This window comes from Ochotona curzoniae, unplaced genomic scaffold (genome assembly GCF_017591425.1).
Source record: "Ochotona curzoniae isolate NIBS_2020 unplaced genomic scaffold, NIBS_Ocur_1.0 contig_4843, whole genome shotgun sequence".
NCBI lineage: Eukaryota > Metazoa > Chordata > Mammalia > Lagomorpha > Ochotonidae > Ochotona > Ochotona curzoniae.
Genome location: NW_024466400.1, coordinates 150839 through 295017, shown reverse-complemented (window position 1 = coordinate 295017; position 144179 = coordinate 150839). Strand labels below are relative to the sequence as shown.

Below are 144179 nucleotides of genomic sequence, written 5' to 3'. Positions count from 1 at the left end.
TTCATTGGAAAGGCGGCTATACAGAGAGGAGAGACAGAGAGGAAGATCTTCCGTCTGATGATTCACTACCCAAGTGAGCGCAAAGGGCCAATACTATGCTGATCCAAAGCCAGGAGCCTCTTCTGGGTCTCCCACGCGGGTGCAGGTTCCCAAAGCTTTGGGCCGTCCTCGCCTGCTTTCCCAGGCCACAGGCAGGGAGCTGGAAGGGAAGCGGGGCTGCCGCCATTAGAACTGGTGCCCATATGGGATCCCGGGCTTGCAAGGCAAGGACCTTTAACCACTTGCGCCTCCGCGCCAGGTGCCCTCAGGGATTGTTATATGGAGCAGGCTACCTCAGGGACCTGCTGCTTGGAGGAGGCAGGTTACCTCAGGGATCTTTATATGGAGCAGGTTTCCTCAGGGATCTTTATATGGAGCAGGTTACCTCAGGGCCCGCCTGCTAGGGTGAAGCAGGTTACCTCAGGGAACTTATACGGAGCAGGTTTCCTCAGGGACCTGCTGCCAGGGGGCGGCGGTTACCTCAGGGATCCCAATAAGGAGCAGGTTACCTCAGGGAATGTTATATGGAGCAGTTTACCTCAGGGAGCGGCTCCTAGGGTGAAGCAGGTTACCTCAGGAATGCTGGGGCGGCAGGGTTACCTCTTGTAGGGAGCAGGTTACCTCAGAGACCACCTGCTAGGGGGTGGCAGGTTGCGTCCGGGAGCGATATCCGGAGCAGGTTACCTCATGGGAGCGTTATATGGAGCAGGTTACCTCAGGGACCGCCTGCTAGAGGGAGGCAGGTTACCTCAGGGAACGTTATAAGGAGCAGGTTACCTCAGGGATTTTTTTTTTTCTTTAAGATTTATTTTTATTATTTGTTCATTGGGAAGGCGGATATACAGAGAGGAGAGACAGAGAGGAAGATCTTCCGTCCGATGATTCACTCCCCAAGTGAGCGCAAAGGGCCAATACTATGCCGATCTGAAGCCAGGAGCCTCTTCCGGGTCTCCCACGTGGGTGCAGGTTCCCAAAGCTTTGGGCTGTCCTCGCCTGCTTTCCCAGGCCACAGGCAGGGAGCTGGAAGGGAAGCGGGACTGCCGCCATTAGAACCGGTGCCCATATGGGATCCTGGCCTTGCGAGGCAAGGACCTTTAACCACTTGCGCCACCTTGCTGGGCCCCCACAGCGATTGTTATATGGAGCAGGTTACCTCAGGGATTGTTATATGGAGCAGGTTACATCAGGGACCTGCTGCTAGGGTGAAGCATGTTACCTCAGGAATTCTGGATCGGCAAGGTTACCTCTTGTATCCAGCAGGTTACCTCAGGGACCGCCTGCTAGTGGGTGGCAGGTTGCCTCAGGGATCCTTATAAAGAGCAGGTTACCTCAGGGACCTGCTGCTATGGGGTTGCAGGTCGCCTGAGGGAGCGTTATATGGAGCAGGTTACCTCAGGGATTTTTTTTTTTTTTTTAAGATTTATTTTTATTATTTTTTTCATTGGAAAGGCGGATATACAGAGAGGAGAGACAGAGAGGAAGATCTTCCGTCTGATGATTCACTACCCAAGTGAGCGCAAAGGACCAATACTATGCCGATCCGAAGCCAGGAGCCTCTTCTAGGTCTCCCACGCGGGTGCAGGTTCCCAAAGCTTTGGGCCGTCCTCGCCTGCTTTCCCAGGCCACAGGCAGGGAGCTGGAAGGGAAGCGGGGCTGCCGCCATTAGAACTGGTGCCCATATGGGATCCCGGGCTTGCAAGGCAAGGGCCTTTAACCATTTGCGCCACCTTGCTGGGCGCCCTCAGGGATTGTTATATGGAGCAGGCTACCTCAGGGACCTGCTGCTTGGAGGAGGCAGGTTACCTCAGGGATCTTTATATGGAGCAGGTTACCTCAGGGCCCGCCTGCTAGGGTGAAGCAGGTTACCTCAGGGAACTTATATGGAGCAGGTTACCTCAGGGACAGGCTGTCAGGGGGCGGCGGTTACCTCAGGGATCCTTATAAGGAGCACATTACCTCAGGGAATGTTATATGGAGCAGGTTACCTCAGGGAGCGTTATACAGAGCAGGTTACCTCAGGGATTGTTTTTTTTTTTTTTAAAGATTTATTTTTATTATTTTTTTTCATTGGAAAGGCGGCTATACAGAGAGGAGAGACAGAGAGGAAGATCTTCCGTCTGATGATTCACTCCCCAAGTGAGCGCAAAGGGCCAATACTATGCCGATCCGAAGCCAGGAGCCTCTTCTAGGTCTCCCACGCGGGTGCAGGTTCCCAAAGCTTTGGGCCGTCCTAGACTGCTTTCCCAGGCCACAGGCAGGGAGCTGGAAGGGAAGCGGGACTGCCGCCATTAGAACCGGTGCCCATATGGGATCCTGGCCTTGCGAGGCAAGGACCTTTAACCACTTGCGCCACCTTGCTGGGCCCCCACAGGGATTGTTATATGGAGCAGGTTACCTCAGGGATTGTTATATGGAGCAGGTTACATCAGGGACCTGCTGCTAGGGTGAAGCAGGTTACCTCAGGAATTCTGGATCAGCAAGGTTACCTCTTGTATCCAGCAGGTTACCTCAGGGACCACCTGCTATGGGGTTGCAGGTCGCCTGAGGGAGCGTTATATGGAGCAGGTTACCTCAGGGAGCATTATACAGAGCAGGTTACCTCAGGGATTGTTTTTTTTTTTTTTAAAGATTTATTTTCATTATTTTTTTCATTGGAAAGGCGGATATACAGAGAGGAGAGACGGAGAGGAAGATCTTCCGTCTGATGATTCACTACCCAAGTGAGCGCAAAGGGCCAATACTATGCCGATCCGAAGCCAGGAGCCTCTTCTGGGTCTCCCACGCGGGTGCAGGTTCGCAAAGCTTTGGGCTGTCCTCGCCTGCTTTCCCAGGCCACAGGCAGGGAGCTGGAAGGGAAGCGGGGCTGCCGCCATTAGAACTGGTGCCCATATGGGATCCTGGGCTTGCGAGGCAAGGACCTTTAACCACTTGCGCCTCAGCGCCGGGCCCCCTCAGGGATTGTTATATGGAGCAGGCTACCTCAGGGACCTGCTGCTTGGAGGAGGCAGGTTACCTCAGGGATCTTTATATGGAGCAGGTTTCCTCAGGGATCTTTATATGGAGCAGGTTACCTCAGGGCCCTCCTGCTAGGGTGAAGCAGGTTACCTCAGGGAACTTATATGGAGCAGGTTACCTCAGGGACAGGCTGCCAGGGGCCGGCGGTTACCTCAGGGATCCTTATAAGGAGCAGGTTACCTCAGGGAATGTTATATGGAGCAGGTTACCTCAGGGAACTTATATGGAGCAGGTTACCTCAGGGACCGCCTGCTAGAGGGAGGCAGGTTACCTCAGGGAACGTTATAAGGAGCAGGTTACCTCAGGGATTGTTTTTTTTTTTTTTTTTAAGATTTATTTTTATTATTTGTTCATTGGGAAGGCGGATATACAGAGAGGAGAGACAGAGAGGAAGATCTTCCGTCCGATGATTCACTCCCCAAGTGAGCGCAAAGGGCCAATACTATGCCGATCTGAAGCCAGGAGCCTCTTCCGGGTCTCCCACGCGGGTGCAGGTTCCCAAAGCTTTGGGCCGTCCTCGCCTGCTTTCCCAGGCCACAGGCAGGGAGCTGGAAGGGAAGCGGGACTGCCGCCATTAGAACCGGTGCCCATATGGGATCCTGGTCTTGCGAGGCAAGGACCTTTAACCACTTGTGCCTCCGCGCTGGGTGCCCTTAGGGATTGTTATATGGAGCAGGTTACCTCAGGGATTGTTATATGGAGCAGGTTACATCAGGGACCTGCTGCTAGGGTGAAGCAGGTTACCTCAGGAATTCTGGATCGGCAAGGTTACCTCTTGTATCCAGCAGGTTACCTCAGGGCCCGCCTGCTAGTGGGTGGCAGGTTGCCTCAGGGATCATTATAAAGAGCAGGTTACCTCAGGGACCTGCTGCTATGGGGTTGCAGGTCGCCTGAGGGAGCGTTATATGGAGCAGGTTACCTCAGGGATTGTTTTTTTTTTTTTTAAAGATTTATTTTTATTATTTTTTTCATTGGAAAGGCGGATATACAGAGAGGAGAGACAGAGAGGAAGATCTTCCGTCCGATGATTCACTCCCCAAGTGAGCGCAAAGGGCCAATACTATGCCGATCCGAAGCCAGGAGCCTCTTCTGTGTCTCCCACGCGGGTGCAGGTTCGCAAAGCTTTGGGCCGTCCTCGCCTGCTTTCCCAGGCCACAGGCAGGGAGCTGGAAGGGAAGCGGGACTGCCGCCATTAGAACCGGTGCCCATATGGGATCCTGGCCTTGCGAGGCAAGGACCTTTAACCACTTGCGCCACCTTGCTGGGCCCCCACAGGGATTGTTATATGGAGCAGGTTACCTCAGGGATTGTTATATGGAGCAGGTTACATCAGGGACCTGCTGCTAGGGTGAAGCAGGTTACCTCAGGAATTCTGGATCAGCAAGGTTACCTCTTGTATCCAGCAGGTTACCTCAGGGACCACCTGCTATGGGGTTGCAGGTCGCCTGAGGGAGCGTTATATGGAGCAGGTTACCTCAGGGAGCATTATACAGAGCAGGTTACCTCAGGGATTGTTTTTTTTTTTTTTTTAAAGATTTATTTTCATTATTTTTTTCATTGGAAAGGCGGATATACAGAGAGGAGAGACGGAGAGGAAGATCTTCCGTCTGATGATTCACTACCCAAGTGAGCGCAAAGGGCCAATACTATGCCGATCCGAAGCCAGGAGCCTCTTCTGGGTCTCCCACGCGGGTGCAGGTTCGCAAAGCTTTGGGCTGTCCTCGCCTGCTTTCCCAGGCCACAGGCAGGGAGCTGGAAGGGAAGCGGGGCTGCCGCCATTAGAACCAGTGCCCATATGGGATCCTGGGCTTGCGAGGCAAGGACCTTTAACCACTTGCGCCTCCGCGCCGGGCGCCCTCAGGGATTGTTATATGGAGCAGGCTACCTCAGGGACCTGCTGCTTGGAGGAGGCAGGTTACCTCAGGGATCTTTATATGGAGCAGGTTTCCTCAGGGATCTTTATATGGAGCAGGTTACCTCAGGGCCCGCCTGCTAGGGTGAAGCAGGTTACCTCAGGGAACTTATATGGAGCAGGTTACCTCAGGGACAGGCTGCCAGGGGCCGGCGGTTACCTCAGGGATCCTTATAAGGAGCAGGTTACCTCAGGGAATGTTATATGGAGCAGGTTACCTCAGGGACCGCCTGCTAGAGGGAGGCAGGTTACCTCAGGGAACGTTATAAGGAGCAGGTTACCTCAGGGATTTTTTTTTTTTTTTAAGATTTATTTTTATTATTTGTTCATTGGGAAGGCGGATATACAGAGAGGAGAGACAGAGAGGAAGATCTTCCGTCCGATGATTCACTCCCCAAGTGAGCGCAAAGGGCCAATACTATGCCGATCTGAAGCCAGCAGCCTCTTCCGGGTCTCCCACGCGGGTGCAGGTTCCCAAAGCTTTGGGCTGTCCTCGCCTGCTTTCCCAGGCCACAGGCAGGGAGCTGGAAGGGAAGCGGGACTGCCGCCATTAGAACCGGTGCCCATATGGGATCCTGGTCTTGCGATGCAAGGACCTTTAACCACTTGCGCCACCTTGCTGGGCCCCCACAGGGATTGTTATATGGAGCAGGTTACCTCAGGGATTGTTATATGGAGCAGGTTACATCAGGGACCTGCTGCTAGGGTGAAGCATGTTACCTCAGGAATTCTGGATCGGCAAGGTTACCTCTTGTATCCAGCAGGTTACCTCAGGGACCCCCTGCTAGGGTGAAGCAGGTTACCTCAGGGAACTTATATGGAGCAGGTTACCTCAGGGACAGGCTGCCAGGGGGCGGCGGTTACCTCAGGGTTCCTTATAAGGAGCAGGTTACCTCAGGGAATGTTATATGGAGCAGTTTACCTCAGGGACCGGCTCCTAGGGTGAAGCAGGTTACCTCAGGAATGATGGGGCGGCAGGGTTACCTCTTGTAGGGAGCAGGTTACCTCAGAGACCACCTGCTAGGGGGTGGCAGGTTGCGTCCGGGAGCGATATCCGGAGCAGGTTACCTCATGGGAGCGTTATATGGAGCAGGTTACCTCAGGGACCGCCTGCTAGAGGGAGGCAGGTTACCTCAGGGAACTTATATGGAGCAGGTTACCTCAGGGACAGGCTGCCAGGGGGCGGCGGTTACCTCAGTGATCCTTATAAGGAGCACATTACCTCAGGGAATGTTATATGGAGCAGGTTACATCAGGGACCTGCTGCTAGGGTGAAGCAGGTTACCTCAGGAATTCTGGATCGGCAAGGTTACCTCTTGTATCCAGCAGGTTACCTCAGGGACCGCCTGCTAGTGGGTGGCAGGTTGCCTCAGGGATCATTATAAAGAGCAGGTTACCTCAGGGACCTGCTGCTATGGGGTTGCAGGTCGCCTGAGGGAGCGTTATATGGAGCAGGTTACCTCAGGGATTGTTTTTTTTTTTTTAAAGATTTATTTTTATTATTTGTTCATTGGGAAGGCGGATATACAGAGAGGAGAGACAGAGAGGAAGATTTTCCGTCCGATGATTCACTCCCCAAGTGAGCGCAAAGGGCCAATACTATGCTGATCCGAAGCCAGGAGCCTCTTCTGGGTCTCCCACGCGGGTGCAGGTTCCCAAAGCTTTGGGCCGTCCTCGCCTGCTTTCCCAGGCCACAGGCAGGGAGCTGGAAGGGAAGCGGGACTGCCGCCATTAGAACTGGTGCCCATATGGGATCCCGGGCTTGCAAGGCAAGGGCCTTTAACCATTTGCGCCACCTTGCTGGGCGCCCTCAGGGATTGTTATATGGAGCAGGCTACCTCAGGGACCTGCTGCTTGGAGGAGGCAGGTTACCTCAGGGATCTTTATATGGAGCAGGTTACCTCAGGGCCCGCCTGCTAGGGTGAAGCAGGTTACCTCAGGGAACTTATATGGAGCAGGTTACCTCAGGGACAGGCTGTCAGGGGGCGGCGGTTACCTCAGGGATTCTTATAAGGAGCACATTACCTCAGGGAATGTTATATGGAGCAGGTTACATCAGGGACCTGCTGCTAGGGTGAAGTAGGTTACCTCAGGAATTCTGGATCAGCAAGGTTACCTCTTGTATCCAGCAGGTTACCTCAGGGACCGCCTGCTAGTGGGTGGCAGGTTGCCTCAGGGATCATTATAAAGAGCAGGTTACCTCAGGGACCTGCTGCTATGGGGTTGCAGGTCGCCTGAGGGAGCGTTATATGGAGCAGGTTACCTCAGGGAGCGTTATACAGAGCAGGTTACCTCAGGGATTGTTTTTTTTTTTTTTAAAGATTTATTTTTATTATTTTTTTTCATTGGAAAGGCGGCTATACAGAGAGGAGAGACAGAGAGGAAGATCTTCCGTCTGATGATTCACTCCCCAAGTGAGCGCAAAGGGCCAATACTATGCCGATCCGAAGCCAGGAGCCTCTTCTAGGTCTCCCACGCGGGTGCAGGTTCCCAAAGCTTTGGGCCGTCCTAGACTGCTTTCCCAGGCCACAGGCAGGGAGCTGGAAGGGAAGCGGGACTGCCGCCATTAGAACCGGTGCCCATATGGGATCCTGGCCTTGCGAGGCAAGGACCTTTAACCACTTGCGCCACCTTGCTGGGCCCCCACAGGGATTGTTATATGGAGCAGGTTACCTCAGGGATTGTTATATGGAGCAGGTTACATCAGGGACCTGCTGCTAGGGTGAAGCAGGTTACCTCAGGAATTCTGGATCAGCAAGGTTACCTCTTGTATCCAGCAGGTTACCTCAGGGACCACCTGCTATGGGGTTGCAGGTCGCCTGAGGGAGCGTTATATGGAGCAGGTTACCTCAGGGAGCATTATACAGAGCAGGTTACCTCAGGGATTGTTTTTTTTTTTTTTAAAGATTTATTTTCATTATTTTTTTCATTGGAAAGGCGGATATACAGAGAGGAGAGACGGAGAGGAAGATCTTCCGTCTGATGATTCACTACCCAAGTGAGCGCAAAGGGCCAATACTATGCCGATCCGAAGCCAGGAGCCTCTTCTGGGTCTCCCACGCGGGTGCAGGTTCGCAAAGCTTTGGGCCGTCCTCGCCTGCTTTCCCAGGCCACAGGCAGGGAGCTGGAAGGGAAGCGGGGCTGCCGCCATTAGAACTGGTGCCCATATGGGATCCTGGGCTTGCGAGGCAAGGACCTTTAACCACTTGCGCCTCAGCGCCGGGCCCCCTCAGGGATTGTTATATGGAGCAGGCTACCTCAGGGACCTGCTGCTTGGAGGAGGCAGGTTACCTCAGGGATCTTTATATGGAGCAGGTTTCCTCAGGGATCTTTATATGGAGCAGGTTACCTCAGGGCCCGCCTGCTAGGGTGAAGCAGGTTACCTCAGGGAACTTATATGGAGCAGGTTACCTCAGGGACAGGCTGCCAGGGGCCGGCGGTTACCTCAGGGATCCTTATAAGGAGCAGGTTACCTCAGGGAATGTTATATGGAGCAGGTTACCTCAGGGAACTTATATGGAGCAGGTTACCTCAGGGACCGCCTGCTAGAGGGAGGCAGGTTACCTCAGGGAACGTTATAAGGAGCAGGTTACCTCAGGGATTGTTTTTTTTTTTTTTTTAAGATTTATTTTTATTATTTGTTCATTGGGAAGGCGGATATACAGAGAGGAGAGACAGAGAGGAAGATCTTCCGTCCGATGATTCACTCCCCAAGTGAGCGCAAAGGGCCAATACTATGCCGATCTGAAGCCAGGAGCCTCTTCCGGGTCTCCCACGCGGGTGCAGGTTCCCAAAGCTTTGGGCCGTCCTCGCCTGCTTTCCCAGGCCACAGGCAGGGAGCTGGAAGGGAAGCGGGACTGCCGCCATTAGAACCGGTGCCCATATGGGATCCTGGTCTTGCGAGGCAAGGACCTTTAACCACTTGTGCCTCCGCGCTGGGTGCCCTTAGGGATTGTTATATGGAGCAGGTTACCTCAGGGATTGTTATATGGAGCAGGTTACATCAGGGACCTGCTGCTAGGGTGAAGCAGGTTACCTCAGGAATTCTGGATCGGCAAGGTTACCTCTTGTATCCAGCAGGTTACCTCAGGGCCCGCCTGCTAGTGGGTGGCAGGTTGCCTCAGGGATCATTATAAAGAGCAGGTTACCTCAGGGACCTGCTGCTATGGGGTTGCAGGTCGCCTGAGGGAGCGTTATATGGAGCAGGTTACCTCAGGGATTGTTTTTTTTTTTTTTTAAAGATTTATTTTCATTATTTTTTTCATTGGAAAGGCGGATATACAGAGAGGAGAGACAGAGAGGAAGATCTTCCGTCCGATGATTCACTCCCCAAGTGAGCGCAAAGGGCCAATACTATGCCGATCCGAAGCCAGGAGCCTCTTCTGTGTCTCCCACGCGGGTGCAGGTTCGCAAAGCTTTGGGCCGTCCTCGCCTGCTTTCCCAGGCCACAGGCAGGGAGCTGGAAGGGAAGCGGGACTGCCGCCATTAGAACCGGTGCGCATATGGGATCCTGGCCTTGCGAGGCAAGGACCTTTAACCACTTGCGCCACCTTGCTGGGCCCCCACAGGGATTGTTATATGGAGCAGGTTACCTCAGGGATTGTTATATGGAGCAGGTTACATCAGGGACCTGCTGCTAGGGTGAAGCAGGTTACCTCAGGAATTCTGGATCAGCAAGGTTACCTCTTGTATCCAGCAGGTTACCTCAGGGACCACCTGCTATGGGGTTGCAGGTCGCCTGAGGGAGCGTTATATGGAGCAGGTTACCTCAGGGAGCATTATACAGAGCAGGTTACCTCAGGGATTGTTTTTTTTTTTTTTAAAGATTTATTTTCATTATTTTTTTCATTGGAAAGGCGGATATACAGAGAGGAGAGACGGAGAGGAAGATCTTCCGTCTGATGATTCACTACCCAAGTGAGCGCAAAGGGCCAATACTATGCCGATCCGAAGCCAGGAGCCTCTTCTGGGTCTCCCACGCGGGTGCAGGTTCGCAAAGCTTTGGGCTGTCCTCGCCTGCTTTCCCAGGCCACAGGCAGGGAGCTGGAAGGGAAGCGGGGCTGCCGCCATTAGAACCAGTGCCCATATGGGATCCTGGGCTTGCGAGGCAAGGACCTTTAACCACTTGCGCCTCCACGCCGGGCGCCCTCAGGGATTGTTATATGGAGCAGGCTACCTCAGGGACCTGCTGCTTGGAGGAGGCAGGTTACCTCAGGGATCTTTATATGGAGCAGGTTTCCTCAGGGATCTTTATATGGAGCAGGTTACCTCAGGGCCCGCCTGCTAGGGTGAAGCAGGTTACCTCAGGGAACTTATATGGAGCAGGTTACCTCAGGGACAGGCTGCCAGGGGCCGGCGGTTACCTCAGGGATCCTTATAAGGAGCAGGTTACCTCAGGGAATGTTATATGGAGCAGGTTACCTCAGGGACCGCCTGCTAGAGGGAGGCAGGTTACCTCAGGGAACGTTATAAGGAGCAGGTTACCTCAGGGATTTTTTTTTTTTTTTTAAGATTTATTTTTATTATTTGTTCATTGGGAAGGCGGATATACAGAGAGGAGAGACAGAGAGGAAGATCTTCCGTCCGATGATTCACTCCCCAAGTGAGCGCAAAGGGCCAATACTATGCCGATCTGAAGCCAGCAGCCTCTTCCGGGTCTCCCACGCGGGTGCAGGTTCCCAAAGCTTTGGGCTGTCCTCGCCTGCTTTCCCAGGCCACAGGCAGGGAGCTGGAAGGGAAGCGGGACTGCCGCCATTAGAACCGGTGCCCATATGGGATCCTGGTCTTGCGATGCAAGGACCTTTAACCACTTGCGCCACCTTGCTGGGCCCCCACAGGGATTGTTATATGGAGCAGGTTACCTCAGGGATTGTTATATGGAGCAGGTTACATCAGGGACCTGCTGCTAGGGTGAAGCATGTTACCTCAGGAATTCTGGATCGGCAAGGTTACCTCTTGTATCCAGCAGGTTACCTCAGGGACCCCCTGCTAGGGTGAAGCAGGTTACCTCAGGGAACTTATATGGAGCAGGTTACCTCAGGGACAGGCTGCCAGGGGGCGGCGGTTACCTCAGGGTTCCTTATAAGGAGCAGGTTACCTCAGGGAATGTTATATGGAGCAGTTTACCTCAGGGACCGGCTCCTAGGGTGAAGCAGGTTACCTCAGGAATGATGGGGCGGCAGGGTTACCTCTTGTAGGGAGCAGGTTACCTCAGAGACCACCTGCTAGGGGGTGGCAGGTTGCGTCCGGGAGCGATATCCGGAGCAGGTTACCTCATGGGAGCGTTATATGGAGCAGGTTACCTCAGGGACCGCCTGCTAGAGGGAGGCAGGTTACCTCAGGGAACTTATATGGAGCAGGTTACCTCAGGGACAGGCTGCCAGGGGGCGGCGGTTACCTCAGTGATCCTTATAAGGAGCACATTACCTCAGGGAATGTTATATGGAGCAGGTTACATCAGGGACCTGCTGCTAGGGTGAAGCAGGTTACCTCAGGAATTCTGGATCGGCAAGGTTACCTCTTGTATCCAGCAGGTTACCTCAGGGACCGCCTGCTAGTGGGTGGCAGGTTGCCTCAGGGATCATTATAAAGAGCAGGTTACCTCAGGGACCTGCTGCTATGGGGTTGCAGGTCGCCTGAGGGAGCGTTATATGGAGCAGGTTACCTCAGGGATTGTTTTTTTTTTTTTAAAGATTTATTTTTATTATTTGTTCATTGGGAAGGCGGATATACAGAGAGGAGAGACAGAGAGGAAGATTTTCCGTCCGATGATTCACTCCCCAAGTGAGCGCAAAGGGCCAATACTATGCTGATCCGAAGCCAGGAGCCTCTTCTGGGTCTCCCACGCGGGTGCAGGTTCCCAAAGCTTTGGGCCGTCCTCGCCTGCTTTCCCAGGCCACAGGCAGGGAGCTGGAAGGGAAGCGGGACTGCCGCCATTAGAACTGGTGCCCATATGGGATCCCGGGCTTGCAAGGCAAGGGCCTTTAACCATTTGCGCCACCTTGCTGGGCGCCCTCAGGGATTGTTATATGGAGCAGGCTACCTCAGGGACCTGCTGCTTGGAGGAGGCAGGTTACCTCAGGGATCTTTATATGGAGCAGGTTACCTCAGGGCCCGCCTGCTAGGGTGAAGCAGGTTACCTCAGGGAACTTATATGGAGCAGGTTACCTCAGGGACAGGCTGTCAGGGGGCGGCGGTTACCTCAGGGATTCTTATAAGGAGCACATTACCTCAGGGAATGTTATATGGAGCAGGTTACATCAGGGACCTGCTGCTAGGGTGAAGTAGGTTACCTCAGGAATTCTGGATCAGCAAGGTTACCTCTTGTATCCAGCAGGTTACCTCAGGGACCGCCTGCTAGTGGGTGGCAGGTTGCCTCAGGGATCATTATAAAGAGCAGGTTACCTCAGGGACCTGCTGCTATGGGGTTGCAGGTCGCCTGAGGGAGCGTTATATGGAGCAGGTTGCCTCAGGGAGCGTTATACAGAGCAGGTTACCTCAGGGATTGTTTTTTTTTTTTTTTTAAAGATTTATTTTTATTATTTTTTTTCATTGGAAAGGCGGCTATACAGAGAGGAGAGACAGAGAGGAAGATCTTCCGTCTGATGATTCACTCCCCAAGTGAGCGCAAAGGGCCAATACTATGCCGATCCGAAGCCAGGAGCCTCTTCTAGGTCTCCCACGCGGGTGCAGGTTCCCAAAGCTTTGGGCCGTCCTAGACTGCTTTCCCAGGCCACAGGCAGGGAGCTGGAAGGGAAGCGGGACTGCCGCCATTAGAACCGGTGCCCATATGGGATCCTGGCCTTGCGAGGCAAGGACCTTTAACCACTTGCGCCACCGTGCTGGGCCCCCACAGGGATTGTTATATGGAGCAGGTTACCTCAGGGATTGTTATATGGAGCAGGTTACATCAGGGACCTGCTGCTAGGGTGAAGCAGGTTACCTCAGGAATTCTGGATCAGCAAGGTTACCTCTTGTATCCAGCAGGTTACCTCAGGGACCACCTGCTATGGGGTTGCAGGTCGCCTGAGGGAGCGTTATATGGAGCAGGTTACCTCAGGGAGCATTATACAGAGCAGGTTACCTCAGGGATTGTTTTTTTTTTTTTTTTAAAGATTTATTTTCATTATTTTTTCATTGGAAAGGCGGATATACAGAGAGGAGAGACAGAGAGGAAGATCTTCCGTCTGATGATTCACTACCCAAGTGAGCGCAAAGGGCCAATACTATGCCGATCCGAAGCCAGGAGCCTCTTCTGGGTCTCCCACGCGGGTGCAGGTTCGCAAAGCTTTGGGCCGTCCTCGCCTGCTTTCCCAGGCCACAGGCAGGGAGCTGGAAGGGAAGCGGGGCTGCCGCCATTAGAACTGGTGCCCATATGGGATCCTGGGCTTGCGAGGCAAGGACCTTTAACCACTTGCGCCTCAGCGCCGGGCCCCCTCAGGGATTGTTATATGGAGCAGGCTACCTCAGGGACCTGCTGCTTGGAGGAGGCAGGTTACCTCAGGGATCTTTATATGGAGCAGGTTTCCTCAGGGATCTTTATATGGAGCAGGTTACCTCAGGGCCCGCCTGCTAGGGTGAAGCAGGTTACCTCAGGGAACTTATATGGAGCAGGTTACCTCAGGGACAGGCTGCCAGGGGCCGGCGGTTACCTCAGGGATCCTTATAAGGAGCAGGTTACCTCAGGGAATGTTATATGGAGCAGGTTACCTCAGGGAACTTATATGGAGCAGGTTACCTCAGGGACCTGCTGCTTGGAGGAGGCAGGTTACCTCAGGGAACTTATATGGAGCAGGTTACCTCAGGGACAGGCTGCCAGGGGGCGGCGGTTTCCTCAGGGATCCTTATAAGGTGCAGGTTACCTCAGGGAATGTTATATGGAGCAGGTTACCTCAGGGACCGCCTGCTAGAGGGAGGCAGGTTACCTCAGGGAACGTTATAAGGAGCAGGTTACCTCAGGGATTTTTTTTTTTCTTTAAGATTTATTTTTATTATTTGTTCATTGGGAAGGCGGATATACAGAGAGGAGAGACAGAGAGGAAGATCTTCCGTCCGATGATTCACTCCCCAAGTGAGTGCAAAGGGCCAATACTATGCCGATCTGAAGCCAGGAGCCTCTTCCGGGTCTCCCACGCGGGTGCAGGTTCGCAAAGCTTTGGGCCATCCTCGCCTGCTTTCCCAGGCCACAGGCAGGGAGCTGGAAGGGAAGCGGGACTGCGACCATTAGAACCGGTTCCTGTATGGGATCCCGGGCGTGCAAGGCATGGACCTTTAACCACTTGTGCCACCACGCGGGGCCCCCTCAGGGAGTGTTATATGGAGCAGGCTACCTCAGGGACCTGCTGCTAGGGGGAGGCATGTTTCCTCAGGGATCATTATAAAGAGCAGGTTTCCTCAGGGAGCGTTATACAAAGCAGGTTACCTCAGGGATGCTTAGAAGAAGCAGGTTACCTCAGGAACGCTGGGGCGTCAGGGTTACCACTTGTAGGGAGCAGGTTACCTCAGAGACCTGCTGCTAAGGTGAGGCAGGTTACCTCAGGGATTGTTATATAGAGCAGGTTACCTCTGGACCGCCTGCTAGGGGGAGGCCGGTTACCTCAGGAAGCGTTATAAGGAACAGGTTACCTCAGGGATTAGCTGCCGAGGGCGGCAGGTTACCTCAGGATCCGGTGTTGGTGTTGTAGGGAGCAGGTCTCCTCAGGAATGCCCGGCGGCATGGTTACCTCAGAGATACTGCATTGCCCTAAAGCCTTTCTTGCAGAGGAGACACAGCAAAACTGGCCTGTGGCAGCCACACCATCCTGAGGTGCTCTCTCAGTTGCAGTTTCTGGCTCCCTTATATTCGACAACCGGCCAATCAAAGTAAAGGTTACTTCCGCCCGAGGCAGACAGGCCAATCCTCACGCAGATCACACTCTGTCCACGAGCCATCCACGCACCCCTGGACCAATCACAGCAGACTTCCTGAAACTTGTCTTTCTACCAGAGGAGGAAGCAGCAGTTCAGTGCTGGTGGTGGGGTAGGGTGTGGGCTGCAGGCTCCATACAGGGGGCCGCAGGTTAGCTCAGGGATCTGGACAACTACAACGTGTATCATAGTACATTAAAAAAAATCATTTAAAAGCATTTATTAGCGGCCCGGTGAGGTAACCTAGCAGCCAAAATCCTGCCTTGTGCTTTAGGGACCCCATACAGGCTCTGGTTCTAATCCCAGAGGCCCGCTCCCCCTCCCGCTCCCTGCCTGTGGCCTGGGAAAGCAGTGGAGGACGGCCTGAGGCCTTGGGACCCTGCACCCGCATGGGAAACTGAGAGGAGGCTCCTGGATCCTGGCGTTGGATTGGTTCAGCTCCGGCCGTTGCGCAGCTTGGTGAGTGAGTCAGCAGAAGAAAAATCTTCTCTATATCTTCCTCTTTGCATATCTTACTTTCTAATAAAAATAATAAAAAATTAATATTTAAAAAATTATTAATTAGCTACATTTCTACAGAGAAGAAGTTCTCTCTAGATTTTGAGGATGAAAACATTTTACCTATTTTTGTTTGAGAAGTGAAAGTAGAAAAAAAAAAGAGAGAGAAAGAGTCAGAATGTGAATATCCACTGGTTCACTTCCCAGAATGTGTCAATGGTGGCATCTGAGCCTTCTGAAGCCAGGAGCCAAGAGCTTATTCTGAGTCTCACACATAGTTGCGGGGTCCTGAGAACCTAGGCCATTGTGCACTGACTTCATGGGCCATAAGCAGGGAACTTGATTGAAAGGAAAGAAACCTGGACATGAAGTGGCACCAGTATGGGCTGGTGACATTGCAAGGCAGAGGATTATGCTGTGGAGCTATTTTGCTGATTAACAGGTCTCTCTCTTTCTCTCTCAAGAAATGCATAGATACCTCTGTAAAACATACTTCAAAAAATATTTATCTATGTTTTTCCCTGGGAAGGCATAGTTAGAGAAGGAGAGACAATGTGAAAGATCTTCCACGTGCTGGCTCACTCCCCAAGTGGCCGATCCAAAGCCTGGAGCTTTTTTGGTCGCTCACATGGGTACCGGGTCCCAAGGCTTTGGGTCATCCTTTACTGCCTTCCTAGCCAACAAGCAGGGAGTTGGAAAACAAGTGGAGCGATATGGACACGATCCAGTGCCTGTGTGGGATGCTGGAAGGCTCAAGGCAAGGATTTGGTCTCTGAGCCATCACGCTGGGCCCAAATTTATACTTTTAAAGATATTGATCCACAACGATGTTTTCAAATTTCTGAGTAGGTTTAGCCATTGTAATAACTGACATCACTCAGTTAATTGCTTTGTATAATTTTTTAGTGTCTCAGTGGTAATTATAGATAACTACAGCAATAAAAATGTTGGCTGAGGTAGAGAAGGTGAATAAAAAGCAGCCGATTCGTATTAGTAGTTACAACTTGATTATTGGAAGTCATTAGATACAGGAGTTAATTTGAACATAGAGAAAAGAGGTAAGTCTCCTAACATTTTGGTGTCACACAAATAAATCAATGTCATAATTACACATTTTACTTAATCTCAAATAAAATTAGGCCCTACTTGCCAATGAATTGCATGTAACTTTCAAAGATACCTCAATAAGCATGCAATTGTAATTGTTTTTCTAATCATACTAAAAATAAAAATTCAGGGAAATACATGTAAAGCAAGCAATAATAACAGTAGAAGAAAGAAGAAAGTTGAAATGAAATAAACAAGACTGGAACTTAGGAAGTCAACGAGAGCTCTAGTGTAGAAATTTAGACAGGAGGTGAAAAGACTAAGCTAGGGCCCAGCAAGGTGGCGCAAGTGGTTAAAGGTCCTCGCCTTGCACGCCCGGGATCCCATATGGGCGCCGGTTCTAATCCCGGCAGCTCCGCTTCCCTTCCAGCTCCCTGCCTGTGGCCCAGGAAAGCAGTTGAGGATGGCCCAAAGCTTTGGGAACCTGCACCCATGTGGGAGACCCAGAAGAGCCTCCTGGCTTCAGATCAGCATAGTATCGGCCCGTGGCGCTCACTTGGGGAGTGAATCATCGGACGGAAGATCTTCCTCTCTGTCTCTCCTCTCTGTATATCCGCCTTTCCAATGAAAAAATAATAAAAATAAATCTTTAAAAAAAAAAAAAAGACTAAGCTAAAGCAATATTCCTGAACGTGGAAATGAGGAGCTATGTAAGAGGTGGACGCGATGAGAAGCAATGATCTATTTAGAAAAAAGCATATTAACAACAAATATTAGGAGAGCATTTTGATGTTTTGATGAATAAAAGATTTTACCGTTAATGAAAAAGGAAACATGATAATATAGGAATTTTGATTTCAGGAATTGTTGGGATAATTATTTTAAATTTGCATATCATTTTTGAGTTTTTTTTAGAAGAAATCTTAATCAAAGTTATTTTGTGTGTGTGTGTGTGTGTGTGTTTGTGTATATTTGGTCAAGATTTGAGGAAACAAACATTGACTGAAAAAGAAGTTAAGATATTCACACAGTGGGCCCAGCACAGTAGCCTAGCAGCAAAAGTCCTCGCCTTGCATTCACTGGGATTCCATATGGGCGTTGGTTCTAATCATGGTGGCTCCAATTCCCATCCAGCTCTCTGCCTGTGGCCTGGGAAAGCAGTAATAAAGTTTACTTATTCTTGATATGACAATTAAAATACAAACAACTGATTTCTAACATAATTTAAATATAAGTCAAATCACATAAAATTATTTGCCTGAGACTCATAATTGAACACAGAAAACTGATAAATGAAATAAGGAAGACATTTGTTTCACATTTTCTGATTCTAAGATTTTCACAGTTCCCTTTATTTTTTTCTCATATCACTGTTTTTCTGAATGCATTAAATATTACAGCAATAGTTTCATGCTTTATAAAAATTAGTGATACATGCAAATATTTACTATACTAATAATCTTGTATTAAGCTAAAATAACTTAATATTATATTGAATATATTAATCATGTTATGTATGTACAATGATACGATTTTTGAAGCATTTCATATTAAGGATTAAACTTGAATGTTTGATGTAAAAAGAAGTAAAGATTTAAAACAATAATCTTATCCCTGAAGAATGTCAAAGGCTGTTGATTAAGACAGAGAACACAGAAAAGAGTATTTAAAATTTTCACAGAAAGTCAAGAAAATGGAGACAAAATGCAATTGTCAGAATGAGATAAAATCTGGATTTGGGGAAAAACCCACATTCCACAATAGTGGAATAAGAAATAGAAGAGCACAGGAATAACCCAGATGCCCACTGAAAGAATAGGAAAAGAAACTGACACATCTACTCCATGGAATACTGCTCAGACTTTGAAAAGACTAAACATCTACATTTTGTAACAAAATGTTACCAACTGGAAATCATCATAGCCAATGAAATAAAGCCATCTTAGAAGGCAACTACAACCTGCTCTCTCTGATATAAGGCAGCATTCTGGACAATTACAAGATAAATAGATGTATAGGTGAGCATGTATATCCATATGTTCTCATAGATAAACTACATAAAGGAGACTGGTATATACCAGAAAGTTAATGTGTGCTGTAGTATGCATCTCCACTCCTGAACAGGAGGACTCCAAATGAAACTGCTGAATATAGCTTGACGGTAAGAGACTGGTCTTTCGATCATTGTCTAATGCCATGATTTACTTAAATAACAGAATGTTGGACTTAACGACCATCACCACATGGCTATACTATTATAATAACATAGGGGGAAATATTGTGGGGTGGAGAAGAGGAGATAGAAGAGCAAGTGAAGGGAGCGATTTCCACACCTACATAACTGTGTCATGAAACATAATAAAAAAACATAAGAATACCAAAGGAAAAAGAGAAATATAATTTTAGGCTTAACATGTATCGAAATTCATGTGGCCATCTCTACCTGAGATTCTGCAGAAGTTTATATTTGCAACATCAATTTCTAAAGTCAAAATGAGTTACCTGGTTTGAAACATATATACATATACATAACAAATATACATAAACATATATATGTGTGTATGTTTATATATGTATATTTGCATAGATATTATATATTACGTATATATTATATATGTATATATGTGTGTATATGCATAATATATGTATAATATGTATGGTATATATGTATAGTATGCATATATGTATATATAATATATACATAACATATATGTGTGTATATGTGTTATGTATGGATACATTATGCATATATACATAACATGTGTGTATATATATTCCAATAGCTCTCAGACACATCTCATGTTGTCTATATTTCAGACCCAGTGGTGCAAAGAGAGGATCCTTCTACTGAAGAATCAAGTGGAACTTATGCAAACACGCCATCCTGTGAGTGATTCTAAATGGATTGATGTGTGTGTGGGTCCTGCTGATTCTAAGCTAGGTCTTTAGGATGCTCTCTAATTTTTTGTACTGTTAAATGCGTCACTTGAGCCTGACACACAAGTTATGTTTTCGTCAACCTTGGCTAGAACATTTTTGGTCTCCCAGCTCACTGGTACCTTGCTTAGAGTTTGGCAGCACTTATATTTGTGTTGCGGTGCATCTTCATTATATATTGTTGTAGTGTTCTTAGCACTCCCTTAAAACACCCTCAGGAATGGTCACAGCTACCAGAATGTCACTTTCCAGGAGATGTTGCCCAAACACAGAAAGTATGTTCTGAAATGGGCTTTGAACAATCTGAGTGTCTAAACACTGGAATAAAAGTAGTTAAAATGTAAAATGCCATAGCTTCTCATACAATGAGGTAACATACTTGCTATAATTACACTAGTACTTAATTTACATTAACACAAGAAAGAAATTAAACCAAGGAAGTGTTCTGCTGAGATACTTACTGAAATAATAGTAGTCCATATGCTAATACATACCCCTTAAGCATGGCATAGCCTCATATACCAGGATCAGCTGGGTAAAAGAAACAGAATTGGACCCTGAGTGTTTAGAATAAAGCAGAACATAATGCAAAACTTGAGCAATATGAATTCATTAATATAAGTAATAGCACTCCCCCATAAAGTACACTTTAATACAAGCCTACTAGGAAAGGATGTTAATGTGGTTCACAGTTGGCACTTTGTAACTTTTAAGAACACACAATCCAAAGTAAAGAATAAATTTTACTTGTATAATAAATTGTTGATAAAATTATAAAATATGGACATACTAGCATTGATACATTTTATAAGGAATGTAATTGGTTTCACATGAGGCCATCAAAGCTATTTATTTAGTAGACTCATCAGAAGTAACTGTTGATGTCCACATCAAAACTGTTGCCAAATTCAGAGCTGAAAATTACTTGTAGACTAGCGTTGATGTCAGCCCAGGTTAGAAAGTGTTATTACAGATGTGGTCTTCCTGAGTGACGAAATGCAGGAGTAAAAACTGATAGAGATGAGGTGCTGGTGCTGTATGCTTCACTGCAGCACAGAGGGAGTTAGATGAGAGGCCGGGATCAGCCAGGGAGAGCTACGGCAAGGAAAACATAGTGTTCCAAGGAACATGATGAATGGGCAGCCAACAATGTTGCTCAATCTGTAGGCAAAACAAATAATGGATAAATGATTGGAAGGCTCTATTGTTAACATTCATTGGCCAATTTCTAATTGAGCCAGTTCTCACAGCTGAGCCCAGCAAATAACATGGAAACAGGGCCTTCCATGGGGTAAAGTGATCACCAGCATGCTCTGAGTATTATATATGTAAATGATCTCTTCAATTTTTCTTTTTATTGCAACCTGTGACCATTTATCTAACTGTCTTTAAAAGGTAACAGAACACTTGTGGCAGGCAATTTCTTAGGTTACTTTGCACCTAGGTAAGCGTTGTAGGAGAAAGCAAGCAATGCTGGCAGGCACTCTGGGTTTGATCAGTGTCAAATCTGTGTTAACTCTACCAGTGGGCCAGCATGGTTGCCTCTTGTATTTTTTCCTTTTCGTTTTTGTTAAGATACATGCGGAAGGTAAGGGGGAAGGTGTGTGGCACCATACCCCCAGGCATGCTGCACCACGGAGCAGTGGGAGATGCAGATTGTGGAAAGGGGTCTGGGAAAGTGTCAGAGTGGGGGCTACGGAGGATGTATTTGATAGAGCAGGAGTGACTTCTGTGTGCTTCCACAGACTGGGCCACCACACTTACAAGTAGGCAAGGGAAATGAGGCTGGGTGATGTAGAGAGTGGAAAATAGAGGGTATGTCTGGGTTGACCAAGGCACCTGACCACATTGGGGAGCTTGCCTTGGTTAAGCAGCACCACCTGCCACCTTCTGGTGCATGCAAGGGCTGGGGCTGAGAGGCATGCATAGTTAAGCTAGCATCCATGAGTGTCATGCCAGGTGGCGGGTCACGTCAGAACATAGAACAGTATATAGGGGCTGAATCTCTAGCAGATTTGTGGGCTTGCTTCTGTGAAACTGAAACACCTGCTGGCATGGGTGAGATTGGAAGGTGATGGACCAGGTCAGCATGAATTGTAGGTGTCACCAAAACATGCATGAGTCAGGGCTGGGAGGATGTAGATTGGGCCAGGATGCAGTAGGAAATCTTAAAGAACTCTGCTGCTAGGTTGCACCTCTCACTGTTAACCTGGAGAATCAGGGCTGGGGACAGGCCAGTTTGGAAAAGTCAGCTGTAGCCTTCAGCATAAAAGTGGGCCAAGTCTGGGACTGAGGTGGACTGAGCTAAACTACAACACCCATGAGTATGCAGAAGAACCAGATGGGATGTGAGCCAGACCAGGCTAGGCCATAGAACATGCCAGCACATGCAGAAACTGTCACTGGAGGAAGAGCTGGTGTGAGTTTTGGTGGTGTTACCCCAATTAGCATGGCACCCACTGGTGTGTTTGAAGACTTGGTCTGTGGTGAGCTGGGCTAGGTTAGGCTAGGTTAGGCTAGGTTGGGTTGACTGAGAAATGTGCCTGGTGGAGCAGAACTGGTTAGACAGCTGAATTCCCTGGTATATGCCTTGGCTTGTGCAGGTAACAGATCATAACCAACCTTGCACTTGCTGCCACACACGTTACTCAAGTCTGAGGTTACCCCACATGAGGTATCTTGGAGGACTCCCCAAATAGGTCACTGGACTCCAACCCCAGCCACAGGGAAAGTGACATGATATGTGGTCCAACCTTGGGCTGCCTGCATGAGGTCTGAGCCTCCTCAGATGCTTGTCTAGTGGCCTGTATGCAGAGATGCACATGGAGGAGATGATGGCCAGCTCACCAAGGCTAGCAGAGGGTTTGAGTTCCTCATTGGAAGATGAATGCAGACAAGTTGGACAACTGCCCTGGTCAAGCTTTTTAGCAAACATCTAGGTCTATGGACACACTGTCAGATTTGGTCAGCCAAGAGACTTTGGAATGAATTATTCCACTCTGGTGCGACAAAGCTTGCAATATCTGATATTTATCAAGTCCATTCAAGTAATACCCTTGGAACATTCTTCCCCACATCGGAGTCACCAAGTGACAGTGACACAACCCCGCCCCCATCCCAGGGTGCTGATATAGTTTGACAGCAGGAACTGGTTTCCTCACCTCACCTTTCCTTCCCTACTGAAGACACAGGATGGAAAGCAAACAGGACCTGAACCATTTGTCCCACCCACCTTCCTCCATACCTCTATCCCCTCCAGCCGAATCAAAGACCTACTTGGAGATGCGTTCCTCTCAATGACAGAAACAATATTCAAAATAAAATTAATCAATTATGTATTTATGTATCATTACCATGCATTTATACATGTGTATTATGGAAATATATGCATTGTCAGCTATAGTTGAATATGTGGTCCAAGAGGTGCCAAGGGTTACTAAATTTCCCTATGACACACTATCTGAATTGATGATGTGCAGGAGCCAGACACTGTATGTGTTCTGGATCACAAACGGTCGCTGAGATACATGCATAATATTCCTGGCCTCTTTACATGTAAAACAAGAAGGGGTAGCATTGGTTGGCAGAATCCTTACAAAATTTATTAGCCTGTAGTAGAAGAGCCATCAGCAAGGGGCACAGCAAGTAGAGTCTGATAAACTGTTTCTGTTTGATCCACGTCCTTCACAACAAACATGTTGAAACAGCAGAAGAGATTGGGACCCGCAGAGGGCTAATGTGGTGTTTCTTAGCCTTCTCCTGCTATTTCAATGCCTGTGTGGCATTTCCTCCTCTCAGTTAATATTAATGTCACTGCTGTATCTGAGGTAGAATATTCTTTACAGGAGATTATTGCAATCAAAGATGTATACTCTGCAGCTTTTGACTGAACAACATTTGTATCACTTCCAATGCAAAATTTCAGAACCACCTATCAGTCAAGTATCTATGTGATGCCCAAAGATGGAGTGCGTTCCCACTAGAGGGTTCAGCCTGATGTCTATACCAACCATGCTAGATGAACCATATACTTCCCAGCCTGTAAAAAATTAAGATACACATGAGAAAAAAAATTATTCTGTGAGATTATAAATCTGCTGAGAAGAACCCTGTGGATTAACATGGAGGCTTGGTTCCGGAACAAAAGCTGCTTTAAGTCAACAAGAAACGTTCGGTTGGTGTGCCATTTGAAACAGCTTCTAGTACTCCTCCGAGGCATGAGAACTCCACAGGATGTTATCACCATGTTGTGTCCTATATAATGAAGACTCCAGCTGTGTTGTTTAAGGTTTGCTGAGTGTTTCTAAGATTCAGTCCCCAGCCCCTATTCTCCACATGTCCACATCTGGCAAAACTTAGTATAGATCATCTATTTATTCCTTTAACACCAATAGGAAACCTCATTTGTTCTCCTTTTGTTTTTCTTTCTTTCTTTCTTTTTTAACCACAATAAAAATTCAAGCCAGAACTTTTTCCTCTTATAATCTACACTGAAACATGCTTGGGATATCATCAGCTCTCCATGGAAAGATTCATTGTTTTACCAGCAAGTTATTCATACTCACTTTCTGTATGTGTGTTTCTGTTTCTCTGTGTGTATCGACAGTGTGTTAATACTCTGCACAATATGAAAAACTTTTTGGAGAGGATCTGTTTGTTCCTAAAAATGTCCACAGTATCTTGAGTTCTGTTAATCTCATCCATTACTTCATATACTTTAAATGTGACCAATAAAAGAATATTCTAAAATTGAAGCATTATATACTCAATTCAAGTAGAATCTGAGCCAGCAGGCAGACTCCACTGTCATTCACTAATGCTACAAAAGCTCTTCTCCATCAAGGTTCAGGTGGATGACAATACTGCTCTTGGAAGAGAGGGGAAAACGGCTGTTTGAAGGACAAGTTGGTGTGTTCTATGGTTTATTAGCCACTGAACTAGCAGTGTACATTTGGAAGGCGGGACAAGAATAGGTCTTTAGAATAATTAAACTCATGAATTTAAAGCAGTAAGTGTAAAGTGTGAGTACTTTGTATGTTCATTGCTTCTAAGAGATATTCTATATACTGTGTCTAAGTTTAAAAAATGGCAAAGCCAAAAGCTTGCATCAAGCTATTGTTATCAACCACGACACAACTGACATTCTGGGTACACACATAGGGTAGCTATGATGGAAAAGACAATGATTAGAAATGGATACAACAATATAGACACACATGTGTCAAAGCCGAAGCAAGTAATGCTGTAGCATCAAGTTTAGCCTTCTCACATCAGATTCCTAATCGGAAGCACCTCCACTTCCATCTGCCAACAGCATCATCTTTTCTGGAAACCAACCAGATCTGTGTCGGTATCTATACTGTGTATGGCCCTATCGTTCCTGTTTATCAGAGACTACCATCTGAGAAAATCAAATGAATGAACCGTGAGCACATGAGTTCATGTAGAATTACAGCATCCCAGACGATTCAGTTGATTTATAAATTTACTCACACCCTTGTGGAAAAATGGATTTCATGTTAAATATTTACTCTAAATATGAAGATGAAGATTCTAAAGATGAAATAAGTGTGCCCGCATTTTGGTACTTATTAAAACTACTTAATGATTACATTTCAGCATGTTATTCTATCATATCTTCAACTTGTAATAATTCCTGCAACACAGAATTCAAACAGCACAAAAGGTCCCTTGAATTATGCTGAAGTTTCATTATTGAATATTATTATTATGCATATCTTAGTGTTATTTAAAGACAGACCATTTTCCGTCATTAGCTTACTGGATAAAATTAATGAGGTTTTCATGGGTGTCATTTTCTCATATTTAAATTTTAATTTTTTTCTGAAAATGTTTAAGGTTATATCCAAATTCCTTGGCTCTGTGTGTGTGTGTGCATGTGTATGCTTGTGTGTGTGTGTGATGAAATCTATTGAGTAGAATTTGGTACCAAATTCTTGAGATGCTTGGTTAATTGTTAACACAACATAGAAACACTGTTGTATTGCAAATAGAAGAAAGTCTCTCTTGAATTTTTTGGCAAGAATGAGTTTAATAATCCCAAAGGTTGCATTTTTTGAAGATTTATTTACTTTTATTGCAAAGTCATATGTATATATAGAGACAGGAGGAGAGACAGAGAGAAATATCTTCAGTTTGATGATTCACTCCCCAGTAAAAGCAATGGCCAGTGCTGGGCTGATCCAAAGCCAGGACCCAGGGCTGTTCCAGGTCCCCCACGTGGATGGAAGGTCCCAAGGCTTTGGGCTGTCCTCCACTGGGCCATGCTCCATTGCTTTCCCAGGCCACAAGCAGGGAGCTGCATGGGAAGTGTGGCTGCCGGCATTAGAACCAGTGCCCATATGGGATCCCAGTGTGTTCAAGGTGAGGACTTTAACTGCTAGGCACAGCGCTGAGCTCACATAGAGATTGGATTTTTAGTTTTAAAATACGTTGAACCTTCAATTCAGCACCCTTTAGGACTACAATAAATGATACTAAAAATGTGCATTTTTGTAATCCCAATGACACTGGAACTGTAGATCAGAAGCAGGGAGTTATACACATTTCTCTGTGCTGGAAAAATTGATTTTTGTAAATTGATGTTAAAGTTCATAAACCGGAAGTGACAAGGATGAGAAGTGTTAATGCCCTCTTTCTATCATGCTCCTCTTTAAGCTGACTTTCAAACTGAAACCAGGTTCATTTTTTGCCAACACATAATTTATCATTCAACCCGAATCAAGTTTTGGCTTATTAACTTGAAGAAAAAGAGTAGTGTACATTTTAGCAGAAAAATCTGTTATGATTTCAAATAACTCTTACCAAAAGGCTGTGGTTATCAGACAAACTAAAGGCTAGAGCACACACCCTGATTTCCAGAGTAACATTGAAAAATGATCACATCGCGGGGGCTTAAGATGGCCGATGTAGGAGGAAGGCTGTGAGGGAGCGTCCAGTGAGAGAGGGATAGAACGCTACAGAAGCAGCAAAGAGGAACAGCAGGGAACCGCAGGGAGAGGTCCGTGAAGCTCCCTGGGACAGTGTGGAGCCAAAAAGATCCACACAACTCGGAAGAACAACGAGAACGGAGCAGGGCAAAGGTAGAGAAACCGACATCCCACTCCAGACCTGCTGAGTCACTTTTGAAAACGGCCTGACGGGAGACGCGGCCAGCTCGGAGGCGGGGAGGTCGGGTGGATCGTCGCCGGTGGGAGGCCTTCCACAGCAGCGGAGGCAGACTGCAGCGGCCGGACGTTTGGTGAGCGGGGGGGGTGGGGTTGACGTGGCAGCCTCCGCATTCCTCGCCCCCTACTGAGGTTCCAGCCTCTGAGAACGCGGGGCAGGCAGCCTGAAACTGTTGGGTCTGTGCCTTGGGAACTACGCACAGTGGTGTTGGTGGCTGAGGGGGCCCCGGGAAGGCGCCTCGGATGTTCCTGCGCTGAGGGGGCCAGTGCGTCTCGGTGTGCAGAGGCTGCTGGCGAGGATCTGGAGTCCCCCACATCCTGCCTGGTGGATGCGCGAGAACACCAGGAGGACTCTGATCGCTGCGCCGAGCGGGCTGGGCGGCCCCGCCTGCAGCAGCCGCCTCCACAGCGCAGGTGTCAGGTGTCAGGAGAGCTCTGAGCTTTGGGAAGTGTAGTGCTGTGTGTCCCCGACATGCAGGTACCACTCCCATAGGGTGAACTGCTCACTCCTCGCCTCCTACCCCGCAGTTCTGGGCATGGGCGACCCACCAGGAGAGCTCTGAAAACTCCTGCACCACACTGACACGGTGCGAACCTGCCGTGAAGTCATTATAACAGGGCGCCTGGGCCACTCCTCCGCTAAGGGCCTGTGTGGGGGAGCCACACGGGAGCAGGGGCTCTGAACACCCACACACCACGAGTGGTGGATTCACTGCACAAGAGCCACGCCTGGAAAGTGCCTCACCCACAGTCCCGTGTGTGGGAGACGCACCAGGTGGGCTCTGAAAAACCCTGCAGTCCCTGACACGGAGAACGCAGGGAGAAAGCACATAAAACCTTCTAAGCCCTGTGGATTCCCGTGCAGGGGGCACACCCAGAGAGCGCCTCCATCCCTCCACGCCCTGGGGTGTCACACCTGTAGAAGAGGTGCCCAGAGTGTGCCTGGAATCCACTGGGCCCCCAAGGTGGTGCTCTACAGCCCCAGGCCCTGAGAACGCACCAACGGTGCCTTGAAAACTACCACGCCTGGCAACACCACGCCTGCAGGCTCCAATCTCTACAGGAAAGCACCTGACGGCCCCTCAACACATGGGTCCATTTGCCCCACCAGAATACACCAACGCAATGGGGAAAACCACCAGAAAGAGTTGTGCTCCAGATGAAAGAGCCAGCACCCCACCAAACAAGGGCCAAAAGCCATTATCAATATCGGCGATTCGAGATGAAGACATGGAAGTGTTACCAGCAAAGGAATTGATGAAAATAATGCTAAAATTTCTCAGAGACGTGGACACAAAGCTGGAAGACCTCCAGAACCGCATAATCACCGAAATACAACAAATCAAAACCAAACTGGATGCCCAAGATAATAAAATTGAAAGCCTCATCAACAGAATAAATGCGGCCGAGGAAAGGATCTCTGACACAGAAGACACACAAAATGAAGGTGCCCAGCGAATTAAACAGCTGGAGACAAACCTCAGCAAAACTAATAAAATGATGCAAGAGATGAAGGATTACCTTAGAAAATTGAATATTCGGATCATCGGCCTCCCCGAGGGAGTAGAAAGAGAATCTGGGATGCAAGCAGTGCTTGATGAAATTATACAGGAAAATTCCAAAACACTTGGAACACGAATCCACCCCGCATACAGGATGGACAGAGAACTCCCAACAGATATGATCCAAAGAGATCTTCACCCAGACAAATGGTGCTCAGGTTCTACTCCAACGAAGACAAAGAAAGAATCCTGAGACAAGTACGAACCAGAGAAAAGATCACATACAGGGGAAAACCCATCAGAATCACTGCTGACTTCTCCGAAGAGACCCTACAAGCAAGGAGAGAATGGACAAAGATCTTCCAAGTCCTGAAACAAAACAACTGTCAACCAAAAATAATCTACCCAGCAAAGATCTCATTTGTATATGAGAACGAAATCAGATACTTCAATAGCAAAGAAAAACTAGAAGAATATGTCTACACAAAACCAGCTCTGCAAAGTCTCCTTAGAAATGCGCTAGTCCCGGACAAAAAGGAGGCAAATCACAAACAAAGTTGGCAAATAAGAAGGTCTCCAAACTAAAGGCCACACAAACAAGACAATTACGTAGGCAACAACACACACACAACACAATCACATGGCAGGGCAAAATTGCAACCTCTCAATTTTAACTCTCAACACAAATGGTCTAAATTCACCAATCAAAAGACAGAGATTAATAGAATGGATCATCAAACAAGACCCAACCATCTGTTGCCTACAAGAAACACATCTAACCAGAAAGGATGCAAAGAAACTGAAAGTGAAGGGATGGAAAAAGATATTTCACGCCAATAGACGAGAAAAAAAAGCTGGGGTAGCTATCCTAATTTCAGACGAGATAGATTTCATTCTAACTAACATCAAAAGAGACAGGGAAGGCCATTTTATACTGGTGAAAGGAAAGATCCATCAAGAAGCAATCACCATCATTAATGTTTATGCACCGAATCTTAATGCACCTACTTACGTAAAGCAATTACTTACAGACTTAAGGGAAGACATAGACACCCGCACAATTCTTGTAGGCGATCTCAACACACCTCTAACAACAATGGACCGGTCTACGAAACAAAAACTCAACAAAGAAACAACAGAGCTCACACAAACAATAGAACAACTGGACTTAGTAGACATATATAGAACTTTTTATCCTAAGAACACCGACTATACGTTCTCAGTGGTGCATGGCACCTTCTCCAGAATCGACCACATGATAGGACATAAAGCGAATCTAAACAACTTCCAAAACATTAGTATCATACCATGTACCCTCTCAGACCACCATGGGATGAAACTGGAAATCAACAACTCAAAACTCCCCAGGAAGTATAGGCACTCTTGGAAATTGAACAATATGCTATTAAACGAACAATGGGTCAGAGAAGAAATTAAAGATGAGATCAAAAAATTTATGGAAACCAATGAAAACTCTGATACAACATTCCAAAACTTGTGGGACACCGCCAAAGCAGTGCTACGAGGTAGATTCATCGCAATCGGAGCGCATGTCAAGGCCCAAGAAAGACGCCAAATACAGGAACTAACCTCACACCTCCAGGATCTGGAAAAACAGCAGCAGAAGAGTCCCACGCACAATAGGAAACAAGAAATCATCAAAACAAGGGAGGAGATAAACCAAATAGAAATCAAAAAAACTATACATAAAATCAACAAATCAAAAAGTTGGTTTTTTGAGAAAATAAACAAAATAGACACTCCACTGGCCCGATTGACCAAAAAAAAAAAACAAGAGAAAGTGAGAATCAATAGCATTAAAGATGAAAAAGGCAACATAACAACAGACACTGCAATCATTAAGAAAATAATTAGAAATTACTACAAAGAGCTGTACTCCCACAAATTTGAGGACCACCAAGAAATAGAAAAGTTCTTGGACTCCCACCACTTACCAAAACTCAGTCCGGAGGCAACAGAAGAATTAAATAAACCCATAACCGAGGTAGAGATTGAAACAGTCATCAAGGATCTCCCAATGAAAAAAAGCCCAGGCCCAGACGGCTTCACTACAGAATTCTACAAAACATTCCGAACAGAACTAACCCCAATCCTCTACAAGCTCTTCAAAACAACAGAGGAGGAAGCAACCCTCCCAAACTCATTCTATGAAGCCAACATCACCTTAATCCCAAAACCGGACAGAGAACCATCAGAGAAGGAAAACTACAGACCTATTTCTCTGATGAACATTGATGCTAAAATTCTCAACAAAATCCTAGCCAATAGAATTCAAAAAATCATCAGACAGATCATTCATCCGGATCAAGTAGGATTCATCCCTGGAATGCAGGGATGGTTCAACATTCGGAAATCCATAAATGTTATAAACCATATCCAAAAACTGCAAAACAAGAACCACATAATAGTTTCAATAGATGCAGAAAAAGCTTTCGACAAAATCCAACACCTCTTCATGCTAAAAACTCTAGCCAAAGTAGGCATAGATGGGAAAATCCACAACATAATCAAAGCAATTTATGAAAAACCCAACGCCAGTATCATACTGAATGGAGAAAAGCTAGAACCCTTCCCACTGCGATCTGGAACAAGACAAGGGTGCCCGCTATCACCACTGCTATTCAACATAGTCCTAGAGGTACTTGCAGAGGCCATAAGACAAGAAAAAGAAATCAAAGGCATACGTATAGGAAACGAAGAAGTCAAGCTTTCACTATATGCAGATGACATAATCCTATACATAGAAAAACCAGGAGACTCAATACAGAAACTGCTAGAACTTATACGAGAGTTTGGCAGAGTGGCAGGGTACAAAATTAACGAACGAAAATCAACAGCCATAGTGTACGCAAATAACACCAAGATGGAAGAAGATCTAACCAGCAAGATACCATTCAAAATAGCAGAGAGAAGTATGAAGTATTTGGGAATAAATCTAACCAAAAGCGTAGGAGACCTTATTCGAAGAAAACTACAAACTATTTAAAAAGGAAATTGAACAAAACCTCAAAAGATGGAATAACATCCCGTGCTCCTGGATAGGCAAAATCAATATCATTAAAATGTCTATACTACCACAAGCAATATACATTTTCAATGCAATTCCAATCAAATTGCCCAAAACATTCTTCACGGAACTGGATACAATGATTCAAAAGTTCATCTGGAAACACAAAAAACCACGAATAGCTAGAACCATCCTGAAAAATAAGAAGTTAGCAGGGGGAATCACAATCCCGGACCTCTGGACATACTATAGAGCAGTGGTTATCAAAACAGTCTGGTACTGGCACAAAGACAGAAAGGAAGATCAATGGAATAGAATAGAATTGAAACTCCAAAAGGGAACCCACACAAATACAACCAATTAATCTTTGACAAAAAGACCAATGACAACTCAAGCAAGTGGGAAGGCCTCTTTAGTAAATGTTGTTGGGACAACTGGCTGATAGCCTGTAGAAACAAAAAGATAGACCCACATCTATCACCATACACCAAGATCCAATCTACATGGATAAAAGACCTAAACCTACATCCAGAAACCTTCAAACTCTTGCAAGAAAATGTAGGAAATACCCTGCAAGACCTAGGAGTAGGTTCCGACTTTCTAAGAAGGACACCAAAAGCAATAGCAGTTGAGAACAGAATAAACAAATGGGACCTCATCAAACTAAGAAGCTTCTGTACAGCAAGGGAAACAATCAACAAAGTAAAAAAGCAACCCACAGAGTGGGAGAAGATCTTTGCACACGATATAGGCGACAGGGGGCTAATTTCCAGGATATACAAAGAACTTCAAAACAACCAAAAAACCAAAACAAACAAGCCACTCAAGAAATGGGCACGGGAAATGGGCAAACATTTCACAAAGGAACAAGTCCAAATGGCAAACAAACATATGAAAAAATGTTCCAGCTCCCTAGCAATAAGGGAAATCCAAATTAAAACATCGATGAGGTACCACCTAACACCAGTAAGATTGGCCCACATAAACAAGAACACCAACGACGCTTGCTGGCGAGGATGTGGGGAAAAGGGAACCCTACTCCAGTGCTGGTGGAGCTGCAAATTGGTACAGCCTTTATGGAAATCAGTCTGGAGAACACTCAAACAACTCAAAATCTGCATACCATATGACCCAGCAATAGCACTCCTAGGAATATATCCAAAACACCTGTTTTACGACAAACCAACATGCACCCCTATGTTCATTGCAGCACAATCAGTAATTGCAAAAACATGGAAGCAACCAAAATGCCCATCAGCAGAAGATTGGATAAGAAAGCTTTGGTTCATCTACTCCATGGAATACTACTCAGCTATTAAAAAAAACAAAATGCAGTTCTTTGTGGCTAAATGGGCACAACTGGAAACTATAATGCTAAGGGAAATGAGCGAATCCCAAAAGATTAGATACCACATGTTTGCCTTGATTTAACCTGTAATTTTTTGTTTGGTTGTTTGTTATTTTTTGAACCTGTCATTGATACTGTCTCAACCCAGATGTTTCGAAGAATGGAACTTGCATTATTTTTAACATATTGTTTACCCAATACTATGTCAATTAATTCCATAATGTTGTATATTGATACTGAGGCCTTGTTGGGGCTTTTAACTGACTGGATCTTTACTCTGTTAGACCTATCTTCAGACCATAGAAGGTCTCCCCAAGAGGCCACTGAACTTATCTGGACAATAAGACGCTGAACTTTATGCTAGGCATGTGTTTGCAAGGAATGAATCTCAACTGAACTTGAACTATGGTTATGCAACAAGGTGGAGGAATCCACCATGGGGGGAGGGGTATGGGAGCAGTGGGGGGACTCCCCAGCGCCTATAAAACTGTACTACATAATATAATGTAAGCAACAATTAAAAAAAAAAAAAAGAATACACGGTCCAAGTTCCCCCTCCATGAACTAATGAGAATTTCTGCTACCAAAAAAAAAAAAAAAAAAAGACATGATATTTGAAGATATTTATTTCTTTATCCAGTTTCCCGGGGAAAGGCTAGATGTGTTCTTGTGAGAATTTGTTTTAGGATTGCTCAACATGCTTTTAGATTTCTCAAATTTGGGGACAGGTAAAATGTGAAAGATGTAACTGGTTGAACTACTTCCTGTTTATGGTCCTATCTCTATGTAGTAGTAATATGTTTATTGGTACAAATATTCACAACACAGTGTGTGTTTGCGTGAGTGAACAATAGCTTTAAAGACTCAATAAACTTTCAGCAGTTTTAGATTTTTACCTTAGTCACCACTGCAAACTAATTTTTCTTCTGTACAACATTTGGCTGTTCCTATCAGTTGAGTCTGTCAATCAAATATTCATGTTCAGGATTTCAGATGAACCCATATTGGCCTGTAGTAATAGCAGGTATCTTGAAGAAACATTAACTTCTAATGTTACACATGTCCTCATATTTTCCTAACGATTTACAAGTTTCATATACCTAACAATATTCCATATGCTATCCTAACTGATAGTGATAATAAGTGCTCATTGTATCTTTATATAATAGAGATGTACATATTATATATTAAGTCACCAGGTGTGAAAAATATCTCCTAGCTAGTATTACATATACAGCACAATTTACGTTGTATAATTCTAAATTTCATAAAATACAGTCTGAGTATTTTTCTCATGAAATTGAGGTTTTTTATTTTTGTAGCAAAAGCTAGTTATTGACCAAGTTACCTGGCTTTACAGGGAATTGCATTCCTTTTTATGTTTGTTGTAGAATGACAATAATATATCTTACATTTCAAGATAAAATCTGCATTTCACAGTTAAGACATTCTGTTGTGCTTGGATATAAGATCGAAGAGAAAACTAGCAAACTAAGACATTCTAACTCATCTATGCATCTCTGGAACATAAAGAAAAGGAAGCATTGGATAAGCTGCAAGTCAATTTTCTGTGGTGGAGATTCATTATCTGTTATCTGGCTTGGCTGAAGAGTTGTATGACAGGACAAGAATTGGAGTGCCTTCCCCATCTTCCTTTCTTGTAGCACTTTCAGGAGACAAAGTACCTAGATGAAGTGGGCACATTATCAGCCTGATGCATTTTTCTCTTGCACATCAGGATACTGTCAGCCTGAGCTTGCTTTGTTTCTCCTTTCATTCCACACACACCTCACCCACTCATCACCACTTAATTTTCTTCATCTGCATCTTGCGATTTGTTGGGCTTAAATTCATTATACAAGCAAACATATGTAATCTTTTTTTTTGCCAGCAGTTTGTTTAGTGTTTTATAAACCACAAGAATCTTTCTTCCCCCACTCCAAATGCTGCTGATTCAGCACGACATTTTTCCTTTTGAAAGGTAAAACTATTTCAAATGAAAGTTCTCCTAAAGATGATTTGTTTTTTCTTAGCCTTACAAGTTTTGTCATCCTCTGCATTTCTCTCAGCATAAAAGGCTCCCTTCTGGCTTTCTCTTTATTTATAGGGTACTATACCAAAGATATTTTTTCCTGGAAGCAGAGAAATTTCTTAGCTTCTGACATCTTACAGGTCGACACGACTCTGTTTTGACACATTACATTCCTGAATGAATTATTCATTTATGAGGCCAAGCAATATTTTAAGGAAGACAAAGCAAGGACATAACACTTATCTGATAATTGGTTCATAACATGGAAAAGAAAAAAATACACACAAATGTTGAAATGGAATAAGGAGTGATTTATGCAATTTAAAAAGAGCAGCATGGGCCATCCATGCAATAAGAATGAGGAAATTCACACCCTTTTCAACCCAGGGTGGTGCTCCACTGCATTCAAAAGAACCCTACATAGGTGATTGCAGAAAAATATCAAAGAAAAAATACCCACAATGCAAGGGAAAAATAGAGTTAGAATCAAGGAAGACAGGTGAGACGAGGTGGCTGCGGAGAGGGGCCAGATTTCTGTTGGTTGAGTTCCTTGCATTTATAAATGATGAAATGATTAGGAAGAAAAATGTGCTGGCCTCATCAGGCAAAAGCTCTGAAACTTCTTGGTCTTTTTTTATGTGCTTGGAAGAAATTTTGGTAATTTAATTTTGTAGTATTGTGACACTGTGGTAATATTTATGTATTGGGAAAAGCAAGGACAAACAGGAACTTTTCATTTTCTGCAGGAAGCATACACAAGTAGCCGCTGCTTCTCATAGAACTTAAATAAAATGTCCCTGAAGTAATTTTGCTGAAACTCAGTCTTCACTAGTCTTTGCTTTCTGAAAGAAAAGGGCCTGAAAAATTGCTAATGTGTTTTTTTCCAATTAAAATGCTATTTTAATATTTTATATAATATTATATTTACAAAATATTTACAAAAATACTGCATATGTATGCTTGTGTAATGGATTTAATTGGAAAAATGTAAAGGCTTTAGAGTGCATTATCCTTGCGTTCATTTGGAAAATACTTCTCAGTTGCATGCTTTCATTCATAGGTTATTCACATTTATAATGTACTAAAGCTATACGTATTTATAATTTGCCAACATACTCATGCTTAATTTAAAGCAAAGCAAAGTGAGGTACTATCTGTTAAAAATATGTTGTATCTTACTATGAAAATACAATAAGGAAATTCTAGATTTGTGAATCTCAATTTTACTTATTTTAAATTCCCTGAGTACATTTGGGTAGAATTGAATATATAAATATATTCCTAGATACTACAAGAAAGAGTGGAAAATGGAATTAAGAATTAATTTTAAAACTTTAAACTTATTTGCAGTTTTCATAATAAGAATTTCCCTTGAACTTTTTAAGAGTATTCTCAGATATACTTTCTGTTACATAAATGAGTGTTTAAAATGTGAATAAAAGCAAGTTTTTCATGGATGTTTTTTGTTTCAGTAATCTATTTGGAAGATTTATTTTTCCTATTTATAGAAAATGAATATATTTCACATCTTTATAGTATAAATCTTTTGAGATATGAGGCTTCTCCCTGCTTCCTCTTTCTCTGCTACCTTACCATCACCTTATTATTTTTCTTCCATATTATTACAAAGCCAGCTCATTCACTTCACAATATCCAACTTAGCTTTTTGATATCAAAACTTTTCATGACATATTCAAGTAGATGAAAAAGGAAAGTGATAACACAAAGCGAAAGTAATAAATTAAAATGGAAATTCTAATGCTACTCAGTGCAATAGACATGCTGTATACAGAGGTTAATTCACAATATGCTAACTTCACATACACGCATGGCATATTTTGGTGCTTTGTGTAGCAGCTGTCACAGCTAGAGACACCTGTGCTATTTGCTTTTCTGGGACTATTTTAGCTAAGTGTTGTGGTTTTCAGCTGGGACCATTTTGTTGCAAGTGATAAGATTTCATTCTTTTTGTGGCTTCATGGGGTTCTGTATTGTATATCGTGCCTATTTTATAGGCACCACATTTTCTTTATCCATTCATTAAATGGTTGGCATCTGGATTGCTTCTATATCTTAGTTATTGTCAATTATGTGGGGATAAACATGGGGTTACTGGTAACTCTCTTATGCAGAGTTTATTTCATTTGGAAATATTCGCAGAAGTGGGATGGCTGGATCATATGATAAATCTGTTTTCAGATATCTTAGATACTTCCATAGTGATTTCATAATCGCTGTAATAGTGTACCTTCCCACCAACACTGGATGACTTTTTCACCACATTTTCACCATGATTTTTTTTTCTTGCAATATAGCCCTTCTCATTGGGGCTAGCAGGCACTTCATTTGTTTGTTTGTTTTTTCATATATCTGTTATCCATTTCTATTTCATTTTTTGAAAATGCCTTTTCATGTATTTTGCCCGTTTCTTTACCTGATTCTTTGTTCTCCCGTTTGAGTTTCTTGAGCTCTTTGTAAACCCTGGAGATTAGCCCTCCTTCTGTTGTGCAGTATGTGAATACTTTCTCCCATTCTTTTGGCCACCTGTTCACTTTACTGACAATTTCCTTTGCAGTGCAGTGACTTCATAGCTTTAATTAAGTATCTTGCAGTATATATCCCGTGAAGTTTTTGCCTGTAGAATAAGGGTCTAAATCTATGATCTGACACCATCATACTGTTAGAGGAAGTCCTTTTTAAAAAGATTTGTTTGTTTATTTATTTATTTTTGTAAAGGCAGATTTACAGAGAGAAAGTTCTTCCATCCACTGGTTCACTCACCAAGTGGCTGCAACAGCCAGAGCTTATTGGATCTGAAGCTAGGAACCAGGAGCTTCTTCCTGGTCTCCCCTGTGGTGCAGAGTCCTCAGGCTTTGAGCCATTTTCTGCTACTTTCTGAGGGTACAAGCAGGGGGCTGGAAGGGAAGTAGAGTGGCTGGGATACAAAGTGGAGCTTATATAGGATCCCAGCAAGGCCAGGATTTAGCCACTGAACCATCACACTGGGTTCCAGAAATGCTTAATAAAGTATCAAGTTCATGGACCATGTACTTAAAAATGATCTAGTTTGGGACATTGGGGATTCTTAAAACTTGTGTGATGAAGTTTTCTCTCTCTCTCTCTCTTTTTTTTTTTTCTCTGTATTTGCAAGGGACAGGCACTTTTGTTGTATGCCTTGTTCAGTGAGACAACTCCATTGATAATGGGGCTTGGCTTGGATGTTTCAGAGACACCAGCTGCTCTGGAAATTTACAGGTCCTTATCCAAATATTTGTACCTATTTCTTTCAAGACTTATAGTAATGGTACAGAGATCACAAACTCTCACTGATGTTCAAAGAGTTGCACTGACAGTCTTGTGAAAGTCTTTAAGAATCTTAAAATTAGTCTTAGGAACGGGTTGTCTTTCTTCCTTCCATGGATTTATTTATTTTTATTGGAGAGGCAGATTTACAGAGAGAAGGAGAGATAACCATCCGTTGGTTCATTCCACAATTGCATAATGGCCAAATTTGAGCCTGTCTAAAGCCAGGAGCCAGGAATTTGGAGCTTTTAGGTGTCTCTTGAGGGTGCGGGGTACTAAGGTTTCTGACCAACTGACCAGAGCCTGTATGGGATCCTGGCAGGACTTAGCCACTGAGCTATCATGCCACGCACAGGAGCAGACCCTGAAGTGATCCTTATGCACCAAGAAGTTTAAGAACTCTTTGTCCTATCGATGTAGTGTCTGAGAAATCCCAGAGATGTGTGTGAATGGAAGCCACCAACCAACACGTAATCATTCCCATTTCTTCCTACCAATGCAGTGTCCATCATGTACGTGGCAGATGCTTTGCAGAATGCCAGGCACAGGTGCTGTTACAAGAAAACAAAAAGCAGAATATTTCTTGGAGTTTGCTATTGTGGAAAAGTAAAACACTGATATGTGTTGTGATGCACTTCTGATATTAACCTGGATTTGGACACTTTTTAAAAAGCTCTATGTACTTTTATTAGAAAGGCAGATTTACAGAGAAGGAGACAGCAAGCACTTCCATCTGCTGGTGCATTCCCCAAGTTGCCCCAAGGACCAGAGCTGAGCTGATCCAAAGCCAGGAGCCAGGAGCCTCCTCTGGCTCTCCCATACCCCCAAACAGAAGAAGCACATCTACAGTTCTCGCAGAAGATACACCTGTGCTTCTGTGAGGTCATGCAGACCTCTGGAGGCATTGTGAGGAAATACAACATCGAAAATGGAGCGTTCACAACGATGCAATTGATTAACAGTTAGCCTTGACAGACTGATGGTTCAGAGCCAAGTTAGGTCTCTTTTCAGGGAATGAGTAAATTAGAATGACGGGTCTTATTGAATCATAGGCTATTTAAAAAATATCTCTGTTTATTTTCATGTCTGGAAGCCAGTGGCAAGATGTTCACGTTGGTCCTGCCATCAGCAAGCACTTCCACACTGAATGGAATTTCTCCACTACTTGGTTTGGCAGGCTCTTGAGGTTTACCTCTGACTGATTAAGACAGAATTTTGCCTTTATGCTGATATATGCTCAAATCATACTGCTGGAAAGAAACAAATTTGATTATGGATGCTAGAATAAACCTTTTGTTTTACATAGGAACTATTTCACAAAGTGTATATTAAATTATTGTCCACTTCCTTACGTACTTATTAGAATGGATCAGCATTAATGAACTCATGATTCTTTGGGGGAGGTAACATTTCAATTTGTCTCAAGGAACTGGAATGCTGACCTCTGGACTTGATGCCGGAAAATAAATGTATCAGAGTATAAAGAGGGAGAGCTATGCTTCTTTTCTGTTAAGAATCTATTTTTCTTTTATTATTACTTTAAAAAATCCTTAGCCCACTTTTAAAAAGGATGTATTTGTGTTTAATAGGAAAGTCAGATATACAGAGAGGAGAGACAGAGAGGAAGATCATCTGTCTGCTAATTCACTCCCCTAGTGGCTACAATGGCTGGAGCTGTGCTGATTCAAAGCCAGGAGCCAGGATCCCCTTCCAGGTCTCTCATGCAGGTGCAGGGTCCCAAGGCTTTGGGCTGTCCTCAACTGCTTTCCCGGGTCACAGGCAGAGAGCTGGATGGGGAGCAGGGCCACTGAGAGTAGAACAGGTGCCTATATGGGATCCTGTCACTTTGTAGCTGCTAGGCTATCCCAGGCCCAATATATATAACATCTAGTTATTTTTTTTCACATTCTATGTAATTTCTTCCAATATGCATAATTTCAGAAAAATAATTAGTTATGTTTGTTGGTATAATACCATTAGATCCTGAACTATGCTTTCTTTCTTTGTTTTTAAGGTTAATGAATGTTTTTATTATGTTATTTTTAAATTATTTTTATTTTTAGTGATTTTTACATAGCTGATTAGAGTGACAAGGGTCAAGGGCTACAGGAAGGTGTGAAATCACGATTTCCACATTCTCTTTTTTTCTTTCCTGTATCTGGGGAAAGGAGGGAGAAAAGGGCAGAAGCCACACCCAGCCTCTCAACCATCCCAGGGTGCCTGATGTGGGGCATGCTCTGAGGTCCTGCTCAACAGATTTTGATAGTTCAACAGTTCTGATTTACTGCTGATCTCACCACTCCAAGCATGATGAAATGTCTGCAGAATCCATGGTCGACATAGTCCACTTTAGAGTCTTCATTTGTGCAGATATTCACTGCCAACAATTGGATAGGATAGTTTATAGATTTGTTCTGTCCTCTCTTGTGGTACCAAGTGTCCTCTGCAGACTCCAATATACTGCCGTATTCTCCATGTGTTCTGAGTCAGTGATTCAGCTGGGGGGATCCTCATGGAAACATCATCTCAAGTGATCCCAGACGTGATTCTTGTGAGTGCTTGCCAATACAGGGTCCAGCACAGTCCGTCGCCCCAATCAGTTTATGCACATGCTAGTGGTTGCAATTGCTGCATCAGTTCTGCCTCCAGCCCTGTCTTCCACACAAACCAATGGATGTTTCAGCCTAGCTCGATCCCGCCCACTACACACTTGGCCTTCACGTTCACTGGTGGGAGCTGCAGCCTAGTCAGAATGACATGCAATTATCCTCACCAGGACCTCCTGCTGCCCTGGTTTCCATGCTTGCCAGTATGTTCAGTCTGCTGGTGTAACAGTCTGGCCTGAGGTGACCTGTGCTCCAACCTGGTTTCTGCTCTTGCCCTTGAGCTAAGGTTTGCTTGGTCCTGCCTGATCTATCCCCTTCCAAAACCAACCCACACATTTGCAAATAGTTGGAGCTTCCTTGCCCAGTTTGCTTGAACCCCATGCCTGGACCACATGCTCAGCAGTGGGAGCTATAACCCACTAGGGTAGTTTCCCAAATTACCCCACTCAGCCCACTCCCAGACTCAGATCTCACTCATGCCAGCAGGATTCATTCCTCATATACACGTACAGTAGCCTTATCCACGGATGGCCCTGAGCAGTAATTCCACACTCCCAAGACCCCAGAGTTCACCACCAGGTATCCAGCAGGCAAGCCAAGATGGTTCCACTGGTGTTCTGGCCACCCGGCGCAAGTTCAGGATTTGCCCTCAGTCTGGTAGCAGTGGCTGGGCTAGGGCCCAAGTATTGCGTCTGATCTGGGCCAGGTACCCTCAGCAGCCACCACACTGCGGCAGCTCCACCTACCCAAGCCCAGAGGTTGAGCTCACCTTGGCCCCTCCCCTGACCTACGTTTCCATGTGCCTTGTACATGACAATGTCGGAAAGAAAATGACATTTGAGTCAGCAATTTTAAGCATGTTCCAGTAGGAATAAAACATTTTTAAAGTCATCAAATAGTAAATGTTGCTTAGCAATAGCTATGTAAAGGCTGGTGGGGTGAAACAAAAAAAAAAAAATGCTGAGACACACGTTAAAATGTTAAGTTATGGTACAACTCCACCCAATGGATTTCTGTTGAATTTCACTTCATAGAAATAAATTCCATCTGGATTCATATTTACCTGACCAAAATTCTGTGAAAAAGGAAGGACTAATGCTATGGATCAAGCAGGTGGTGAAAAATCATGTATCCAAAAATATAAACAATTTTGATTTTTGTGAAAAGTGCACAGCAAATTAATTTCATATTTAAAAATATTTACTTGTTTCATCTATTTTTTATCCATAAGGGTTAATAAATGTCACTTTGCATTTTGTAAATGTGCGAAGTGCTGAAAGGCAACATTTTGGACACTGATAAAAGGTCACACTACTTTAGCTCTCGTATCTTGTTTTTAATTGGCTGTGACTTGTACTACAGTAGCTCAATAATAGCAGAAGAGAGATAATTCATTTTATTTCCACCTTTTCCATTATTTGGTTTGCTACTATGAGCCAATAATTTAATATTTCTGCTTCAGTTTGTTCTTCAGTGAAATGCAGGCAATCACACTAGCTTTTTTTCTTTCAATTTTAGCATCAGGAATGAATTGAAGGGTTGACTGGAAAGAAGCTCAAGCACATGTAGAAAATACTCATTAATATTCTTCAAGATTACAGCACTATTTTGTTTTCTGGAGCAAAGTTAGAAATAATCATAATCTAATACTAATACTCTTAGAAATCAAAGTAGACCCTCCTAAGAAGTAGACAAGATTGTGATCAAGTTCATAAGAATAAAATAAATGCCAATGGATATTTATCTAGTTGGTTGTAAAAAAAAATTGGACTTTCTTCATAAATGAGTTCAGGTATAAAGTGGGGCAGACAACAATCATTTTTCCTTTATTTTAGAGATTATTTTATGTTTGTGACAGGCAGAGCTACAGTGACAGAGGGAGAGGCAAAGAAAGACATTTTCCATCTTTTAAATCTTCCCACGCAGCAGCTGTCAATTGGAACTGGGCCACAGTAAATCCTCCTGGATGCCCTCAGGGGCCTGGGATCCTGGGTGGTTATCATCTCTTCTCCAATAAACATTAACAGGGAGCTGGGTGAGACAGGGAGCAGTGACAGGGAGCTGGGTGAGACACGGGGCAGTGACAGGGAGCTGTGTGAGACACGGGGCAGTGACAGGCTCTGGGTGACACACGGGACAGTGACAGGCTCTGGGTGAGACACGGGACAGTGACAGGCAGCTGGATGAGACATGGGGCAGTGACAGGGAGCTGGGTGAGACACGGGGCAGTGACAGGGAACTATGTGAGACACGGGGCAGTGACAGGCTCTGGGTGAGACACGGGACAGTGACAGGCTCTGGGTGACACACGGGACAGTGACAGGCAGCTGGATGAGACACGGGGCAGTGACAGGGAGCTGGGTGAGACACAGGGCAGTAACAGGGAACTGGGTGAGACACGGGGCAGTGACAAGCAGCTGGATGAGACACGGGGCAGTGACAGGGAGCTGGGTGAGACACGGGGCAGTGACAGGGAGCTGGGTGAGACACGGGGCAGTGACTGGGAGCTGGGTGAGACAGGGGGCAGTGACAGGGAGCTGGGTGAGACAAGGGGCAGTAACTGGGAGCTGGGTGAGACATGGGACAGTAACTGGGAGCTGGATGAGATGCGAGGCAGTGGCAGGGAGCTGGATGAGACACAGGGCAGTAACAGAGAGCTGGGTGAGACATGGGGCAGTGACAGGCAGCTGGATGAGACACAGGGCAGTAACAGGGACCTGGGTGAGACATGGGGCAGTGACAGGCAGCTGGATGAGACACGGGGCAGTGACAGGGAGCTGGGTGAGACACAGGGCAGTAACAGGGAGCTGGGTGAGACACGGGGCAGTGACAGGGAGCTGGATGAGACACGGGGCAGTGACAGGGAGCTGGGTGACACACAGGGCAGTGACAGGGAGCTGGATGAGACATGGGGCAGTGACAGGCAGCTGGATGAGACACAGGGCAGTAACAGGGACCTGGGTGAGACATGGGGCAGTGACAGGGAGCTGGGTGAGACACGGGGCAGTGACAGGGAACTATGTGAGACACGGGGCAGTGACAGGCTCTGGGTGAGACACGGGACAGTGACAGGCTCTGGGTGACACACGGGACAGTGACAGGCAGCTGGATGAGACACGGGGCAGTGACAGGGAGCTGGGTGAGACACAGGGCAGTAACAGGGAACTGGGTGAGACACGGGGCAGTGACAAGCAGCTGGATGAGACACGGGGCAGTGACAGGGAGCTGGGTGAGACACGGGGCAGTGACAGGGAGCTGGGTGAGACACGGGGCAGTGACAGGGAGCTGGGTGAGACACGGGGCAGTGACAGGGAGCTGGGTGAGACACGGGGCAGTAACAGGGAACTGGGTGAGACACGGGGCAGTAACAGGGAACTGGATGAGACACGAGGCAGTGGCAGGGAGCTGGATGAGACACAGGGCAGTAACAGAGAGCTGGGTGAGACATGGGGCAGTGACAGGCAGCTGGATGAGACACAGGGCAGTAACAGGGAGCTGGGTGAGACATGGGACAGTGACAGGCAGCTGGATGAGACACGGGGCAGTGACAGGGAGCTGGGTGAGACACAGGGCAGTAACAGGGAGCTGGGTGAGACACGGGGCAGTGACAGGGAGCTGGATGAGACACGGGGCAGTGACAGGGAGCTGGGTGACACACAGGGCAGTGACAGGGAGCTGGATGAGACATGGGGCAGTGACAGGCAGCTGGATGAGACACAGGGCAGTAACAGGGACCTGGGTGAGACATGGGGCAGTGACAGGCAGCTGGATGAGACACGGGGCAGTGACAGGGAGCTGGGTGTGACACGGGGCAGTGGCACTTGACGGCATCTTCCGCAGTTACTTAACCTTGCATGCCATGATGCCAGTCCCAGCTTGTCCTGTTACAGCAGATTATGTCTTTGTAAGGACATCAGACCGACAGAGACTTTCACATTCTACTGGTAATAACTTAGTTATATGATTGTTTCTTGCTGTAAGGCAGGTTGGTCCTCTTTATGAATATTTTTCAAAATAGTAGAGGAAACTGGAATTTAAAATAACTTTGTTTTGATGCAAAAGCAGTTTGAATTCAATTTTGGAGCCTGGCTTGATGGCTTAGTGGCTAAATTCTTGCCTTTCATGCACCAGGATTCTGTATCTGCTCCAGTTGATGACCAGCTGCTCCACTTCCCATCCAGCTGCCTGCCTGTGGCCCAGGAAAGCAGTAGAGGATGACCCAAAGCCTTGGGACCCTGCACCCGCATGGGAGACCCAGAAAAAGCTCCTGGCTCCTGGCTTGGGATTGCCTCAGCCAATGGACAGAAGATCTTTCTCTCTTTCTCTCTGTAAATGGATCTTTCCAAAGAAAAATAAATCGTAAGTAAAAAAGAAATCTATTTGGGAGCAGCGGTCAGAGCCCTGATTGGGATGTCCCATCTGGTACTGGAGCCTGTTGAGTCACAGCCCCTCTGGTTCTGATCCAGACTCAAGTAGCAAAGTCTTGCTGCCCCGCAGCAGACCTGCAATGAGTTCCAGCTCCTACCTTTTATCTGGTCCAGCTCTGGATTTGCAGGCAAGTGTAGCATGGACCACCAAATAAGAGATGTCTCTACCCATCTCTGCGTCTTTGCATTTCAAATGATAACTAAAAAAATAAATTTTTAGAATAAATTCTTTAAAAAAACATTTTAATTTGAAATATCAAATTTTCAGAGAGGAGAGATGGAGAGGAAAATCTTCCATCTGTTGATTCACTCCCCAAGTGGCCACAACGGCCAGAGCTTTGCTGATCCAAAGCCAGGAGCCTGGAGTCTCTTCCTGGTCTCCCATTCAGGTGCAGGGTCTTTGGGCCTTTGGGTCTTTCTCAACTGCTTTCCCAGGCCACAAGCAGGGATTTGGATGGGAAGCGGGGTCTGCTGGGATACAAACTGGCACCAATACAGGATCCTGGCATGTGCTAGGCAAGAACTTAAGCTGCTAGACTGTCACGGTGCCCCTGCAGAATAAATTTTATTGAAAAGAGCCAACTTTCAGAACTAGAAATATGCATGGCAATTAAAATGTTTATGCTCAAAATTCCAGTTTTTACTTATCAGTTAGTAAAAACTGAGAAAAAGGCACCTTCACTTTTTCTTTACTTCTTTTTTAAAAAAAAATTATTTTGAATTTTTGAATTATGTGGTATAATTTTGTATAGACTGGGATTCCCCCCCAACTCCCACTCCCCAGCAGATTTCTCCCCATTTTGCAACAATGGTGTAGTTCTTCTTAAGGAATCATAATTCCCTCAGTCTCTTATGTAAGTGTACCCCAACATTGCTGGTACAGACAATGTCAGGCAGTCCAGCATCCCTTTGTCTACACATTTTCAACAGTTTCATTGGGAATCCGTTTTTCACCCGATGCAGGGATGCATGTTGCATTATACCCCCACATCTGGACATGGTAGACTGCAATACTCCATCATTATACATTTCCACAAATGAGAAGCCATGAGACAAGGTCAACAGCTGGTATGAATTAGAACAACAGCCACAACAACAACAACAAATTACAGTATCATGGAAAATATGTGACTGAGTAACCAACACATGGGTGACAAAAAAGAAACAAAAGTTTCTTGGGAACAATGATGCCATCATGGAATCCATGAATCAGCAATAAATTCAACTAGAGAAAAGAAAGTATTTGGAATAAATAAAGCTGAAATAAAAAACATCAAAACACATGGGATGCAGCCAAAACAAACAAAACAATATGGATCAGATTATTGAAATTACACTCTCCAAGCTGTTTTCCTTATATAAGAGAGAACATACAGTATTTATTCTTTTTTGATTGACTCATTTCTCTGAGCATAACGGTCTCTAGTTGGGACCACCTAGTTGTAAATAGTGTAATTTCATGCTTCTTAATAGCTGAATAATATTCCATGGAGTAGATGTACCACAGTTTCTTTAACCACTCTTCTTTGGATGCACATCTGCATTATTTCCATGCCTTTGCTATTGTAGAGCAGAGATGACAAAGGAGATATAACAACAGATACCTTGGAAATACAGAGAATCATCAGGAATTATTACAAGCAACTATATGTGATCAATGTGTAACCCCAATGTTACACAAGTTTTTCCAAACAATAAAAAGACAAGTAATCCTTCCAAACTCATTCTATGAAGCTAATATCACTTTAATACCAAAGCCAGATAAACAACAGAAAAAGAGAACTACAGACCGATATCCTTGATGAATATAGATGCAAAGATCCTCAATAAAATACTATCCAACAGCATCCAACAGTACATCAGGCACGTCATTCATCTAGACCAGGTGGGATTCATCGCAGGCATGCAGGGATGGTTCAACATCTGCAAAACAATAAATGTGATACATTGTATCAACAAATTGACAAAATCTATATGATCCTCTCAATAGATGTAGAAAAGGCATTTGATAAAATCCAACACCTCTTCATGCTGAAAACCCTAAGCAAGGTAGGCATAAAAGGAGCATTCTACAACACAGTCAAAGCAATTTATGAAAAATCCAATGCCAGCATTATACTAAATGGAGAAAGATTGGAAGCCTTCCCACTAAAATATGGAACTAGACAGGGATGTCCTTTGTCATCACTGCTCTTCAATATAGTATTGGAAGCCTTTAATTGTTTCAATATCCTTGGCTTAAATGCTAGATTGTTGACAGGAACTGTACTAACCATCTTTCGTCATTCCTGGTAATCAAATACAGTAGGATACAGAGAGCCCGGGAGACAGACTACTCTCTCTCTTTCCTCTAAGATTTATTTATTTATTTTGGTTAAAAGGCAGGATCACAGAGAGAAGGACACACACACACACACACACACACACACACACACACACACACACATCTCCCATTCATTGGTTCATCCCCCAAATGACCACAATGGCCAAAGTGAGACTGGAACTTTCACCCATATGGATGCCAGTGCTGAAGGCAAGGGCTTAGCTTATTATGCCATGATGACGGCTCCTCTCCGCTACTCTTATGTCACAATGCTGAATGAAAGAAAAGTGCACAGAAATTTATCTGTGTAACCCACTTTTATGTTTAATCTTTTTCTTTTCCTTCCTTCCTTCCCTCTTTTCTTCCCTCCCTCCCTTTGTCCAACCCTTTCATCTTTTCCTTTTGAGTTACAGAGAGAAGGCCATGGAGAGACACAGAATCTTCCAACTGCGGTTTCACTCCCAAGTGACCGCAACACCAGGAGATGGGCTAGGGTTAAACCAGAAGCCAGGAAATCATCTAGGCCAAGCTCCAACCATCGTGCCCTGTTTTCCTGGCAGGGAGCTGGCTCAGGAGCAGATAGAACCTGACTTGGCATCATCTGGGATGCCAAGATGCCAGGGAGCAGTTTGACGTGACACTCTACAATGCAGCTCTGTACACAACAGCCAGCCTTATCACAATACACCGGTTCATTAGAACTGTCTGTCAGTGGTGTCCTACCAGGACTGTAGCAGCCTTCCTGCTGGCCTCTGCTGTTTGCCTCTGGACTCTGCTTCCAATTTCTCTGGTCACCAATGTGATCTCATAAAGATGCAAATCATCACTCCCTTTTTAAAAATGTGTTCATGGTTTTCTATATTAATTTGAATAGGGTAAAAATCTGTTATTTTAGCCTTCATGTCCTATTTTCCTTTCTAGCATTGCATATAGCCTTTTCCTCCTAACTCTTTTTTTTTTTTCTTTTCTTTGGCTGTCTTCTTTTCTACTTGGTACAGGCTATTAGTACTTCAGACACTAGAGCCATAATGTCTTCCTTAGCCTTTTCTTTGCAGTTTGGGCAGTTAACATACTGATTTCTTTGTGTCCTTCACCTGGACTATATGGAGGCACTTCAGTAAGCTTGTTGAAAAAAGTAGAACTAAAGCTAAGTTTATGCAAAAACTTTATGAAGCTCCTGTATGTTTTTTTTTTATATTACGTGTTTTCCATGAGTAGATAGTGCAAACATGTCTAGGAAAATATTCACTCACATGTGCATAGAATGGCAAAGCTCAGTTGTGACAGCTGCTTTGGAATGTTTTGGGAGTAACTTTTGAAAAGCTACGGTTGCTTTTGTGAAATAATTCACAAAATCTAATGAAAAATTTGCCTTTAGGGATCGGAACTGTAGAGAAGAAAGTTGATGAAAGAAATTACTGTTAGACATTTTGCGTCAAATGACCCTCGGAACTCTTGCTTTGTGCCTTGCAGCTTGAGTGCGTAAGAGAAAAATGCAAATTTTCCAAATCAAGTGCAGCTAATAGTGCTTAAATCTCAAGCAGACTGTAGGATGCACTTATTAACATTTGGCAAGGATTAGAAATGAACGGTGTTTTTTCTGAGATGTCAGCCTTTTTTTTTGCCTTTTAAGATTGGATTTTCTCTAAAGCTACATCAATTATAACTAATTGCTACTGAGCTGGTACATCCAACATAAAGCCAATAAACTCAGACAGTAAGCTGAAAAATAAACAAGAAAATTTTTGGCTTTTTAATTTTTAGTAAATGACTTCAAAAGCAAGCTCAGATGGCTTTCTTATTGGTGTAAATTTCCAGAAAATCTATTTCTTATTTTTATTTCATTCCCTCCCTCTTTTATCTTTTTAATTTGTTCTTTATTCATTTTTCATTTTTTTCTTTTCCTTGTCCACATGACAGAATATTGCTGCCCTAAGTGTTTCTCCGTCAGTCTTAATTCTGCATTCTCAGAAGAGGGAAAAGGACTGGCCAGTTGAGATTCCTGACCGATACACTAGTGTGAGGGTGGTGGATGAAACATAGCCCCTTAGCAAAGAGTGATGGATTACTGCCAGGCAGGCAATCGAAGAGTGATAGGCTTATTGGTTCCGCTATGGTTTATCAATACTAACATGCAAGAAATACTAACATGTTAAATTAGAGGCTACTGAAAAATGAGAGAAAATAGTATTTTTTATGTTAAAATTAATTGTTCCTTTTTACAATTGACTTTCTAAAAGCTTCCATCATGCGGATTCTATCTTTGCTTCCTCTGGACGCACATGTTTGAGCAACTCTGTTGTGTGCAAGACCCTTGAACTAGCAGTGCCAACTGAAGGCAGCAGTGCCAGTTCTCATCACTCCGTCTGCCTCCGTATGCTCCTCTGCATGAGTGCAGGGATGACCCTGCGGAGAACTGAGCTCACAGGACTTAGTTAATTCAAATTTATGATCCTGTTTGTGAGGACTCTGTAGTAAAAATTGCTGGATAAGCCAGCCACATGACCTTCTGTGGTAGTTCTTTGAGGAATGCTGAATCTCTTTCATTACCATCTCTTGTATAATTTTTGAAGACTCCTGAGATAATTCCAACCCTTTCCTTAGCTTTGGTTACTAACCACTCTATGCTAATGATTCCTGACTCATGAGAGTCAGGAATTCCCCACCACGCTCCTGATGACTGGGGCTATCCTAGGTTTACTGGTTCTTATTGCTTCCACACGAATAAAGTGTCCAACTCTGGGCCTGAGCCTTGTTCACTTCCTTGGTCCCAGCCTCTGGGATCTTGTTTCTCCTCTTGCTGTCACAGTTTGTTTATCTGCACCATCACTCAACAATCTAATGAGCAAATCTAGACATCTGTGGCTCTAGATTCTATCTTCTGCTTCTGGCCAACCACATTTCTCTCGTCTCTAAGTCCTGCTGCTAGCTTACAAATCTCTTTGACTTGACCTGTGTCCTCTGCACTGAGTTATTCCAGACACATCATTTTCTTCTTGGATTAAATTATTATTATTATTATTTTTTTTGCTTTAAAGATCAGTTGAATGTTTCCATTTTGAATTTGGTAATGAATCAGTTCTTCTTTAATTTGATTCCTGCATATTTTTTTCATGTCTTTATCACACTTAATGTTAGTGAACCACTCAGAAATTCCCATGCTACACACATGTAATTGTGTCATAATTCAACATATCACAAATCTAGTATTTATAAATAGTCGCTTGAGTTTCTCAAGGCCTGGATGACATTGCTATACCTTTGCATGCATCTTGGGACGCTTTCTAGACCAGAGCGGCTGTGGACCACGTCGTGATTATGCAAGCTGCGCCCATACAACAGGCCGATGCGTTTATTTTTCCACTTGGAAGGCACTGTGCATTGCAATAATTGGAAATGTATCATATGCCCTGATGCTTCCCTTCCACTGTGAAACACCAGCGATAATTACCTAGTGTTATGGAAATTTATTTGCTGAAGAATTCTGTCATAGGTGACAGCCAGAAATTACAATGCTGAAAAAATTACAAAAAGGACAATGTCACCTGTCAGCTCTTTCTATTTTTCCCCTCCTTAAATTAATTCATACGTTTTTAAATATACTTACACTAATTTAGATTTTTGAGAAACTTGCTTTGTAATTTTGTCATCACTAAAATGCAATTATCCTTGATAAGGCAGAAAATGTACCTGCAGAATTCTCCTGTATTTGCATCCACTAAGGTAAAAGGAAAGTGAATGTTTCCTGTAAAATAAGAACATGTTGCTGGTCTTGGAATATAGGATAGAGTGGGAAACTGACCCTGGAACGTGGAATGGCCACCAGTTTCTGCCAAGAGAAAGTTTCCCAAAGCCAAGGAATGGTGGAAAAATGAATGGATGCTTCTGGAAAGTTCAGTGACCCATCTCTAACCAAGAGGGTAAGGATTAGTAACATATCATATGACTTTAATAATTATAAACTTGATGCTTTATAAATATAGAATATGAATTTATAATAGGCTATCAATTCCTTAAGGAAAGAACCATTATGACAGTAAAATGGTTTGAATAATGATATATGGACTGGAAAAAAGATAGGTAGAAAATTTTAAGTTAAACACAAAAGTTACTAATGCTGTACAGGGCAACTAAAATTACCTTTGGAATTATTTAAAGGGTAGATACTAATTACATATATAGGTATAAATGAAACCAAAGATGCATGAGAAAAAAAATCTGCAAAGGAATATGCATTATTATAAATCCAGAGCTTTTATCAATAGCAAATGATAATCAAAAACAAAGAAAATTACTTTCTTAGAAAATAGGATAACTGTTGAGTTGTTGAGCCATAGTCTCTCGCATGCCCTCGAAGACATATTTGTTTTGGATAATGTTTGTTGACAATCTTTGATCTCACTTCCAACCCTGTAGGGTGTGTATCAGTGGGGTCTTGCAGCATGGGATCCGTGGAGTTATTCTCCACTTGCATCTGAGTGGCCTGATGGAAAATGCTAGCTGACTGGGTGCTGCTGTGTGAGCCCAAGTGAGGGGACTGTGTTGGCTGCCTGCGTTTTCACACCATGGCAGGGCAAAGTGTGCAGCACATTCTTTAGGTCTGATGTGGAACATGAAAGTGGGGGAGAAGGTCATTCAAAATCTTCAGAAAATTCCTCAGACTTCAAGTCTGGTGGGTCAGCAGATGTAAGAATCTGTCCACGAGCCCGGTGCTGTGGCCTAGAGGCTGAAGTCCTCGCCTTGAACGCACCAGGATCCATCTGTACACTGGTTCTAATCCCTGCGGCCACACTTCCCATCCAGCTCCCTGTCTGTGGCCTGGGAAAGCAGAGAATGGCCCAAAGCTTTGGGACCCTGCACCTGTATAAAAGACTAGAAGAGGCCCTTGGCTCCTAGCTTCAGATCAGCACAGCTCTGGCCATTGCGCTCACTTAGGGAGTGAACTGATGGATGGAAGATCTTCCTCTCTGTTTCTCCTCCTCTCTGTATATCTGATTTTGCAATAAAAATAAAATAAATCTTAAAAAAAAAAAAAAAAAAGAACCCATCCACTTACATCTATGGAAAAGCAGGTACGCGCCCCCTAGTGGTGAGAGGTGATCTGTGGAGAGAGAGCTGCCTTAGCACTTGCTGGTTTCACTGCCAACTTTTCCACATTAGTCATGCCTTTATGTGATAAAATGAAATAACAATAAATTTGACATATGCTCAGATGACAATCAGGATCAATACAAGCCAGATTCAGTAGATCCTTGATTTTAGGACTTCCTGAAACAGAAAAAAAAAACCAAACCCTTACTGCTAAATCATGCCATATTATGACAGTTACATATGAAAAATTATTTTTTATTTCATTTACCTCAAACTTTTATTACTTGGGATTCACCAGGACACTCCTGGGACCTGCTGTAAGTGTCCATACCAGGCTCTGCCAAGAACAAAATCTAGCTGTCCAATGAGTAATGAATTTGCACAATAGGGGTGTGTGTGTGTGTGTGTGTGTGTGTGTGTGTGTGTGTGTGTGTATGAGAGAGAGAGAGACAGAGAGAGACAGAGAGAGAGAGAGATTGACCTTGCAGCTGTACTGCGACTTGCTTTGTTCATGCACTGTGTCATGGGCTGTATTTCTCTCTTCAGCTGGATGTCTTGACTATCTCTTGAAAGCAAACTTCCTTCAAGTGTTTTCTCCATACTGGCTCAATGAAGTGTGGTTGGCAAGGATCAAAGCCCCAGGATTTCTACGCTCCTGGTTGAGATGTGGCTCACAATGTGCAGAATTGCTGGTGTGTCACGCAGCACGCTCCGTCTCGCTGTGGACAGTATCATGTCTCGGAGGTGTCATTGTTTTCCATGTTGCAGTTCGTTCTGTCCCTGATCGGGATTCTGAATGACAAGCACTTTTTACTTTTCATTTCACTCAGCATTGACTTGTTTTTCCTCTGGCTCTGCTGTTGGTTTTTCAAAAATATGCATAGCTGTTTTTGCTAAATTTAATCAGAATAGTGTCTTTTAATGCTTCCAGAAAGTGCTGAAATAATTTAAACGTTGTTTCTCTGGTTAATTTTTTTTTTTTGTTTACCAGTAAAATGCATTTTGATACTTTAGTTAAAAGATTTAATTTTTTATTGCAAAATCAGATATACAGAGAGGAGGAGATATAGAGAGGAAAAGCTACCATCCATTAATTCACTCTCCAAGAGCTGTGCTGATCTGAAGCCAGGAGCCATACAGCAAGTGTGGGAATCAAAACTCAGGCTCATGCCTGCCTGACTTCAAGCCTGGAGCCAGCGTGACTTCTGTTTTCTGTGGTGGATGTGTTTTTACACAAGGAAATCTGCCAAAGGAAAAGTGAGAACTGTTTCTTAGATGGGCATTGCTGGGCACATTTACCAGGAAAGCAAAGTTAGTATATTAACTGCAATGCTTAAGATTATCAACTCACGGGCCTGGCGCGGTGGCGCAAGTAGTTAAAGGTCCTCGCCTTGCACGCCCGGGATCCCATATGGGCGCCGGTTCTAATCCCGGCAGCCCCGCTTCCCTTCCAGCTCCCTGCCTGTGGCCCGGGAAGGCAGTCCAGGACGGCCCAAAGCTTTGGGACCCTGCGCCCGCGTGGGAGACCCGGAAGAGGCTCCTGGCTTTGGATCGGCATAGTATCGGCCCGTTGCGCTCACTTGGGGAGTGAATCATCGGATGGAAGATCTTCCTCTCTGTCTCTCCTCTCTGTATATCCGCCTTTCCAATGAAAAAATAATAAAAATAAATCTTTAAAAAAAAAAAAAGATTATCAACTCACCACTAAGTTGGACTCAACGTGGCTAGACGCTGAAGTCTACTGAATGGCTGACTGCAGAATCCATCATATATCTTACACACGTTGTATAAAAACAAATAACACACCTAGGAATCAGAAATAAAATAAAATAAACATAGCAAGCATGCATATATAATAAATATGGGAGTTGGGAGATTGAACTGCTGGGGTTCATTCCTGGATGGACCATTCCCCACCCAACGTATAACCCTGCATTTCGGTGGGCTAATCACGCCTTCTGCGCTTCAGTGACTTTGGTTCAGGGTTTTGGAATTACAGCTAGAGGTCAGCAGGTGTCAGCACATCCTCCTGCAACCTTGGAGGCTCCGCTCGGCTCAGCTCCCTATCTCCCTCTGCTGGCGGACGGCGGCCGGGCGGGCACCGTGGTTGCTATGGACACCGAGGTGACGCGGTGACCAAGGAGACCAAGGCGGCGGCCAGCGGCGTTGAGGGGCAGCGGGGACTCCAGGTGGGCTGGGTGTGTGCGGACGGCGGTGGCGGGCGGAGGGCCCTGGGCAGGGGCTGGCTGGGGTGAGGAGGCACGGCCAAGCCGCCCAGCAGGCGATGGGTCAGCCCCTGCCTTGTCCCCGCGTGCAGGCTCAGGGACAGTCCTGTTGACTGTGGGGATCCCTGCACACAGCCGCGGGCCTTGGTCGCTGGTAATCCTGCTGCGGAACTGAGCTTCTCAGGGGCTAGCCGCTTTTATCCAGCTTCAGAGGCCGTCGTGTCTTATGAAAAATTGGATATGCTGAGAAACCGTATGACCTTCTCTTTTGTAGCTTTTTATTCCCCATCCGGGCGTCTGACTTGATTCAAGTCCATCTCTGTCAAGTAAAGGTGATGCTAGGAGTGTCTGCTCCAACTTCTGAAACTGCACAGTTTTTTTCTTCCCTGTTCTCCTAACCAACATTAAAGGGGCTCAGACACACACAGCTACTTGCCTGTTTCCTAATAATCTGATTCGTTAAATGTGAAGGTGACAAGGGTCATTTTAGAAATTGATAAGATCGAATCCTCATTGGGTTCAATCCAACAGCTGCCACTTTGTCTTTGTATTGCTTTTCCAGCTCACAGACATTACTGGCTGTATTAATGTTTCCTTTTTTGAGACACTGGAATTCCTGAGAGTGCACGGATACCATACAGCACCTTGCCCTGAGGGCTGAACCTGGCACCTGGAACAGGTGGCTTGTTCAACTTGCAATTGTGGCTACTCACCAAACTTCTGCTGCTGGGAAAAACAAAACGTGCAGTTTTTGCAAGTGTGGAAGAGCGAGTTTGTTTACAAATTCTATGGCCCTACTGTAGATTGTATTATAAATTGATTTGATAGACAAATGTTTCAAGCCTTGCACATGGTTGTCAGCACTGCGTGGCATGCAGGCTTTAAACTCATTGTTCATGATTAGTACTTTTGTGCGACCAGAGGAAAATTGAATATCTGCAAATGTAACAGAAGAAATTATGAAAAAAAGTCAAATACTCCTCAAAAACTAAAGGCAAATTATGTAAATTTATTTTTTATGACAGACAAAATGTGAAAGACAGGTTATTAAAAATTTAAATGTGTAGAAAAGCTAAATTTGTATAAATTTGTATGAAATAATGATTTCTGATTTTGTGACATGTGCTGGAGATGGCTTATTTATTTATTTATTTATTTATTTTTGATGCTGAGAACCCCCTGCAGTAACAGTGGGTGGGATAGAAAGAGCGTTAAAGGGCCTAGACTTCTGAAAGCTGTGATTGTCAAATGTAGTAAATGTTTCATTGTCTGTATCATAATAATGTGAGTGCTTAGTTGGCATAGCAATGCTGACTTTATTCGCTTTATGACTGTGGCATTCACACCCTGTTTAGTTAACAGAGAGAAGCCTCAGTCACTTCCTCTCTGTATGTGCACATGTATGTATATGTATGTATGTATGTGTGTATTCTTTAAGATTTGTATGTATTATTGAAAGGGAGAGAGAGAGGTCTTTGACCTGCTGATTCACTCTCCAGTGGTGCACAATAGCTTAAGGCTGGCTGTTTCAGGCCAAAGCCAGGAACAGCAATTCAGTCAGGGGCTTCCAGGGGCGTGGCAGGGACCCTGGATCTGGGTCTTCACTGGCTGCTTCCAGGAGGTGCAGTAACAGGCAGCTGAAACCAAAGTGGAGCTGGAACTTGCACTCGGCATCCCAGAACCCAATACCCGTGAGGACTGGAGCCGTCCCAAGTCATGGCTTGCCTATCTCGGCCCAGTTTTTATGTGACTGCAACCCTAAGGCTCATTAGGTGTAAGAGATGGAGGCAGAAGGGTTAGGGGTAAAGACCAAGGCTTCTCCAGTTGGTGTCTGAACTTGCCTCCCACCCCACAGCTAGAACTTGCTGGACGCCGTTAGAACTGTGGTGTGATAGCTTGAAGAGGAGGGGGAATCCCCGTCAGTGTGTATAAGGAGAAAATGAAGCTCTTACACAGTTTTGTTACCTCAAATCCAGCTAATATAGGACACCTGGGTCTCCCAGCTTAAGTATGTCAAACTATTAGTTACTACTTTGCATCTGAAAGTATTTTAGAAGGGTACGTTGCTGCTGGAAAACTAAAGGCAAACCTTGGTTATTCTGGAGAGAGCCTGCGTCACAGGGTGAGGACAACGGGTGGCTTTGTGCGTGTCGAGGCTCTGTGCAGAGTGGACAGTAAGTACCAGCTGGCTTAGTTTCAGTGCGGGTGCTAGGAGAACATGGTTGATCTTTAGTCAGCGGGCTCCTTAAGCACACATACACTAAGATCAAGTATTGCCTGTTCTTTCCTTACATGTTTTTCTTAGGTTGCAAAAAATATATCTTGATCAAGGATAGGATCAAATGAAGGGAATGTGAAAGTAAGACTTCTTTAATTAAGTCCACATGTTGCATTAGCTTAACTGAAGTTCAACATTCCTTGCTCTAGTCTGTAATGCTCGGCTACTATGGTACTAACTGGCCCAAGCATGTTAAAAGCCATCCACACGAGGTGGTTGATGAGATTCTTTCAGAATATATGCTAACGCAATGGAAAACTCTCCTTTATAAATGCTGAAGATAATTAGGGTCATTGGAAAAACCAACCTGACTTGGGCACATTTCAATTACGGAAAGTGGGTCACTGTGTACACGGTGAACTCCTGAGTCTCACTGGGCCTGGTGTAACGGAGCACTCTGCGGGAGCCTCGGGAGCCTCGGGCCCCTCTCATGGAGTAAGGTCCTTGCCTTCCACTCAGAGGCCACAGGGCTTGATGTCTGGCTGCATTCTCTAAATCGGGAATGTGTAGAAGGATCATCAAAGTGTTGTGAATAATTGGGTCATTTTGAGTTTATAAAGGTGGGGGAAGCAGGTTTGAGATAGAGAAATGACATAGTCTTCTAGAAAATTCCACAAATCATTGTTAAACTTTTGAAAGTTATCATTTTTAAAGTTTTTTTTTTTTAATTGGAAAGGCAGATCAGTTTTTACTGAAAGAGAGACAGAAAGAAATATCTCCCATACGCTGATTCACTCCCCAAGTGGTTTGCAAGAGCTGGGGCTGATCAGATCCGAAGCCAGGAGCCAGGAGCCTGGAGCCTCCTCTGGGTTTCCCACACGGGTGCAGGGTTCCAAGGCTTTGGGCCGTCCTTGACTGCTTTCCCAAGTCACAGTAAGGGAGCCGGATGGGAAGTGGAGCAGCTGGAACATGAACCAATGCCAATTTGGGATCCCAGTGGATACAAGGTGGGGATTTAGCCATTGAGCCATTGTGCTGGGCTCTGTTAATTATTTGTATAAAAACCCTCCAAAGGACCTGGCTGCGTGGCCTAGCGGCTAAAGTACTCATTTTGAATGCACTGGGATCCCATATGGACACCGGTTCTAACCCCAGCAGCTCCACTTCCCATCCAGCTCCTGCTTGTGGCCTGGGAAAGCAGTTGAGGATGGCCCAAAGCCTTGGGAACCTGCTCCTGCATGGGAGACTTGGAGGAAATTCCTGGCTCCTGGCTTCAGATTGGTATAGCACTGGTCGCTGCATTCATTTGGAGAGTGAATCATTGAACAGAAGATCTTTCTCTCTGTCTCTCCTCCTCTCTGTATATCTGACTTTCCAATAAAAATAAAATAAATCTTTAAAAAAAAGCTTAAAAATCAACGTAACTGGGCACACTAACACATGATTGATGGCGGTGAGGTTTCCATAAGGGGGCGTTTACTGTCCTCTTCTGAGGTTGATGGGTAACTGAAGCTTTGTGCTTGGCGAAGTTTGCTCCTGACCCTGTTACATCCTTGAATGTGACTGAGTCACTGCTAGCTTCACCAAAGGAAGCAGGCAGCACAGCATGACTCGCGACGACCACCTTCCCTCTTGCTTCATACAAGAAGATTGGCTTCTGTGTGTGGCTTGATAAAACATTTAATTGAGAAGAAGCCTTACTAATTGCATTCAGTGAAGTGAAATGCCGTCTCAATGAGAGCATTTTCTGCTTAAATCTGATTATCAGCAGAGCTATAAATCTGAATCATTTCATTCTAATATGATTTACCGTCTTTTCTTTCGTTCTGTGTATAGGTAAAATCAATCATTGTGTATCAGTTTAGCTGTATGCCAGTGGACACACACATAAAATTATAGTGCATTTGGAAGTGTAAATAAAATAAGGCAACCTGGGTTATTTTAATTAAGGAAATTAACCTTGAAAATTATTTTATGTCTTTAATAATGATAATCTTCTAGAATTTCTTATGAAGATGTTGTCAAGGGAAGCTACAGGCCAGCAGATCTCCTGAGCGTGATCACATGGTGAGACGGAATGTTTGCAACCGAGCAGGATTTTCCAGGAGAGTTTTAAGGACAGCTTTTGTGGCATTCCTTTGGTAAAAGTGAGGCAAAATACTGCCCGTCCAAGTGATTACCAGACGCGGGGCAGAGGAAAGAAATTCCCTTTGAAAATTGCACCAATTCCCTTCCCGCCGCCCCCAAAAGGCAAACCAAGACGCAGCTTCTCATAGTTAGTAGTCTTCTACATTGCTTTTAGTCTTAAGAGACGTGGTTTGGTGGCTAAGCAATGCATCTGGGCTCTTGCATGTAGAGTGCCTCCCTGTGACTTCCCTGAGGGAAGACCCCATGTCTTCTTGCTAACCGAGAATTAACTAACTGTAATAAGGTCACGGGGAGGAACCCGTATATTGCTTAAAGTGAAAAATTATTTTGTGTGATCTCATTTTTCGTTAGAGAATACATATCCTTAGAATTTTGTGCCACGTGGTGAGAGCTTACTTCTTCAAGTTTTATTTGAGTTTGAGAGGTAGTCCAAATCATGTACAGGTGTATTTGAGTAAACAAAATAGTTGTTCCTACTGCATAACCATTTTTAAGTTTAAATGATGCAAGTGACAATTTTGTCTCTTTGGGATATATGATGTACTGTGTAGATAGCTTTAATTTTTCAACATTTATTTTTTTATTTATCTGAAAAGTAGAGTTACAGATCAAGGAAGAGAAACTCATGGAGAGAAAGAATCTTACATTCACTGGTTTGCTCCCTAAATGTATAATAAATACTTCTAGAACGGGACAGCTGGGACTTGAACCTGGGCTGTTAGGGCATATGGCATCACAGGTTGGGGTTTAGCTGGCTGTGCCACAATGCTGGCCCCAATGTGCAGGTAGCTGTTGTTGTTGTTTTTAAGATATATTTATTTTTTATTGGAAAGGCAGATATACAGAGAGGAGCATAGACAGAGAGAAAGATCTTCTGTTCAATGATTCACTCCCCAAGTGACTGAAATGGCCGGTGCTGTGCTGATCTGAAACCAGGAGCCAGAAACTTCCTCCAGGTCTCCCACATGGGTGCAGGTTCCCAAGGCTTTGGGCCGTCCTCAACTGCTTTTCCAGGTCACAAGCAGGGAGCTGGATGGGAAGTGGAGCTGCTGGGATTAGAACCGGCACCCATATGGGATCCTGGGATGTGCAAGGCAGATAGCTTTTAACAAAGCCTTTTAGAATGACTTTATCAGTGATTGTCTCACTAAAATGAGCAAAATCATTCAGTGGTTCATTCGGTTGTGTAGGTTTGCCTTTGAATTAACCTTCCATTTGAGTAATTTTGATACCAGACTTCTTTAAATGTTCAAGTTTCCAGACTTATTTTCAGTGGTTTCTTCTGAAACTTTGGTTGGGGCTGCAGAAGCACGCCAAGCCTCCGTCTGCAATGTTGGCAAGCCATACAGGCGTTGGTTTCAGACCCTGCTGCTGCATCTCTGATCCAGCTCTCAGCGAAGCTGGAAATTAGCTCAGGTGCTTGGGCCTTGTTCCCACTGGGAAGGTCTGAATGAGGCTCTGGCTTCAGGCTTCAACCCAGCTCAAGCCCAGCTTTGTGGCCCTGCGGGCACTGAACCAGTGAGTGGGAAGGAAGAGCTGTGTCTTTGCCTTTCCTCTTGTCTTTGTAACTTAGCTTTTCTGGGAGGAGAAGAAGAAAAAAGAAAAGGGAAGTGAAGGGAAGTGAAGGGAAGTGAAGGGAAGGGAAGGGAAGGGAAGGGAAGGGAAGGGAAGGGAAGGGAAGGGAAGGGAAGGGAAGGGAAGGGAAGGGAAGGGAAGGGAAGGGAAGGGAAGGGAAGGGAAGGGAAGGGAAGGGAAGGGAAGGGAAGGGAAGGGAAGGGAAGGGAAGGGAAGGGAAGGGAAGGGAAGGGAAGGGAAGGGAAGGGAAGGGAAGGGAAGGGAAGGGAAGGGAAGGGAAGGGAAGGGAAGGGAAGGGAAGGGAAGGGCCTTCATTAGCTGCAGAATAAATAAAAAAATTAGTGGCGTGCAATACCACTCCAGGTCTTCAAACTTATGTCTGCTTTGATCTTCCATACATCCCACATATCAATCAACTGTTACCAGTCTTTGGGTCCCTATTCATCAATTGCTCTTACCAATAATGCAGGATTTTCCTTCCAGGCACACTGTGACCTGTAAAGACGTCAGTTCCTTCTAAGCTTCACTCAGGTGTAAGCCAGCTTGCATTCTCTCCTTGCTCTCACTTCCTGTATTTTTACATCCATATATTTTAAAGACTTTTCTAGTTTCTATGTTTTCTTATGAATTTATACATGGGTCCTACATACCTTAAAAGACTCTATTTAAGCTCAGAGAACAAGCATGCCTTGCTCTTGATTCATCCATGCCATTCAGCACAGTGACGCACAGTTAAAAATGCTTTACTAACTATTTGTTAGGGTTATGCACACCTAGGAATTTGTGGATAAACTTCTGGGATCCAGTGCTTTTGGCATTTAACATTATGGTGACTGTGACACTGTTTCAGATATGTTTTTTTTTAATTTTATTATTATTGCTATCATTTTATGATACAGTTCCATATTCCCTGATCCCCTCCCCAATTTCCTCCCCCCCCACCTAGTTCCTCTATATCATTAATAACATATAGTTCATCATACTCAGTCATATGTCCGTCATTGCAGGCATGGAGAATGGCAGAGAGTCCAGAATCCTATTGTCAAGATATAGTAAACAGTTTCATTGTAAGTCCATCTTTGTCTGGAAGCAGAAATGCATACCACACTACATCCTCACATCTGAATGTTAGTCTTCATTTCACAGCTATTGTACATCCCGTGTTATTTAACTTCTTGGTGTTGTTAATTTCTTTTTTCTCCCGGATACTGAGTTTGTTTTGTGGCTCTTCATTTAAGAGGATGTGTAGTAGCTGTGTAATGGAGACTGTCATATCTAGTAACATGTTATTAACTTCATGGCATTGTAAATTTCTATTTTTCTTTCTATTGTTGATTTTGTATCATGGCTTTTCATTTAAGGGGATGTACAGTAGGTGTGAAATGGAGATATAGTTTTAAATACAATTTTAGGAATTTGGAGATTTTTACTTATATAAAAATGGATTCAGTAATTCAGCTTTACCAAGTAAATGAGTTCAGAACCATGAGTAACTGGGATACTCAGGAAATAGACCGTTCTGAATAACGAACTTTTCTGGCTAACTCAGAGTTAGGCAAAATATTTTTTTTTGTTTCATTTCTTACTGAATAATTCTTCCTAAAATATGCTAATTTCTGCTCTATGCCAAAGAGTATCATTAAATTTTCTGTGATAACAAGAATATTAGATTCCCTTTAGGTAGTTATTACATCATTTAATTTTCATTTTAAACTCATACGTATGTGAAAAGGGGTTTTTGGACTTGAAATTATAACTCAGAGATACTTTTATCGCCCAGTGTACTTCCCTGTACCTTGTTTTTGGATCACACTTACATCACTTACAATGGATGCATTTGAGACATGTGTGTTTAGGCAATTAGATCGTCAAGTCAACATCATAGGATGTACTTACAGTCTTACACAAAGAAAAGTGGCAACAGTCTTTGCCATGTTACTGCAGAATGCTATCTTATGGGACCACGTAAGCATATATGGCCTATTGTGGATTGAAATGTTTTGCAGTACACGGCCATATTAGTCTTTTTTTTTTTCAGTTTGAAGTTTTTTCTTTAATCCAATCTAATATTTTTAATTTAAAAAGTTCTTTTTTTTATGATACAGTTTGTTAGGCTCAGGGATTCCATTTCCTGCTTTACCATTTCCCCTATATTGTAATGATGGGTTAGTCCTTCGACAACAGTCGCAAGTCCATTATTCTGCTGTTTAAATGTATCCTGACTTTGTAGTTAATAGACAACAGCAGAAAGCCCAGCATTCTAGAGTCAAGGTATATTTAACAGTTTCATTGAGAGTTCATATTTTATTTAGAAGTAGAGATGCACACTGCATTCTGTCTCCACTTCATGGTATACTTGTCTCCGTTATACAGATCCTCTGGATAAATGTATGTAAATTATAAGTCTATTGATCTTGCATTTTGCATGAAGATTGCCTTATATCAGAGAGAACATATATTTGTCCTTTTGGGATAGCTTATTTCACCAAGCATAATGATTTCTAGTTTGAACCGTTTTGTTGCAAATGGTGTCTACAACTATGAAGTCTTTTGTAATCTTAATCGTGAAAAAGAAAACATATACTTGTCTTAATAAATACATTTTCTTTTTGATTTCACTTTTTTTCATTCTTTTAATATGCAAGTGGGGTTCAAAATTTTATGAAAAGTGGAATTAAAGGATAAATATCTTTTGGTGCAATTTGTTGGTAATCCATGTGTAGATTTTTCACAGTATGCATTTTTATGAACTTTTTGAAATACACATATAAATGATGGTGAGATTTCAGTCCTGTAAATACTATATTACATTTAAATCTTGTTAGTATGAAATTATTCCCATCATATTTGTAGCATATATGACAATTTTGTGTTTAGCTTTTGATTAAAATTTTCCCTCATAAATATTTGTGTTTTTAAAATTTGCTGAATTACATGTAGTTATTGCATATTTTTTTCTTGTTACTTTGTTTCAGAGTTTCCACAAATCAGCATAATTTTTAGGCAATATTAAGACAAAAATCATGAATACCAAGGATTTTGTTGTTCTTCCATGGGGAAAATCTGGAAATTCTGTCAAGTTGAGATATAAGTAAGTACAAATATATTTCTTTCTTTCTTAAAAACAATTAAAAAGTTTATTTTTTTTGCAATTTAAATTGTGCATATAATAATGTTTATGTAACATTGGTTAGAGTTAAACTCAAGTGTGAATTCTTGTTGCCATTTTATTCACATTTGTGGGGTTTTTTTGGCAGTAAGAAAGTAATTTTGATTTATTACCAATCTATGGCAGTATAAACAAATTGATACGAAAACACTTGTTCCACAAGAGTTAAAGTAAAAGTCATAAATAAATTGTGGGGCTCGCTTTCCATAAGACACTTAAGCATATTTTTGTGACCCTGATTCCAAAGTAGAAGGAATCATCTCAAACTTTAAAGAAAAATTGAAACTGGAGAGACCATTAGGATGAGGGACCTTCAACAATGGCCGGAAAGGCCACCCACTCCAGGCTGTCACACAGTTACAGGACCACCTTGAGAAAAGGTGAACTGGAAATACACGGCATTTTCATTGTTAGATACACTACTTCTTGTGAATAAATGCGTTTGTCTTTGGTCTCAGTAGAGGCTCACTTTCTCTGGAAGCTGTCCTTTGCCCCAGTGCTGGAGCATGCACACAGCCATGGAGCTTGGTGCTCCAGGGAGAGGACCAGGACAGGGCTGGAAGTCACTTCCGTGTGGGAAGCTCTGCCACGTTTCATATCGTCCGTTACAGTGCTCATTTGGAGTGTGAGCTGAAGCTCTTGTAGGGTAAATGAGAAGGCAAAGGTTCCTTCTGCGTCTTGGCCGACTTCCTGGAGCCCTCTTGGAGCCTGCTTGGAGCCTGTCCGTTTCTGGATGTGTCCTTTCCTGGGTATCTAGGATCATGTCCCCTCATCCGTTTAGTTTTGGGGGTGTTCATCATACCTGTACATTAGTCCCCTTTTCTAGATCCATTATTCGTCAGTTTGGTTTCCTGTCACAGCATGCATGGGTGCCTCTGTGCTATTTGATGATTGAAGAACATTCATGTAATAATGATTAATGAATATTTAAGCTCATGATGGATAATGAAATCTGAAGACTAGGTTGTCTTCAATCTGTGGAAGAGTCAGTGCCTAATGCTTTTAAATAACCAGAATTGTAAACGGACAAGAGGAACTTGTGGCCAAAGGTTGGTGGACTTCTGATGTTAATACTAAATCCTCCTTCGCAAGAATGGCTTATGTAAAAGCTGGCTTTTATTGGAGTTCCCCAGGATGGTAGAGGTTCTACCACATTGCTCGTTTTGCCTGTATAAAAGTTATTCACACTGTTTGAAAAAATGAAATGTTACAGTAAGATTACAAATTAACTTTCCTTTTTCCACTTTGTGACATGAATGTGCATGTGTAAAGACAAGAATTATGTGTACAGAAAATTATGACTTAAACCTGCAACACTATAATAAAAGTGTAAGAATTGAGGTGGATGCTAGCAGCTAAAAACTACAAACTTTAGGAACCTTATTGCACAGAAGTATAAAGGAAGTAGTTGAAAAGTTTCATTTATTTATTATTAATATTTTAATTTGAAAATGGAAGACTACATAGAATTACCCTTCTTCTTTTGCTTACTCCAAGTGAACATTCCACATTAAACATGTTTTCTTTAGACATGCCCAGGAACTACGCATGGAAAAAGTGCAGCTAGAATTGGAGAATGAAGAGATGGAAAGGAAACTAAAGGAATTCAGATTTGCAAGGAGCAAAGAGAAGGAAGAAATTGGGTATGTAAAGTTTGTAATTAATTTTATAAGAATGAGCTGAGTGTTGACAAAACTACTTTATGTACACTTGTCCTTCCGATGAAAGCATTCATGTGAGTGCACGGTTTCTGACTATGACAGTCACATGAGCTATATTGTTTTTCTTTAAAAAAGTAGTTACAGTTTTTGTCTTCTGGGTTTCTTTGTTGTGATCCTTCTTATTTGCCTTCTTAGAGTATAATTCTCAATAATCTGCGATTTGGAATTTAGGACAAAAGTGCAAAATGTGTTCTTTGCCTTTGGGGGATTGCCATCCACAGGAAATGAAGATGTGTGTGTGTGTCAGTGGGCATCGAGGTTAAGACGCTGCTCAGTACACTCACACTGCGTGTTGGAGACCCTTGCCTGTGGTCCCACTATGCTCTCAGCCCCCCAGTGCACTCACACTGCTGGTTGGAGACCCTTGCCTGTGGTCCCACTATGCTCTCAGCCCCCCAGTACACTCACACTGCGTGTTGGAGACCCTGGACTGTGGTCCCACTATGCTCTCAGCCCCCCAGTGCACTCACACTGCGTGTTGGAGACCCTGGACTGTGGTCCCACTATGCTCTCAGCCCCCCAGTGCACTCACACTGCTGGTTGGAGACCCTGGACTGTGGTCCCACTATGCTCTCAGCCCCTCAGTACACTCACACTATATGTTGGAGACCCTGGATTGCGCCCCATCTGCCCTCAACCCCCGGGGGCATCACCTGGTTCTCTAAGCGATCCAGGCACTGTTACTTAAAGTGGTCTGCATGGAAGCCTTTGCTCTCAGCTTCCCCCATTGGGCAGTGAATCAGCAGGGCAGAAATTCATTTTCTTTCTCTTTCTTTCTCTCAAATAAATCTTTCTTTTTTTAAAAAAAGAAATCAGTTTATATTTAGAACTATTTTCGTTCATTTTGAAATGTTCATAGGCAAAAATACACATGTATGTATGTCACGGACACTGAATATTTACAAATGTTTGGAATGTTTTAATCAAATGCCAATTAGCTAAAATGTTATTATTGATAACTCAAATATGCCTGGATATCTGTATTAATATTACTGAGACTGTTGCTGTATTATAAAAAAAATAAGGATTGAAGAATCAGAATGAACAGGTATCATACAAATAATCTCTTCTCAGTTCTAGGGTGACTCCCATCTTTGTTCCTCGCTTCACTTGCAATGATTAACTTTTTATTTTTGGCACAAGTGGTTTCTCTTTATATGTGCCTATAAACATGTCTGCGTAAGAAGGTGTGTGTTTTAATGTGTAGGTGTGTTGTGTGTGTATGTATACCTTTTTTCTACAAATGAAGTTGACTATAAAGCATGGGTATTAAGTCATATCTTACTGTTTTACTTAATATATTTAGTGTTCTCACCATATGAACATATAGCAGTTTATCTCATTCTGTTAGTAATAGTTAGGTACTCTTTAAACAATTTAGTAATGAAGACAAAGAGTAGCAAGTTTAGTAATAGTTGACCAGTGTTTATGAATATATAATTCATTTACTGTGAAACGTTTATTAAGTTTTCAGTATTTTCTGATTATAAGTACTAGCATGAACACATACATTTTCTCTGTGCTTGGGCCATCATCCACTGCTTTTAGCAGGCAGAAGGATCAGAATTAGAAAGGGCGCGCTTTGGGCTCGATGCGATAGCGCAGTGGTTAAAGTCCTTGCCTTTAAAGCGCCAGGATCCCATATGGGCGCCGGTTCTAATCCCGGCGCCCCACTTCCCATCCAGCTCCCTGCTTGTGGCCCGGGAAAGAGTTGAGGACGGCCCAAGGCCTTAGGACCCTGCACCCGCGTGGGAGACCTGGAGGAGCTCTTGGCTCCTGGCTTTGGATTGACTCAGCTCCAGCCGTTGCAGCTGCTTGTGGAGTGAATCGTGACAGAAGATCTTCCTCTCTGTCTCTCCTCCTCTGTTTATCTGCCTTTCCAATAAAATTTTTTAAAAAAAATTCTTAAAAAAGAGGGGCGCTGCTTAACATGCTGGGGTGCAACACAAATCCTGGAAAATTTTTCTGTGTTGTTGCTTTTCACTTACTAATCAAGTGGCCAGCTTTTTCTCTTTTTTGAGTTGTACTTAATTTTTGCTTCTCAGTGGATCATGGCATTTCTGGTGATCCAATTCTCAACATAAACTTCCTGAGTTTTCCTTAGCTGTGGAAACTTTTGTAGCAACCTTTTAAACATTCAAGGTTTGAGTTTTCAGAATACTTACACTGTTTTTTGAGGTCAGGCAGACATTAAATGTCAAAGCCGGAATGAGTGCCTGCCAGTCACTGGTCAGCTAAGTGCGAGTCCAGGGTTTTCATCCTGGCTTTGTTTAGTATCCATGTAGCACAGGGCAAGTTGTTGTCTCATTATTTCTGAAATGAGATTTGAACTCTGGGTCCTGGTGATTGCAAGTAAAAATGCATTGAAAATAGTAAAGCTTAAGTTTGTTTTCTTTGCAAAGTACATGGCGGTTTATTTGAAGTCTTAAAAATTTACTGTGTAGGAGAGTGGCTGAGTATTTTTGGGTGTTGTTTTGCTTTGTTTTCCTCTTGATTTTTTTTGTGAATTCTTTGCTTTAAAAGTTTCGTGATGACCTGCAAAGGTACCTGTAAGTCAGCCAGGCTAACTTTAGTCATTGTAAATGTCATAAAAATAAACAATAAAGCTGAAATTCTTCATCCTTGTTGAGACATTTTACTCATTTCTCAACAATAGTCACAACTGTAGCGGAGCTATCTATATTTTTCAAATCACTGGGGAGATTGGAGCATTCTTGATGCTTAATTTTCATTTTGTGGTATTTTGTAACATGTTAGCAACTGAATTTCTATTCTTTGAAGCAGAGAGCATGTATTTGTTTTCATTAAAAGGAGAAATGTTTTTAGTAATTACATTTGGTCTTATTTATGTATCTTGAAGGTCAAGTGGCTACCACTGGAAATCGGGCAAAGTGGGCAAATTGGGTAATCGCTCACACACAATGCCGCAGAGCAAAGAGAATCCTGTGAAGGTGAGAAGATCGGATTTGTTCCTTGAGCAACTTGCTAGGCACGCAGATATAAATTACAGTGTTCAGACCTTGCATTCCCTCTAGATTCAGGAGTTAGCTATTCTTGCATTAACAATAGCATAATGGTCAACATTTGATTCATTATTATACTCAGATAAATACACAACTTTATTTGTGTTTCTGTTTGTTGTTTTTCAACTCAATTTGAGGTGAATTTTTCTGAGTTTCTGAAGTAGATTTTATCCATTCAGTTCAGTGCTAGTTTACAGTATGTGAAATAGATTACGCAGTTCTCTCTTGAAGTGGAGGTTAATTTAATTTGATGTATGTATTTATTACAGCATGCTTTCTTACTGTTTTTGAGTAATCCTCATGACCCTGCAGCTTGTTCCTTGTGTGAGGTTTTGCTTCCCTATGTGTCAGGGAACTAACGTCTTCTAGTCTCCCAGTATACATTGGCCTCATCTCTACCTGGTATTGTAAAATAGAACAAAACTTACATTTAAGGTCAAGACCAAATAAATGTCTTTGCATAAAGGAAATGTAGTATGTCTGGATTCTATAGTGTAAGATGCATGCTTTTGTAAGTTTTAACTTACACAGCCATAAACATATACAACTTAAATTTTATGATTAAATTTTATCATTAAATATTCATTGAGTCAGCTGGCATCCAGGATCATCTTACTTGGCACTTGTGAACATTTTGGCATTGGAAAAGCATTTTATTCTATGGTGTCATTCCCCTCTGTGAGTTAGGTTAATTTTTGGACTTAGATTTTATATTCCACTTCGCATTTGTATTATGCTGCCAACATAGTGTTCCATATTTCAGATATTATTATAAATATGATATATTAAAATGCTGACTCGTCACTATTATAAACTTCAAGCTTACAAACTTCTTTAACAGAATTTATTAACTGTTTTCTCACTGAAATGTGAGGTGACTCAAATAATTGTGGTAAAATTTAGTATGTATATTTTTGCTATTATCATTTAGCATATGGTTAATCTTCTCGAGAAATAGTAGTTTAATGCTAAAAATATTGGAGAATCTACAAGGGTTATTTAACAGAAAAGCATTGATAAGTCAGATTGTAAATCTCTACAAGCCACCTAAGTAAGTAAGTGGGTGGTTAATGTATAACGAACTGAGGAGTTACACAACATGGCTCTTGAAAGAAAGATTGGGCAGGCAAGTTGGGTGTCTTGATTTGTTTCATCATGTTAATGAAATTATCTGAAAATTTAATGAAGTTACCTGACAGTTTCTGAGCAGGAGGATAGCAAGATAAAGTTAATAGTTCATGATGAAAGATCTCGCTCAAATACCCAGTGAATTTGGACTCTGTAAAATAGAATGTGATAAGAAGATGAGGTGAATGTGGGTACGAGTGGGTGTTTCTGATTCTCCCTTTTCTGAGTTCCTTTTTGCAGACACCTTATAAGCAGGTCACCGGTTCAGGCCACGAGGCTACTAGGCAGCCTTAGAAGAATCTGATAGTCAGATGAAAGAATTCTGAGTTAGAACTATGGCAGAAAAGAATTATAAAGAGAACAAAGAAACAGGAGGAAGCCAAACACACTGTTTCATACTGGCCTGATTCAGAGATAGAATGAGGAAAGGAGTTAGAAAAGTCTGGAATGTGTACTTAGAGTTTGGTTTGAATCCTCTTGCGATAGCTGAAACAGGATAAATGTCCCAACTAACGATCTTCAGGAAGAGGACAGGTCTGCAGCATGTAAACTCAAGGATGTCCAGTTGTGGAATACGGCAGAAATGAACATTAATATTTTATACCAGTCAACAGTTTAGCATATTTTTATTTTTTTTAAAAATGCTTTTTCCATTAAGTGCTTGTATCGCTCTTAAGTAGCACTCGTCTTTATTTGGGAAACATAGATCAAATAACTTAACATCTGATAAAAGCTAAAGCATCAGGAGAAAGATTGGAATGCAGTGTACCAGGCCTATTGCAACTGGCTCACTCTCCAGTGAAGAAAGCCCAGGGAGGAAAAAGAAATGTACTAGAAGCAGAATTAATATAGTGCAAAAGTAAAGGCAGGCCTTTTTAGAGCATATGTTGTAGTCGGTATTATCCAATACATTGCATGTGAAAAGAGTTTTGACTGCTGGTTTAATGCTTCTCAAGGGAACCATTTTGCTTCCTAGGACACGTATGGCAGTGTCTAGGTGACATTTCCTGTTGTTCCCACTGAGATGATGTGAGCCAGTTTGTGGGCTACTGGTGAAGGAAGCATTGCAGAGACACATGATCAGGGCCAGTTACTGGGGATGTTGCTTTTAAAAGATTGTTCATTAAGGAGGCCTTCACCACAGAGAAACATAATTTTCATTTTCCTGAGGCAAGAAAAGGGCAAGCGTGTGACTCAAAGTAAGTTTTAGAGGATGGGTTTGCTGGTCAGACACGTTGGGTAAACGTAATGGAAATCCTGTACCGTGTTGGTAAGCTCAAAGTCACCATTCTCTGCTCAGGCACTGGGATGGGAATGGGATGAGTTCGAGTTCTTGGGAATTCAAAAGGTTGGGAATCAACCTCTGCAGCGAGTGCACGACTGGACGGCTAGAAAGCCATGGAGCCTCTGAAGATGCTCAGCACAGATTTTGGGAGCCCCCTTTAGGTAGTGGGTGGATATGGGAGATGCTGTGACTGGGACTTGGAAGGTGTGGCCAGTGACCATGCTGCTTAGATGCAAGCGCTGGTCACAATGGTGGGGTCACTTGAGAGTCATTCAGATGGTCACAGAGGCCAGCATGCTGCAGAGTCTTCAGTGCCAGATGCCTGGTAAATATGGACATGGAAATCTTCAAGGATATCAGAGAAGTGCTGAGTGACTTGTTGACGTTCAGTTTTCATGTTACGTTTATTTGTGTGCTGTGCAAGTGCCTCCTTGGTCTGTTCCTACTCCACGCCCAACCCTTCGCAGATGGAAATCAGACTTCACAGGCACTTGTTATTTAGCTAGGAGCAGCTTGTTCACTGAAATATTTTTGTGCATTTTGAATCATTCGAAGTGAATATGTCTATATTCATAGAACAGAGAAACTTTACTCACAATAGAAAAAAAATGACACAATTTCCCTAACAGTGGGTTTATTTTGTCTGGGTATATCAGTTATGCAGTGTGACCAGGTAACCTGGATAAACACAGCCTATGATGCAACCCAGATAGATCATCAAAGTAGTCATATTGGATAACTTGGTTGTGAAAAGAGAGATTAAATTATCTATACCGTGTATAACATTTCCAGTTTAAATAAAGTAGGATTCATAGAGAAATCAATTATTTCAGTTCTGTTTTCTCTTTCGCTGTGTTTGGCACAGAAAACATCTGAATGGCTACTTCAAAGAATGTGAACAGTAAGGTTCTTTTGAAGCAGGACCCCTAGATTCACTGAGAATAATCAGGCCTCAATGTTCAAAGATGACTGCACTTGGTACAGCCCTAGACACAGAGAGGCCCATTGTCCCTGCATTCTCATGTACAAATTGGGTAATTGAGCATGCACACTGAACACTGAGCATGAATTGACAGTGCTGGTATAAATGGACACCATTCTCCATGTTTGTGTCTTTTAAATGTTGGTTTAGTAAGACCAAGGCAATTGGCAAATGCTTATTATTTCTTAGAAGATTAAGATCCCAGAATTTTTAAGTTATTATTTATTTGAAATACCTCGTACTGAGTTTCAGTTTCTTGATTTTTCTGGCTTCAATGTAGGAAAGTCAGAGTTCATGAATACTGCGTTTGAAAGCTGAGTTTGTGATGTTTAAACATTCGCTTCTCTAAACTGCACAAATTGTCTGCTATGGTATATAAGCAGACAGACTCAATCAGAATTTAGATTCAGAATGCAAAAATATTAAAATTTATGTTTCAGAAAGAGCATGAATAGAAAATATTTATTGAATCTTTACAAGGTTTAAATATTAGCATTTTCTTAGAATAATTTTTTGACAATATGTGGTTTTTTGTTTAAAAATGTAGTATGTAAAAAAAACTGGTTTATAGATGTTTCTAAATTTGATTCTCTTTTTAATGAATTTTCTCTTTGTAAATACTTGGGCTTACGTTTGCTTTAATGATGATGTACTAATTTTATATTGTCTTTCCAAAAGTAATTTTTGTTCAAGATAGTGAATAATGGCATAACTTTCTAATATTTTTGTTAAAACTCAATTAATATTTCTTTCAACAAGATAATGTGTACTTGACAAAAAGTATCGTTTATTTTTACACAGTTTTCAGGCCAGAATTTGAGATTTAAATTCCTGAAGGAGCAGACCCAAGGTAATTTGCCATGGTTTTAATCAATGATAAAGATACAATTCATTTTATTTTTCTGTTTGAATTACATGTAAAATGAAAGTGCTCTCATTGCTCAAACAGTATAAAAGTTTTAAACCTTAGTGTTACTACAACTTGACTTTCAAAGTACATTTTATCTAAGTTAAATTTTTGAAGCTGTGGGCTTACTTTCTGTCAAAAAGTTCATCTTAGAACTTGATCACAGTCACTTTATTTTTCCAGAATTAGAATATAATAGCACCACTACTTAAAACTTTACTGATACAAACTTTTAACCAGAAGGAGAATTTAGCAGTATAAAGTTATGATATAGAATTCTACCTCTATAAAATTAAATAAATTGAAAAATTGCTTGGTACTTTAAACTGTTCAAGTGGACAGAAAAATTGATTATGTAATAATTTTAAAATAAGATTTTTTCCCTGGTGGACAAATACAGTTAATAATTTAGTAGATTTTTCAGATTTAAATATCATAATGCATAAATAAATAATATTATCAATATTTACAGTTTATTCAGCATGGATTTCACTTTGATTCAGAGTTAAAGGGGAATACCACAAAATTCTACCAAGAGCACAGCTTTAACATTGATAATGCCATGTGTTCACTTCCTGTGAATTTTAAGCAGAATAGCTATGGGTGATGTGCAGCGCTGATCTATGAGACCTCGTTGGGGGGACAGTACGGTGGGCTCCTGCCGTCGACTTACAGGTTAGAGTTGGCGAGCTCTCATTTTTACAGGGCAGGTAGTCTTTAGATACTCTCTGAGAATTTGGGTAAATGAATGGTTTTCATTGCTTTATCAATAGAAAGCTAAATGTCATATTCTAAAGGGTTTGTATGACACTTGTTTTTCTTCCAGAGTCAGTGAAACAGCCATTTAATTCTAAAATGGCAGATTCTTTGCGAAGTGAAAAACCCAAGACCAAAGGGAGGGTGTGTGGCCAGTGTGAGAACAAAGCTGCTCTTCTGGTAGGTGCCAGTGAGAAGTCGTGGGAGTAGAGTGCGTGTGCACTTGCTGCTCCCATCTTTATCTTCTTCACTCTGTTAACATGAGTGACACGTGCCAGGCAAGGCCCACAGCTAAGCTTCCTTAGCGAAATCACTGAATCTCATTCTGTCATTTCTGTTCAAGGACATCACCCCTACGTCTGTCTTGTCATTGCCCCTCTGCAGCCTGCTTTTGGCACATAAACATGTTGCAGTGTCTCCCTTTCAAAACCAAAATCAAACCAAGTGTTAAACAAAATGTCTTCAATCTCCACATCTCCCTCTGCATCCTATTGTGGTAACGTTCTGAGCATTCGCTGATGCTCCTGTCATACTCTCTTGCTCTTCTGGAAGAACATAATTTACTCAAGGTGACATGGGCCTATCAAGAATGTGCAATGAAATACCGTTTGATGAGTGCACACGGGCTGTTCTGTGTGTGTCTTCTGCTCCGTCCTCACTACAAAGGCCACAGCTCTGCCTTTTAAGCCCCCAGGTTTACCTGTGCCTGCTCTGGTACCTTTGCGGGATGCAATGGCATAGTATCTTTGGGTTTCTTTCACTCCACATGGAGATTGAGCTTTGAGTTGATGGAAAATGTTGTCAGATTTATCTGTAATATGTTAATTTCCATTATTAGGCACCATCCTGGTCTATGGATGTATTGTATTTGCTTGTTGATTCACATCTGGGATACTATTTGATTGTTTATGGTGTGTTTAATTATTTTTTCTATAATGTGCTAGGCTGATATGGGCATTTATGCAAAATGTCTTTAATTCTCAAATGACACATTCTTTTTTTTTTCTCTCCTTGACAAAAATAAGAATTTTTTAAAAAGGCTGAATTTCAGAGAATTGAATATCAGCTTTGCCTGTTTTCAGTTATTTTGTCTTTATTTAGAAGGCAGACCTTCCACCCCTGGCTGCACCCCAAACGGCTGTCTGGCCAGAGTTGGGCCAGCTGAAGCCAGGAGCTTGCTCGGGGTCTCCCACGTGAGTGCAGAGCCCCAAGGAAGCATGTTGGCAGGGAGCTGCAGTGAAAGTGGGGGCTGAGACTCACAGAGCTGGCTTTACCTGCTGTGCCACAGCATAGAGCCTGTGCTATTTCATGTTTAGCAAATGACTTAACCACTCTTTATCTAGTTTCTCATATGCAAAAATATAATAACAGGGACAAAAATAGTCTGTTCTTCAAAATTTACTGAGGCTCATGAGTTAATGCCCATGGAGATGTCAGACATGTAATAAGAGATAACAAGTTGGGTATTTTTGTTGGCAACATTTTCTTGTAACCTGAAGAATTGACAAACGGCTAAGATTTTGTTGATAGCAAAGATGAAACTTGTGACTTCCAAAAACTTTATTTTAAAAAGAAATTTTAGTCACTTTAAGCTGTTTCTTATTGGCAGAACTGAAGTGCTGAATATAAAAATCGCCTATCAACGTGGCAGATGTGGATACTTTAATTAAATTCAGATAGATTCTAAAGGTTTCATCCAACAGACTGGCCTTCATCAAATTCATAAGATTCGTGTTGAAGCTGTGCTCGGGCGTCACGGACGAAGCTGTCGTACGGTGGATTTCTTAGGCACATTTTTACAGGATTTCTTTATACAAGCCTCTTAAATATGCTTTCCATTTGCTGACATTTTCACTCATTGTTTCAACGCAAGGAGTGAGAAAATACACGAACTTACTCCAGAACTCTGGATTTCATGGTCTGGCCTACAGACGCTGTGTGAGTGCTTCGGTCAAAGTCTGTTGTAGGCAAGTGCTTGGCGTAGACTCAACCAGAAGCTGAGTTAACTATTACTTTGTGCCTCAAATACAACCAGTGCCCCAAATTTGTCATAAACTCATTAAAACAGTAGCCACTACACTAGGCATTTTGAAACCAATATTAATAGACCTGTCATATTTTATGTGAAATGATACGTCTTAATTCATTTTACATCTCACATTATAAATTTGAGGCAAAATTTTCATTATTTCTGTGACATGGAAGCTCTTGAAATCAGAGCTAAAACTGTAGAATTGATTTCTATATTAGGAATCATATTTTCTTGTGCTTAAATAAAGGCCCAGTTCTGGATAGCTAATCAGCCCTGAGAAGTACTGCCTAAGCAGGTCATTCAGTCATTTGAAACATTGTTTTATTTGATGACAGATTTCATTAGGGGTCTCTGCTAAGTGGTTATGGCTGCAACCAGTGCTCAGTGTGTATCATGGCTGGCTCTGAGAACTGAGCCTATGACACTGGGTCACTGTGGACACGTTCTTGATCCTTAGGTCCGTTTTTGAGGTCATCCACTTGATGGTGGACAATAATGACTGTCCCCTGACAGAAGGCTGTGCTGACTAAATGAAATTAGACAGCCATTCGGAGCTCACGGAACATTGTGCATATTTCTGATACTTGCTAGTGGTACTTGTATGAAATTGATTACTCTTTAAAATAATATTATCCTAATTATTTTTTAAAAATAAACTTGATTACATAATTTTAGGTAATAATGCCTTCATATGGGGACTTCAAATGCAATTTTACACCATTAAAAATTCTTTCGGGCCAGAACCTTGACTCAGTGGGTAAATCCGCGCTGTATGCACGCTGGGATCCCATATGCTTGCCTGTTTGTGTCCTGGTGGCCCTGCTTCCCATCCAGCTCCCTGCTTGTGACTTGGGAAAGCAGTCGATGATGGCCCAAAGCCTTGGGTTCCTGCAACTGTGTAGGAGACCTGGAAGAAGCTCCTGGTTTCAGATCAGCTCAGCTCTGGCCATTGCAGCCACTTGGGGAGTGAATCAGTGGTCTCTCCTCCTTTATGTAAATCTACTGTTTTAAAATGTAAATCTTTTTTTTCCAATAAGACAAATCTTTTTAAAAAAAACTCTCTTAAGACTTTAGTTTGCTTTTCTAGATCATATATGAGAAGTGTTCAAAACATTTATGGAAAATATGTCCCATGGAAAAAACATGTGCATGGATTGCAACTTTTTTGGCACCAAAATAAACTTAGTTTCATTGGACTGTGAGGTGTTTGAAATGCCCTCAAATAAGCTAGGGTCACTGCAGAGACGTCTGCCAAGCACCGCCTGGGGCTTGTTAGAGGGCAAGGTGGTAGGTCCCAGTGCAGACCCGCTGCCCATCGTCTGCCTTTGCCAAAGCCACAGGTGAATCATGTGTCACTGTATTACAGTCTGTCACGCAGGGACCAGCACAGTTCTCCACACACTGACCTCTGGCCGGGCACCTCCTGCTGTTTGATTTTACCATGCGCTGGTAAGGCTGTGGTGTGAGAGGAAATGAGAAGGACAGTCGGACTGGAGTTCCTCTCCAAGAAGGCAAGCTTTCCCCAGAGGATGTGTGCTCCTGGCCATGTGCACTGGAGCCTCTGGCTAAAGTTATTTCCAACACTGATTCTGTTCATCCTTTAGGTCATGTTTGGTTCTGTTACAGGGGAGATGTACATTATGAGTTTGTGCTCTCGTTTTTAAGGTTCTATTTCAGCATTGTAGAGATTTGGGAGGCTCGAGAAAATCTGTCATTTTCCCAGTTAGACACACTGGTGATTCTAGAATGTAGTTACATCCGTTGTGCTTCATTTTCCTGGTCGATTTTCTGAGAATATTCTAACAATAAGACTGTAGAAATAGCCAGTGCATAAGAGTAACTTGTGAGGAAGTGGATTTGTGTGTTTTGGGGCAAGTAGTTTAAGTTTCATTTGAAACAGATTATGCATATAAATGTGTGCAGAAATTCGAAAGCAGTCATAAACAGAATCCACGGGTAATGTATTTATTTATAAGTGCTCGCATCATTATTCAAAAATTGTTCCCCCATACCTAAGTGTAACAATTATATCTAAATCTGACTGATTTGTGGCTAATTCATGTGTATTGCAGAGTTAAATCCGGATGGGTGGGAGCAGTGGACCAAGCTTTTTGAGGACTGCTAAATTTTAATGATTTACATGTATGCAATTGGGGAGAGATACTGGAAAACAAAATATTTGTGTGAAAGCTTTCCCAAATCATACTATGATGAAGATTTTGCATACATATCTTTTTCAGGTTTGCCTTGAATGTGGGGAAGATTACTGCTCGGGATGCTTTGCTAAAATCCACCAGAAGGGGGCATTGAAGCTCCACAGAACAACACTCTTGCAGGTACCAGTTTGTAAAACGCTATATACTTGCGATGTGTTTATTAAATATTTCAACATGAAAGCATTTAAAACATGCTCAGTGATCTAGAACCCACAACGGCTTATAACAATTTATGAAATTCTGTTATGTACAACCATGACATATATCTGAAAATTACGGATCACTCCATTCTACTCGGCCATCTAAACTGTTTTAAGCTAGTCACTGAGGTGCTTTGCCTGGTTAGTGGCTCCATGTGCTGTTTCTGCATGCAAAATTGACATTTAAAAATGAGATGACATTTTCATCTGCTGTGCTTTTGAACACAAGGTTTGTTTATCTGGATTACAAACCAATTTATGTTTTCTTCTAGTGTTTATTTCAGGAATTAGTGTTTTGTTCATTCGGGCTCACTGTCATTTCCAATTTTCCTTCTGCACCTCAGGAACCCTCACTCATTCCTAGAAAGCCTTTTCCATTTCGTTACTTTATTTTTTTAGAGACTTATTAATTTATTTGAAAGGCAAAGCTGCATAGAGATAGAGGTAGTAACACATTGAAAGTCTCCCATCTTCTTCCACTCCTCAAATGGTTGCAATGACCAGAGCTGGGGCAGGCTGAAGCCAGAAGCCAGGAGTTTCTTCCAGGTCTCCCATATTGGTACAGTTGGCCCACAATCCTGCTTTTAGGCCCAGGACCACCGTGAGAAACAAAGGTGCTATGCAGTGGATTTGGCATTTTTGTACTTGATGCCAGCAGGCAGGGGTGGTTAAGCCTGTACTCTGAAAGAGTCCTGCTGGATTTTCATCTTCAGGTATAACAGCCAAACAGATATTGACAGGTGTCAAAGGTACTCACGACCCAAGTTAGATACAAAAACTTAGAAATGACGCAGCTCACGTTTGCTGGAGTTTCTAAGTGACCTTTCACAGATTAGAGCAGACGTAATTGAGGGAAAACAAAACGCAGCCTGCCACTTCCCTCCCTTGGTCCTAAGAATTGAAGAGCAGTCTTTACAGAAGTGAATGCTTGCACATGCATAAAGAATACAGAACATAACTGCACAGACTCCAATTTGAGGGTAAATAGTTGAATTATCCCACTCTGAACTTGTCAGAAAAATTTTATTCTGATGTGTTCATCACATTTATTGAATTTAAGCATAATGCTAGCTGATATCAAAGATACAGGGAAGGAGATATGGGCCTTTTCTTGAGTTTCAAGATGAAGCAGATTTTGTTTTCATTCACTCCCTGTGCTTCCCTGCTCTCCAGCCCTTCTCCCTCCCAGTCCCTTCCCTAACCCCTATATATACACAGTGTCTGACGACAGCTACTTTGTCAGGAGCTCCTTGTAGTGTCCCACTCGGGTGCCAGGCCTCTCCTCTCCTGCCTGTCTTGGGGCATTGGTGAGGAGCTGGGTTGGAAGTGCTGTGTTCAGGACCTGAACCCACATTCATGGGGGATGACACAATGGCAGCCCCTGGGGATGTTGTGTAAAGCTGGACCATTTTTCCTACTGCATACTATCATTAAAGAAGTTATTTCCCGTATCTCAGCATAGAAGAATACTACCTCTATAGATGGAATCTTGTAAAACTTTCAGTGAATGAATTGTGGAAGTGAGAGCGTGTTTACATTGCGTATGCATTTCATGGTAAAGCGTGTGCTTCTTTCTTGTGTGTAACTTTGTTCAATCTAGGCAGAAGCTTGCACGTGGAGTTTTTGGTAATCTGCACACTACGATCTTTTGTGAGATATGATTGACAAATGCAAATTATGTATGTGGAATGTTGTGTATCATTTAATGTTTTAGTACACATTTATCACATCTCGTCACATTACCACTTTCGTTTTTCCACTTTCTCTGTATGTGTGGGAGAAACTTTCTTCCCTCCCTCCCCACCCCTGTGTGTGAGAGAGAAATGAGAATATTTTTGATATTTTTAGCACCACATTTCTTGGTTTTGACTTCAAGGAAGGGAAGGTTGGTAAGGCATAGATAGTAAAATGATATTTAAGTTACTATTGAATGTCAAACCATAGAAGACATTATCTCTAGAAATTGGCATACATGAATTTCATAATACACATGCAATTCAAAGAGCATAACCACGATCGATTCCTTCAAGTTCAGGTGTTCTTTTCTGAGTATAAAGTTAAGACCAAACAAGGAGAAGGAACCACAGTGCCCTGCTTGCTTCTCTGTAATTGCCCTCCAGCTTACAAAGACCAGAGCTGCAGCTAGGTGCAATTGGGGCGAGTCCTGGGTATTGCGTTACACTGGGGAAGATAAATCCTCCGACTGATCAATGAAAACCCATACTGGAAGCTAAGCGTGCATTTCTGTTACTGTCTTTGTGAGAGCATTGCTTCATCTACTGAACCTGCCAAGGAATGAGAGACTTTGCAAAGAACATTCAGTGTAAGGAATTTAATGTCCTGCTTGGAATTTCATTTTTATATGCTAAATAATTCCCTGCCATCTAGTCTCGCCTTAATTGTCCCTTTAACAAGTTGTCATTTTCTTCCTATTCTTAACTTGTATCTGATCTTTTTTATTTCCCAGCCAGCTGATCTTTCTCCTCCCCTGTTTGCATCATTTTCTCCTATGTTTCTCAATGAATCTAGACACTTTTTGGTGAGCTGTGTTACTGATTATTGAAATTGGTGACTGTGGCATGGGTTTTAGGAAAAGTCAGCTTCGTGAAACTTCCTTGAATCCTAGTTCTCTCTGCCCCCACCCAATCACAGACATTTTCATTTGTCAGGGAAGATTCTACCACGTGTTCACTGGATGTCTGTGTTGCAAAACATTTCTTGAGTGGAGAGCCCAGAAGGGCAGATCTGGACATGCAATTCTTACTCCCAAAGTCACCAGTAAGGAGAAATCAGAGAACCCTCGTCAAGCCCTGATCACTCTGCCCATGAGCCAGCGTCCTGCTGCACCCTGCATGACATCAGATCTCCTCTGTGGAAAAATGAGTTGAGTGGCAGGCTCCTTGTGTGACTCTGAGCCCAGCCTTGCTGAGGCATGAACTCAAGGATGGAGAAGCTCCCCTCTGGGTCTCCCTGATTGTAAAATATGGTGAAAATAAATGAAGACTTAAAAAGAGAATTTTGTCAATGACAAATAATTTTTCCCCAAAAGGAAGTTGTCATTAACTGTTCTGATTTTAGAGTTCAGGTTCTTTAAGTAACAGAAAATTATGATTTGGATATTTGTAAGTATTAGTTAGTATTACCGTAACAAGTGTATATAAACACTTGAGTGCTGCCATTAAAAACCTATTTCTGTAATGTGCACAAAGATTGTTCCGTACCTACAGGTCTGAGATCATTGCCCTTCTTTCTTTCCTCTGTCAGACTGCTTAAGACATCATCATTACTGACTATCCACATCCCGTGGCAAGGACCACTTGGATTATATTTCTTCCATTGTTGTTCACCAAGTGCTTTTAGCTGTCCTGTGTGTATTAATTTTCGAATGAATGAAAGTGTGAATGAGTCTCTAGTGACACAAACTCCTAAAAGAAAACTTCACTTTAGGTTATCATATTTTTCTCAGAATTTAAAATCTGCAGTATTAATTGAAGAGCAGATAATTGAGTGTGTGGTGAAGGGTTAACAATTGCCTTTGTTTTAAAGTGACTTGTAGTTAACTATGTGCCCAGACAGCATACTCATGACAAACACGATCTGTGATCGACAATCTGCACCTTTAGGGAGAGCTCATTTGGAGTGTGCTCTAGCTCCCGGAGTGAGTTTTGTAATTGGCATTTCCACCGTGGGCTCTGGGACATGGGAACTGAAAATTGGCCCCAATGGACATGAAGGCCCCTAAGCGGGGTGTGACTGCAGCGTGAAGACTGCCCTTCCACAAGGCTCGGGAGCAAAAGTGTCGCCTGCTGCCATTCACTCCCGGCTTCCCTCAGTCTGAGAGGTGGCTGCCAGGAGTGGCTGGGTGAAAGCTTACTTCATGCAGGCAGAGTTCTGGGCGAGCAGGACATCTGAGTGTTTTCATTGTTCAGAATTTCGGAAGATAAAATGGTGGGATGCCCTAAAGCTAATATGAAAAGTTCTTGGCTGAGAGGGGAGTTGGACAGGATGTTGAGGCCGTTCGGGGAGTGACCCGGCAGGTGAAACATCTGGCTCTGTCATTTTCTCAGATATATGAATGATTGAATAAGTAATTATAAATAAATAATACAAAAAGCCAATCCTTTTGCCTCTAATCCCACGCTTGTACTATCCTCCAGCTCTTAGGAACCAAGATCTGCTCTCTATTCCTGTAGTAGATCCTGGATAACTCACATGATTGAAGCATGCATCATGTGACTAGCTTGTTTTGCCTTCCTGTCTTCCTAGATTGTGTGGGATCCTGAATGTCAGTGTTGCATTTACTCTGACTAAATACATTCCGCTCTGTAGAGTGTCTTCATGCGTTCAGCCTTTGGTTGTTCTCACCTCGGGCTGTGGTGCATAATGCTACTGTGAACATTGGGCTGAAGTGTTTGTTTTTTGTGGATCTCTGTAAGTGTTGGTTTCTCTGGATTGGATTCTTATTTGTGCCCTTCCTAGGTTATGTACAGGCACTGTGTGTAAGTATCTAAGGAATTTCTAGATTGTTTTTTTAGCATGGGTGTAACATTTTATATCCTATGTACAAGTATTCTATGAGGGTTTCCTGCATGCCAGTCAATGCTTGTCAATCTGAAGTTTGAGTCCATCTTCCTGGTAGGCGTGAAGTGATAGGTCATTGTGGTTTTGATTTACATTCCTGTTGAGTAACCCCGCTGAACGTCTTTTCTGGTGCATCTTCCTTGTAGAAACGCTGGCAAGAAGTTTTAAAGAGATCTAGATGTGGAAACATCTAATGGTTGGTTGTGGTGACGACTTTGAGATGATAGTACTAAGAAAAGCTAGGGAAAGGGAAATAGAGTTGGAAGTGTTTGGGATGAGGGGGTGTGGAGTTTTGATTGCCCTTAGTGACGAGCTGTTAAAACACAAAGTGGTTTAGGTGCTATGGAGTGCAGCCAGTGATTGCTCCCTCACCTCTCCTTACTTACTCTTCCCCTCACATCCTAATTCAGCCGGGATGTTGGACGCAGATGAGTCCAATTAGTCTTTTCAACTACAAGCCCAGTTCCTGTTCCTGCCCATCCCAATGAGCGCCAATTAACTCCTTAACTCACAACACTTCTGTATTCTCTCCTGCCCACGTGTGACTCAGCTATCCACTGAGAGAGGACAGAATTGCGTTGTTGTGTAGCCACACCCCTCACCAGCCCCTTTAAAAGGCCCATGAAGAAGGCACTCACTCTCTTTCTGGTCAGGTGTTTCCGTTACTCTGGCACCTCGACTCTTGGCTGATCCAGGACAGGTAATCCCCTGAGCATAGTCCCTGTGTATTGCTTTGATTGGACTTGTGATCTGCTATTTTAGTATGGTCTGTTATCACTAAGCTTGGTTAATAAAGACTCCTTAATAAAATCTTAGACCTGTCTGGTGTGATCTTGCTCACACCCCATAACGTAGGGAATAGAGAGCAGAAACTAGGGACAGAGTCATTGCTCCGGTGGAAGGCGTACAGCAGAATTAAAAACTTAATGTAGCAATGGCGTGAATCAGTCTGCGAGGGGAGGTGAAAATTACTGTACCATTTGTGCCGAAGAAATCTTTACAATGAACCTGATACGTGCAAGCTCAGAGCCTGATGGGGCTGCTCTGGAGATGAGGTTAGATGACAGCAGTGTGGAGCATTCTCTCAGCAGATGCTCAGTATGTTGGTTCTTATGAGTCGGGATATAGCATTAGAAGAAACTCAGTCCCATTTTAATTCACCTGTGTTTAAAGCCTTGAACACAGAGTAATATTAATGTAAATAGGTCCAAAGAATTCAGATGAATATCAGTACTACTTAGGAATGGCCTATTTTTTAAGCAGTTTTATGGAGATGGTAAATATTTTAGAAGGCTTATAACAGCCTCCCTCAAAAAAAAACCAACCAACAAAACAAACAACAACAAGAGTGATGCAGGGGGTGTGTTTGGCGTGATAAGAAGCTAGCTAAGGCTCCCTTTCCAACACTGGAGCAGACAGCTTCAGTTCCTGCCTGGCTTCTGACTGCACTTGCTTGTTACCGTGTGGCTTAGATGGTTACCACGTGGACTGCGGGATTGGCCACTCCAGTGGAGACCTCGCACTGAGTCCCTGGCTCCTGATTTCAGCTGACCTCGCCCTTCTTACTGCAAATCCTGAGGAATGAACCAGTAGATGGGAACTCTCTCTCTGCCTCTCAGATGGTTACTTTTTCTAAGAGTAAAATAGCAGAGCTTTATTTATCATAGCATATTTTTGAAAATGTGTACTTATTTCGAAAGCAGAGATATAGAGAGGGCTTCTGTCTGCCACAATAGTGCATGCTTGCCATAAGCCAGGGCTCGGTGAGGCTGAAGCCAGAAGCTCACAGCTCAGCGCTGGTCACTGCTCTTGGTGATCCTTCAGCATCACCTGCGCCTCCCAGCATACACGTGCGGGGGAGCTGATTGGAGAGCAAAGCCTTTGGCACTCCTCTATGGCATGCTTGTGATCAGCTTGCTGCTTGGTCACTGAGGGACGGTCGGCTACCCATCTTAGATAAAGATAGGACTTTTGTGAGGGGAAGAATGTAACTATTATCAGCATAACCAAATGTCTGAAAAAAATGAAATCACAGATGCTGGATATTTTAGGAGCTTTTAGAGTTTATAGGTACCGTCTGTGTTAATTTCATGATTTTATTACAGATTCTGTCAGTTTTTATGCTGGCTATGTTCACTACTTTTTTTTTTTTTTTGGTCTTCATGAGATAAAAATAGTCCAAGTGTAACATTTCAGCAAGACTACGTTTCAAAAAAACAAATATGATAAATTATTGATTACTGTTTGTTTTCTTGAGCTCTGCCTGTTATTTCAAGGATTGCATGTAAATTCACTCATTTCTCATGTAGCTCAACTATGAGTAATTTTTTTTACTATGAATAATTTTTGAAAGTAGCGAAATGATTTGGATGCATTATACATGTAATATCAGTTGAAAATAATACAAAGTACTTGCCAAGATAATTAATATCTGCATAATTATATGCATCGAAATTGAAAATAGAAAGTAATAGTGCAGGTGCAAGTCCCCATCTATTTTCTTGTTTCTATTCTGGTTCAATTTTAAGATTACTTGTTAGGTAGAATGTTGTTAGTGTTATAGTATTTGAAAGGCGTAATTTGGTTAGACTTAAGTTGCCTGTTATTTTTCTGGAGACCAGCTGATAGTAAAAGTTGTTGACAGTAAGTTGCTCCTGTGCAGTAAGAGCTACTGTGTTTATAGTCTCATTGTTCAACTTTAAAACATTTTAGCTGGAGCAGATTTATTTTTTATTTTAGCAATACTTTGTGAAAATTCTAATTGCATTCGTCATCAAGGGCATGCATCTAGATCTTTGCTAATTTTTATTGTCTTTTTAAATGTCAAAGAGGCAAAAAGGATACATAAATCTTTGCTTAGTAAAAGCGATGGAAACCGTATCCTTGGAGAAGTAAGTAGCAGATCTAAGGCTCTTGCAAGTTCTGCTTAAAGCCATATGAATGTTGACCCTTTTAAGCCTATTAACATAACAGGGACCTAAGCTATCTGTGAACTAGTTTCACCTGAAACTTCTAGTTTCATAAGGATGCATGTCTCAGTCAATATAATCATTAATTTGACAATGTTTGTTGTTGAATAGCCAGGGTTTTGGTGAATGATGGCTGTTGAGTTGCCAGGGGTTTGGTCAATAATGGCTGTTTGAGTTTGGAGGGGCAGAGGCTACTGCCCAGTTTGTGATTTTTCTTGCTGAGCTAAACTTTCACTCTTGCACCTTAACTTTTACAATGTGCTATCTGTTCCAAAATGCTATAAAATATAAACCCTCTTTGATTAATGATGCATTGTCAGTGTGATGAATTCTTCCCGAGTGTAATTTGAAAGATAATATCATTCTAGGGAGAAAAAGAAAAAAACGTTTAGGTGAGAATTTAGAAGTTACTGGATGAAATCCTATCATTACACAGTGTAGTGATGAATGTGAGAGGACCTGGAGGTGTTGGCGGTTCATCACGTTCCTTGGCTCCAGTTTAAAGTGGTACACTCCGAAGAGCTGTATGATGCACTATACGCCTTGAAAGCTGTTTGATTTGACGTAAAAACATTTTTAGCACGTTGAACAACTGCCCAGGTAATTTTGTACATTCTCAGTTCCCTTCTCTTGCTGTTGCTGTTCGTACTGCTGTATTTAAATCTTGTGTTCAGAAACTAGTTGCCTTTTTTTTTTAAGTTGTGTCAATGTTTGGAAATATTTTACAAAACTATTCAAGTTTGTACTTTTACTTACATAATATTAACCCATTTGTGTGGTATGTAATAGTATTTCAGTACATGTGTATAAGCAGCTAGCTGCTAATCAGGCAGCAAGCTTTTGCCCTTATTTTTTTAATGCTAACAGTTTAGTATCTACTATATTCCTGTGAACTTTACTAATGGCGCTGTTCTGTTGAACACAGGTGTATTTTGTATCTCCTGCCCCTCCCTTCCCAGTGCATTAAGATCAACTGCATTATTAATTTCCATATATGAGCAAGAACATGCAATATTTCTCATTTAGTCTGCCTCCTCTCCTTAACATACAGTTCTACCCATTTTGCTATAAATAACATAATCTCATGTTTTGATGGTTGGATAATATTCCTTTGTATACGTACGCACTGTGTTTTATTTCATTGCTATAGTTGGGCAGCTGGGATGATTCTGGGTACTGATATAAAAGCTGGTGGTGGTGCAGCTCTCTCTGATTTCGTCCTAATCACTATTGGCCGTACCAAAGCCTTCCCTTATTCTGCATGTGTCTTCTTGAGTAGATTCAGTAGTTTTAGACCTTGCGGTTGGAGTTTGATCCGTTTGGAGGCTGTTTTCATTAAGGATTAGAGGAAGAAGGAAGAAGTTTCAATATGCTATGTATGAATACTCAGTTTCCTCACTACCATTTACTAAATTGGCTTGTCGTTTCTCCCGTCTACGTTTGGGCCATTTGTTGAGAATCTCAATTTGTTCCTGAGATCTGTGTAATATTCCAGTAGTTTGTGTATCTGTGTTTATGTGACAACTATGCTGTGTTTTACTATTATCTGTAGAGTATGTCTTGAAATCACACATTTTGATATTTTTGGTTTCGTTGTTTTTGTTGAATATTGCTTTGGCTTTTATTTTTCTTATGTTTCAACATACATTTTAATTTTTTTAGGGTTCTAAAAAATGCCACTGGGTGTTTCATGGAATTCTGTTAAATCACTTTCTTCGTATAGGATAAACACTTTAAATAACGACAATTCACCCAAAATGTGAACATGAGACTTCCTCAATTTTTAAATTTTTTTCAGTTATTTTGCTAGTGCTTTGTGAGGTGTTCACATTCTTGTTAAGTTTATTCCCACGAATTTGCCTTTTGTATCTATTGTGAAGAGGTGCGTTGGCTTTATTGCTTTTGTTAGTTAATTCATTATTTATGAAACGCTACTAATGTTTATGCTGATTCTGCAGCCTGCATGCTAATTGAATTTATTAGTTATCATAGTGTCCTGGTATAGAATCTTCACATTTTTTTGCATACAGAATTAACTAATCTGTAAAAAATGGATATTTTGACTTTTTCTTTTACTGGTTGTATGCCTCCTAGTTTTTTCTCTTGTCTAATTACTTTGCCAACACTTGCACTGTATATCAAACAACGGCCATGAGAGCAGACAGGCATATTTAGTTCCAGATAATTCTCTTTGCTTTTTTGCATACAATATTGTATCAGCTGAGAGAGTTCGTCGTAAGTAGACTTTAGGATGTTGAAGCATACCACCCATTGGTAGCTCATTTGTTCAGGTTTCTTTTTAAATCATGAATACATGCTGAATTTTATTGCTGTTATTTTTCTACATCCATTGTGGTAATCCTGTCATTCTTATCTTCCTTTCTATTGATGAGATATATTGCATTTATTGATGTGTATAAATAGAACTACCCTGGCATCCTTGGCATAAATTACACAGTCATGTTAATCTTTTCGATGTGCTATTGGATTGTTTTTGCCAGTAATATGTTGACATATTTTGATGAATATGGATATTGATCTACAGTCTTTCTTTTCTTTCTTTTTCTGTTTGATTTAGTTAGAAGGATAATGATTGCCTACTTTAATGAGTTTGGAAGGATCCTTTACCTTTAAACTTTTCAGAATAGTTGAGAAGAATTGGTCTTAGAACATTAAAAAAGACATAGAAAATAAACTCTGTTACCGTCATTTTCCACGAAGAAGTTTTGTAGACAAAGCGACAGTTGGCTCCCCGTCTTCCTCTCCATTTTACTTTTCCATTATCTCCGCCAGGGGATTACAGTAGCATGGTCCTTTAGCAAGAGTTACAAGGTTAGCATTCTGCTACTGAAGTATGTTATGGCTTCACTGAATTCTGCAATAAATTTCAAGAAGAACTTACCCTAATGCTCCACAAACTATGCAAAAGGATATGATGCCTGATGTGCCATCGTGGTGATGATGCAGGCTGTGGTTTAAACAGCATCCCTGCACCCCCATTGGCTTACAAAGATTCTGTTGCTGTTTTGGCTCATGATTGCATTATGAAATCCCAGAATGCACACACATCTATGTTTTGATTCCCCTCCTGCTCCCCCAGGGGTCCCCTCTTCCCATCTGTTGATGAGTCAGGAATTGCTGTTGGTTATCTGTTTACTGCCACACCTCTGCACTGTCTCTGCTGTTTCTCTGTGTCCCCGAGACCTCAGGTGTAGCTGCTGCTGATTTCCTGCTCCTAACACTCGGGATTGCTCCATCTCTGATCCTTCTCTGCCCATTTTAATGTGTCCTTCCCCTGCCCAGCCATCTTGTGTCTTCTTGCTCTCAATGTCTTCACATCTCATGTGGAGGTAATCTGTGAATAGAAATGTATCTGTTTCTTGTAAGGTTTTCTGCATTTTGGGCATACACTAGTTCATAATTTTATTGTTATGAACTTTTGTGTCATTGTGGTATCAGTTGCATCATCTCTCCTCTCTGCTTTTAATTGTTTGAATTGTAAGTCCTTTTATTCTCATCTCATCTCATCTCAGAGCTGTTGGATGCATGGTTGTGTACATGTCTTTCAGATCAATTTGATATTGCATGGTTTCACGGTCAACATTTTGCACAAGATTACCTGTGTACTTATGACAGGTGGTGTTGAAGTCCCCATTTTTAAATTTTGAAATACTAGTTTCCTGTTATATGATAATTGTTTTATAAGATTGTGTGCTTTCATATTAGGTGCATATGTTAATCTTAGTGTCTTAAGGCTAAGTCCATCCCTTGGCAATTACAAAGCAACCCTCTTCCACTGCATTTATTCCTGCTTCTGTTAGTCTGCTGTGGCTGTTGCTGTCTAACCTCTGCTACTGTTGTTTTTCATTTGCTTGGCAAATAATTTTGCCTCCTTCCAAATTCAGTCTTCACTTTTGAAGCGAGGTTGTTGTAGATAGCATGTTACAGGGTCTGATTTTTAAAAATCGATCAATTGGTATCTTTTCATTTGAAAATTTAACCAGTTTACCTTCAAAATTGTTGTTTTTAAGTAAAGGCAGATTATTATTATTTACTATTTTTGATTCATTTTGGTTTTTGCTTTTAGTTTCCTCCTCTCTCATTAGTTTTGTAATTTTGCTTTACTCTGTTATAAAGTTTGAATCCTCCATAATTCTGTTTTGTGTATCTCCCCTTTCATGGGCTTCCCGAAGCAGTATGAGTTTTGGGTGGTGCAGGGGTCACCACAGAGCTGATTCTCAGTCCAGAGTGCTTGTCAGTCTCTACCAGCGGAACTGGGGCCCAGGACCCAAGCACCCATTCAGTTATGGCAGGTTAGCACAGCTCCAGCAGTGGAACTGGGGCCCAGGACCCAAGCACCCATTCAGTTATGGCAGGTTAGCACAGCTCCAGCAGCGGAACTGGGGCCCAGGACCCAAGCACCCATTCAGTTATGGCAGGTTAGCACAGTTCCAGCAGCGGAACTGGGGCCCAGGACCCAAGCACCCATTCAGTTATGGCAGGTTAGCACAGCTCCAGCAGCGGAACTGGGGCTCAGGACCCAAGCACCCATTCAGTTATGGCAGGTTAGCACAGTTCCAGCAGCGGAACTGGGGCCCAGGACCCAAGCACCCATTCAGTTATGGCAGGTTAGCACAGCTCCAGCAGTGGAACTGGGGCCCAGGACCCAAGCACCCATTCAGTTATGGCAGGTTAGCACAGCTCCAGCAGCGGAACTGGGGCCCAGGACCCAAGCACCCATTCAGTTATGGCAGGTTAGCACAGTTCCAGCAGCGGAACTGGGGCCCAGGACCCAAGCACCCATTCAGTTATGGCAGGTTAGCACAGCTCCAGCAGCGGAACTGGGGCTCAGGACCCAAGCACCCATTCAGTTAAGGCAGGTTGTCACTATTCCACGTGGAAGTACCCAGTAACAGATATAAGCCACTATTATTGTTCTCAATTTATATATATTTTAAATATAACAATATATACTTCAATATAACAAAGTATTTTTTAATTTGCTACTTAAAATGATCATTGTTATTATCGAGTAAAATATATGTGTTTACCAAATAGACAAATTTTTTGAATATTTTCCAAATTGCTAACAAAAGCTAACTTAGAAGCATACTTAAATATGATTTATTTTTGTACATTTGAGTTAAATATACAAATAAGTTAAAATAAACAAAAGCTAAATTACACATAAATGTAATCCTTGAGTAGCAATTTATTACTATGTCATATATATTATAATTTTACACATGTTTATGTTTCACTCTTATAGATTTGCACTTTTTTGTTAAACAAAAGAATAATCAAATCTGTTAATTAAATATAATTCAACAAAATCAAAGATAAAACACACTTCCATGTTATGAAGTATCATATGTACATGCAATAGGGAAGAAGAGGTTAAGGCAAGAAGGAAAAAAATGTTTTGGTTTTAAATCCTAACAATTTATAGCCATTTGATTTTGACATATGCTATCTAAATTTTTTATTTGCCTATTTTTTTTTAGGCTGCTTAGATATTACCTGCTTTGTCTGTGTAATTGTTTAACTTAATGAAAATCAGCAGGTCCATACAGTCTTACTACAGAGAAGGGTGATATTAAATGTTTGACACGTTCTGGAGAGAGCATTCCCACATGCCAGTATTTTATGTATTTCAGTTTCATACTGAGTTAGGAAGACTTTCATGTGTTCTTAAGGTAGAATGGCATTCCATCACTTATTTTTTGTTATTTATCTATCCTGTTTGGCTCTAAGTTGAAGATTTTTTGCCAGTCTTGATTATTTAAGATGCCACGTAAAAATAAATGGAATATGGATAACAGGTTTCATTTGAGGGTTGAAATAGTATTTGGCTTGTGTTATTGAAATGAATGCATACTTGTATAATATCTTAATATAAACAGTTAACACCATTGATTTCAATATTTGTAAACAGGAGATAAAAAGCAGACATTGTTACTATCTTTGTAGCTTATATTTTTTTAAAAAAGAAATCTACAAATCAGGCTTAGTTTAGATTACTCTGTTTTAAAAACATTAGTTGAAATACAGAAATTTCTACGAGTCTGAAGTATTAGCATTGGTTGGATTTGTTTTAATGGTCAGGCCCTGTGATAATCGTTAAGATTTGGAGCAGGCATCAAAGGCTTGTATGTGTTAGAGACGGCGGTATATGTGTGAAGGTCACATTTGGCATTTTATTTATAGGTCGTGTATCAACTCAGTATAAAACAGCACCTAGGTAAATTGATGTTCACTGATTCATTCCAGAACCAGATTGTGAGGAATCTTAATACATTTACAAAATGTCTCAAATGGGAAGGTTTCAGTGTAAAGTCTATTATTTAAAATAATAACTAGCTTAAAGATGAAAAATAGTCATATTCCCAAGGGAGAGGGCAGAGTAATTCTCGCCTATTCTTCCTGAATTTGTCTTTTTTGGTGAGGACATTCGCAAAGAAATAAAGCCCATGCTTGTCTTCCAATGCCAGGCCCTCATAAAACTCCAAGGTTCTTCCGTTGATGTGTGATGTACGCTCATACAATATACTCAATCATGATGAAGTCCTGGTCACACTGCCCCCACACTTTACACTAATTGCAATTTTCCCAGTACTGTGACAATCATAAAAATGATTTTAAAATGCTTTTCGCTTATGGCCTTCTATGTAACGATGGAACAGACTGACAAGCAAAGGTCATGTACCATCAGCACAATAAGGACTAGAGGAGATGCGTTCAGGATGTCAAGGAGGTGCAGAGTGAGGGTACTTCCACAAGTCGTTCTGTGCCTGTGGGGCTAAGGCAGCAGGAATCAGAGGGCGGAAGGTGCAGCTTCCAGACAGAGGAGGAAAGGTGAGTGAAGGCACCCCACTGTGTCACCTCAGGGGCACAGGTGTGAAGGCTCCCCACTGTGTCACCTCAGGGGCACAGGTGTGAAGGCCCCCACTGTGTCACCTCAGGGGCACAGGTGTGAAGGCTCCCCGCTGGGTCACCTCAGGGGCACAGGTGTGAAGGCCCCCTGCTGGGTCACCTCAGGGGCACGGGTGTGAAGGCTCCCCACTGTGTCACCTCAGGGGCACAGGTGTGAAGGCTCCCCACTGTGTCACCTCAGGGGCACAGGTGTGAAGGCTCCCCACTGTGTCACCTCAGGGGCACAGGTGTAAAGGCCCCCACTGTGTCACCTCAGGGGCACAGGTGTGAAGGCTCCCCGCTGGGTCACCTCAGGGGCACGGGTGTGAAGGCTCCCCGCTGGGTCACCTCAGGGGCACAGGTGTGAAAGGTGGAACAACCTGGCATTGACTAGGCCGCCATGGACAGACAGCTGTTGATGAACACTTCCAAATACTGTATACTTTCTAAAGTTGCTTTATCACCAAGAACTACTTATTACTGCTCAGTTGTCCTCTTTTAGATTAGCTATATTTTGTGCTTTAGTCGTGATGTTCACCAAATAACACCCCTGTGTATCTGAGTTATACTTCATGCAAAGGTTTTGAGGGCTGTCTGCGGTCATTCACCAGCTTGGGTATAACTCCCCATGGTGCTTAGGACAGGTTAATTAAACTCTTCAACCTTAAGTTGCTTTATGTCTACAACAGAGATACAAAGAGTTATGCCTTGAGATTACATGTTGCGATGTTTTGAAGATGCTTAGCATCGTATGGTGCCTGACTAGTCCCTTTGGTAGAAAGCAGTTGTGATTATTATATCGATACATGTCAATTTTTCCTTTTGAATATGACTAAAATTGAATCAAATATTAGGAATAAATTACTTAGACTTAAATATTTGATTCTTTAATTATATTTTCTTCCTTTTTATAAAGGCAAAATCTCAAATATTATCCAGTGTGTTGGAGGCAGCCCATCAGTTCATAAAGGAAGCTACTCCGGATGAGCCTAAAGTGGATAACACTGCTATGCAAGAGAGTCGGCAGGAGCCCTGCGCACCTGTGCATCGGGGCAGCTCTGCGGTAAGGAAGGAACAGAGAACACTGTGTCCTGTGGGGGCTGTGGCAGTCACTACTCCCACCCTTAGTAGGAGCTGTAGAGTTTTACAGAGTATATTCCAAAATCATTCAATAAGGGCTTGGGTTTTGTTATGCAAATGTATCTTGACTGTAGGAAATCCTAGGAAATCCTTCTGACTAGAGTATTTGAGTTCCATTTGATGCTTATCTTTTCTTTTTCTTTAAAGTTTTGTTATTTAAAAGCCAGACTTACACAGAGTGCAAGAGACACAGAGAAAGGGAAATCTTCCAGCACTTGTTCACTTCCCAAATGATGAAAGTTTCTGAATCTGTGTCAGTGTGACGCTGGGGGGCAAAGAGCTTCTTTCAAGCATCCGACCGTATGCAAGGCCCACTAGCAGGACCCATCCCAGGCCTATCAGCAGGGAGCTGGAGCAGAAGTCGAACAGTCAGGACTTGAAGTAGCACTCGTATAGGGAGCCAGCAGCACAAGTGGCAGCTTTACTTGCTTTACCACCACACAGGAACACACTGATGTTCTGATGAGTGATTGGCCTTTTGGATAATTCTGAGATGATTATCTGTTTAGTTTTGACAAAGAAAACATTTGAAAAAATCAATGATATAATTTAAAACTTTCATATTGGACTCAGAGGACAAAAAATACAAAATGTTACCAAGAGTCCAATATATATGTTACCAAGCACTTCAGGCGACAAGTAATTATGGCTATTTAAACTCAGACATATGAGCCCAGTGTGGTAACCCAGTAGCTAAAGTCCTTGCATTTCACATGCTAGGATCCCATATGGCACCGGTTTGTGTCCCAGTGACTTCATTTCCTACCCAGCTCCTTGCTTGTGGCCTGGGAAAGGAGTCAAGGATAGCCAAAACTTTGGGAGCCTGTACCCATGTGGGAGACCTGGAAGAGACTCTGGGCTCCTGGTTTCAGATTGGCTCAGCTATGGCTGTTGCAGCCACTTGGGGAATTAATCAATAGATGGAAGATCTGTCCCTCCTCCTCTCTATATATCCTACTTTGCAATAAAAAAATAAAATCTTTAAATAAAACCAGACTCATGCTGAATTCTGGCACATGTTGAGGTTGACTACCAATCTTAGAATGTGCTGGACAAGCTTTTGTCAGTTCACGTGTACACTTTTACAATCAATCTGTAACACATTTTTACTAGCAGGCAGACTTCAGATTTTGACCTGTGTTAAAATCTTCATTCTTGTCGATGTCACCCACTTTTTTCTCCTGTAGTTCAGAAATAGTGACTAACTTAACAAGAGCATCCTGCTAACTGGTAACCAAGTTTGGAATGATTTCAAGTGTTATTTCTGATGCAGGTTTACAAACATACATTAAATGAGCTCTGTGCTTGGAGGATGTCTTTCCAGAGAAAGGGCTATGCTTGAATCTTCCATGGAAGTTAGCACAATTTTTACATCTTTCACCTTTGATAGATTTGCGGAGTGCTTTGTGAAGAATCCTCAGATGGGGTACAGACTGCAAGCCAACTATCGTCATATTGACAGCCAGACGCTGTCCTAAATATTTTACACACATTACTTCCTTTTGTGTTTTCCTTGTTATTTTTTTTCCCAGAAGGAAGGATAGCAGTAATGAACTCTTTTAATAACTTTCCAAAGATATCATTGGTGGTAGGACATAAGCGATATTCAAACTTGACCATCAACAAAAGGCTATGATTTACGAAGTTTCTTCTTGATACTTTCCAATTTACTTAATTTATCCCTCTTATTTTTACACAGGATAAATTAGTGACTATTATTTACTTAACATCTTCTAGGTGTTGTTCTTTTTCTAAACACTTAAGTTGATCAGAAAGCTAGACAGGAGGCTGTGTTTTTCATCCTTATAATAAATTCTTACGATGTTTGTGGGAAATAGAATAAGAAGATCATTTTTTTTTTTTGGTGCAAAATCTTTTGAAATCCATGCATAAAAAAGCTCTTTAAAAGAGTAACCGAGATGTGTTACATAAAGTATGCATGGATTTGAGTGATTTTTGCATCAAAATAAGCTTGCCTTTTCCATTCTTTTTTTTTAAGCAAATATTTGAAGTACCTTGTTTGCATGTTATGTAGACTTTCTGCCTCTTGTGTTAATTTGAAATCATTAATTCATTGGTCACTGTTATGACCAATTGCAGACCTGTTAAGGAGCTCTCCCAGTTGAGCTCAGTTTCCATGTGAGGTGTGTGTAGATATATGTGGTTTGGAGCCATTACTAGAGCGTGAGTTTTGGGTATTTACATATGGGATGCAGGGAACTCGGACAGCATGTGTATTCTTAGCTGAAATGCCAGGGCCAGGAATCTAATTTTTAATGAACACATCCGAGGAACTCTAATGGCTTGAAGAGTTGCAATGGTGCCAACTGGGCTGATAGGGTTTTTGAATGGGTTCCAACCAGTCGGAGGTGTCTTCCCAAAGGATGCACTTTAGGAAGGGACCTGGTATGTTTGACGATGGAACATGGATTTGAAGTGTTACTGCTGGTTTTCTTAGAGTTTTGTAATACTAAATATTTACTTAGTTCTTTGAAACTTCTGCTTTTTCCCCCTGGAAGTGGGGTTTTGAAAGAGCTCCTACAGTGGTGTCATGTGCTGGTGGTAATGGATGCACTGACTGCCAATCCAGGGGCTCCTTTGAGTTGGTTGTTCCTTTTACAAATCAGAACGCTTATGTGCAACTCTAGGTGGAAGCAGTATTTTATATTCTCAAATTGAAACGTTTAAAAGGCAATCTACACCCTTGATTTTTATTTTCTTTCTCAGTCTGCCACAGCTATGTGGAAATCAGGTACTCCAATTTGGCATATATTCAAGAGGGTACCAAACTGTTTCTCTACTTCGTTGCTAACAAGAAAGCGCTGGAAAGCTACTGGAATTCATTTTGTATTACGATAGCACGCATAATAGACACAATGACAATTTCCTACTGGATCGCCCTAAGTAAAATGCATCTGCTCTTTTCCCCAACCTTTAGATGCCACTGTTTCAGTTACCTCATCTAGCTTTCTAAGAGAACAAAAGCAGTTCTTTTTTTTTTCTTTAGGATTTATCATTTCTTTTGGAAAGTCATTTACAGAGAGGAGAGACAGAGAAAGATCTGTCTGCTGGTTCATTCCCCATGTGGTCGCAACAGCCAGTGCTGAGCTGATCTGAAGCCAGCAGCTAGGAGCTTCCTCTCGGTGCAGGTTCCCAAAATTTTGGGCCGTCCTCCACTGTCCTCCCTGGCCACAATTGGGGAGCTGGATGTGAAGTAGAGCAGCTAGGACATGAACCAGTGTCCATATGTGAATGCCGGTACATGCAAGGTGAGGACTTCAGCTACTAGGCTTCTGTGCTGGGCCCCAAAGTGGTTATTTTTTCCAACCCTTTGTCCTCCTCCTCAGTATTGGTCTGCTTCATCTGTCCTAATAGAATATCACAGGCCAAGTATTTTAAAGAAAGTTGACTTTGTCACAGTGTTGTAGACAACAAGTCTCAGATCAAGGGCTTGGAAGATGCCGTTTCTGGTGAGGCGTTCGTTGTTGTCTTTATTTCCAAGTGGCTAACTGCTGCCGTGTCCTTCCATGGCCTCTTGTCTGCACAACCGTGGAGACGAGGAGTGTAAAGGGAGAGTAAACCAGGAGAATAGAGAACCAGAGCATGAACCGGGACTGTGGGATGAAAGCTCCGCCCCTGTGACCTCCTTTGCCCTTAGGCTCCTCGTAGAGCCGTCTCTAACTGTGGTGTCAGAGGTTAGGGCGTCAGTCCATGGGGGGGCCCTAACTCAGCAGACTGCGGTCACCATCTAAAAATATTCCTGAATGTCTGCTCACCTCAGTTAAACGTGGCTAGTTTTGCTTTTTTCCTTTTTAAGACTAACAAGGTTATAAAGTAGCTGCTTTTTTTCTTTCCTCTTGTAGGAGTTAGTCAACGCTTTTGGTTTTCTATGTTTGCATTTCTGTATCCAAATCTTATATACTTCACATTGATCTATATACATGCTTTATACACTCAACACTATTATTTCATATAAGTGTATTCTGAAGCCTTCCCATTAAATGTAGAATGAAATGCTCCATTTATTGAATGTAAAATGATCTTTTAAAGTATCTAATTACATCTGATGAATATTTATGTTGCTTTTGTGCCAGCATAAATTAAAATATAGACACTAACTTTGAAAAAAATAGCATGCATATTAATAAAATAGAATTCTGAAGTTGCTAGGTGAAAGGATTACACATTTCTAAAGTTGGTTGATAGGGCCAAATGGCTCCATTATTTTAATTTTTTTTTTAATAAAAATCCACTGTTCATCTTCTGTGTTTCATGCTGTTGCTAACTTGTTAATGTTTGGTTTTGTTGCTTCCTGCCTGGAGTTTCTGTGTGGCAGCTGGGTCCTTCATGATCTGCTTCTGTCTGCCTTCTTGCCCATATGCTGTCATTCTTCGTTTGCTGTTGTGGGTTTATGGTTCTGCCCCCAGCTCTGTGCATCCCACAGTGCCGGTGGACTCATGGAGTGTGTCTGAGTCTCTCTGCTCTAGTGCCTTTAACATATTTTGCTTATGGAATTCCTACATTTTAAATGTTATTTATTTCCTGTAAAAATCATGAAAAGAAAATAAATTTTTCTTGTTTCATAGATACAGTTTTAAGTACAGTTCTTATTTTCCCTTTCAGACCCTGGTTCGGCTGCACCTGTTTCTGTTGTGTGTGCGCTAGCCTGGGTGAGATGGCAGCTCACACATCATCTAGTATCAAACAGGCTCTCCAATACAACCTACTTAGATTTAACAATTCTTTAACAATGTAGTCTCAGTGGTCTCTAATGGTTTGAAAAATTCTTTTTTCAGTTAAGGGCTGAACTTAGACTTAATCTTTTTTGTGTCTTAAAGACGCACATTGGAAATTGAGGAGTTTGATCAGTCAAAATAATCCACACTTGATAATCTTAGCCATTGGTGTAAATTTCATTTTGTTTGCATTTCTTAATTTGGTGGATTTGTTTTTCTGTTTCACTGATAGTTGCTGAGTCCTTCCTTCATTTTTTTTTTTTCTGGTTTCAGACCACATCTATTTACCCAGTTGACTTTGAATGAGTACTTTTTGCAGGGAGGTAAAAGACAGAATCCCCTTTCTCATTATCTTGTATTAATTTAATGAATTAATTGTATGATACAGAACTGATTAATCTCATCATACAGTTCCATAGGCTCTGGGACTTCTGTTATCTACCAATGGACAATAATCAAGCATGAGTAAACAAGTTATGAGGAAAACCCAAAAGTTGATAAAAGATCTTATTGTAGGGGACCTGGGAGTGTTGTATTTAGATCATTTTGAAACAGAGTGAGTGAAATATGAGCAAGGGCTGGATGAAGACACGGGAAGGCTGACTGCAGGCTTTAAGCATCACTGGCGCAAGGCTCTGAGGAGTGGAGGAGCTCCAGACACTGCTGCCGGAAGGGTGCTGGAGAGGAACTCCAAGGCTGGACACCCCAAAGTTGTGTAGGTGCTACATATCCTAGTTGGAACTTGGGGTTTCATAGAGTCAGTGGAGGGTGTGTGCAATAGTGACATTCTCAAATTTACATAAAAGAGGAACAAAACAAACAAAACAACCCTGTTCTTGCTGATGTCGGGAAGTGACAGGGAACAGGAGACTGGGGAAGCAGAAAGGCTGGAGACTAAGCTATTGTGACTTCAAGGTGAGAGCGCCAGTGAGTAGCATAATAAGTCATCAGGCTCTTGTTTCGATAATTTCTGAATGTATATTAGTTACTCATGATCTTAAAGAAAGATGTAAAAACAAACACAACTTTTGAAAGCATTTATTTGCGTGAGCAATACAGGGAGGAAAGGGGAAAGAGGGAGGGAGAGAGGAAGGCAGAGAGAGAGAACAAAAATGTGTAATATCTCCCAACTATTGCTTTATTCCCAAATGGCCAAGCCAGAAGCCAGCAGCTTATTCTGAGTGTCCCACATGTGTGTAAAGGGCCCCATCCACTTGAGCTGTGCCCTACCACTTTCCCAGGTGCATGAATGGGGAGCTGGATCTGAAGCAAAGTAGCTGCGACCTGAACTGGTGCCCCATGGGATGCTGACACTGCAGAAGGTGGCTCAACTCCCTGTGCTACAAATGCAAGCCCCGATAAATACACGGCAACAATATTCTTCAAAGTGTGTGGTTCATAATGACTAATAAATACTCGTATCTGCACTTTTTACAAACTTGAAGTTTAATCACGTGGTTTTTGTTTTAGGTAGACGTTGCAGTAGGGAAAAGAACAGAAAGCACAAGTCCGGGAGAGAAGCTCTCGTTGGAAGGCTCATACAGTGAGGCGGCTTCCGCCCAGTCCTTTCAGGAAGCCTTGCGTCAGTGGAGAGCTGGCAGTCATGAAGAGGAGAGACGGAACTTACCAAAGGCAGGTGCGGCTACCTCGAAAACCCAAATATTTTAAAAGAAGCATGAATTTATCTCTACACCTGGCAGCTAATTGCATGTTGAAACACTATAAACATTGGAGTAACTCTTGACAGAAGAGGTATTTCAGCATGTCTGTTGCTTCCTGAGATGCGCCCCTAATGTGTACAATGGGAGGATCTGCATGAAGCAGAAGTCAAGACGATTTTACGTGTCTCTTAAATTATGATTTTGATGACTAGTGTGGACTTTAGCAGGAGATGATCTTTTTTCTTTTTTTCCTTTTCGGAGAACTATTTCTTGATTTTAGCGTTCTTGGTAATTTTCACTTATGTATTCTAAACACTAAACATCGAAGTGACTGAAATGTACAGTAATTGTGTAATAAGTTTTCCAATATCTCTTGAAAGAAATTATTTAGTATTAACATACTCAATTATCGCTTTTATTACTCTGAGTATTTTCGGGTAGTCCAAGCACTTTCTATTGAAAAAAAAATATAAGATAATAGATTTGAATCATGTCAGTGACTTTCCAGAGGCAGCCAGTTTTGCGGTTTCCATTTCATTCATTTCCGGTGCAGGAATTCTTTCTCCTTTGTCACATAGTGTAATTCCTGATGCCAAGGTGTCACATGGCATCTTCTCGATGACAGCTAAATGTTTCCCTGTGCTATCTTAGTCGTGTCACACAACTTCATCAGTACTTTGCACACTGGTGGTGTGTAACCCAGTGTTTACCTCGGCTTTCATTGACTGATTTTGAGATGTAGATTTACAATTTTACTTTTATGCATTTGAATGCATATATGCATACAAATAGCTGCCTGTAAATTGTTTGTTCTGTCACCTTGGGTCGATGTTCTGCTGTACTCTAAATGTCGTGACTTAGAGTCCTCCATGTTTTAAAAGAAGTTACGAGGGCCATCTTAGCCTTTGGTGCGCTTGTACAGTGACCTTGAACTACACATTGCATGTCTACGTGTAGGAACGGCATCGCAGCGTTGGCTTTTCTCAGAAGAGCCTGAGGAATGTTCCCTCGCAGTCTTCCCGGCGGCAGCTGAGTTAGTCCTGCTCACAGGAGGTGCAGGGGATGATTGCTTCTCCATGCTGTTTCTTTAGCTTTGTAGATCCAGAGAGTAAGGAGTTATTCGAATATCCCACCCTGGACCCGGCGCCCTTTCCGCGTCCTCACAGCTCACGAAATTTGCGCCAGTCCATCCGTCCACCAATCAACCATTTCACCTGAGAATCCCACCCCAATTCCCCAGCCCCTTTCCCAACTCTGCCCGCTTACCAGTCATTCTTAGGCATCTGTGACGGTCTCAGGCACCACTCCCCTGGGGCCTGGCCTCAATCCCTCCCAATCCCCGCCCCCCCCTACACCTTGCAGGCACACCTGTCTGACAGAAAGGCCCCCAAGTGCGGCTCTGTCTTCTCCTTCCACCTGCCTCTCCTCCTCCCCCTGCCTCTCCTCCTCCCCCTGCCTCTCCTCCTCCCCCTGCCTCTCCTCCTCCCCCTGCCTCTCCTCCTCCCCCTGCCTCTCCTCCTCCCCCTGCCTCTCCTCCTCCCCCTGCCTCTCCTCCTCCTGCTTCTCCTCCTCCTCCCTGCTTCTCCTCCTCCTCCCTGCTTCTCCTCCTCCTCCCTGCTTCTCCTCCTCCCCCTTCCCCCTTGCCTTCCCATCACCCCATCCCGTTCCTGCCCACTGGAATAAACCTCCTAAGATACTCCAGTGCAGCTGGTGTTTTCTGCTCACAGTAAAGAACCAGTTGTGGGGATTACCTGTGTATAATAATATCGGAATAACCTATGAACTAGAACTCGAGCTGTTTTAAATAACTAATACAGAGTACCCTCATTTACCAAGCAGTTAAGCACAGGAATCCTCAAACGGGTTTATTGTGGCTCTCCTCTACTAGCAATATTATATTTCTGGAAATTACAGAGATCAATGCATTAATCAGGTTGAAAGATGGAGGGAAACTGCTTGGAAATATTTCCCTTTAATTTGTCCTTTGAAACAAAAGCCAGTGATATCAGACTGACGATTTTGCCAGCAACTTGGTTGTTTACAATAGTACAAATGACAGTTGCTTTGAGATTGGCAATAGTTGTAACAGACCCAGAGAACCTGTTAACCTTTTTAAAATCTGGATGATAAATATGTTAGCCTCTTCAGAGTATTCCAGACAACTTCCACTCAGCCTGGCCATTGTTGCATGAACAGTGTCACAGACCATAAGTAAATTCATGACTGTGTGTTTCAGTAAAAAGTTATAAATACAGAAATTTGAACTTTACATATTTCTCAATCATTGCAAACATAACTATGCTTATTTCACAGGTCGTGCAAACGTTGCCCACGGTCAGATCTGGCTGTGTTTTGTCTGGTTCCTGACCTAACAAATTCTTTTCTGTTCTATTTCCATCAGTAAAAGGAATCAGAAAATTTTATTTTTTCTAGAATAGAATAAAAATCTGCCTTTTATAAGCTCATCCCATAGCTGCCTGGACTCCCCTGCTTTCCAGCATTGAGTAGGCTGAAAGGACTGTGGTTTGTTTTACATGTTTGATAATTTTTATATGTTAGAATGACAATATGATGCTTGAGAGAGTTAGTGAGCCAGGATATCTGTCCCAGGATAATTATTAGATTCTTTCCATCATGGACTCAGGACACATGGGTTTTTATGGGAATAGCTATAGGTTTCATACAAAATTTGCTTTTACTGCCTACAGTGTGTCGGCCAGAAGGATTTTATTTAATCACCATGATATCTTATTCAACAATACCTTAGGCCAGGGCATTCATTTTATTGTGAAAAAGGTACAGTTCTCACGAAGGAATGTGCTATCTTACCATAGGCGGCATTATCTAGAGTTAGCTTGCTTAGTGGGTTTAGGGAATGGGCCTCTTGAAGGGCCGACGTGACTCAGATCAGAAGACAATGCCTTGTGAAATCGAGGTACATTTCCTACAGGGCTTTATATCCTATAAAACCCTAGTTATGTTCTCATGGAATGAGCTGTTAGGATTACCACCTTATCTGCTGGATCTTATTATCACTGAATTAATAATAAGAATGGGGAAGGTGCAACTTACTGCCCATGTTGGAGCACAACTACCGTTGGATGCATGGGTCACTTCTACATAACCAGAAAAGATGGCTTGAATCTGGAACACAGGAGGGCAATCCTACTGCTCCTTTATCTGGTGGTACTGTTTGGATGGGAACTGGCAGCACTGACAGCGGGGCTCCTGTGCTCTTAACTTCTTGGAGAAACAAAAGTGGTGAAGGTACTGGCAGAGAATATAGGGAACTTGGAATGGGTTTTAAAGGATGCTAAATCTAATAATGGAATCAATGTGGGCTTCAGAAACATTCAAAAATGGAGAACGTTGCTAAGTATGTTTCATATGGAATAATCAATGTTTTTTCTACCACCTTTTTTTTCTGCTAACTTATGTGAAATCCATCAGTGGTCATTTGTTTGAATTTGGGATTCGATCAGCAATGTCGCTATAATGAAACCTCTGCAATTCTTTGGCAGCTCCCCACTTTTCTGATTTCCTTGTCTCCTCCCATGTTGGTCCACCATGCTCCTTCCTTACCTCTCTGGTCTTGGTTCTGAGTCCACAGACACCGGCTCCCCAGACCTGCCCTGTGCGAGTTCTTGCTGGGTTTGTCAGTCGGAGACACAGCATGCTGAACAGGGAGGGTCTCGGCAGAAGCACGAACGCTCCCTCTTCCTGTGCTGCTGCTTCAGGATGACGAGATCTTCTGCTTCTGTCGCAGTACTTCTCAGAACAGACTTCCAGGGACCTTCAAACCTGTTACCCTCGCCTAGACTGATTCCAGCCACCCTGGACTCCTGCTTGTCCTCCAAACACTATTGGCATACTTCGACTTTAGGACTTTTTCACTTGTGATTAAGGAAAATATCAATTATCCATGAGAAGTTGGCACTCTTCACAAAAGGTAGCCACCAAATCATGAATCAAAACAGGAAAATCAAAACTCAAATGACATGGCTTTTGTGGCAATTCCCATGAGCTCTGCCACAAATATTCATATAATGTTTGCTGATAAGCATACTAAATAAGAGCTACCTTGTTAAATGTAATACACTGCTGAATGTTGTCCTCCTGGAAATATGATCAGTCTATTTGCTGAAAGATTTAGTAATCAATCTATTCACAAGCAAATTAACCCCAGGTCACCTCCCTGAGTGTGTGACATTGGCAGTGAGAGAAGTGAATCCCAGACCAACGGCTTTAACATCCTTGTAGCTGTGCAGCTGCGCCTCTGGCACGGCGACAATGGCCTCGACGAGCGTAGGGGACAAAGTGAATCCTGTTTTGTTTGTTTCCTTTCTTTTTCTCCTTCACATCTTTCATATTAACATTTTGTGAACAGTGAGAAGGAAGACTCAGTAAAGGTTTAAGTTTAGTGGATTTTGTTTTTTCTCTGAATTTTATCCCCCCCTTTTTTTAAACCCGGCTTCTCTTTTTGGAAAGACTATAGAGAGAATGACTTCTCTTAATATTTGTTGTTTAGTGTTTGGGTGCAACCAGAAACTAATGAAGTTCGCAGTATGAGATTGGGGTACGTCCTAGTTTTCAGGTTCAAAAACATAATTTTCTGTCTTTATTTTTCCGATTTCCCTCTCCTGTAAATCCTGGATTTATGCTGCCTTCTCTTAGAAGGTTCTATTCATTTTGAGGATATCTGAATAGTGACATTAATTTAGTCGTACTTCAGTCATCTCTTGAACATCTAGAAATAAATCCCTATGTTGGTTTTGACTCAGGAGGACCACTGTCTCCTTAAATCTCATGCTTACTACATGCTTGCTGTTTCCCATCATGTGCAAATGTTACTGGCAGTGGCTTTAATTTGTGGCTTCCTAAATGCAGGCGCTTATAGAATGTTCAATGAGTTTTGTAGTTTTCTTTTTCACTTAAAAATCTGCTTTAAAATAAAAAAGAACCTTGTGAATAGTAAGAGCTTTTGTTTTAAGGGATTATTGAAGAGAACACTCACCAAAATAATCAGTAAATTATCATTTTTTTAATGCTTAGCATTATTTAAATCATAATTCATTGCCTTAATAGATATCGAATCATATGTGCTTCAAAATGGTGTGTTCTGTATTTTGGGGGAGAGATACAGAAGATGGAGTAACTTATACACATGCTTGCTTTAACTCACACACTTACGTTATATTGATTTTTACAGAAGCTTTGGAAGAATGTGAGGTGCAAACCACTCTGAAAATTTGGAGAGAACCACTTCATATTGAATTTAAAGAAGACAGTCTATCCTACATGGAAAAACTCTGGCTTAAGAAACACAGGAGGTATTTTTTGAATTGTTATTAATATTATTAACAAACATTAAAGCTGTTTGTTTCTTGCTTATGACATGACTCTGGTAGCAACTTGATATTTTCATATTTGCATAAGTAACTTAAGGCAGTATTAAATCCCTCTAAAGCTTCTACTGTTCTGAGAATTTTAATTCTATTTTTATTTGTAATGCCTCATTAATTTAGAATTTGCCTTGAGAAATAGAAATATGTTGGGGGAAAAGCACAAAATGGTACAAACCTTAAGATAATCAGGAAACACAGAGTGATAAATGAGATTATATTGCTGTCAGCTTTTCACATTAGCCTAAGTATTTGAGATAGCAATTCAGAATCTACTTTTGAGATAATTAGACCTTTAATAGTGATCAAAGATATTTTAGTCAAAGATTATATCATTACACCTACTACTTCATAAATTAGTTGGAAAGTAAAGTATTATGATGTTAAACCAAAACTATACATGAGTATATAAAGTGTAGCCATCATGATCGTATTAGATAAGGTCTATAGATTCTCAGATCCGGGAGATACCTTAATTATTTTGTTTTCTTTGTAATTTTTTCATTTGAAAGGCAGAGAAACACACAGAGAAAGAGAGGCCGGGACAGGCAGATAAAGATGTCCCATCCAAGTGCTTGGAATGTCTATAGCCAAGCAAAGCTGAGACCAGAAGCCTGAATTTCAGCCCAGGTGTCTGATACGGCCAGCAGGGTCCCAAGATCTTGAATACTGGCTGTGGCTCTGCCAGGGTGTACATTACTAGAAAACTAGAGTTAGGACAGGAGTTGGAACTTGAACCCTTGCACACGGACGTGGCCCATGGATACCTGAGGTGACGTCCTGACCACCACGAAAAGCCGGCCACTGGAGGTATCTTCAAAAGCCACAATCTCAGGCTTCCAGACAGCAGAGCTGCCCACATGGCACTTTTTCTGCCAAGCACCTGGAGAAGGTGCCAACTCTTGCTCAGTAGATCTGAAGTAGGGCCAGGATGAGTGCACTCCTGAATTTCCAATAGCTCCCAGGTGGCCTTCTGCGGAGGTGCTCCCTCCTGGGTTCAGTTTGAGGCATGCACAGGTGGAAGAACTCTCCGCAGCATGCCTGAGGAGGGGTCTCTGAGTCCTTGCTTTTCTTCAGGCACACAACACACTCTCCTGTGAGCAGCCATTCCATCTTCAGAATATTCTGCCTAGCGTGACATCTCCTAGCAAGCTATAAGCTGTCTCTATCTAGTTTCTAAGCTTCATTCTATAGCATGCCATTAAGAAAACCCATGTTGAACAAATAACCCATATTGTTTTTTCCTCTTCATATAATCTCTTCAGATTCTGAAAGCCAGCTCTCTTATTTCCGTTAATACTTCTCATTGAAAGATTAATATCTATACCATGCTTTCAACTGCCTTTTAATATAGCAAGTTTTAAGCATTTAAAATTATGACACAAAATATACAGTAGATTTTCAAAATAATACAAAGAATTCCAAGGTATGATTGACTCAGGTTTCGGCGACCAAATGTCCTAAACAGCTGTGATGCCTTTGTCAAAACCAAGGAGCTGACATTGGCAAACTAATCCTGGATAAGCCCTCGATTTACCAATCATTCCACTGATGCCCCTTATCTTGTTTGAGAATCCAATCTAATCTCATCCAATTAGATATTTCATCAATTTTAACATTTTTATTTGATTTTTTCTTTAGGCACAGGATTTTTTGTTTCCTCCCTCCTCATTCCCCTTCCCCCACACTGATTCTCCCTGTATTATTACAATAGAATTGTCTTGCAGCAACAGTGACAAGTGCATCATTCTCTAAGTATATTCTGACGCAGTAGATATAGACAATGGTAGAAAGTGCAGCACCTTACTGGAAAGATATATGTAGCAGGTTCGTTGGAGTCCATCTTATGTCAGAGACCTAAGGTGCACTGCATCTTCACTTCTTGGTATAGAGGCATGCATGTTTACCTAATATGTGTTTATCTTATGTTTTATATGAAGGTTGCTTTATATCAAACAGAACATATGATATTTGTCCTTTTGGGATTGGCTTCCTTCACTGAGCATAGTGGTTTCTAGTCAGGACCATCTTGTAGCAAAGGGTAGAATTTCATTGCTGCTGATGGCTGAGCAGTATTGCGTAGATGTGTCTTGGATTCTATGTCCGTTCCTCTTTCAGCAGCTTCCGGGGTTGTCTCCATGTCTTGTTTTATTTCCATTTCTGTTTCAGTTATTCAGCCTTTCTGTTTGATATGACCTCAATATTTCAAAATATATTTTCTAGATGTTTCACTGAATCTGCACACTTGGGTACTGTCATATGTATTTTTTTCAACATTAGACTGCCCTTATATGCTTTGAGTAAAAAATATCAGTGGGTTGGGGCTGGCGCCGTGGCATGGCAGGCTATGCTTGTGCCTCTGGCACTGGCATCCCATGAGGGCACCATTTGAGTATTGGTTTCTCCCCGATTATGACCTGGGAAAGCAGCAGAGTATGGCTCAAGTCCATGGGCCCATGTATCCACGAGGGAGACCTGGGACAGCTTCTGGCTCCTGGCTTCTGTTCAGCTCATCTGCAGCCATTGTGACCACTTGCACAGTGAATCATCAGGTGGAATCTCTAACTCTGCCTTTCAAATAAAAACTAAATTAAAAATAAAAAAAATCTTTTTGTTAGAATACCAAAGGCAGGGTATGTCTGTCTCATAGATGGTGAGATTATGATGTCACTACAGCTTCTTTGTGATTTTGATCTTGATCTACATTAATCTATGTTGTTAAAGAGTTTCAGCAATTTTTGTTACTTACCGTGTGACAGATGCTGAAGGGTCCTCCCTTTGATCTTGTGGTAGTGGTTCAACCCATGAGTACTCTCAGGTTCCCTTAGAAATTGTCCGTTAAGGTTTGTCAATAATATGGCAGGTTTCTAGTTCTTTTCAGTGAGTACTACCTCATATCATAACTTTTACTTTCATCTTAAGAGAAAAAATTAATGTGTCATTTAAGATTCTTTTGTGATATTTAGTTAATTTACAGATTTGTTTTGGTATGTTAATATTCTGTTACACCATCCTATTTTTTTTTCATAAGTTAAAGAACCGATACAGTTTCATCGTTGATTCTGTATGCTCATCCATTTGGCAAAGATAGTGAGATCTTTTGCAGGGCAGTTGAAGTGATGCATGTCAGGTTTTGAATTGCTGCTTTGCTGTTTTGTAGAACTCCACCGGAGCGGCCTCTTGGTGTGGTTCCTGGTACACTTACAACCCTGTGCACAACCTCTGGGGAGGTCCAGTGTTCTCAGATGGAAACTGATGAAGACAGAGATGGTCAGTCAAGCTGCAGTTTGATATTTTTAAATTGTTTAATGCCAATTTATAGACCAAGTGTTAGTTAGCATCTATCTTTGGTTTGTTGTATTAGTCTCAACTGGATCTTGTAACTGTATCTGCAGATAAAAAGCATACACTCTTTTGTAGATTTACTTCACTTGAATTTAAATAGTTCCACTTAAAAATTAATTCAAATATATATTTCGGGATCTGGCGTGGAGGTTGTGTTATTGCAAGTAGACACAGGGTGACTATTTCTTTTACTCCTTCTTTATTTTTGAAGTAAAGAAACTACCACATAGAGTACATTCTTGATGATGTGATTTTATCATCTTCCTGGTTAAAGACACAATTGAAAACCCAGTTTTTTTCTTCCAGTAGAAGAATTAAACATTGAGAATCCAGAACCATCTCTGAAGATAGTCGAATTGGACAAAGTAAGTGTGAGATTATTATTTATATTTCTTTAAGAAACAGACTTTTACCATATGTGGTGAGGGCCACAGTGGTCTCTAGCCAATGGACCACCCGAGCAAGCAGGTGGGGGATATGGCAAGATACTGTGACGGTGAATTGCCGGAGACAGATTGGAGGGATGCCTTTCCATATATCAAGCACAAGCTTACATCAGGTAAGGCAGAGAAGATAATTTCTGGGGTAGTAATAGCAATCCCCATTACTAGAATTGTCCATGGAGCCTACAGGAGCTCACCAAGTCCTGGGGTGCCTCTGTGTGGGCTCCGGGTGTGTGGGGCGTTTAGGCAAACAACAAGGCATGAAGACCTCCAGATGTACACCTGGTCCCCGGAATATTTTATGTGCATGCCAAGGCCCGGAGTTACTAGGCATGCTGGAAGCCACCCAGGGCCTCTGGCTCTTAGCGTAGGCCAGATAGACTAAACCAACAGGGCACAGGCTCGCCTGCAATCATATAGCTACATTTCATATTGTTCAATAAGAGCTCGTATAAGTCAACATAATTTAATAGAAAGTTTACCAGTGCTTATATCTTCATTTTATATTCAGAATTAAGAAGTGAGTAATGAAAATGTCTTCAAAAACAATTCTTTGTATGTGGGAGCTAAAAAAAGAGGAAAGATGTCTGTTTAGTCATCAATGTTTTATACATTGATCATACCCATACTATACTATTGGAATCAATGTGATGGTCTAACTTGCAGTGTTTGCATCCCTTATGGGCATTGGTGCTGTCTTGGATGCTCCATGTCTGAACCACCTCCCTGTTAATGGCCTAAGGAAATAGTAGAGGATGGCCCAAGTTCTCGGGCCCCTTTAGCCACATGGGAGACCTGAAAGAGACTGCTAGCCCCTGATTTCGAATTGGCTTAGCTCCAGCCATTGCAGACATATGGGGAACGAGCCAGCAAATGGAGGATCTCTATTTCTCTCCCTGCCTCAATACATCTGCTTTTCAAACAAAAATACAATAAATCATTAAAAGACAAACAAGAAATGATTTCTTGCTGCTGTAGTTTTAATGGTCTGTGATAACTTTATAATTTGCTGTAACTGGATGGAATAATAACTTTCTGGTGTGGCGTTTATAGCCATTGTTTATATTTCCGCCAAACTAAGATTTTTTTGTTTGTTTCATTTTACTTTTTTTTTTAACTCGTTACAATTCTTACATCAGTATTACGCCTTAAGCTTTAGAAAGTATTAACCAGCGTGAACCTATAATACATTGTAAAGTTAATAAAATGAAAAGCGTGGAGTATAGAAGGGAGAGGAAGCAGGAGTGGGGAGCTGGTCACTATGTTCTTAGAATCATATCCATAAATCATGTTGAGTCTGATCAACTAAAATAAAAAAAATAGATAGTTAAATGTGTTTAGCTCTCCCAGAACAAGTGTTAAGTGATAGTTGGTGCAGTCCTGATGTCACCCACAAATTAGCTTGGTTAATGTATAATAAGCTTTTAAAGAATACTGACACTTTGTCCCATGTATTTAATAAGACGTGTGAAGAGGATTTTGGAGACCCAGGAAGCATTGTACCCTACAAAGTGGAATTGGCTGATGCAGATTATCACCGATGGTAAGATATGTTAAATCTCTTCAAACGTTTATTAATACACACACACCCCCCTGAGCAATCACCTGTTTAAATGAGAAATTCATGGAATCAAATTCTGCGACTTTCATTTATGATAAATGTTTTAAAGAGTGAGGTTTACTGCTGTGCTTAGCAATTGTTTTGTAGAATTCATAAAAGTAATAGCTAGATGTCTAATTTTTATTGTTAAAATGTACTGCAAGTTGGTTTGTTGTGGAAGTTTTAGGATTACAGATGGTTTGGCCATCCAATATTATTTTGATTAAATAACCTTGATAACAATTCTTTGTTCAGACGAGTTAAGTTTTAAACATTTTGCAGCAGCTGTGAGCTTTAGTAAGCCTCATGTTTAGACAAATGGACCCACATATCCAGCAGCAAGCTTGCTTTTGCCAGCAGGATTTTGGCTGCAGATCCATTCTTTTTTTTTATGCTCCGATAAGAGGTTTATGTCCACTACTGTATCCCTAGGGAAGGATTGGCATTTGTGCTTTCTGGCTTTCTTTTTTTTTTTTCTTTCTTTTTTCTTTTTTTTTTTTTTTTTTTATTCCTTACCCCGTATTTGACTGACTCCCAAGTTAAGTTTTAGAATTAGTGGAGAAATACTGATTGAGGTTTGGCAGTGGATTCCAGCTTTGGTTTGGAGGTATCACGGAACAATATTGTTTCGATTTGTTTCCTGGAGATTCAAAATGTCAGTGCAGCAAGAACCTTCTGGGTTAAGTAGACTCCGAGTCTTGTGCTGGCACAAAGGACTTGATTATGAGTATCAGGTTTTAATAGAATGGATTATTTTATACAAAGGGAACATTATTTAAATTTTTACTATGCTTATAAATGGTAATAATTATGAAAACTGAAACCTAAATACTACAAATGCCACATGCTGGTTTTAAAATTGCATAGCTAGCCCATTGGTGAACTAATAATATATTTATATAGTAATAAAGTCTTGGTTTCATTGCATTTCAATGAGGTTTTAAAATAACTAAGTTTTACACCAGAAAATTTGAGAAATCAAATTTATTTCAGTATGCTATAAAAATAAGTTTGAATTGAAATTTGCAGGTGAGTTATATTTTATCTTTTATTCTTTGTTTACGTTGTGTTTATTACTTGTGGTTTAAGATGTGGGCACAGTAAGGTCCAAGCTAATCTAAATTAATGGAAATAACTCTAATTACACGAAGATTTACTATATTTGCTTTACTGACATGTGACTTTTGAAATTTTATTTCTCTCAATCCTATTCTTTTGCTTTTCCCAAAATGTGAAAGTTGTACATTTCATGAATATCAGAAGAATAGCTTCCCGTATGACAATGACATCCACCATCATGTTTTCAACAATGGAAAAATGGCTCACTTGCATCTCTGTCTGAGAAACAGCTTTACACACTGCAAAGATGACATAAAAGGTAGCCCTTTTTGACTTTTACAAAATCATCAACAATGAGTGTTGATAGATAATAAAGGCAATAGTTATCACAAACCATAAAATGCTAATCTATATTGCCAGGTCATATTAAAACCAGAAAACTTAGTACTCCAAAAAAAAAAAAAAAGATTGGTAGAAGCATACAAGTTTCTATTATACAGGCATTTTTGTGTTTGTAAGAATAACAAAACAAATTACAATTTCTTTACTGGTTATTGTAGGTGAGACTAGCATCGAGCAAACCTGTTAGTGACCAAGGTCTGGACTGCATCCTGAGCCCTCATTGGTGTTAAATTCTTTGCCCCGAATGAATGCTCAATGTATTGTTAAATTTGATATGAAGTAAAGCCTAAAGAAACAAAATGTTTTATTCTTGTTTGTGTATTTGTTCGTACTGATAATTTCCATGCAGTTGATAGTTAAGAACAGCACCTAAAAATGTGTGTTTCCTGTTTCCAGGTTGTGAGGTCTTCATTTAGAGAGAGCATGAATTACTTGCCAGGGGTCGGATATTGTTTCCCCTCCATCTTTAAATGACCTTGCATGTATCACTTCCATTAGACTTTCTTTTCCTCATATGAAATATAGGAACTAGACAATTTTCAAATTTACTTTGAAATAATATATTTGATCTAAATTGTAAGAAAAAAAATCTATAAACACATCCTACTTGAAGAATCTGAGAAGTTCCCCGGGGCATTATTGAAAATTAATTGTTAACATGATGGATACCTTCTAATTGGTCAGCAGAAGGTTGACAATGGTGCACTATGGTAATTGTGCTAGTCTTGTATTTCCAACTACAAATCCACTAAATCAAGCATACACACACGAGACCAAATGTGCTGTAGAGAGCAAATGCTGTTTGAGCTGGAACAGGGCTTCTCATTGCCTCTGGGAAGAAGGTAAAATGAATGTCCACTTAAATGTTACTTAAAAGATGCATTTCAAAAATCTCATTTTTTCCTAACACCTTTTCCTTCACAGCAAAATTGAGCAGAAAATAAAGAGTTATCATAAATTGTTAGCCCTCACAATACTTAGATTCTGCATTGTCAGGATCTTGCTCCAGACTGATTTGGTTTGGGATGTTCATGAGCCTGTATTGTAACATTGCCAAAGTTCCACAGGCTACTTGAAATCTTGCTGCCAACGCTGCATATTCTATAGGCTTTGTTTATCAGAATGTCTGACATATAGCATTGACTCGGGCCAGTCTGTCCTAAAGGTCTTCCCCTGCTTCACCTGTATATTGCCACACAACCAGAGCCCAGCTACTGATGGTTATAATGATGATAATGACGACGATGGCAATGATGATGACATTTTTACCTGAAAGGCAGAATTCCAACAACTGGAGGAGGGACAGAAAGATGTCCTCCATCTGCTCATTCCTCAGATCGCTTCAACAGTTAGAGCTGGGCAGGTCCATGGCTGGGAGCTAGGAGCTTCTTCCAGTTCTCTCATTGGGTTCAGGGGACCAATTCCTTTTCTTTTCCTTTCTTTTCCTTTCCTTTCCTTTCCTTTCTTTTCTTTTCCTTTCCTTTCTTTTCTTTTCTTTTCTTTTCTTTTCTTTTCTTTTCTTTTCTTTTCTTTTCTTTTCTTTTCTCTTTGCTTTGCTTTTTGGTCATCTTCATAATTTTACCTCTTTCAGAATATAAAATAATTGGGATCACACAAAATATGAATTTTTAAAATAGTTTTGTTTGACTTACCAATCTACTCTGCTTTCTCCCATGACTTTTAAAGTCTCAAAAGCTTTCTTTTTTTAGTATCTGTGATCTGTTTTATGGATGGAACTCATTGTGCTATTTATCAGGTTAATATGTTAGTGTTATTGCTTGCAAGCTTTGACAGCGGTGGGAAGCAGATATGAACAGTCTATGTGAAATTCTGCTTGACGTACTTTTTAAACTTCCTCTGGGTAAATACCAATGAGTATAACTGTAGGATCATGAAGAGTTTGCTAGTCGTGAGATGTTGCCAGTGTTTGTCTATGCATCTGGAACTGTTTACATCCCCTACTCCTCTGCATCCTCCCCAGGATTTGGTATTGTCAGTGTTTTAGAGTTTTTCCATTTTAAGAACTGTGCAATGATAACTCTTGTTTCAGTTTCAATTCAGTAGCAACATACAATGTTGGAGATATGGTGCTAATTTACGCTCTGTGTATGTTCTTTATTCAGGTATCTGTTCAGGAGTTTTGTTCGTTTTAAAATTGGGTTTAAAATTTTTGTTGCTGGATCTAAAAAATTGTGTGTGTGTATGTGTTTCGGATACAGCTCCTTTATCAAGCACATCTTTCCAAATGTTTTCTCCCAGTCTTCAGAGTCTCTACTCATTGTCTGGAGAGTGTATTTTTTGTTTATTTTACTACTTCTTCTTATATATTTTTTAAGTGTAGAAGTTTTTACATATTAAGATTTTATCAATTAAAATTCTACAATCTTAATTGGGATTTATCAATGATTTGCTATTGTATTCATAAATTCATTTATGTTTCTCTGGGTTCCTATGTTTGTAACTTACATCTATTCTCTGATTTTCTTTGACTTCTTCCTGAAATCCTTTTGGCATGTTAATGTCCATTCTCTATGCCACCAATTATTGAAAAGCTTATTAATTCTTTATTGTTCTTGCCTTTTTGTCAGTGATAGGTTGACTATTTTTGCATGGCCTATTCTGGGTTCTCTGTTTTGTTGCTTTGATCCTTTGATTTTTCTCAGTGCATCATTGTCTTGATTGTTTAGACTGATACTTCTTCAGGAGAGTTGTCAGTCCTAGTACTTGTTCTGCTTCCTTTCGATTGCTTGGCTCTTGTGGGTTATTTTCCTCCCAAAATAACTTCAGAATTAGTTTGTCAATATCCACAAAATCAAGTGAGATTTTGTGTGGGATTTCATTGAATGTGCAGATTGAATTGAGAGTAGCCAACAGCTTGACCATATTGGATCTGCTTATCCATGGACATGGAATATCTGTCCACTTGTTATTTTATATATTTTATTAGAACTTTGAAGTTTTGCTTATATAGTTGCATTATACCTATGCATTTCATTTTAGGGGTGTTCTAATATAATCTCATATTTTAAATATCTAATCCACTTATTCAGTAATGGTTTTTAAGACATTAATTTAGTTTTGCTTGATAATTTTGTATCACACTGTCTTTCTACATCATGTGAGAACCAAGACAGTTTTATTTCTTCCTTTTTGTTTTGTGTACATTTTGTGTAGGTTTCTGGTTTCATAATTAACAGGCATGAGGATTGAAAAGGAGTGAGAGAATGACCTTCTTGTAGTAAGAATACTTGCTGTGAAGTAGGATGTTGGCTGTTAAGTCTCCTTACGTTAACAGATTAAGGATGTAACTTTCTCTTACTAGTTGTTATCATAAATTGGTGTTTAACTTTTCCAAGCCATTTTTTTCTGCACATCTAGATATGATCACAAGCTTTTTCTTCATTAGCTAGTCTGTGTGGCAAATTAGAATAATTAATTAATCATTGTTGAACAAAAAGGCAAAGTTTATGACCAAACAGGGTTTATAATGAATAGGATAAATTTTATTATACCTTTACTTTATTGTATTTAAATTTAATTAAAAGTTTTTTTTTTAACCCTTCCAACAAGAATGAATCTCAAGAATGGAATTTTTCAATCCTGTAAATGTTTTAAGTAGTGAGAGATGTCTCAATGTAAGATACAACATATTTTTCTTCCCTAAATCATGTAATTTCCTGATTTCAGATGGAGCTTCCTGAATTGTTCTGGAAATTTCATTGTATTCAATAGCCTCTGCAATATTTTCTAATAAAAGTATTTTTTCTGAGATACAAGTTATTTCATTTTTTACAGCTTTTGAGATATTTATGAAGTAGTGGTAGTTGACATTAAAAGCTCTAAGTTGTAGTGTGCAACTGTGAAGTTACACAGACATTTGCTTGTGGTAAGTCCTTGTGCTGTAAAGCAGAATTTACATAATTGGAAATATTTTGTCCAAGCCTACTATGTTAGATAGCTAATTTAGAGGGATATTTATTTGGAAAAGAGAGTAGGGAACAATAAGATGAAGTCTTATTCAATCTGCGTAACAATATACATAGTATTATTTAAAAGGAAACCATGGCACAATTTTTTTTAAATGGTCATTTTTCAGAAAATCTAGACCAAATTTTGAGCACCCTAAATACATATTGTGATCAAGGGAAAGCTTAGTTGGGGAAAGTAGAAAAAAGATTGTTGTGAAAGGCCTGTTTCCTATGTCAGATTCAATTTTAGAATACCTTTAGATGATCCAATTGTGTGTCCAGACTGGAAACCAATGGTCTAAACCAAGTGATTTATTCAAAGCAGACACACCGAGGTGAGTAAGATAACCTGCTCATTTTACTGCCTTCCTGAGGCAGCTGTCACAGCTCCCCATTTTTTTGTCCCATAAGTACTGCTTGGTCGATTTTCCTTTGCCCTCTAACTTTCAGTGTTACAGTAGATAAAAGAGGCCACATGTGTAAACATGTCCCCTGTGCTTTACTTTTATGCATTTTTGTGTAACATTTGAGTGGCAACAGCAAGTGGGGAGGTGGGATTAAACCACAGAATGAAACTAAAACTTGCTTTAATTTCAAGATTTCCTTGCAAAACAAAATCTTGCCTCCTTCAATTAGGCTACTTCATTAACATTTGGATGTTTGAGTTAAATTATTCACAGTAAGGCTATTTTAACCCTGAAATTTCAAAAAGAAATTGTTAAAAATGACATTTAGTTTATAGTATTCATCTAGAACTCTTAGTTGATGAACAGTTTATTTATGTGTTTCTACTTATGCTTTATACATGTGCGTTTTCAACAGCAGAATCTCCACGTTCAGATTTGGACAATATGGAGGATCCCCGTGCTTACTCTCCTGACACTGACCTAAAAGAAGAAAGCAGTGCTTCTGAAAGAAATGTTAAAGAGAACAGTGTAGATGTAGAAAGTAATCAGAAATCTGATTGTCACTGCGTATCACTTGAGCATGAGGATTCTTTGGAAAGTCTAGATTCAGAAAAACCTTCCATTGATGAGAAAGCAACTCAAGACTTGAAAGAATCTTTGGGATTTGGCAGTCTGCGTAAGAGGCCAGACTTTGAAGATTCTAGAACTGCACACTCAGTGCTGGTAAATGTCTGTTTTGTTTATCATGCTAAAATGTTTGTAAGGAATTTCATAAGAAAGTGTCACATAAACACAGAGCATTTAATGCATAAAAGGCTTCTTTATCTGATCATGAGGTAATTTAAGAGTTACCAATGGAAAAAATTCAAGGACTTAAGGACAAATTCCAACATGGTGAAAGTAATCTTGACAAGTGGATATCTGTGATGGATTATTATGATGAATAAAGAGTAGAGTAAGATTTTTACAACTTTTAATGTTGTCACTAGTAAAGGTGAAATAATTACATCTTTGGAAACAGTCTCTTGTTTAATGAAGGCAGCATGCAGGCAGTCTCAGGATTATTTTTTGCTTTTTTGCTGGCTGTGAAATTGTCTTCTGTCTCTTCTGTCTTGCTCTGATCTTCCTTATAATTGCTACAATACAAGCTATTTATTTAAATTCATCCTCCCGGATACAAATTAATTTGCTTATTTTGTATTTAACATTTTATTTATTCCACCAACTTAAAGTTTCAATGCAAGTATTTTGAATGTTTGATTGACCTTTATATATGAAGCAGTACCTTGGTCCTAAACTTTTGATTGCTTCCTTTCTTTCTTTAAACACACAATGTCAGAGATTGTGCTTTTCTCAAGAACAAAAAGCACGCTTGTTTACTGTACAATTTAACCCAGATGGTGCCTTCCTCTAGAGTGAAAATTAATGAACTTTAAGTCTGAATCAAAAAGCGATTCAACCATAACAATAATCTCAACACAAAAGATAAAAGAAGCAGTTCAGTTAAAGAAAACTAGAGCTGGAATGGTAAGAGTGTCCAGGAACATCCTCTGTCATGCTGAGGGAGAGAGCTGTCTCAGGTCCTGGAGAAACAGGAGTGTCCCCTGTCATGCTGAAGGAGAGCTGTCTCAGGCCCTGGAGACACAGAAGTGTCCTCTGTCATGCTGAGAGAGCTGTCTCAGGTCCTGGAGAAGCAGGAGTGTCCTCCATCATGCTGAGGGAGAGCTGTCTCAGGTCCTGGAGACAGGCGTGTTCCCTGTCATGCTGAGGGAGAGCTGTCTCAGGTCCTGGAGACACAGATGTGTCCCCTGTCATGCTGAGGGAGAGCTGTCTCAGGTCCTGGAGACACAGGCGTGTTCCCTGTCATGCTGAGGGAGAGCTGTCTCAGGTCCTGGAGACAGGCGTGTTCCCTGTCATGCTGAGGGAGAGCTGTCTCAGGTCCTGGACACAGGCGTGTTCCCTGTCATGCTGAGGGAGAGCTGTCTCAGGCCCTGGAGACACAGATGTGTCCCCTGTCATGCTGAGGGAGAGCTGTCTCAGGCCCTGGAGACACAGATGTGTCCCCTGTCATGCTGAGGGAGAGCTGTCTCAGGTCCTGGACACAGGCGTGTTCCCTGTCGTGCTGAGGGAGAACTGTCTTAGGTCCTGGAGAAACTACTGTAGTTTCTGTTCTGAGACATCTGAGCAATTTCCCACCTCACTAGGAATAGCCTCTCTTCTGAATTACCAACGACAATTTGCTGCTGTTCCAGTGTGTCCTGCAGACTCATACACTGGAAAGCTGATCCCCAACGCATACATTTTAAGAGCTGTGAGACTGTAAAGGACCTGTTTAGCTCGAGACGGCAGCCATCGTAAGCGAAGAAGTCGGTGTAGTGCTCCCTTTCTGTCTTCTACTTTCCACCATGGAAGGCTGCAGCATGCAAGCTCCACTACAGCTGGATAATTTACTGCCCAACTTCCAAAATCATAAGCTTCTTTTCTTTACAAATTACACAGGGTAAAATGTTCTGTTACAGCAACAAAAACTGGACAAGAATTTAAACTAACCTATGTATGTCTTACTCCTAACTCCTTTTTCATTATAAAAAGCCTATAAGTGTTGTAGATGAATTTTAAACAACTGTTACAGAATCGATAGTATCTAATTATTCAGTATCTGAATTAAAATTTCACTGAGCCAGGATGTCCTAAGTGGTTTTATTATGAGACTATGTATATGTATATATCATATATAACACATACATATGTATCATTATATAGGATATTTATATGCAAATATATAAATGATATATTTGACGCAGAAGACACCCACATTTTATCTTGAAATTTCCTGTCCCAATACTTTCCTTTTGATCCTGTTTCTTGCTAGTGCATGAGGTAGCAGATGAGATAGCTCAGCTATTGGGCCAGTCCACCCTCATGGAAAACCCAGATGGCATTCCTGCTTCTGGCTTTGGCATGGGCTAGCTCTGAGTCTGTGGGCATTTGGAATATGAACCAGAGGATGGCAGATGTGTCGGCTGGCCTATCTGTATCTCACCTTTCAGATACTATGAAATGTGCTTAAAAATAATAAACCAAAATTTTCAATCTTACCCAAGAAAGAAACTAAGAATATCTCAATAAGCATGGAAAAAACACTGGACAAATTAAAAGCTTCTAGTAAAATAATAAAGAATAGTATCTATAAGCATGTTAAAGGACATTTGGCAAGATGCAGAGTGATGTAATATGGTAATTGTTTTAAGGAAAAACAATGTACTCGTGACAATAAATAAAGCAAAATTTTCCTGATTAACATGAATACATCAAAAAAGGTTCTTAAAACTTAAGTGTAAAAGTATACTGTGAATATAAATGCCATATTTTTGCAGACATTTAATACAGCTTCTTATGGCTCCAAAAAGAAGCAGTAATTCTCAAAAACTTGTATTTTGAATACAGCATATCGGTATCAATACAATGGTGTAACTAAATCTGTTAAGCCCTAAAATTGCTTGGATTAGTTATCTGCAATGAAGTCTTAACTACCATTACTAAATTATATGCCCAAGTTATGTGCTATGTATGCAACTACATTTTAAGTGTATTTCGTAATTAAGAAAAACAATTCTTATAAATCTAGTAATTGTGTTTTTACCCTTTTACTTTTGTAAAAAGTGTGTACCTTTGTTAAAATTCACATTCCAAATGATTACATGAGCAGTGTTTTGTAAAAGTTATCTTCTACAAGTCATGGGAAATCATATTATAAAAATTATGTATAGATTTCATAAGGGTTTTGCATCAAAATAAGCTAATTCAATTTCCTCATGAGCTGTTGGAAGCCCTCATTTATAATGAGTACTCAGGAATAATTATCAGCGTTTTCAGAATCACTGTCACCAGATTAGTAGGTCAATCAGAATGTCTTAATAAAATTCTTACGGATGTTGAAAAGAATCTGCAGGTTCTAATATTTTGATTGGGCACTCCCTTTGTCTGGGGTTTTAAAGTGTGTCTGCTATTCTGCTTTGGAGAACCCATGTCCGTTTGGATTTGTTCCTTAACTCCTCTCTCCCATCTTTTCTTTTCCAGTGAGCTCTTCATGCAGTGCCATCCTTGCTTCTTGTTTCCAAGTCTGTGTGTTGTACACTCATGGAAAGTGTTTCCTACCTCTCTCAGTTCAGGGAGGAGTAGGGAAGCATGTGTTGCCCTCAGGTGCTTACATTCTGGTCCCGTTTCCACGAGAGCTTTCCAGTTAGGCGATTGATTCAGTGATCTGCATGTCACCTAATTTCCAGTTCTCTCAGTTGATTTGAATCTTCAGGATGGCTGTGACTTTCACCGCACGCCTGAATTTCAGGAGTGCACCTTTTTTTTTTTCTTTTATAGGGTAATACCAGCCTTTCTAATTAGTGCAAAAGGGGTATTACTAAGTTAGGATGTTCGTTAACAGGGAGGTGCACCTGTTTAGGACACATTCCTGCTGTATTCCATTTAGCACTACAGAATTGGTTAACATAAAGCATGCTGTGACAGAAGCTAGTTTAAGAAACAAGTTAAATGCCTGTGATGCATAAAGTCCTCACCAGCTGAAACCCTCAAAAATACCATCATGAAGTGGCTCCGTGAATGTTCTGTTTTCCACTAGGTCACAGTAAACTCAGCCCTTCATATTAGTGCTTTATTCATGGTGGGTGTTCACTCGGAGGTCTTGCAGGAAGAATGTGTCATAGGACTCAAATTTCCAATTGGTTTACTTTATGTTTTATTTGTTTGAAGGGCAGAGTGCCAGAGAAAGACTTCTTCCATCACTGAGTTCACTCCTGAATTGCACAGAACAGCCTGGGTTGACCTGCCTAAAGCAGGATCTGTGAACTCCAACCATTGGATCTCCAACACCTGTTGCCTTCCAGGGTATTCATCGACAGGGCTGGAGATACGTGTGTAATTTCATCCCAAGCACTCCAGTGTGGATCCTAAACATCCTTGAATTCTCAGCAGTATAATGCGAAGTTTCGGGGTTTCAAAGGAGTCTTCAATAGACCAATGGCCCCTAACTTGCATGTTATCATTTTTAATAAACAACATTTAACATATTCCAAGATGATTTTATCTGAGGGCAAAAATAATGCATATTTACAGAAAATTGTTTGCCACTTTCAATAGGCTTTAAACTGAAGAGACAAGATTCTCGTTGAGCAGCTTTTTCACCAGCCTCCGACATGAGTGAAGGTGTTGGGTCATAGTTGGGAAGAATTTAAAAGGCTCCACAACCAGTGGTGGCCTCCAGGGACCCACCAATAAGGAAGTTTTTCTAAAGCATCATTGTTAGGGCGAGCGAGGGAGATCCTGCTGGCTACCAGTGCAGGATGTTAGGCGGAGTCTTTGTTGCAACAAGTGGCAACAACTGCTATTGCCTTTTAGTACTCAGGGAACGATCCCCTCCATTGCCAAGGCCAAAGTCAGGGTTTTTTAAGTTCCTAGGGATATCTTACAATCAGGGATTATTTTTTATCAAGCTATCCTATCAGCAGATCACATTCTTTTTGGCACGTGATACAAATCATCCAACTAACTTAGGAGGTGCTCGGTAAAAATTATCCAATCAGCTTAAGTTCAAACCACTTTTTAAACCAATCAGCTAGCAAGCAGAAGTAGATAGCTGTGGTTAGCTGTGCTTGCACTAAGTTAGGAAATCAACGTGAGGTCACATCTGCCCAGTGCTGTGGGGTGCTGTCTCCCAGCTGTTCCCCACCACACCCTCAGAAGAATTAGAACTTCACAGTTCTTAGATTGAATCCTTCTAGAATACTTAGGTCACTGGATCTACTTTCTTCCTAGCCCTTATGAGTAGATTTTTTTATTCTCCTTCTACCACAGTAGAATTCATTCCACCAGCGGAAGTTTTTTTGTTTGTTTGTTTTGTTTTGTTTTACATTTAGATCTATTTTGCTGCAGTAGCAAACTTGTGTTTCTGGAAGCTGCGTCAGTTTTCAACAGTGCTGTGTGCTGGCATCCGAGTGTAGTTAGGCCACTTAGTTTCCGCTTTTGATTTCAGGAATTGAGTGTTTCATTAAGAACAACTACCTAGTACCTGGTAGGTAATTGGGAAGAATATGGCTCCAGTTCCTTGATTCTGAAAGCGTCAACATGTACCTTGGTGAATTTGGATAAAATCAAAACAAGCTATTGCCACCATTTTCTCATATGTTAAGCCTGCCTTTTAAAGCAGATTTACAAGTACAGAATCCAAATATGAGCTCCATTAGACCTAAAGGAATTCAGTGGTTGATTGTTACCTGGGAAAAGCAGGGAAGCCACCTGGAAGCAGTGAAGCTGGACTTGTCTTTGAATGATAGTCTCCACTGAGTAATCACTAGATTTTATATTTTCTCATGTGATTTATAAATTCATATAGACCTATAGCACGGTGCTTTGCATTGTTTAATTCATTGGATCTTACTGTATTGAGATATAAAGTATATTTATTAAGAATTGTTAGTACCAGTAGCCGCTTGGATTGTATTATAATCCTACCTACTTCTGTTACTTTTGAATTCCTTAAGATTCTTCTGTACGTTTGTGGTGTATATGTATGGGTTAATATCAGTTCTACTCTATTCTAGAATAAGAACATATTTAAGAATTTGAGAATGAGGGTTTACATTAATGGTTAAGATGCTTGTGTTCTATGTCACAATACCGGTGTTGTGGCGAATGGAATGAATGACATCAAGATGCAGGCAGGATAATGTATATTCCAACATAACTGATGAGCCGAAGACACTAAGGGAAGAAAATAGGTAAAGGAGAGAAGGGAAAGCTAAATCGTATTTTTATGAACTTCTATCACCATTTGATTTAAGACAACTTTCAGTTAATTGTGGTTTATATATATATATATATATATATATATACGCACACATATATGTATATCTATATATATATGCTATTTTGTCCTTACTATTAGAACCTAAAGTTGAAGAAGGCAGCATTCATACCGGGTAGTCTATAGATATTTGATGAGAGATTGTAATTTCTTGTTTTGATGAGGTAGAAAATAAACTTAATTTTGTTGAATATTTTGTTTCCTAGCAGTTAAAAGAAATAGCCCTCAGAAGTAAGCCTGTAATTCAAAAATATCAAGGACTTGAGCGATTCTTTATTTTTGGTACAAATGAAAAAGTCAACTCACCTTCTTGTAGCTTATCATGCACCTGTTCCACACACAGGAATACATTTGCAGGTAATCAGAAATGATCAGTGGACCTAACACATTTCTAACTCATTTTCTTTTAAAACAGTTCTGATCTTCTGAAATACTGGAGAAGTTAGTTCAATAAAAGTAGTAATTTCTTTCTTGCCCAGCTTAAATTGTTGATCTTGTATGTGCTGACATATGTGAGGTATTCAAAACATTCATGGAAAAGGTGTATCATGAGCACATTATGAATGCATTTCAAATTTTTTGTGTCCTAAATAAACCTATGCTTCAACTCCATTTTCCATGAACTTTCTGAAATATTCTCTTGCATTCATATTTAAGGCTATTAGTATAATGTGAAAAAATTATTATAATGAAACTGGGGAAAGCGTATTTGTAAGTCTTGGAAGTGTTGCCCTTATTGAATTATAAAATAGTAGAAACAGTTCTGTCATGTTGTCCTAGTAAAAATATAATGATTCCTTAAAATCTAATCTCAAAATCTCAGTGCTGGTGAAATTTCTGAGAAATCTGATATCTGTGCTTTTGAAAAGCAAAGCAGCAGACAGGAAGATGGAGAGACAGAGACAGACAGACATTGATTTCACCTGCTGGTTACCTGATTGCCTATAGTAGCCAGGGTTGTGCCAGTTTAAACTTAGCAGCCAGACATAACACCGATCTCCCAGGCTGGTGGCCAATCACTTGAGCCATCCGCACCTGCTACCCTGTGTAATCTGAAGCTGAGTTCAAACTGGGCTGTATGATATAGAATGTGAATATGTCAAACTGTATCTTCACTGCTTTGACAGACCTCATTATCCTTAACCATTCCTAAAAGGTGTAGTTTAATAATATTAAAATCATTTACCATATTGTGTCCACCACTACCATTCTTCCATGGAACTCTACATCTTCAATAATAAAATTCTATTTTCAGAAAAGTGTAATTCACCGTTCCCCTTCCTCCAACCCCACATTTTGTTTGTATGATTTTGATTACTTCATAAGAACAGAATCATATTGTTTTTGGGTTCATGTGTATTTGTATGTGTGTAACTCATTTAGTTTACTTTCTGCAATGGCTCCAAGTTTCATTCATGTTGCATCATGTGTCAGAATATCTTTCTATAAAACACACACACACACACTAAAGCATTAGCAAAAGTGAACATAGACAGTCTGAAGTATTGTCTGCCTAGCTTCTCTCGTGTACCCATCAATTACTCTTAGGAGCACAGTTTGAAATGTCATTGCTCAAATGGAAATAGGATTTGTTTGTTTTTAGAATTTCTTTTTCAGAATGAAATGTGGTATTATATACCGCCAATGTGGTGGTATAGCACACACATCCTCCATCTGCTATCACTGGTATCCCATATGGACATCAGTTGGCGTCCCAGTGCTCCATTTCTATTCCAGCTCTTTTTATGCCCTGGGAGAGCAGTGGATGATGGCTCAAGTTCTTGGGCCGCAGCAAACTCATGGAAAATCTCAGAGAAACTCCTGTCTCTGAACTTCAGATCAGTTCGTCTCTGGTTATTACAGTGATTTGGGGAGTGAACCAGTTGTTGGGAGATTTCTCTCTGTATCTGCTTTTCTCTCTGTAAAATCTGCCTTTCCAAGAAAAGATAAACCTTTAAAAAATACAAAATCCCTTCTTTATTAACATTGAATTACAAATGGAGGCTGAGTTTAGATTTATTTGTGCTCTCCATGAAAATACTGTGGCTTAGCAATGACAAAAGTTCCATCCTTTTTAAGGCGAATTAGTATATTTGAATTAGTATAGTTCTGCATATGCTTTGAGTCGTCTAGCAGTATGTCTCTGAAAAAACTATCGTATCCCTACCGAGTAGATCTAGGCATCTTGTAAAAATCATTTGATTATCATATAGGGAAGTAGAGACATTCCAGTATGTATTCACTCCAGAATAAAAAGGATGACTCCCAATGAAATTGTTAAATGTACCTTGACAATAGGATACTAGACAATTCATTATTGTCCATGCCTACAATGCTGTGATACACTAAATAACAGAACTTTGGACTTGTGTCTGTTGTTGAAGGATTATTCTATTGCAGTAATTTTAGGAAAATCTCTGTAGTGGAGAATAAAAATATGGAGGGGAAATCCCTGTGCCTCTGGAATGTTGTGACAAAAAAATACTAGGAACAAGATTTTCTAAGAGTGTTGTCCTAGTCGGAAATATTTTAAACCAGAAAAATGCTCTTTTCCAAGTGCAAATGACTTCTTCATTAAGTTATGATGTTTCTGTGAGAATGTCAACATGATAAATGAAACATTTTTTGCTATGCAAGCTTATAAGTCACATGTTTAAGTAAATCATACATTTATGTATTGTGGAAACACAAAATAGTTACTGTATGGGCCAATAAACCTGAGTGGTTTTTTTTTTATAATTATTACAATTGGACTTTCTTTCTCAATTTCTTTTTCATGTTCTTTTTAATTGTTGGTATGTAGAAATATGAGTTTTGCTTACTGAGTTTAGTTTTTTATTTTTTCTTTTTAAATTATTTTGCTTGGACGCTTTAAGGACAGAACCAGGGTGAGTCAGAGAGAGAAAGAGTAAGAGAGAGGGAGAGAGGGACAAAAGGGACAGAGGGACGAATGGAGAGAGAGAGAGAGAAAGAAAGAGAGAGAGAGAGAATCTTCCATGTGCTGGTTGACACCCTAGTTGGCTGTAACAGTCAGAGGTGGACTGATCCGAGGCCAGGAGCCAGGAGCTTTTTCTGGGTCTCCCACGTGGGTGCAGGGTTCCAAGGCTTTGGGCCATCCTCAGCTGCTTTCCCAGGCCTTGAGCAGGGAGCTGGATGGGAAGTGGCACAGCTGGGATATAAACTTGTGTCTCAATGGGATGCCAGCTCTGCTCTTGAGGAGTAGCTTGCTAAACTACCATGCCAACCTCATGTTTAGCATTTTTTTTTTTGGTAAACAGAGATCATATTATTTGCTAATGAAGATATTTTTATTTATCCTATAATCTGCATGATTATTTTATTTTGTCTAAATACTTAAGCTTCTAAGTGTTCTATAAAAGTGGCGAAAGCATGCTTTTTTGCCTTGTTCTAGATCTAAGAGGAAAAGCTTTTGCTTTTTCACTATCAGTTGGAGTGTTCTCTGTGGGTTTCTATAGAGATTTTATTGTGTGGAAATAATTCCCTTCTATTCTTTATTTGTTGAATATTCTTTTTAAGAGTATTTAATTTTGTCAAATGTCTTCTCTGCATCAACCGAGGCATTTCTATATTGTTTTCCTATATTATATTAATTATACTGTTGGATTTTCTTATGTCGAATTACTGTTGTATTTTTGCAATATGTTATGCTTGGTCATGGTGCATAGCACTCAACATGCTGTTGAATTTTGTCTGCTCAGGTATTGTTAAAAACTTTTACTTCACTGCTCATTAAGCATACTAATTAGTTGGTCCTTTTTCTGTACTGTTTTGCTCACTTTTGGTATTGGAACAGTTTTGTTTTTCAGAATTTAGAAAAGTTTGAGGAGAACTGATGTGGATTCTTTTACTAGTAAATCCTAAAATATGGGCAAGTCTGTGATTTTTGATTCTTGATTCAAGCTGCTTGATAGTTATACTTCTCATGAGTCTTCTGAAAGTTTCTAGAGAATGACATGAGTTTCCAAAACTTTTGACCAAAATAAATTTATTTTTTCTTGCATTTATCCACAAGCTTTTCAAAGGGCATTGGTATACTCAAGTTTTGATTGCTTCGTGACTTGGTTGCTCCTTTTAAAATTTAAGTCATTGTGTTATTTATATTCTTCAATAACCTATTGTTTCTGAGTCGTTTGTTCACGTGTGATTATTCTTGCATAATCCAGGGGGGTGAGGTGGAGTTGCATGAGGCACAGTTGTTAAAGCATCCCATTCCATGTTAGAGTTCTGAGCCTGGGTCTCAGCTCCGCTTGGCTTCTCACACTGTTCCCAGGGGAGATGGCCTCTGATGCTCAGTTAGGTGCTAGTGCCCATGTGGAACATCATCCCATGTTAGAGTTCGGAGCCTGGGTCTCAGCTCCACTTGCCTTCGCACACTGTTCCCCAGGGGAGATGGTCGCTGATGCTCAGTTAGGTGCTAGTGCCCATGTGGAACATCTGGATTGATTGCTGGCTCCTGGATTGCATCTGGCTCTACTCTAGCATTTGGAGAATGAATAAGGTGATGAAAGATCGGTCTCTCTCTCCATCTGTGTCTCCAAATGTTTCAAACACAAAATAAAATAGAAAATGATTATATCTTATACTGCATTGCTATCTATTGTCTGAATTATTTCTTCCTATTATAAGTGTATTATTTTTATAATTGACAGTTTAGTTTTTATTTTCAGCAATCTTAATTTATTTGCTTTTAGTTTATTTTTATGAAATTTACTGTTTCATAATGTATGTGCATATATATAGTATTGTTAAGGATAATGTTCAGTAATACAATGAACATATCAGGCCCCTTTTACTGCATGTTATATTATTTCACTTTTCTTTTTAATTGCCAGGGGACAAAGAGTGGATCCCAAGTCACAGCTTAAGTACACAGGCTGATCATGCAGTTTCCTTGGATGTTCTTCAGACTGTCCAGAAGCTATCAACTGGAAGACGACAAAACACAGGTAAGACTGGCTTCAAGGTGGCAATGCCACATGGATGGCTCAGGTTATTTACATTTTAGACCTTAACAGCTTAATTAAACATCTGAAAATTTCTTTTTAATGGTACATTTTCAGACCTAAGCATTTAAGCTAAGTATGTTGGAGTTTTTTTTTTTTTTCCCAAAACGAAAATTTCGGAACTACAAATAATCTCATTATCCTAGGAATATTTGAATTATTTCTCCAGGGAATTCTATGTGTAAAATGCAGTTCAGGATAAGCATATTTTAAACAATCCTTATGAAGTCTTAACTTGTGTTTTACCCTCATTGTCTATATCACATTTTCTACACTTTTCCACTTGGTTCATAGCATTATGAATCATATCCATCTGCAAATGATTGAGTTAGGTCAAGTTTGCTGCTTGTAGCTGAGTTGTAATGGTTGGATTCCAACCCTGATGCTGTGTGTGGCTGCTCTGGAATCTTGGTTTGTATTCATTAGTTCTATTCAATGGCTATCGTAGAATAACTCTTTTGATATGGTGAAAGTCCATTATCATACTTGTTGAATGCGTGTGTTCAGGACAAATACCGGCATTAAGATAACTAATATTAAGTCACTGTTCATTAAAAATATGTTCTTTGTGCTAGATTTCATATGAAGTAACAGTTGTTAATAAATTGTGGCGTGTGTAAAGTATGTTCTCACTGTACTAGACCCTAGCAATAAAGCAATGCCTACATCATGATCTCGGGTCCTGGGAGCTCAATGTTTTAGGAGGAATATTGATGAAATATATTGTTTAGCTTTGTTTAGAGGCAATGCATAATTGTCCATATGTATTCCTCTCTGTTGGCTTAGCTTCTGTCTAAAACTCGTCAGTAAGCGTAGATTCTGTTCTAAACATATTTGTTTGAAATCTGTCCGAGGCATTAAAAATAAAGCCTATTAATACACAAACCATTTATGGCTTTTTCCCTGTACCATCCTTAGCTACCTATTTTAATATCAAAGCCTACAGCAGCTTTAAAATTCTCATTGTTTCATTCTAGGGTAATCGGAGGGAAATTTTAAGTTGTTGTATACTGAAGAAATCAAGTTCAGATGTATGCAATGAGGCATCCATTACTAAGATAATATCTTTTTGCATGAGTTGCCAAACACTTTTAAATATTAATTCGGGCGCCTCAATTAAAGCCAGTAATATTTTGCAGACACATTGTTGGGACCTGCTTTTGACCCTGGGATTGAGATGATCTCTTTCCACACCCGAGTGCTTGGCTTTGATTATGAGCTCAGGAGTCTGACTTGGGCTTCCTGGATGTACAGGTGCTAAGAAGCCGTAGACAATGGCCCAGACGCCAGGGTCATGGCCGTCCTCTTGGGGACACCTCCACTGCATTCCAGACTCTCAGCTTCAGCATAGCATTTGGCTAGTGATCCATCAGATTAATGTTCCCCCTGTGAGACAGGCTTACACTTTCCTTGTGTCTCTTGAATAAAAAATGTTAACACAACAAACATTTGTTAGATCATCCACCTTAGTCGAGGGACTATGGGATGAAATAAAACTTTCTCTTACACCCTGGTATACAGGTTCTCAGGGGTTCATATGTCATCTGGGAAAACTGGCAATGTATTTTCTGAATCTCTGTTTCAGAGGTTCTTTTCATTAAGGCTAGGGAAAGACTTAAGAGTTTGCATTCATTTTATTAACAACTTTGTGTTGTGCTTGTCTAGTCTAGAAATTTTATGTATTTTATAAAAATCATATTTTGGGAAAAACAATGCATATACTTAAGCATGTAAGCTATACCATTTATAAGTTTTATAATATACTTTTGGTGGTTGATAAGTAATTAGCAATTATGCTCACTATTATTTATGACAGTGGAGGTTCGTTCATATATATATTTTGTTAAGAACAGAAATAATGACTTTGTCATTGAAAATACAGATGCATGAAAGATCTGAGAAGCCATGTGAATTTCAGTTGAAACTTTAAAAAATAATAACTTCTCAAGGGAACTGTTAGACAAATAAAATATCCTTAAAATAAAATTTTGCTGACTGTAACTAGACATTTTGAACTGATACCATGATATTAATAAACTTCCATCTTATAATATTTTCAAACTTACAAGAAAAGAAGAAACATGGCAGCTAGGGCATATTTGTGTATTTATCATCAAGTCCATTGATTCTCTCTCCACTGCTCAAACAGCTTTGCCCCTGTGACCTCATCTTCGACTGTCAGTCAATGGCAGTGTAATCAAACAATGACTAATTCCATGGCAGTCATCTCGGCTGTCACTCACATCTCACTCATGCCAAGTTCTGAAGATTTCTGCCCCCAAGTGAAGCCCACACCGAAGCACTTTCATTTTTTCCTGTTCTAGATGAATCCAGGCATCTGGTTTCATAGGTCCTGTTTCCTGCACCACATTCACACACCTATAGTTATTTTCTGTCCAATTATATTACCAATATTTATATTCATAACATTACTCATGCTGAAATTAAGGAAGTGACTGATATTTTAAATAATTTTATGTCATTTCTTCAGTGCAAAGCATCCCCAGACATCCCAAATGTACTGGAAGTATACGGCATTAACTGTGTTGGCTTCCTGTGTGTCTCAACAGCACCATGTTCCATACAACTCCACTGGCTTTTGCTTTTTCTCGAGGAGGCCAGGTTCTTACTCACCTCCTAGCTTTAGGATTTGCTTTTCTCTCAGCCAGTGTACAGTGCAACCCACCTTCCCACCATCACAGTCTGATTTGAATGGTTGTTTTTCCCTGGTACTCAGTGCCAGTTCAGATGCTACCTCCTCAGAGAGGCCCTCTGAGATCATGTGATCTGTGCTACCCTCTGTTATATCGTTTTGGTCTTTCTCATAGAACCTATTGTGATCTGACATGCTAATGCTCCCTACCACACGTTGTTGGAAAGAACAAGGGCCAGCTGGTCCTCTTCACTGATCTGTCTTTAGTGATACAACAGGGCCTGGCAAGTTATAAATGCTCAATCCAAATTTCTAAAGGTGTGAATTAGGTATGTGTGTGACTTTGGAGTTTAACTGGAAGATAAGGGCCAAGTATCATTCATTTAAGAAGTATTTATTGTTAATATGAAATGGAAGAGAGCGAGTGAACACAGTGCCTGCCATTCGCTGGTCATTCCTCAACGCCTGCAATAGGTTGTTACTGGACCGAGGTTGAAGACCAGTCTCTCACCTGAGTGGTGGGAATCCCTGGCTCCCCAAGCCATTACTGCTGCCTGTTAAATCCCAAATTAGCACAAAGCTGAAGTCGAAATGACGCTAGAAGTGAAAAGCAGACCCTCCGTGGGGAAGCGGGTATCCTGCTTGGCATGTCAGCTGCTAGGCTGATTTCTGACTTCTTATCCACTTAGGAATTCTTATATGATCCCTAACAATTTTATTTTATAGTCAAATCAGGTTAACTATTAATTTACATATTTCAATGTTGGAGGAGATTTTTATGCCACCTATTTCTCAGGTACGCTATGAAATACCATCTCAGGCCCCAAGACGGTTTCTAATTCAGTGTGATGAGACGATTAGTTTCTTAGTTACCCATTCCAGCATTCTTTCCACTAAACAATGCGGCTAAATAAAATGTCCATATGTGTTTTGAGAACTCTTAGAAAATAAATTTCTATTTTCTAACATATAATTCCCAGCTTCTTTCGTTGTCGGGGGTGGGAAGTAGGAGAAGGCTGGAAGCCAATGGCAGTAATGATTTACATTCTTTATTAGGATTAAATTATTGGGTCCTTGAATAAGGAATGTTACTATTTGTTATAAAAATTATATTCAAAGACAAATTGTTTAAAATTGTTTCAACAAATTACAGTGTTAAATCTAGAATAGCAATAATTATCAGCATGTTGAATATTATTCAGTGAAGTGATTCATATTTTTATATCATTAAGAGCATTTTTTGTTCATTAATGTAAGCCAAAAATACATTACATTTTATCTTCTCCATGTTTGTCATACTTTAATTAGTAATCATAGAGCAAATATTCTGTAGCTAACACCCAGCAAAATTTATTATATTTAGAGTACAGCTGTGAGCAGTTTTAATAATTTCCTGAGATTACATTGCTAGTGATGGCACACTTTACTCCCAAAATAATTTCTTTTAATGATAATCTTCACATTTAGCTTTTTAAAAACATCATGGCATGATCCTCTCAATTGTGGCCTGTTTCACGCGTGCCACTTTTAATATTGTGTCAAATCTCCACCTTAGGAATAAAAACACTGGCCTTTTACACGCACCTCTGCTGACCCATATGAATAAAATTAAGGGATAATTTAAAGTTTGCTCTATCTACTTCTCTGTTTTTTGTTAGTTTAAATTTCACTTTGAAAGAGTTTTCCGATAAGAAGGTTTGTCTTTTTGTTATATGCGCAGCATAACTCTGACCCATCTTCTGGGCATTTTTTTTTCCTTCAATTGGGATGAATTAATTTTAAATATTGTGGCAACTAGATGCTGCTATAAAAGTTGAGCAAGTGTTTGCGCTTTCCTTAATTTACTGAAAGACATCTACACCATTTAAATTGTTCTTGCTTCACATTTTCTATGTTGGCAGGAGTCCCGACCTTACTAATAATGCCTTCCTTTGCTTATGTTATTTAAATAAGATTGCTAAGTGTGTTTGCATTTTGTTGTGACTGAGAACCTCTAGGGATACAAATATGGGAGGATATTTCTTAAATGTCTAGAAATTTTGTCCACAGAGTGAGTTACCGTGATGCTCAAAGATGGGCTGATCCTGCTGTTCTTCCCACCAGTGCTTCATCATACAGCAATTGGTGTGATTATATACGAAATATTGATTCTCTGCCTGGCGTAGACAGAAGCAGAAATCGGAGTCATCAACGTAACTCTGGCGTTTCATGTATCTTTAACACCTAGATGCACTTTCCTAGGTTATTTATCTTCAGAAATGTCTCTGGCCACAAAATGGACACAAAGATCAGAATTTCATTTTAGCAAAAATTACTCTAAAAATTGTTTCTGAAATGTTCATTGATATTGTTACCCCGTTGGACTCAGCTTTTTAATTGCTGAGATGATCACGTAGTGCTCCTAGGTTCTTCTTAGGGTGTTAGCTATATTTAGAACAGATTTCAAGCTTATGAGCCATTGGATGTTGAATACGCTGTGACTGCTTGCTGTCACTGCTTTCATTTTACATTCTTCTGAGTAAATAGTGATACAGTGGCACGCGGTGTGTGTTTGGTTATATCATGATTGGGGCTGTAATGACTATACCTTAAAGAGTCCACTGTTTTACACTGACAAGTTGTGTTAAGGGAATGCAATGTTGCTAGTCAAATTATTTCTGTTTAGTGCATTTATCCAAATAAGAGAATTGTTCAGGACATTTAAAAATTAACCATGGTGGAATTTTAAAACCTGAGCTATGAAAATTCATTTGGCTTTTATTAAACAATCTTCTTTGAGAAATATCAAAATGAATCCAAGTTGTGTTTTTATGAAACTTGGAGTATTTTTTTTCTCTCTTAGAAAACCCACCTACCTCAAAGAACCAACTGAGTCAATTTTTGAGTTAGATCTGTGCTCCTGAATTTGTGCCCTGAACAGACTTGATCGCACATTCACACAGTCATTACACACTAGCATGTTTGTTCTGTCTTCAAATTGTAAAATATAAGAATAACTTACATAGGTATATCATTGATATTATGCCTTGGTGAATATTAATTTCTTTTTCTGAATATAGAAAATTAAAGAATAATTACAAGGAGAATTCTTTATAACAAAGGTAGAGTGATTGGAGATGAACAAACTGTGGCCAGCTAGAGTAGATGATAATCAAAAGTTGATTTTCTCATAAACTCTGTTGGATGAACCTTAAATATTCTATGTGTAGGGGGCTGGTATTTTGAATCATTACTCATTCAGAATTTAAAGAAAAAAAAACAGTTGATTTAGAAAATTTCGCTTCTTGTTTTAGCCCAGAAATCACAGAGACCTTCAACTGCAAATTTGCCACTTTCCAATTCTGTTAAAAGAGGCTCCAGATGCCTTTCCTCGTCTCCCTTTCAATCAAGAAGAGCAGCTGCTCAGTCACAATCTACAACTGCATCTGAAGTTTCAGAAATTGAAGATCTGGATAATGCTGACCAGAATGAGCCTTTCTCGGATGACACTGCTGATCAACAAACTATAGCAAGTTTGGAAAAAGAATTAAATGTGCTGAGGAATCTGGCAGGTAATGTTGTGGTTTTTTTTACACTGAAGATGATCTGTCCTCTACCTCTTTGTTCATAACCCATACTATGAGAGCAAGAAAAACGGAAAAAAAAGTTATTTTTGCTTTTTTTAAATGAAAGATTTATTTATTTTTCTTTGAAATGCAGAGTTACAGAGAAAGATGGAGAGAGGGTTTCCCTGAAGTGCTGCAGTGAGCAGGGCTGAGCTGATCCAAACCTAGAAGCCAGGAGCTCTTGCAGGTCTCCCACTTGGGTGCAGGGTCCCAAGGACTTGTAATGCCCTCCACTGCTTTCCCAGGCCTTGCATAAGAGGAAAGCTGAGTTGGGAGTGGAGCTGGCAGGGCACAGACTGCAGCCCCATGGAATGTTGGCATCACATGTCGGAGGGTTAGCCAGATGCACCATCACGGTGGTTCCACATTTGCCTTTTTAAATCATCAACTACTGAGCTGTTTTCTTGGGTATTCACTGTTAATACTTCAAAAATAAGTTTAGAAAATGGTGACATGCAGAAGTGCTTTCTCTTCATCCACAGTCAAATTGTGGCAAAGAGACTTTGATCTGCACAGAAAAAAAAAAAATTCTCATTTCTCCTTGACCATTAACGGCTTAATCTTTCAATCAATGCTACTGTCCAACTCACTTGTTACATCATTTAAATCAAGTCTTTTCAAGCTTGGATGTGGGCCCAGATTCCTAGGGGATTCTTGAGAATACATTCTGATTCAGCAGGCCTGTGGTGTCGTTAGAATCTCCTTCCAACACGTACTCAGGCAGCAACACTTTAACCTCTTAGAAAAGCACAGTTTGAGGAGAAGGCACATTGCATCTTCTATTTTAAACCTTAGTAACTATAACCTAGTAAACATGTGTGATCCTAGAAAAGTCTGGGTCAACAATAGACCGTAAATGGGACGTAGTCTTATGTCTTATGAAGTTACCCACACAAACCCTATTCTTTTTAATTTGTAAAATTAATGATTGGAGAAGTTATAAACACTATTACTCTTTACAATAAATGAAGTGACTACTTATCCTAGCACTTTAAACACTTGAACCCTCCCTTGGAGTGACTGTATTGCCCAGGGCTCTGTCCTGGCTCTGCTTCCCAGTGTGGACTCTGAATGGTGGTGATGACGGCTGATGCATGGACTCATGCTGCTCTCATAGATGCCCTGGGGTGTTCCAGTGGCAGTGATGACAGCTTAAGCCCCGTGTTCTTGCCACGCTCATGGACGACTAGAAATGTTTCTAGCCTATACTGGCCACTGCGGACATTTGGGAGGTGAATCAACCAATGGAACTTGTTTCTCTCTGCCCTCCAGAATCCATAAAAAAAATGAATCAAAAAAGCTTTACAGTATTTCAGCCTGCATCTTCCAGAATGAAGAACATTTTGTTATGTACCCAATGATCAGAATGGTGAATCTTAACATTGACCTAATATTCTCTAACCACAAAGGCTTTTTGTTTTGGATACATGACCTCATCCAAAAACCGTGACTATTTACTCATATTTCAATGCATGACACTTTGAGATTTGTTGGCATAATTGAGATTTATTTTAAAAAAATGTTTACAGAAAGAATGAGGGGCAGAAAGATCTTCTATCAACTGGTTCACTCCTCAAATGGTCGTAATGGCCAGACTGAGCAACCTGGGGCCAAGAGGCAGGAGCTTCTTCTAGGTCTCTGGCGTGGCTCAGGGTCCCAAGGACTTAGACCATCCTCAGGTTGTAAACAGCTAGATGGGAAGTAGAACAGCTATGACATGAACCTGCACCCACAGGGAGAAGGTTAGCTAAGGAGCCAATGTGCTGGCTCTAGTTTTCATTTCTTTAGAGAATTTTCTTGCATTCTGCTCTGTGTTTCCCTAGAGATTGTCTTCCTCCTCCTCGTCATCGCCATGTTATGGATTCATGGATTTGTGTTGGTTGTAGAGATCGTTGCTGTGATGCGTTGTTACTTGCCCCTGACACCACCTGCTTTCCTGATACAAAGAGCCTTGGTCCTACTTGGAATCCCCTACAGCTATCAGAGGATCTAATAGTGCTTGGAGCTACAGTGTGGCATCTAGGCACTCCTTGTCGTTATCTGTGGGCTAAAAGACCGGGGAATGAGGACAGGAATAGGCAGCTGCATCAGCCTTGTTGAAGGATCCAGCTGACTTGTCTTTTTTTTCTCCTGTATTCTACGGAGTGAGAAACTTCATTTGACCTGCTTTGAGGTATGCTCTGTCTCTATGGGGACACCTGCAGGCTTGCAATTTCGTTGTTTTTGCTAAAACTTTGTGATAGGTGTGTAGGGGCTGTAAAGGAGTTTCAAGTACTTTCTCCTGGCATTCCCTTCACCTGCTTTTCTCCAAACTAATGAAGCATTGGTGCAATTTGTAAGTTATTTTGTTTACTCTCATTGTCTGCTTCTATTTGTGGTGTTCTGTGCATCAGGCGGGCAGCTGGGTTGACAGAAATTGCATCAAGCCATGCCTCGGTGTCTCTTGCCTGTGTGTTCGGTTGACCTTTGTCAGGGCTTGTCATGTGACTGTAAGAACCTTCTGTTCGATTCCTTTTACAGTGTTATAATTTTGTTCTTATCTACTTTGCTAGGGAATTCAAGAGAAAATATTGTAATATGTATTTACCTGTGTAAATCCCAGAGGCAGACCTCACATTTAAAGGCCATTTTTTGTGATAAGGCATATCAACTCTGACTTTGATCAGAAAGTTCAGTATCGAGTTCTGGCTTCTATTCTCTCCTTTTGAATTCTTGTTTAATCAGAAGAAAACAGACTTCCTCCGTTTTCACAAGTGCAACTTTTGCATGTGAAGGCAGGGGCTGAATGGCCTATGAATGAGTCCTTGGGGTTTTCTGAAGATCTGGCTTTTCTTTCACCCAATTTACGCAGGAAAGTTTCCTTTGTCTTAGGAAGATTAACTTCGGGTGAGTCCATGTCTTTCAGTGAGAACTTACCTGGAGTTCTGAGTAAGGAGAAGCAGTGAAGTGACAGGTGCTCTAGGGACATAAAGCTCCAGTCTGGAAATCCCTTGATTGCATACAGCCATGCTTTGTGTAGCATCAATGTGCAGGAACATGCCACCTGCTTTTCATTTTCCTCATGCAGACTGGAGAGATTCTTCCCGGGTTTCTTGTAGCTCAGTCACACAACATGCCCCCTGTGCAATTGTAGATGTGCTCACAGACCAATGCAAGCTGCGTTTCTGTGAGCAGAACTGTTCTGGTGTGTTTCTGTTAGTTCTAGGAGACATGAACTTCCTCCTCCTAAACCCTTTGAAAAACAGCTTAGTCAAGGAGCTCAGAGAATAAAAGACAGACAAAAGTTATATTGAGCAAACTGTTTCTCTTTTGGTTAGGATTGTTATGGGCGGTATCAGAAAACCATTTCAGCATTAGCTGGTTCGGGCAGAGGGATGTGTGGGTGTGTAGGTGTGCATACAGCTTCCCCATGAACCAGGAGAAGGCGACAGCGAAGCAAGGTGGCTGAGAACCAGGCTTCAGGAGCAGTGTGTCAAGACGTCCTATTGATGTTCTAATGGTTTTTTTTAAAGATTTGTTTTTTTCATTATAAGCACAGATTTACACAGAGAAAGAGATAGAGAAAGGGCTTCCACCCAATGGTTCACTCCCCAAGCAGTCACAATGGCCAGAGCTGAGCTAATCCGAAGCCAGGAGCCAAGAGCCAGGAGCCAGAAGCTTCTTCTGGGTCTCCCACATGAGTACAGGGTCTCAAGGCTTTGGGTCATCCTCTCCCAAGACCAAAGCAGGGAGCAGGAAGGGAAGAGGGACATTTAGGGTATGAACCGGCACCCATATGGGATCCTGGTGCTTATCAGGCAACGGCCTTAGCTGCTAGGCTACCGTGATGGGTCCTGGTGATCTAATGATTTGTAAGTTACCTTTAGGTTTCATCTTCTCTGAATATGTTCTGTTATATTAATTAGCTGGAACTCAAATGTCTTAGCAGAGACTTAATGACTTAAAGACGAGACTTAAAAATGACTTAAGAGAGACCTTCAGTTGGAATTTTTTGGAGTTTAATGTTGCTACTGAAGTTTAGAACAATGTGAATTAAAAATGCTAAAGTGTTTGATTTTCCATGTAAATATTCCCTTTCCTTAGCATGTATAAAGATCCTGGCATGCCTGACTTTTATCTTGTAGAAAACGAGATGAAAGAAAGCTTAACAGGAGTTAAGCTTTAGGCTAGAGTTAGGTTCTGTAACAGTGGTTTCCGATGTTGGCAAGATAACAGAGCTCAGACCTATTTCCAGCTCCAGCAGTGATGGTTCTTTGGTGTTAGCAGGTGTCAGTTCTCTACGGGGCACCCCAACCCTACCTTCCTATCTCTAAGTAGTGAGGACAGGGTTAGCTAGGGTGTTGCAAACACCTTAGCTTGAGAATATTTTCTTCTCTTCGAAGTTAAATGTGCAGTTATCTCAAGTTTAAACATGAAGCGATAAGGCTGTCCCGAGTGTTTCAGAAACGGAAGAGCAGCAGCCTCATCCTAATCCCAGGGAATTCATCTGGGACACTGAGCTCAAGAAGTTTTGGGATGGTTTCATGTTAGGATTTTGCAAATATGTGGAGGTCTTTCTTTCAAGAGTGTACATTAAATGCAGCCATCACACCTTGCCCAGAAACTTCAACTTGATTAATAACAAAAGAGAAAACATGAAGAAAAGGGGAAATGAAATGTTTTATTGATTTAGAATAAATATAGCTGCATTGATGTTAGTGCCTTGTAACTTAGGGAGAGTTTACTTGGCTGTTTCACGAGCAGGGAGAAAGAAAATGCTATCTAGCAATCCTGACAGTTTAAAAAGTTTCAACAGTACAATTTAATGCATACATTTAAGAACAATGGGAAGGCATTGTGGCCTTCGTAATGTGGTAATAGGTGCTTAATTCTTATTTGAGTGGGTGGGATGGATGAGAGAGAGAGAAAGAAAGGAAGAAGAAAGGAAGGAAGAAAAAGAGTGAAGAAATAGAGATCTGTCATCCGGCTCATTTCCCACACCCCTATGATAGCTGTAGGGTTGATGGAAGCCAGGAGCCCAAACCTAATTCTGGTTTCCCATGTGGCTGGCAGGAACTCAGCGACTTGGGCAACCATCACTGCCTCGCAAGGCCTGAGTCAGCTGGCAGAAAGCTGTGGTCAGTGTTCAGGGCCATGTTTAGAATGCAGCTTCACTGAGAAGTGCTTTGGCATTTTAGTTGCTGTGCTGAATATCCACCTCAGTAATATTTATTTTTGTACTTGAATTTTTTCATTAGTTTATATGTATAGCACGTTTGACTAAAGAATTCCTTTATTTAATTTGGGTTATTTGTCCACACCTAGCCTGAAAAATGCACAGGCCTTGGGAAAAGCAGGGATATTTAAGGATGTTCCTCTTTGAAAATAAAAAAAAAATTTTTTTTAAACTTCCAACAAAGTAAGGACGCCACAAAAAGAGAGCAGCTCTGCTTACCTTTTGCTTGGACTCGAGCGATAAAGCCATGCCAGAGAGATGCTCTGAATGATATGGAAGGTGCTGACATGCAGGCCAGTACAGGGGCTTCTTCAAAGAGGTTCACCTGACTGACTTTCTGTGATGTCCCACGACACTTTCAGCAGTGTGATGTATACTTAAAGATGAGTGTGACTGTGGCAACACGCTCTCCAACGCCCTCACCTGGACTCTGCCAGCAGGCATAGAATGGAAAGCTGCGGAGCTATCTGAAGTCTGGCCTTCACTGGTTGTGGTTTGTTCTTGCACCAAGTGCTACGGATTTGTGTCTCAAACTTGTGTCTCAAACGTATGTGTTGACAATGCATGAAACTAAATGTTTCAGATCCTTCAGAAGAACATTACAACGTAGCCTCAGAAGGGTTGCCAGCTTCCAACATCCCTTCATTGACTCCAAGTCGGACTTCCGGGGGTCTCCTTGCTTCCTCACTGGAGAGGGCGCCCTGTGGAGTTGAGCAACTAAGGTGAGTTAAGTCTGTCCTTTCTGTGTAAATACATTACAGAGTAGATTCTGGTGATGCCCAACTAGTTATCTTTACTACATAAAGAGTTGTTGACCTTCCTTGTGTGTTTTATGTTGCTATTTTTCCGTGAATTTTTTGGGTCCTTTGTTGACCTATTATGAGGATTTAGAAAGAGTTATGAAGTTATTATTTCAGTATGAACAAATAGTTCTTTGCTGCCTAACATGTATCATAAAAATGTCAAGGCATTTGTAATTTAATAATCCTTCAGTATTTCTCTTACAATGAAAAGCAGTCACCTAAAATTTCATTATTTTGCTTTAAAAAAAGCTTTTCTGTTGTATATAATTTTGGAACATAATAGAATTTTTTCCTGAAATGCTCTAGATTATTAATGCTATTATTTGTGTCATTTTATTATTTCCCACATTTGTAATAACTAGGATGATGTTAAGTTTGTGAAGAATGGTTTTTATCCTAACGGAAGTTTCAGAAAAGTAGACTGCTATAAAATTATTATTGACATGAGGCTTTTTTTTTTCCAGTAAGTAGGAATAAATGCTAAATAGTAGCTCCTTGTATTGTAAATCCCTTTGACTGGTTGAAGTATAAAATAGCAGCAACATGAAATAAAGTTTGTCACTGTCTTTCTGAAGGAAGAATTCATTTAAATAAGTCACATACTGTTACTGCCATAACTTTATATTCTCTTTTCTTGACTACTAAAAATATTATCATAGATCTGGGTTGATTTGTGATCGGGTTTAACCTGTGTTGGGCATTAAAAATGATCCTTAGGATCATTTAAATTATTTAGTATTTTAAATTATTTTAAATTATTTAGTGGTATATACAGGCTAGAAATCTAGATGAAGCAGGATCCCAAAGTTGACATAACATAGACTATTTCAAAGTTCCTCACATTACCTCTGTAGGGCCAGGACTTCTGCTAATCCATCCCAAAATAAAATGTAACAAAATAAAATAAAAAACAACTGGAGTCATTAATTTTGGCATTGGCATATCTTGACTGGGACTCACATAGTCTTAATTCATTGTATACAAAAGAGGTGATTTATATGGCTGTTTATTCATTGGGATCCTATTAAACAGCCAACGTCATGATGAATGTTCTTAATGGTGACCCCGAGGCTCTGCAAGATCCTGAAATGCCTTCTGAATCATCTGTGAAAGGCACAATGTGAGCCCATAAAATCTGTGCTCCCTGGTTCCACTGTGGCAGTATTTCTTGGGAGAATGAAAAGAATTTCTTATTAAAACGAGACTTACTATATTGGGTACATTGAACACTATGGTTCCGGCCTGACACATGCCTTTCACATCTCCCTGCCTCCATCAACTTCCACATATATAGTATTGATCAGAAGACAAATGAAGAGTTGAAACCTGGTTATGTATATAGTATATTGATTCTTGAATATATTCCTAGCTCTTCTGGAAATTATACTGAAATTCCGTGTACACTGTCACTTTCTGAGAGCAGTACGGATGAGGAAGAAGAGTTCCTTGATAAGTAACAAGTCATCGTACTACCGTGGTTGAAGAATACTTCATGATGCTTTGTCCTTTTCTCTTCTGTGTCCAGAGTACAGCATACAACAGAGAAAAATGAAACTACTAATTACTCGTATGGGTGCTGGATATTTTGATTATTGATGTATCGAGGCTTACAAAGAAATAAATGTTAGTGAAATTACAAGGTTAACAGATTTTTCTTCCACACTACAAATTATAGGTCCAGTACTAATCCAAATTGTAGGTCATATTAATAAAATTTGATGAATTGTAAGAGTAGTTATAGTGATGTAGTCCGTAATTGAAATCTTTTTTTCTGTTAGAGTGTTGGCATTTACAGAAGCTCTAGTAGCTTCAAAAGTAAATGCAAGTAGAAAAAAAAAACCTAAAATATGAAAAAAAAAGTAAATGCAAGTAGGAAAATGACCCCAAATAAGATGTACTGGACATTTGTCATCCTGTGCTGTAGAGCACAGAGAAGATCATACAGATCATACTGTGGTAAAGCCAGTACAATGGCGAATCTTGGGTGTTATCTTTGCTGGTCTTTTGTAGTGATAGTGTTTATTTTCTCTCTTCCATCTGGTGGTTGACTCCGCAAGAGCCCATAAGGGGGTCTTAGCTCATCTGAAGCCAGGAGCCAGGAGCTTCCTCCAGGTCTTCCACATGGATGCAGGGGCTAAAGGACTTGAGCCATCCTTCCAGTCCATAAGCAGGAAACTGGATCTGAAATGGGGCAGCAGAGACACAATCTAGTGCTCTGTGATGTTGGCGTTGCTGATAGATAATTAGCTTGTTGAGCCACTGGGCGGGTGGGTCCCTGCCTTGTAGACCTTTTACCTTTTTAGAGATTCACTATTGTGTGTGTCCATTTCTTAAGTGCCCCATCCTTATCATCTCCCATTTACTCAAGTGTGTGTGTTGCTCTTCAAAGTCTTCAATATGGTCAGTTGGAAGGATTGACAGTGAAATGCAATGACACACTTTTTGAAATGTTTACTTGTGTTGTCTAGTCGTGGTTTCTCAGATGGGTGTTCAAAGGCTTATGTAATCACAAGATTCAAGGATTTTAGAAATGTGAAAAAGTAAAATAAAAAATGGAGGGGTTAGCTTTGTGGTTACTTTGTGCCAGTTTAGAACAATTATTTCCCTGAAGCTTGTTGACTTATCAGCAAAAAAAAAAAAAAAATCACTGAGCATTGGCTGCTTGGCCTTAAAATGACTGTGCCTTTGATTCATGCTCTCACGTCCTCTGCTTCTGGGAGTGACCCCTACTAAAAGATTGACAATTGTCTAGTATAAATTTGTGTTTGATACTTTTACCAGTTCATCAATAAATTGTACTGGAACTCACACATGTTATTCAGTGACTGGATGGAGAAAGACCATAAAGATATCAATATTGTTTCTATATAATTTAATATCAAGATGGCCTTTATTGAATTGATTAATGTGAGTGGACAATAAGCAATCAAGACAGTCATATTATCAGAATAAAATGTTGCAGTGGAAATAAATGTGTTTAAAGAGTGTGGCTCATTGATCATTACTCTGCTTTTAACACTTCTGCCACTGTCCACTGGAAACATATTGAGTTCTCCTTGCATCTTCATCATTTGTGTCAAAAATGTTTTTGGAAACTTTTTCTGAGGTTGATGGCTTTCTGAATTTTAGTATCTGTAGTTGAAAATGGTAAGTTAGGCCTGGCACAATGGCTTGGTGGCTAAATCCTCACTCTACAAGCACTGAGATCCCTTTTGGGTGTCAATGTGTGTCCAAGCTATTCCACTTTCCACCCAGCTCCCTGTTTGTGGCCTGGGAAAGCAGTTGAGGACAGCCCAAAGCCTTGGGACCCTGCACCTGTGTGGGAGACCAGGAAAAAGTTCCTGGCTCCTGGCTTTCAAGCCAAGCTGTGGCCATCATGGCCGCTTGGAGAGTAAACCTGTGAACGGAAGATTTTTCTGTCTTTCCTTCTCTCTGTAAATCTGATCTGCCATTCCAATAAAAATAAGTGTTTTAAAAACAATGCTCTTTGGTTAACATAGGAAATGATACAATGGCATCTTTTTTTTAATGTATCTGCTCCATTGTCAGTTTTCTTCAGTGCCTACTATCTTTGGCTTTAGGACACCATTT

At 41.3% G+C, this 144179-nt stretch overlaps 1 protein-coding gene across 1 annotated transcript; it reads left to right on the top strand.

Annotated features, from left to right (window-relative positions):
• Positions 1-63390: 63390 nt before the first annotated feature.
• On the top strand, positions 63391-142224 carry ZBBX (zinc finger B-box domain containing). Its single transcript, XM_040988375.1, has 19 exons — positions 63391-63458; positions 65066-65179; positions 68118-68208; positions 72477-72525; positions 73409-73518; positions 77611-77706; positions 93165-93311; positions 99595-99760; positions 102022-102027; positions 104995-105115; positions 108825-108897; positions 110439-110518; positions 111814-111953; positions 116827-117134; positions 123495-123645; positions 128142-128255; positions 134259-134516; positions 140369-140507; positions 141958-142224. Exons 1-19 carry the CDS (start codon positions 63391-63393, stop codon positions 142043-142045), a joined length of 2319 nt encoding a protein of 772 aa, XP_040844309.1. The 3' UTR covers positions 142046-142224.
• The last annotated feature ends 1955 nt before the right edge of the window (positions 142225-144179 follow it).

Bases quoted from the DNA above. Each gene is read 5' to 3' on its own strand.
- ZBBX (XM_040988375.1), top strand. From the start codon at position 63,391: ATGAATACCAAGGATTTTGTTGTTCTTCCATGGGGAAAATCTGGAAAT. The intron at 77,707-93,164 runs GTACCAGTTTGT...CTTTTTATAAAG, and splicing joins ACAGAACAACACTCTTGCAG to GCAAAATCTCAAATATTATC. The intron at 117,135-123,494 runs GTAAATGTCTGT...TTTGTTTCCTAG, and splicing joins GAACTGCACACTCAGTGCTG to CAGTTAAAAGAAATAGCCCT.